The sequence below is a fragment of the Loxodonta africana genome, unplaced genomic scaffold, assembly GCF_030014295.1.
Source record: "Loxodonta africana isolate mLoxAfr1 unplaced genomic scaffold, mLoxAfr1.hap2 scaffold_309, whole genome shotgun sequence".
NCBI lineage: Eukaryota > Metazoa > Chordata > Mammalia > Proboscidea > Elephantidae > Loxodonta > Loxodonta africana.
Window position 1 is genome coordinate 76,480 of NW_026975028.1, and position 144,179 is coordinate 220,658.

Consider the following 144,179-nt stretch of genomic DNA (forward strand, 5'->3'; position numbering starts at 1 on the left):
AATGTGGGCATGCTGATGTTAACTTATCCACGTTTTGTTTGTCTGAAAACAAAAGGTCTTTGCTCATTCATGATGTTTTTCCTCAGCATAGAGTTCTGGGTTGCCATGTGTTTTCTCTCTATAATTTAAATATATCATCTTATTGTCTTTTTTTTTATTATCGTAGGGTTGTCACTATTTCTCTAGAGAAGTCATCAGTCAGTTTTTTTGTTTGTCCTTTAAAGATAATCTCTTCCATTCTTTAAGTAGTTTTAAATTATTTGTTTTTTGTGGGGTTTTTTGTCTTTAGCTTCAGCAGTTCTACTATGATGTACCTAGATACGAATTTCTTTGTATTTACCCTACATGGGTCTTATAAGGAAACCCTGGTGGCGTAGCGGTTAAGTGTTATGGCTGCTAAGCAAAACGTCAGCGGTTCGAATCCACCAGGCGCTCCTTGGAAACTCTACGGAGCAGTTCTACTCTGTCCTGTAGGGTCGCTTTGAGTCAGAATCGACTCGACGGCAGTGGGTTTTTTTTTTTTTTGGTTTGGGTTTTGTAAGTCTTCTAGGATCTGTGACTTGATATCATTAATCATTTGAAGAAAATTCTCAGCCATAATCTCAGTTTTTCTGCCTCATTCTTTTTCTTCCTTCTTAATCTTATGCTAGATATTCTCATTGTATTCTCTATATCTTATTCCTTTTTATATTTTATATATTTTTTCTTTTGTCTATGCCTCTATTTTCTTCCAACATATCTTCCAGTTCACTAAATCTCTCTTCAGCATTTTTAATCTGCTGTTATATACATGCATTAAGATTTTAACTTCAGCTATAGTTTTCAGTTGACTTTCTAAGTTGATCTTTTTCTTAGTTTCTAGTTTTTTGCCAAATTTCTAAGTCTTGCCTTTATTTCTTTGAACATAATAGAGTTATTTCAGTGTCTTTGTCTGATAGCTCAAATATCTAGTTTTTCTGTGGATCTCATTCTGTTATTTGTTGTTTCTACAGGTTTCACTCTTTTTTTTCTTTTTTAAAAAAATTGTTGATTATATTAGAGAGGCGAGGCCAAGATGGCAGAGTAGTGAGACGCCGCCAGTCATCCCTCTTACAAAAAAGACCAGAAAAAACAAGTGAAGCAAGTATATTTATGACAAGCTAGGAGCCCTGAGCATCAAAGGCAAAGTTAGAAAATGGACTCAGCGGCAGGGGGAGGGAGAGACTATTCAGAAGTGGAGAGGAGTTACTGGACCTGAACAGCCAGGAACCCTCAGGCACCGTTCCCTGGAGCGACTGCAGCGGGGCTGGCAGTAGTGTTCCAGAGGCGTTTAGCTCACGGAAAGACTGCAAGTTGCACAGACTACTCACACCTCCAGAACAAGAGAAGAACGGCACTCTCAGCAAAAGCTAATTACTTGTGTTTATTTTACCACGCCCCCAGCCCCCAAGCTGGCTTCAGTGGCTGTCAACTTCCCTGGGCCTGAGATAGGCCCCGGTACCACTCTGAGCCATTTTTCCATCCTTGAAGAAGGTATAAGTTCACAACTGGGGGAAAGATAATCTGCCAGCTCAATTAAGCTGGGGAGCTCAGGACAGAAGCAGCTCTTGTTCAGGCACAAACAGTCCATGGGCTTTGAATACCTTTCACCCCAGCATGGACCTGCGTGGGCCCATTTCAGGAGAACAGGCCCTTGTTGCCAGACTGCAATGGTTTCAGCTGGACGGTGGAAAGATGGGTGTTTGATGTTTGACACTGCTTTGCCTATTAAACAGGGTCTTCACCTACCCACATCAGGGGCCTAAGGACTGCTGGCTCCACCCACAATACCTGGCCACCTGTGACAGGGCTCCAAGGATAAGTAGTACCGCCCAGAACTTACAACCAAAAGCATTGGGTACCCACTGCCCTTCTGCAGAACCCACCCGTGTGCTCTACAGAACAGGGATGCACTTTCCTCACAGACACTCAGAGCACAGCTGTCAGACCCCTGCCTGGATCAGAGCCTGACCCCCTACTGCAGCCAGATACTTCTGCCTACACCAATAACCCCTGCCCCTCTAAGACTGTAGGACAGAGCCCGTACCACACACTTTATGACCAACTACCTGGGCACCTGAGTTGAATGCATACAAGAAAAGTAAATGAACTCCTAGGCTCATATACCTGGTAACAGTGCTAGCCATCTGGTGATAGTACATTAGAGCTTCAAAGGTGAAAATAATCAACCTAGCGCACTCAAGCAGCTTATTTGGGTATACCAAAACTAAACAAAGCAAGAAGCTAGGATACAAAAAGCAAGCATAAAATAAACTGATACAATAACTTACAGATTGCTCAGAGACAACAGTCAATATGAAATCACATAAAGAGGCAGACACAGGAGCAGGACCAAGATGGCTGACTAGGTAGAAGCTTCCGCTTATCTCTCTTGAAACAAAGACTCGAAAAAACAAGTGAATCAATTACATAAAGGACAATTTACAAACCCTGACCATCAAACACAGAACTAAGGAGTTGACCTGAGTGACAGGGGAGCAAAAAGCCACACTGCAGCAGGGACCACTTCCGGAGCCAGTGTCCCATGCCACAGCCTTGAGCCCTCACGGTTCCCTGGTGCCAGAGTGGTGGGGCTGATTGTGGCTTACTGAGACAGGGAAGCACGGATGTAGGCCTAACCCTCAGGAAGAACCTCGGAGGAGACCCAGGCAGCACACACAGGCTCCACACAGACGGGGCTGACAGGGAAATGAAAAACCATGGGGAAGCAGCGACTGGTTTTGGAGCCTGGAGTGCAGCGTCCCAGAAAGGAAACCTTGGTGCTGGGCTTGGGACTAAGTGTGGGGGAGCTGATTGCAGCTTCCTGAGACGGTGTGAGCATGGACGCAGCCCTAACCCTCTGGGACAGTCTCAGCAGGGATCTAGCCACCACACACAAGCTACACAATGCTCTGGAATCTCAGAAAAAACAGTCCTCACCAAACAACATAAGTAAACTTTGTATATTTTGCCAGGCTACTCTCTTCTATATATCTGATTCCACCCCTCATTGCCCCAGCCAGCTTCATTAACATTGGAATTCTCTGTGCTAGAGAGTGAAGTGCACTGCTGGATTTTTTTTTCTTCTTTCTTTTCTAACCCATTCCCCTGGCCTGAGAAAAGCAGCATTTAACAATCAAAGAAAAAATCCTTCCCTGACTTCCCTAAACTGGAATAACAATACAGAATCAGCTCCATCCAGGCATTAACAGACCCATAGTCTTTGGCTTTCACCCTTCAGGTAACTAGGTGGCTATTATAATGCAAAGGCGATTCTGATAGAGATCTCACCATAATTATTTTAGCTTGGCAGTGGAAAGGCAAGTTTTGGAGATCAGATACCTCTCTACCTACTAAACAGAGCCCTTGCTGATCCACACCAGCGAACTGAGGGCTGAGACTCCACCCACACCACCTAGCCACCTGCTAGAGGGGTCTGAGAATAGTGACATCTCCCAAGCATTGGGTGCCTAAGATACAGCTGCAGAGCCCACCCACCAGAGCGCTCTAGAGAATAGAGCCACACCTACCTCACTGACACTTGAAGGAAGGCTGTCAGCATCCTGCCCTCCTCGAAATGTGACCCCCTGCCACTAATAGAAACTGGTGCATACAACCATCACCACTACTCCTCTAAGATAATAGGTGAGAGCCTACACCACACACTAGGTGACCAGCTATCAGGACACCTGAGCTGATTCTATTCAAGAATAGTGAATGGGCTCATACAATTATATACCTGGTAACAGCTCAGGCAAGCTGCTAATAGGACGTAAGTGATTCAAAACCTACAGCAATCAGCATACCACAACCTAGTAGCCCATCTGAGTGTATTGTAACAGAACAAAACAACAAGATAAGACTCAGTGAGCAAATATAAAAGAAAATATTACAAAATCTTATAGATGGCTCAGAGACAGCAGTCGACATCAAATCACATGAAGAAGCAGACCATGATTGCTTCTACAAACCCCCAAATCAAAGAATCAAAATCATTCCTGGATGTAGATACATTCCTAGAATTGCCAAATATAGAATATAAAACAATTGTATACAGAATGCTTCAAGACATCAAGAATGACCTCACAAATGAAATAAGGCAATCTACAGAAAAAGCCAAGGAATACACGGGTAAAGCAGTTGAAGAAATCCAAAAGGTTAATCAAGAACATAGTGAAAAAATTAATAAGCTGTAAGAATCCATAGAGAGACAGCATTCAGAAATCCAAAAGATTAACAATAAAGTCACACAGACAACTCAATAGGAAGTCAGAGGAGCAGACTCGAGGAACTGGAATGCAGAGTGGGGGAGATGGAAGATAAGACAATTGACACAAATATAGTTGAAGAAAAATCAGATAATAGAATTTAAAACTATGAAGAAACCCTAAGAATCATGGGGGACTCTATCAAGAATAATTTGTGTGTGACTGGAGTTCCAGACAGGGAGGGGTAACAGAAAATACAGAGAGAATAGTGGAAGATCTGATGGCAGAAAAATTCCCTGGCATCATGAAAGATGAAAAGATATCTACCCAAGATGTTCATCGAACCTCATACAAGATAGACCCCAAAAGAAAATCACCAAGACATATCATCAAACCTGCCAAAACCAAAGATAAAGAGAAAAATTTAAAAGCACCCAAGGATAAACGAAAAGTTACCTACAAAGGAGAATCAATAAGTTTGCACTATTCGGCAGAAACCATGCAGGCAAGAAGGCAATGGAATAACATATATAGAGCACTCAAAGAAGAAAACCTGTCAGCCAAGAATCATATATCCAGCAAAACTCTAAAACCTGAAGGTGAAATTAAGATATTTACAGATAAACACAAGCTTAGAGAATTTGCAAAAACCAAACCAAAACTGCAAGAATTACTAAAGGAAATTCTTTGGTCAGAAAATCAATAATATCAGATACCAACACAACACAAGGTCACAGAACAAAACATCCTGATATCAACTCAGATAGGGAAATCACAAAAACAAAATAAGATTAATTAAAAAAAAAACTGCTCAAAACAGGGAATCATTGATGTGATTATGTAAAAGATTACAATAGACAAAAAAGAGGGACTAAAATACAGGAGGCATAGATCTTACATATGGAGAGGAAACCAAGGCGATACAGGACAAAACAACTTAGGTTTTTACTTAGTCAAACCGGGGTAAATATTAAGGTAACCACAACGAGGTCTAACAATTCCATACTTCAAAATAAAAACCAAGATAAACATAACGACTCACCAACATAAACTCAGATACTATAAAAAGGAGGAACACACATTCTACAAAGAAAAACTCAGCACAAAAAAGTAAATGGAAAAATGAAATTGTCAAAAACAGGCATCAAAATGACAGCACTAAACTCATACTTATCTATAATTATATTTAATGTAAATAGACTAAATTCACCAATAATGAGACAGAAAGTTGCAGACTGGATAAAAAAAACACGATCAGTCCGTATGCTGCCTAAAAGAGACATGCCATAGACGTAGAGACACAAATAAACTAAAACTGAAAGGATGGATAAAAATATATCAAGCAAACAACAATCAAAAAAAGACCAGGAGAGGCAATATCAATTTCCAACAAAATAGACTTTAAAGTTAAATCCACCACAAAGGATAAAGAAGGACACTACATAATGATTAAAGGGACAATTTACCAGGAAGATATAACTGTATTAAATATTTATGCACCCAATGATAGGGCCGCAACATTCATAAAACATACGTTAACAGAATTAAAAAGTGAGACAGACACCTCCACAATTATAGCAGGAGACGTCAACACAACACTCTCGGTGAAGGATAGGAAATGCAGTAAGAAGCTCAATAGAGACACGGAAGATCTAATTGCTACAATTAAACAACTTCACTTCATAGACTTATACAGAACACTCCACACAACAGCTGCAAACTATAATTTCTTTTCTAGTGCACATGAAACATTCTCTAGAATAGATCACATATGAGGTCATAAACCAAGCCTTTACAGAACCCAAAACACTGAAATATTACAAAACATCTTCTCTGAACGAAAGACCATAAAAGTAAAAATCAATAACAGAAAAACCAGGGAAAAGAAATCAAATGCTTGGAAACTGCACAATACCCTGCTCAAAAAAGACTGGGTTATGGAAGACCTTAAGGAGGGAATAAAGAAATTCACAGAATTCAACGAGACTGAAAACACTTCCTATGAAAACCTTTGGGACATGGTGAAAGCAGTGCTCAGAGGTCAATTTATATCAATAAAGGCACACATATTAAAGAAGAGCCAAAATGAAAGAACTCTCCCTACAACTTGAACAAACAGAAAGAGAGCAACAAAAGAAACTGTCAGGCACCAGAAGAAAGCAAAAAATAAAAACTACAGCAAAATTAAATGAATTAGAGAATAGAAAAACAATCGAAAGAGGTAACAAGGCCAAAAACTGCTTCTTGGAAAAAATTAACAAAATTGATAAACCATTGGCCAGACTGACTAAAGAAATACAGGAAAAGAGACCAATAATCCAAATAAGAAATGGGATGGGCCATATCACAACAGATCCAACTGAAATTAAAACAATCATAACAGATTACTACAAAAAATTGTACTCTAACAAATTTGAAAACCTAGAAAAAATGGATGAATTCCTAGAAACACACTACCTACCTAAACTAACACAAACTGAAGTACAACAGCTAAATAAACCCTTAACAAAAAAAGAGATTGAAAATGTAATCAAAACACACCCAACAAAAAAAAGCCTTGGCCCTGATGGCTTCACTGCAAAGTTTTACCAAACTTTCAGGGAAGACTTACCACTACTACTGAAGGTATTTCAAAGCATAGAAAAGGACGGAATACTACCTAACTCCTTCTATGAAGCCAGCATAACCCTGATACCAAAACCAGCTAAAGACAACACACAAAAAAAGAAAATTACAGACCTATATCCCTCATGAACATAGATGCAAAAATCCTCAAGAAAATTCTAGCCAACAGAATTCAACAACATATGAAAAAAAAATCCACCATAACCAAGTAGGATTTATACCAGGTATGCAAGGTTGCTTCAATATTAGAAAAACAATTAATGTAATCCAGCACATAAAAAAAAAGACAAGAACCACATAATTTTATCAATTGATGCAGAAAAGGCATTTGACAAAGTCCAACACCCACTCATGATAAAAACTCACAGCAAAATAGGAATAGAAGGAAAATTCCTCAATATAATAAAGGGTATTGATACAAAGCCAATACCCAGCATCATCCTAAATGGAGAGAGCCTGAAAGCATTTCCCTTGAGAACGGGAAACAGACAAGGATCCCCTTTATCACTGCTCTTATTCAACATTGAGCTAGAGGTCCTAGCCAGAGCAACTGGGCTAGACAAAGAAATAAAGGGCATCCAGATTGGTAAGGAAGAAATAAAATTATCTCCATTTTCAAACGACATTATCTTATACACAGAAAACCCTGAGGAATCCTCAAGAAAACTATTAAAACTAATAGAAGGGTTCAGCAAAGTTTCCGATTACGATATAAACATACAAAATCAGTTGGATTCCTCTATATCAACAAAAAGAACATTGAAGAGAAAATCACCAAATGAATACCATTCACAGCAGCCCCCAAGAAGATAAAATACTTAGGAATAAACCTTACCAAAAATGTAAAAGAGCTATACCAAGAAAACTACAAGGTACTACTGCAAAAAAACAAAAGGGACCTACGTAATTGGAAAAACATACCTTGCTCATGGATAGGAAGACAACATTGTAAAATTGTCCGTTCTACTAAAAGCCATCTATAGATACAATGTACTTCCGATCCAAATTCCAATGACATTTTTTAAAAAGATGGAGAAACAAATCACCAACTTCATATGGAAGGGAAAGAAGTCGCGGATAAGTAAAGCATTACTAAAAAAGAACAAAGTGGGAGGACTCACTCTTCCTCATATTACAACCAATTATACTGCCACAGTAGTCAAAACAGCCTGGTACTGGTACAACAACAGACACATAGACCAATGGAACAGAATTGAGAATCCAGATAGAAATCCATCCACATATGAGCAGCTGATATTTGACAAAGGCCCAGTGTCAGTTAATTGGGGAAAAGATAGTCTTTTTAACAAAAGGTGCTGCCGTAACTGTATATCCATCTGCAAAAAATGAAACAGGACCCATACCAGGACCCATACCACACACCATGCACAAAAACTAACTCCAAATGAATCAAAGACCTAAACATAAAATCTAAAACGATAAAGATCATGGAAGAAAAAATAGGGACAACATTAGGAGACCTAATACATGGCATAAACAGAATACAAAACATTACTAAAAATGACGAAGAGAAACCAGATAACTGGGAGCTCCTAAAAATCAAACACCTATGCTCATCTAAAGACTTCACCAAAAGAGTAAAAAGACCACCCACAGACTGGAAAAAAGTTTTCAGCTAAGACATCTCTGCCCGGTGCCTGATCTCTAAAATCTACATGACTCTGCTAAAACTCAACCACAAAAAGACAAACACCCCAATTAAAAAATGGGCAAAGGATATGAACAGGCACTTCACTAAAGAAGACATTCAGGCAGCTAACAGATACATGAGGAAATGCTCTTGATCATTAGCCATTAGAGAAATGCAAATCAAAAAACTACAATGAGATTCCATCTCACTCCAACAAGGCTGGCATTAATCCAAAAAACACAAAATAATAAATGTTGGAGAGGCTGTGGAGAGACTGGAACTCTTATACACTGCTGGTGGGAATGTAAAATGGTATACAACCACTTTGGAAGTCAATTTGGCGCTTCTTTAAAAAGTTAGAAATAGAAATACCATACAACCCAGCAATCCCACTCCTCGGAATATATCCTAGAGAAATAAGAGCCTTCACACAAACACATATATGCACATCTATGTTTATTGCAGCACTGTTTACAATAGCAAAAAGATGGAACCAACCAAGGTGCCCATCAATGGATGAATGGATAAATAAGGTATATTCACACAATGGAATATTACACATCAATAAAGAACAGTGATGAATCTGTGAAACACTTCATAACATGGAGAAACCTGGAAGGCATTATACTGAGTGAAATTAGTTGCAAAAGGTCAAAAAGTGTATAACACCACTATTATAAGATCTTGAGAAATAGTTTAAACTGAGAAGAACATATTCCTTTGTTGTTACGAGAGGGGGGAGGGAGGGAGGAGAGGGGAGGGGTATTTACTAAAGAGACAGACAAGAACTACTTTGGGTGAATGGAAGGACAACACTCAACACAGTGGAGGTCAGCACAACGGGACTAAACCAAAGCAAAGAAGTTTCCTGAATAAACTGAATGCTTTGAAGGTCAGCAAAGCAGGGGCAGGGGTTTGGGGACCATGGTTTCAGGGGACATCTAAGTCAACTGGCATAATAAAATCTATTAAGAAAACATTCTGCATCCCACTTTGAAGAGTGGCATCTGGGATCTTAAATGCTAGCAAGCAGCCATCTCAGATGCATCAATGATTCTCAACCCACCTGGATCAAGGGAGAATGGAGAACACCAAGAACATAAGATAATAACGAGCCTAACAGACAGAAAAGACTACCTGAACTAGAGACTACATCATCCTGAGACCAGAAGAACTAGATAGTGCCGGGCCACAACCAATGACTGCCCTGACAGGGAACATAACAGAGATCCCTTGAGGGAGCAGGAGAACAGTGGGATGCAGACCCCAAATTCTCATAAAAAGACCAGACTTAATGGTCTGACTGAGACTGGAAGGACCCCAGTGATCATGGCCCCCACACCTTCCGTTTACCCACTACGGGAACCATCCCCAAAGCCAGTTCATCAGACATGGATTGGACTAGACAATGGGTTGGAGAGGGATGCTGGTGAGGCGTGAGCTACTTGGTTTGGGTGGACACTTGAGACAATGTTGGCATCTCCTGCCTGGAAGGGAGATGGGTGGGTAGAGGGGCTTAGAAACTGGCAAAATGGTCACGGAAAGAAAGAGTGGAAGGAGGGAGTGGGCTGTCCCATTAGGGGGAAAGTAATTGGGAATATGTAACAAATTGTGTATAAGTTTTTATGTGAGAGACTGGCTTGATCTGTAAACTTTCACTTAAAACACAATAAAAATTATTAAAATAAAAAAAAAAAGAAGCTGACCCATGATTGCTTCAACAAGCTCTCAGAACAAAGACTCAAGCAATCTTCTGGATGAAGGTGCAATCCTGGAATTACCAGATGCAGAATACAAAAGATTAATATACAGAACTCTTAAAGACATTAGGAAAGAAATGAGGCAAGATGCAGAACAAGCCAAGGAACACAAAGATAAAGCAGCCGAAGAAATTAAAAGGGTTACTCAAGAACATAATTAAAAATTTAATAAGCTGCAAAAAACCATAGAGAGACTGCAATCAGAAATTCAGAAGATTAACAATAAAATTACAGAATTAGAAAACTCAATAGAAAGTAAGAAGAGCACAACTGAAGAACTGGAAGGCAGAATTACTGAGACTGAAGATAAAACTCTTGGGACTAATATATTTGAAGAGAAAGCAGATAAAAGAATCTTAAATGAAGAAATCCAAAGAATCATGTGGGACTTTATCAAGAGAAATAACTATGAGTGATTGCAGTACCAGAACAGAGAGAGCTAACAGAAAATACAGAGGGAGCTGTTGAAGATTTGTTGGCAGAAAACTTCCCTGATATCATGAAAGATGCTCATCAAAATCCATATAAGGTATATCTCAAAAGAAAGTGACCGAGACATATAATAATCAAACTTGCCAGAATCAAATATAAAGAGAATTTTAAGAGAGGCTAGGGATAAAGGAAGTCACCAACAAAGGAGAGTAAATAATAATAAACTTGGACTACTCAGCAGAAATCATGGAGGAAAGAAGGCAATGGGATGACTTATACAAAATACTGAAGGAAAAAAATTGCCAGCCAGGAATCAAACCATAACCCTGGCCCTCTAACTCTAGCCCCTAAGCCCTAAGCCCCAAAGCCCCTAAGACCCTAAGCCCTTAGGTCCTAACCCCCAAGGCCCTAAACTCTAAATCTAACCCAAACCCTAACCCCTATACCCTAAAACCTACAACCTAAACACCTACACCCCAAAACACTACACACCAAAACCCTACACTCTAAACTCTATACTCTAAGCCCCAAACCCTAAACCCAAACCTCAAACCCCAAAGCCCAAACACTAAACCTAACCCTAAACCCTAAACCCTAACACCTAACCCTAACCACCCTAACCCTAACGACCCTAACCCTAACCCTCGAACCCTAACCCTCTAACGCTAACCTGAAACCCTAACCCAAAACCCTAACCCTCTAACTCTAACCCTCTTACCATAGCCCTAAACCTAACCCCAACCCCCAAACCCAACTCCAAACTCTAAACCTCAAATCCCTAGCCCTAAACCTAAGAATGAGCCTAAGCCTAACCCTATCACTTAACCTTAAACCATAACACTTAAAACCCTAACACCCTTAGCCCTAACACATTTAACCCGAACACCCTAAACACCAAAACCCTAAACACTAACACGCGTAACCCCAACCTCTAACCCTAACCCCTAAACTTAAACGCTAAACCATCGAACCCTCTAACCCTAATACCCTAACCCTAAACCCTAACCCCAGCCCCCAGTCCAAACCCTCACTCTAAGCCTTAAACCCTAAACCTTAAGCCCTAAACCCTAGGCTCTAAGCCCTAAGCCCTAAACCCTAAGTTCTAAAACCCTAAACAAACCCTAAGTCCTAAAACCCTAAACTCTAAGCCCTAAACCTAACCCTCTAACCCTAAACCCTGAAACCTAACCCCAAACCCATCCCAAACCCCTAAACCTGAACCCCTAAACCCTAGCCCTAACCCCTAACCCTAAACCTCTAAACCATACCCCTAATCCTCTAACCCTAAACCTCAAACCCTATCCCTCTAACCCTAAGTCTCTAACCCTAACCACAACACCAACCCCAACTTCTGAACCCTGAAACCCTAACCCCCTAACCCGCTAACCCTAAGACTCTGAACCCTAAGCCTAAACCCTCGAACCCTAAACCCTAACCTTTACCCCCTCACACCCTCACCTTCTCACTCCCTCACTCTATAATCTTCTCAACCTCTAACCCCCTCACCCTCTAACCCCTCACCCTCTAACTCCCTCAATCTCTAACCCCCAACCCCCTAACACCCACCCTCTAACCCAAACCACATATCCCAAACAAACCCAACACCAACCCCAACCCTAAACCTAAACCCTAACCCCTAAAACCTAACCCAAACCCTAACGACTAAACCCCAAAACACTAAACCCCCAAAACCCTAAACCCCAAACTGCAACCCCTAACACCTAACCTATAATTCCAAACTCTAACCTCAAACCCTAAACCTAACCCTAACACCTAACCCCAATCCAAAAACCCTAACCGAAAAACCCTAACACTAAACTCCAACCCCAAACCCTAACTCTAACAACCCTAACTCTAACACCCCTAACCCCAAACCCTAACCCTTTTTGTTAGCGGCCGTAGCACTTATCCACTAGCCACCAGGGTTTCCATGAGCAGTCACAGGAATTGACATATGCACACCCGTGTTCACTGCAACATTATTCACAGTAGCAAAAAGACGGAAACAACCTCAGTGCTCATCCACGGAGGAACGGATAAACAACCTACGGTACATACACACAGTGGAACCCTACACGACAAAAAAGACCAATAATGAATCTCCGAAACATCTCACACCATGGATGAACCTGGAGCACATCACACTGACTAAGTCAATCACAAAACGACATACACAGTGAGAGACCACTATCATAAAATCTCATGAAAACATTTACGCACAGAAACAATCCTTGATGTTCACCAGGGAGACGGAGTGGGTAGAGAAAAGCTAACTAAACAATAACCAAAACAACGAAACCCACTGCCGTCAACTCGATTCCAGCTCATAGAGACCCTATAGAACAGATTAGAACTGCCCCATAGAGTTTCCAAGGAGTGCCTGGTGGATTCGAACTGCAGACCTTTGGTTAGCACCGGTGGCTCTTAACCACCACGCCATCAGGGTTTCCTACCAAACGACAGATATGTGGTAACTCTGGTGAAGGACGAGACAGTACACAAGACTGGGAATCAACCTCAGCCTCACTCCAACCCTAACCATAACCCTAAACCACTTGTGCCCAAGCCTAGTAACCCCAGCCCTAACCCCAACCCCCAACCACCTAAAACCTATACCCCTAAACCTAACTCCCAAACCTCTAACCCCCAGACCTGAACCCCTAACACCAAACCCTAATCCCTAACCCTAATCCTCTAACCCTTCTGCATCTCTGGGCCTCTCGAGTCTCCGTCTATTTTCTCCCTCCAAATCCTACTAACACTCGGTGGAATTTTGAAGTTTCAGCTGTGCTTTGCTTCTTGTTGTCTCCACTGGTCCCATCAAGGCACTGCATCATTTGCTCTGCTTCACTATTGAGTTCCAAAACCATGGCTTAGAATCGCCTTACACTGAACTTCAGCGATTCGGCGCAAGGGCGCGTGAGGGCGCGCGCACCGCCGGTTCTGTTCTGCCCACCAGGCCCTCCGAGCATGGGAACCTCCTGGACCTAAGCCGGGACGACCTGGGTACCGCTCCAGTGGCGACAGCAGAAGCTTTTCTTCCCGAGGGACTCAGCGCCCCAGGGCGCTCTCTCAATACTCCCATTAATGCTATGATTATCCTAACCCACTCCTTCTGCAAGACCTAGTGGGTCCTCGACCAGGCCCAGCCTTCACGACCCACACCCCCCCTGCCGTGGTCACGTAGAGGAACCTGCAGGGCCGCGCCCTCCCTGCCCAAGCTCTGCCCCTCCATACCCTGATGCCCTGCAGGCCTCTACGAGGTCCCCGCGCAGGGGAGAGCTGTCGCCCCGCACGAGGAGGGGGGGCCACGAGGAAACATTCGGAAACCACCCCCCAGGCACGAAGCCCACTGCCCCTATTGAGACCATGTGAGCAGGGCTGCCCCGCCGACTGGAGCCTGCAGGGCATCACTCACGTTTGTCAGCATCTCACCGCCCTCTGGGCTCCGGGTCCCAGAGCAGCCAATCCCCCCGGGGCGGGGGAGGCGGTCGGTCCGCAGGGGCTGGAAGATCGGGTTGGTGCCCATGGCCGGAGCACTTAAAACCCTTATAAACCCTCATAAACGGCCAGCTCCAGACCTTCAAATGTCAGCCCGAGAGACACCTAATCTCCTCCAACCTAAAAAAAAAAAAAAAAAAAAAACCACACCTGTGGCCATCGAGTCAATTCTGACTCATAGCGACCCTATAGGACAGAGTAGAACTGCCCCACAGAGTTTCCAAGGAGCGCCTGGTGGATTCAAACTGCCAACCTTTTGGCTAGCAGCCTTAGCACTTAATCACTAGCCACCAGGGTAACCCACTAAACCCACTGCCACCAGAGTAGAGGCTCCAAATCCCGCCAGTGTGAGGAACCCTCAAATCCCCTCAGCACCAGAGACCGCATCCACAGCGACCGGTACACAGCGCCGCACAAATGCTCAAGTTAACAAACAACATGGTTGCTCAGGACCCCTTCCTGCTACCCCCACCCCCGCCACCCAGAGGGGGAGCGGGACCGGCATCCACACTGTTAACACACACTGAATCGCTGCTTCCACAAGGAGTAGGATCCCCGCACTGCTCCACAGATTCCCAGGACCCCTTCCTTTCCAGGTGGGGCCGGGGCCGCGCCGACGCCCCAGCCCTGAGAGTAGACCAGCTGGGCGCGGGCGAGGGCGCGGGGTGCCTCAGCCTCCCAGGCACAGCGCCCAAAACAGTAAGGGGCAGCGGGGCCTTGGGCGGGGGATCGCTCTCTCCCCGTCCCTGGCACCCTACGGAGTCTGGTGGGGCTGGGACGACGAACGGGGGCCAGTGCCCCGTCCTCAGTCTGGAATGTCACCGCCCCCGGGCGAACTCTGGGCCTTGGTTTCCCCCCTGGCACAGGGAGCAGGTGGGGGGTGGGGGGCAGGCGCCCATCCCCCAGCTTGGCCCGCAAACCTGCCCCAGGCAGAGTAGGGACTTTGGCGCAGCCCTGGACACGGCCTTTCTCCCCAAACCCTTCAAGCCCCCAGGCCCGAGGGCACTCCGCAGCTGGATCCCGCGGCTGGACCCCCCCCCGCAAATCTATGGGGATGCAAATTTCGCAGACCCCTAGAGTGGCTGCGTCCGCCCGGCCCCGCACCGTGTCCGCCCCTGGGGATCACTCGGGACGCGGTACGCTGGAGGGGGCGATGCAAGCTGCTAACCCAACGTCCGGACTCTCCAACCTCTGGAGCCCACGAGATGCTGGCACTGGAAACTGCCCTCCTGGCGCCTTCCCTCCACACCTTCGAGGGGCCGGGCTTGTTCAGTCTGGGAGCGGGTCCCTCCACCCGCCTGCCGGAGTTTCATACCTTTCAGAAAACACGCACGGAAAGCAGCAGGAACAGCATCCTCTCTAAGGCGCGCCATCCAGCCCAGGCCCCTCACCACCCCACCGGGCGCTTCCGTGAGTAACTGGCTGGACGGCGTGGAACATGGCTGCTGGCCCCGCCCAGCGGCCGGGTGTGGGGCGGGCGTGGGGGGGTCGGGCCTCCAGAGGGGAGGGTGGGGTCTAGAAGCAAGGACTACGCCAAGGTGTACGGGGTGAGGAGACGGAAGACGTCAGGAGAGGGCCCTCTCGCGTACAGAGTTAAGTATTGGAGGTGCAACGGTTAAGTGCTTGGCTAACTGAAAGGTGGGCCGTTAGAACCCACCAGCTCAGGGGTTGAAAAGATCTGGAGATGGGCTCCCATAAAGATTCTAACCAAACAAAATACAAACCAGTTGCTGTTGAATCAATTCAGACTCGTAGTGACCCTATAGGGCAGAGTAGAACTGCCCCATAGGGTTTCTAAGACTATAAGTCTTTACAGAAGCAGACTGCCATGTATTTCCGCCAAGAAGCAACTGGTGGATTTGAACTGTCCACCCTTTGGTTAGCAGCCGAGCTCTTAACCACCGTGCCACCGGGGCTGCACCATAAAACGCTGCAACCTAGGAAACCTTGTGAAGCAGTTCTAAGTTGTCATACAGGGTTGATATGAGTCAGAATCTCCTGATGGCACACAACCATGATTGTACTAAGAAAAATTCCTCCAAGCAGCTGTCTACATGACTCCTGAAGCAAACATGCATGCACGCTACCAAAGCAGTGCGGTCAAAGACAGGAAACTGGAATAGAGACATTATAGAGTGGACAGTGAAAAGTGATTTCTGAGGGGCGTGCAGCTCAAGCGGAGGAGGTAGCATACAACTAAATGCCCTTCTCCTTCTATTGTTCAATGGTCTTGAGAAAGAATGTGTCCCAGGAATTAACTGTAGCCCAGGAGAACTTGAAGACAGCAAATACAGAGGACGGGTCAGGATGCTTCTGCAGTGGTCAGGGTGAGGAGTGATGGTGGAAGTGCAGGTGAGAACAGTGGGTAGGCTTGAGGTGTACTTTGGAGCTTGAGCTGCCAAGAATTGCTGGTCAATCAGACGTATGGGATGAGGGGAATGGAGAATCAAAGGTGACTTCTGGAATTCAGGCTACCATGAGAGCATGGTCACCAGAGCCATTCTCTACCATGTGGAAAACCATGGAGGAACAAACTTGAGAAAATGACCAAAAGATTTTTTCTGGACATGTTAGATTTGGATGTCTGAGGTCATCCAAGTGTGGAGAACAGTTTCCAGCTGTGGATACCACTCTGAGGTAGAATAGTTTTCCAGGTTCTAAGAATTTGGAGATCATCAGCCTATAGCTGATTTGAAAGCCACTGGTGGTGCAGTGGTTATGCATTTGGCTGCTACCAAAAGGTCTGCAGTTTGAATCTACCAGTTGCTCCTTGGAAACCCTGTGGGGAAGCTCTACTCTGTCCTGTACGGTCCCTATGAGTCAGAATCCACTCGATAGCGACTTCTTTTTGTTTCATTTTGTTTTAATACTAAGCTCAGAAAAGTTGTGTGTCAGGGTTGTATTTTTTCACAATACTTATTCAAGCAGTTCGAATCTACCAGCCACTCCTTGGAAACCCTATGGGTCAATTCTACTCTGTCCTTTAGGGTCGCTATGAGATAGAATTGACCCAACAGCAATGGACTTAGAACTTGGACTTAGAGGAGCCCTTTCTTTGTCAAAGCTGAAAGTTTTACTTCATACTTTTTAAAAACTGCCATGTCTCATGCTACGTGGCTACACTTACAGGAGCATTTTTGGTGCTAACTTGACTTGTTCTTGGTGAAGGGCTCTGTATTCATTTTCTAGGGCTGCCATAGTAAATCACCAAAAACTCAGTGTCTTTAAAAAAACATATAATCCATACAGTCCAAGAAGCTGGATCATATGAAGAAGAAGGGGCACCAGGATTGGAGGAAGACTCATTAACAGCCTAGACATGCAGATGACACAACCTTGCTTACTGAAAGTGAAGAGGACTTGAAGCACTTACTGATGAGGATCAAAGACTTCAGCCTTCAGTATGGATTACACTTCAACATAAAGAAAACAAAAATCCTCACAACTGGAACAATAAAAAAATCACAATAAACAGAGAAAATACTGAAGTCGTCAAGGACTTCATTTTACTTGGATCCACAGTCAACACCCATGGAAGCAGACTTCGAGAAATCAAATGACATATTTTATTGGGCAAATCTGCTACAAAAGACCTCTTTAAAGTGTTAAAAATCGAAGATGTCACTTTGAGGACTAAGGTGTGCCTGAACCAAGCCATGATATTTTCAGTCGCCTCATATGCATGCTAAAGCTGGACAATGAATAAGGAAGACAAAAGAACTGAAACTTGAATTATGTTGTTGGTGAAGAATAATGAATATGCCAAGGACTGCTAGAAGAATGAACACACCTGTCTTGGAAGAAGTACAGCCAGAATGCTCCTTAGAAAACTGGGTGGCAAGACTTGGTCTCATGTACTCTGGACATATTATCAGGAGGAATCAGTCCCTGGAAAAAGACATCGTGCTTGGTAAAGTAGAGAGTCAGTGAAAAAGACAAAGATCCTCAATGAGACAGATTGAGACGGCGGCTGCAACAGTGGGCTCAGACATAGCAATGAGAAAGGCCCAGGGCTGGGCACTGTTCCGTTCTGTTGTACACAGGGTCACTATGAGTTGGAACTGACCCAACAGCACCTAACAACAACATCATAAACTCACTAGATCTCCTGGGGATAGAATGTCATATTCACTGTGGAGTAGATAGTTTGTCTGTTTGTTTACCATATTTACTAATACTATGATTTACATTTGATAACTTCCACAATCAGTTGGATCGCTTTTCTTTGGAATGGACACAAACGTGCATCTCCTGCAGTCTGTTGGCCAGGTAGCTAGCTTCCAAATTTCTTTGCATGGTGGAGTGGGCATGAACAGTGCTGTATCTGTTTGTTGAAACAACTCAGTGGGTGTTCTGTCAGTTCCTGGAGCCTTGTTTTTCGCCAGTGCCTTCAGTGTAGCTTGGACTTCTTGCTTCACTACTACCAGTTCTTCATCATGTGCCACCTCATGAAACGACTGAAAGCTGACCATTTCTTTTGGTACTGTGACTCTGTGTATTCTTTCCATCTTTTGTGTGTGTGCTTTAAGTGAAACTTTACAAATCAAGTCAGTCTCTCATACAAAAATTTGTATACAGCTTGCTATGTACTCCTAGTTCCTCTCCCACCAATGAGACAGCACACTCCTTCTCTCAACCCTGTATTCCCCGTGTCCATTCAGCCACTTTCTGTCCCCCTCTGCCTTCTCGTCTCCCCTCCAAACGGGAGCTGCCCACATAGTCTCATGTGTCCACTTGAGACAAGAAGGTCACTCCTCACCACTATCATTTTCTATCCTATAATCCAGTCCAATCCCTGTCTGAAGAGTTGGCTTTGGGAATGGTTCCAGTCTTGGGCCAACAGAAGGTCTGGGGACTATGACCTCCAGGGTTCCTCTAGTCTCAGTCAGATCATTAAGTCTGATTTTTTTTTATGAGACTTTGAGGTCTGCATCTCACTGTTCTCGTGCTCCATCAGGGATGCTCTGTTTCGTTCCGTCGGGGCAGTCTTCGGTTGTAGACGGGCACCATCTAGTTCTTCTGGTCTCAGGCTGATGTAGTCTTGGATTTACGTGGCCATTTCTGTCTTCTGGACTCATAATTACCTTGTATCTTTGGTGTTCTTCATTCTCCTTTGCTCCAGCTGGGTTGAGACCAATGGATGCATCTTAGATGGCCGCTTGATAGTGTTTTTAAGACTGCAGACGCCACTCACCAAAGTGGGATGCAGAATGTTTTCTTAATAGATTTTATTATGCCAATTGACCTAGATGTCCCCTGAAAACATGGTCCCCCAACTGCTGCCCCTGCTACTCTGGCCTTTGGAGCATTTGGTTTATTCAGGAAACTGCTTTTGATTTAGTCCAGTTATGCTGACCTCTCCTTTATTGTATGTTGTCTTTCCCTTCACCTAAAATAGTTCTTGTCTACTATCTAGATTTGCAAATATCCTTCTCCCTCCCTTTCTCCCCACCCTCATAACCATCAAAGAATATTTTCTTCTCTGTTTAGACTATTTCTTGAGTTCTTATAATAGTGGTCTCATACAATATTTGTCCTTTTGCAACTGACTAATTTCACTCAGCATAATGCCCTCCAGATTCCTCCAAGCTATGAAATATTTCACGGATTCATCATTGTTCTTGATCTGTGTGAAGTATTCCATCGTGTGAATGCACCACAATTTATTTATCCATTCATCTGTTGATGGGCACCTTGGTTACTTCCATCTTTCTGCTATTGTAAACAGTGCTGCAATGAACATGGTTGTGCATGTATCTGTTCATATAAAGGCTCTTATTTCTCTAAGATATATTCCAAGGAGTGGGATTGCCATATCCTATTGTAGTTGTATTTCTAGCTTTTTAAGGAAGTGCCAGATTGATCTCCAAAGTGGCTGCACCATTTTAAATTCCCACCAGCAGTGAATAAGTGTTCCAGGCTCTCTACAACCTCTCCAACATTTATTATTTTGTGATTTGGCATTAATGGCAGCCTTGCTAGAGTGAGATGGTGTCTCGTTGTAGTTTTGATTTACATTTCTCTAATGGCTAATGATTGTGAGCATTTCCTCATGTATCTGTTACCTGCCTGAATGTCTTCTTCGTTGAAGTGCTTGTTCCTATCCTTTGCCCATCTTTAAAATGGATTATTTGTCTTTTTGTTATTGAGTTTTTGCAATATCATGTAGATTTTAGAGATCAGAGGCTGATCGGAAATGTTATAGCTAAAAACTGTTTCCCAGTCTGTAGGTAATCAGTTTACTCTTCTGGTGAAGGCTTGGGACGAGCGTGTGTGTTTCATTTTTAGGAGTTCTCTTTTCTCTTTGGGTGCTTGCACATTGTTAGCAATGTTTTTTGTACTGTTTATGCTACATATTTTTTTTTTTTTATTAGGGCTCCTAGTGTTGTCCCTGTTTTTTCTTCCATGATTTTTATCATTTTAGATTTCATATTTAGGTCTTTGATCCATTTTCAGTTAGTTTTTGTGCATGGTGTGAGGTATGGATCTTGTTTCATTTTTTTGTGGAGGGATATCCAGTTATGCCAGCACCATTTGTTAAAGAGGCTGTCTTTCCCCCATTTAACTGACTTTGAGCCTTTATCAAATATCAGCTAATAAGTGAATGGATTTATGTCTGGTTTCTCAGTTCTGTTCCATTGGTCTATGTGTCTGCTGCTGTACCGGTACTAGGCAGTTTTCACTACTATGGTGGTATAATAAGTTCTAAAATCAGGTAACGTGATGCCTCCCACTTTGTTCTTCTTTTTCAGTAATGCTTTATTTATCTGGGGCCTCTTTCCCTTCTATATGAAGTTGGGGATTTGTTTCTCCATCACATTAAAAAATGTCCTTGGAATTGGGATTGGAATTGCAGCATTATCTATAGATCGCTTTCAGTAGAAGAGACATTTTTACAATGTTCAGAGTTCCTATCTATGATCAAGGTATGTTTGTCCACTTACGTAAGTCTCTTTTGGTTTCTTGTAGTAGTGTCTTGTAGTTTTCTTTGTATAGGTCTTTTATGTCTCTGGTTACAATTATTCCTAGTATTTTATCTTCTTGGGGGCTACTGTAAATGGTATTGATTTGGTGATTTCCTCTTCAATGTTCTTTTTGTTGGTGTAGAGGAATCCAACTGATTTTTGTAGGTTTATCTTGTATCCTGATATTCTGCTGAACTATTAGTTTTAGTAGTTTTCTTGAGGATTCTTTAGGGTTTTCTCTGTATAAGATCGTGTTATCTGCAAATAGAGATACTTTTATTTCTTCTTTACCAATCTGGATGCCCTTTATTTCTTTATCTGGCCTAATTGCTCTGGCTAGGACCTCCAGCATACTGTTGAATAAGAGTGGTGATAAAGGGCATCCTTGTCTGGTTCCCCATCTCAAGGGAATGCTTTCAGGCTCTCTCCATTAAGGGTGATGTTGGCTGTTGGCTTTATATAAATGCCCTTTATTGTGTTGAGGAATTTTCCTTCTATTCCTATTTTGCTGAGAGTTTTTCTCATGAACGGGTGTTGGACTTTGTCAAATGCCTTTTCTGCATCAGTTGATAAGATCCTGTGGTTCTTGTCCTTTGTTTTACCTATATGGTGGATTACTTCGATTGTTCTTCTAATGTTGAACCATCTCTGCATACCTAGTATGAATCCCACGTGGTCATGGTGAATTATTTTTTTTGACATGTTATTTAATTCTATTGGGTAGAATTTTGTTGAGGATTTTTGCATCTAATTTCGTAAGGAATATAGGTCTGTAATTTGTTTTTTTTTTTTGTTTTTTTTTGTAGTGTCTTTACCTGGTTTTGGTATCAGGGATATGCTGGCTTCGTAGAATGAGTTTGGGAGTATTCCATCTTTTTCAATGCTCTAAAATACCTTTTCTAGTAGTAGTGTTAACTCTTTCCTGAAAGTTTGGTAGAACTCACCAGGGAAGCTGTCAGGGCCAGGGCTTTTGTCGTTGTTCTTGGGAGATTTTTAATTTTTTTAATTACCTTTTTCAACCTCTTCTTCTGTTATGGGTTTATTTAACTGTTCTACCTCTGTTTCTGTTAGTTTAGGTAGGCAATGTGTTTCTAGAAATTCATCCATTTCTTCTAGGTTTTCAAAGTTGTTAGAGTATGATTTTTCATACTAATCTGATATGATTCTTTTAATTTCAGTTGGGTCTGTTGTGATGTTGGGTAATTTGCTTCTTCTGTTTTTCTTTTGTCAGTTTGGCCAATGTTTTAGCAATTTTGTTAATTTTTTCAAAGAACCAGCTTTTGGTCTTGTTAACTCTTTCAATTTTTTTTCTGTTCTCTATTTCATTTAATTCTGCTCTACTTTTTATTATTTAATTTCTTCTGATGCCTGAGGGTTTCTTTTGTTGCTCTCTTTCTATTTGTTCAAGTTGTAGGGATAATTCTTTGATTTTGGCCCTTTCTTCTTTTTGGATGTGTGCATGTATTGCTATAAATTGACCTCTGAGCACTGCTTTACCTGTGTCTCAAAGGTTCTGGTAGGAAGTGTTTTCATTCTCATTGGATACTGTAAATTTCTTTATTCCATCCTTAATGTCTTCTATAACCCAGTCGTTTTTGAGCAAGGTATTGCTCAGTTTCTGAGTGTTTGATTTCTTTTCCCTGATTTTTTTGTTTGTTTTTGATATCTACTTTTATAGCTTCATGGTCAGAGAAGATGCTTTGCAATATTTTGATGTATTGGATTCTGTTAAGGTGTGCTTCATGGCCTAATATGTGGTCTCTCCCAGAGAATGTTCCATATGCATTGGAAAAGAAAGTATACTTGGCTGCTGTTGGGTGGAGTGTTCTGTATATGTATGTGAAGTCAAGTTGGTTGATTGTGGCATTTAGATCTTCCATGTCTTTACTGAGCTTCTTTCTGAATGTTCTGTTTTTCACCAAAGTGGTATGTTGAAGTCACCTAATACTGTTGTGGAGCTGTCTATCTCACTTTACAATGCTGTTAAGAGTTTGTTTTATGTATCTTGAAGCCCTGTCATTGGGTGTGTGAATATTTAATATGGTGATATCCTCCTGGTATATTCTCTGTTTAATCATTATATAGTGTCCTTCCTTATCCTTTTTGGTGAATTTAACTTTAAAGTCTATTTTGTCAGAAATTAATATTGCCACTCTTGCTCTTTTTTGATTCTTTTTTGCTTGATATATATTTTTTCCATCCTTTGAGTTTTAGTTTGTTTGTGTCTTTAAGGAGTGTCTCTTGTAGGCAGTATATAGATGGATCGTGTTTTTTAATCCATTCTTTCACTCTCTGTCTCTGTTTGTGCATTTAGTCCACTTACAGTCAGTGTAATTCTGGTAGTTATGAGTTTTGTGCTGTCATTTTGATATCTTTTTTTGTATGTTGTCGAGTTTCTTTTTTCTGCTTAATTTTTTGTACTGAGTAGTTGTTCTTTGAATATGGTCTTTTCCTCTTATTCATTGTTGATTTTTTTTTTCTGAGTTGTTACCTTTTTCTTGTATTTTATTTTGATGTGTAGGATTGTTAGTCTCCTTTTTGGTTACCTTAATATTTGCCATTATTTTTCTAAGTTTAAATCTAACTTTTATTTCTCTCTACCCCTTGACTATCTCTCTATATGAAAGATCTATGACTACATTTTTCAGTCCCTCTTTATTATTTTAGTATTGTCGTCCTTTACGTAATAACATCACTGTTTCCCTGTTCTGAGCATTTTTTATCTTGATTTATTTTTGTGATTTCCCTACCTGGGTTGATATCTGGTTGCTCTGTCCTGCATTCTAGTCTTGGGTTGATATCTGATATTGTTGATTTTCTAACCAGAAAACCCTCTTTAGTATTTCTTCTAGGTTTTTTTTTTTTTTTTTTTTTTTTTTTACAAATTCCCTAATCCTATGTTTATCTGGAAATGTCCTAATTTCACCTTCATATTTGAGAGACAGTTTTGCTGTGTATATGATTCTTGGCTGGCAATTCTTTTCCTTCATCACTTTATATAACTCATCCCATTGCCTTCTTCCCTGCATGATTTCTCTCGAGTAGTCTGAACTTATTCTTATTGAGTCTCTTTTGTAGGCGACTTTTCGTTTATTCCTAGCTGCTCTTAAAATTCTCTCTTTGTCTTTGGTTTTGGCAAGTTTGTTTATAATATGTCTGGGTGACTTTCTTTTGAGATCTACCTTATGTGGGGTTCAATGAGCATTTTGAATAGATATCTGCTGCTCATCTTTCACGGTATCAAGGAAATTTTCTGCCAACAAATCTTCAACAATTCTCTCTGTTTTTTCTGTTAACCCTCCCTAATCTGATACTTCAATCACTCTTAGGTTATTTCTCTTGATAGAGTCCCGCATGATTCTTAGGATTTCTTCATGTTTTTAAAAATAATTTTATCTGATTTTTCTTCAAATATATTGGTGCCACGTTATTTATCTTCAATCTCACCAATTCTGCTTTCCATTTCCTCAATACTGTTCCTCTGTCCACTGAGTTGTCTAATTCTGTAATTTTATTGTCAATCTTCTGAATTCCTGATTGCTTTCTTTCTATGGATTGTTGCAGCCTATTAAATTTTTCTTTATGTTCTTGAGTAGCCTTTTTAATTTCTTCATCTAATTTATCTGTGTGTTCTTTGGCTTTTTCTGCATTTTGCCTGATCTCCCTGATCTCTTGAAAGTTCTGTATATTAACCTTTTGTATTCTACATCTGGTAATTCCAGGAAGACACCTTCATGTGGAAGATTCCTTGATTCTTTGTTTTGAGAGACTGTTGAAGTGATCATGGTCTGCTTCTTTATGTGATTTGATATTGACTGCTGTCTCTGAGCCATCCATAAGTTATTTTATTTTATAATTTTACTTTTGTCTACTGTATCCTAGCTTTTTGCTTTGTTTTGTTTTGATATGCCCAAATAGGCTGCTTGAGTAGGTGAGCTTGATCATTTGCAACTTTCAAGATTTAACGTCCTGTCACCAGATGGCTAGAGCAACCAGGTATATGAGTCTAGGAGTCCATTCACTTTTCTTGTATAGATTCAGCTCAGGTGTCTAGATAGTTGGTCATCAATTGTAGGTCATCAAGTCCTACAGTCTTAGATTGGGAGGGGTGATTGTTGGAGACACAGGTATCTGGTTGAAGCAGGGGGTCACACTCTGAACAAAGGCAGGGGGCTGACAACCATCTCCCAAGTATCTGTGAGAAAAGTGCACCCCTGTTTTCTATAGTGCACAGGTAGCTGGGTTCTGCATTTATACCACAGGCACCTTATGCTTTTGGTTGTAAGGACTGGGAGGCACCTGTTATCCTTGGACCCCTGTCTTGGGTGTCTAGATGATGTGGGTGGAGCCACCACTCCTCAGGCCACCAATGTAGGTAGGTGAGGACCCTGTTTAATAGGCAGAGCAGTGTCAAACATCAAAAACACACCTCTCCACTGCAAGGTAAAACAGTTGAAGTTGGATACCCAGCACATACACCATTGCAGTAACAAGGGCCTAATCTCCTGAGATGGGCCTACACAGGTCCATGCAGGGGTGAAAGGTATTTAAAGTCCGTGGACCATTTGTGCCTGGAAAGGAGCTTCTTCTGTCCTGAGCTCCCCAGCTTAGTGGAGCTGGCAGATTATCTTTTCCACCAGTTGTTAATTTATTCCTTCTTCAAGGCCAGGAGAATGGCTCAGGCTGCACAGCAACACCTATCTCAGGTGCAGGGAAATCTACAGCTACTGAAGCTGTCTTGGGGGCTGAGCGCACAGTAAAACGAATGCAAGTACTTAGCTTTTGCCAACAGCACTGTTCTTCTCTGGTTCCGGAGTTGTGAGTAGACTGTGTGACTTGCTGTCTCCCCCTGAGGAAACTGCATCCTGAATGCTACTGCCAGCCCTGCCACTGTCCCTCCAGGGGACTGTGTCCAAGGGGTGCCATTTCTCACCAAGTCAGGTCCGGCAACTGCTTCCCACTTCTGAACCGTGTCTCCCTCCCCCTGCCACTCAGTCTGATTTCCTAACTTGCCTTTGATGTTCAGGGCCCTTATCTTGTCATGTATAAAATTGTTCCACTTGTTTTTTCAGGTCTTTGTTTTTTTTTTTTTTGGTTTTTGTTGTAAGAGGGATCACTGGAAGTGTCTGACTACTCCGCAATCTTGACTCTGCCTCTCTCTATCTTCTTTTGATGCTTTCTGTGTCATTTAATATTTTCCCTGTAGAATCCTTCAATATTGCAACACAAGGCTTGAATTTTTTCTTCAGTTCTTTCAGTTTCAGAAATGCCGAGCATGTGCTTCCCTTTTGGTTTTCTAAACTCCAGGTTTTTACACATTTCATGATAATATTTTACTTTGTCTTCTTGAGGTGCCCTTTGAAATCTTCTATTCATCTCTTTTACTTCATTATTTTCTTTTTGCTTTAGCTACTCTACATTCAAGAGCAAATTCGGAGTTTTTTCTGACATCCATTTTGGTCTTCTTTTTTTCTTTCCTGGCTTTTTAATGACCTCTTGCTTTCTGTTTTTTCCAACAGATATACATATATATTTTATTTTATATCTTTATTGTCATACTTTAGATGAAGGTTTACAGAACAAACTAGGTTCCCATTAAACAATTAGTACACATATTGTTTTGTGACACTAATTACCAACCCCACAATATGTCAACACTCTGCCCTTCTAGACCCTGGGTTCCCTATTACCAGCTTTTCTGTCCCCTCCTGCCTTCTAGCCCTTGCCCCTGGGCTTTTGTGCCCCTTTAGTTTTGCTTTATGGGTCTGTCTAATCTTTGTCTGAAGGGTGAACTTCAGGAGTGACTTCATTACTGAGCTAAAAGTGTGTCCGGGGGACATATTCAGCATCTCTCCAGTCTCTGTCAGGTGAGTAATCTGGTCTTTTTTTGAGAGTTAGAATTTTGTTCCACATTTTTCTCCAGCTCTCAGACCCTCTATTGTGATCCCTGTCAGAGCAATGACCTCTTACTTTCTTCAAGTATGATGTCCTTGATGTCATTCCACAACTCATCTGGCCTTCAAGCATTAGCCTTCGATTCATCAAATCTATTCTTGAGATAGTCTCTAAATTCAGGTGAGATATAATCAAGGTTGTACTTTGGCTCTCGTAGACTTGCATATGAGAAATTGATGGTCTGTTCCACAGTCAGCCCCTGGTCTTGTTCTGACTGATGATATTGAGCTTTTCCATTGTCTCTTTCCACAGATGTAGACATTTGATTCCTGTATATTCCATCTGGTGAAGCCCATGCGTATACTCACCATTTAAGCTGTTGAAAAAAGGTATTCGCAATGAAGAAGTCATTGGTCTTGCAAAATTCTATCATGCTGTCTCCAAGGCCAGATTTTCCAACTACTGTTCCTTCTTGTTTCCAACTTTCACATTGCAATCATCAGTAATTATCAATGCATCTTGATTGCATGTCTGATCAATTTCAGACTGCAGAAGTTGGTAAAAATCTTCAGTTTCTTCATCTTTGGCATTAGCAGTTGGTGCATAAATTTGAATAATAGTCATATTAACTGCTTGTCATGGATTGAAATGTGTCCCTAAAAAATATCTGTCAACTTGGCTAGGCCATGATTCCCAGTATTGTATGACTGTCTACCATTTAGTCATCTAATGTGATTTCCCTATGTGGTGTAAATCCTATCACAATGATGTGATGAGATGGATTAGTCGCAGTTATATTGATGAGATCTATAAGATTAGATAGTGTCTTAAGGTAATACCTTTTGAGATATAAAAGAGACAAGAGAGCAGAGAGATATGGTGACCTCATAACACCAAGAAAGCATCCCCAGTAGCAGAGCATGTCCTTTGGACCCAGGGTCCCTGCACCTGAGAAGCCCCTTGACCAGGGGAAGATTGATGATGGAGACCTTCCCACAGAGCTGACAGAGAAAGTTTCCCCTGGAGCTGACACCCTGAATTTTGAATTCTAGCCTACTAGACTGTGAGAAAATTAATTTCTCTTTGTTAAAGCCACCCACTTGTGGCATTTCTGTTACAGCACCACTATATGACTAAGACACCGGTCTTCCTTGTAGGCATATGGATATCATCCTATCACTGACAGCATTGTACTTCAGGATAGATCTTGAAATGTTGTTTTTGATGATAAACTTAATGCCATTTCTCTTCGATTTGGCATAGTAGTCCATGTGATTGTCTCATTCAAAATGGCGAATATCAGTCCATTTCAGCTCACTAATGCCTAAGATATTGATGTTTATGTGTTCCATTTCATTTTTTAATGATTTCTAATTTTCTTAGATTCATACTTCATACATTCTATGTTTCTATTATTAATGGATGTTTGCAGCTGTTTCTTCTCATTTTGAGTCATGCCACATCAGCAAATGAAGGTCTCGAAAGCTTGATTCCATGCATGTCATTGAGGAGTGTGTGCAGTTTTGTTCTTATGTAACTTGTATCTTTTAAAATAAATCTTGTAAAGCTTTTGTTTTGAAAATTCATCTAAAACCATTGCTAAGCTTTCTGTTACACTTCATCAATTGCATTTAATTTCTGTTAGGTTTTCTGTTTACATTATTGTATAACCTTCAATAATAATTTTTTATATCAATTCACAACCATTATAATTTCTTTCTCTTTCTTTTTTGGGGGGGTGTAAATCTGAAATCTGAATATGAATAGAAGTGTTAAGAGCAGATATTATTTTCTCATTTCTTCTGTTAAATAAAGTTTTTTTTATTAACTTTTATTGAGCTTCAAGTGAACGTTTACAAATCAAGTCAGTCTGTCACGTATAAGTTTATACACATCTTACTCCTTACTCCCACTTGCTCTCCCCCTAGTGAGTCAGCCCTTCCAGTCTCTCCTTTCGTGACAATTTTGCCAGCTTCCAACTCTCTCTATCCTCCCATCCCCTCTCCAGACAGGAGATGCCAACACAGTCTCAAGTGTCTACCTGATATAATTAGCTCACTCTTCCTCAGCATCTCTCTCCTACCCACTGTCCAGTCCCTTTCATGTCTGATGAGTTGTCTTCGGGAATGGTTCCTGTCCTGTGTCAACAAAAGGTTTGGGGACCATGACCGCCGGAATTCCTCTAGTCACAGTCAGACCATTAAGTATGGTCTGTTTATGAGAATTTGGGGTCTGCATCCCACTGATGTCCTGCTCCCTCAGGGGTTCTCTATTGTCCTCCCTGTCAGTGCAGTTATTGATTGTGGCCAGGCACCAACTAGTTCTTCTGGTCTCAGGATAATGTAGGTCTCTGGTTCATGTGGCCCTTTCTGTCTCTTGGGCTCTTAGTTGTCATGTGACCTTGGTGTTCTTCATTCTCCTTTGCTCCAGGTGGGCTGAGACCAATTCATGCATCTTAGATGGCCACTTGTTAGCATCTAAGACACCAGACGCCACATTTCAAAGTGGGATGCAGAATGTTTTCATAACAGAATTATTTTGCCAATTGACTTAGAAGTCCCCTTAGAGCATGGTTCCCAAACCCTGGACCTTGCTCCGCTGACCTTTGAAGCATTCATTTTATCCCGGAAACTTCTTTGCTTTTGGTCCAGTCCAGTTGGGCTGCCCTTCCATGTATTGAGTGTTGTACTTCCCTTCACCTAAAGCAGTTCTTATCTACTAATTAATCAGTAAGAAACCCTCTCCATCCCTCCCTCCCTCCCCCAGTCGTAACCACAAAAGTATGTGTTCTTCTCAGTTTTTACTATTTCTCAAGATCTTATAATAGAGGTCTTATACAATATTTGTTCTTTTGCCTCTGACTAATTTCGCTCAGCATAATGCCTTCCAGGTTCCTCCATGTTATGAAATGTTTCACAGATTCGTCACTGTTCTTTATCAATGCGTAGTATTCCATCGTGTGAATATAGCACAGTTTATTTACCCATTCATCTGTTGATGGACACCTTGGTTGCTTCCAGCTTTTTGCTATGGTAAACAGAGCTGCAATAAACATGGGTGTGCATATATCTGTTTGTGTGAAGGCTCTTGTTTCTCTAGGGTATATTCCGAGGAGTGGGATTACTGGGTTGTATGGTAGTTCTGTTTCTAACTGTTTAAGATAACGCCAGATAGATTTCCAAAGTGGTTGTACCATTTGACATTCCCACCAGCAGTGTATAAGAGTTCCAGTCTCTCCGCAGCCTCTCCAACATTTATTATTTTGTGTTTTTTGGATTAATGCCAGCCTTGTTGGAGTGAGATGGAATCTCATCGTAGTTTTAATTTGCATTTCTCTAATGGCTAATGATCGAGAACATTTTCTCATGTGTCTGTTAGCTGCCTGAATGTCTTCTTTAGTGAAGTGTGTGTTCATTTCCTTTGCCCACTTCTTGATTGGGTTGTTTGTCTTTTTGTGGTTGAGTTTTCACAGAATCATATAGATTTTAGAGATCAGGCGCTGGTCGGAGATGTCATAGCTGAAAATTCTTTCCCAGTCTGTAGGTGGTCTTTTTACTCTTTTGGTGAAGTGTTTAGATGAGCATAGGTGTTTGATTTTTAGGAGCTCCCAGTTATCGGGTTTCTCTTCGCCATTTTTGGTAATGTTTTGTATTCTGTTTATGCCTTGTATTAGGGCTCCTAGGGTTGTCCCTATGTTTTCTTCCATGATCTTTATCGTTTTAGTCTTTATGTTTAGGTCTTTGATTCACTTGGAGTTAGTTTTTGTGCTTGGTGTGAGGTATGGGTCCTGTTTCATTTTTTTGCAAATGGATATCCAATTATGCCAGCACAATTTGTTAAAAAGACTATCTTTTCCCCAATTAACTGATACTGGGCCTTTGTCAAATATCAGGTGCTCATATGTTGTTGGATTTATATCTGGGTTCTCAATTCTGTTCCACTGGTCTATGTGCCTGTTGTTGTACCAATACCAGGCTGTTTTGACTACTGTGGCTGTATAATAGGTTCTGAAATCAGGTACAGTGAGGCCTCACACTTTCTTCTTCTTTTTCAGTAATGCTTTGCTTATCCGAGGCTTCTTTCCCTTCCATATGAAGTTGGTGATTTCTCTATCACATTAAAAAATGACATTGGAATTTGGATAGGAAGTGCATTGTATGTATAGATGGCTTTTGGTAAAGTAGGCATTTTTGCTATGTTAAGGCTTCCTATCCATGAGCAAGGCATGTTTTTTTACTTAAGTAGGTCCTTTTTAATTTCTTGTAGTAGAGCTTTGTAGTTTTCTTTGTATAGGTCTTTTACATCCTTGGTAAGATTTATTCCTAAGTATTTTATCTTCTTGGGGGCTACTGTGAATGGTATTGATTTGGTGATTTCCTCTTCGATGTTCTTTTTGTTGATGTAGAGGAATCCAAGTGATTTTTGTATGTTTATCTTATAACCTGAGACTCTGCCAAACTCTTCTATTAGTTTCAGTAGTTTTCTGGAGGATTCCTTAGGGTTTTCTGTGTAGAAGATCATGTCATCTGCAAATAGAGATAATTTTACTTCCTCCTTGCCAATCTGGATGTCCTTTATTTCTTTGTCTAGCCTAATTGCCCTGGCTAGGACTTCTAGCACGATGTTGAATAAGAGCGGTGATAAAGGGCATCCTTGTCTGGTTCCCGTTCTCAAGGGAAATGTTTTCAGGCTCTCTCCACTTAGAATGATGTTGGCTGTTGGCTTTGCATAGATGCCCTTTATTATGCTGAGGAATTTTCCTTCAATTCCTACTTTGGTGAGAGTTTTTATCATGAATGGGTGTTGGACTTTGTCAAATGCCTTTTTTGCATCAATTCATAAGATCATGTGGTTTTTGTCTTTTGTTTTATTTATGTGATGGATTACATTAATGGCTTTTCTGATATTAAACCAGCCTTGCATAAAAAAAAAAAACCTGGTATAAATCCCACTTGATCGTGGTGAATTATTTTTTTGATATGTTGTTGAATTCTATTGGCTAGAATTTTGTTGAGGATTTTTGCATCTATGTTCATGAGGGATATAGGTCTGTAATTTTCTTTTTTTGTAATGTCTTTACCAGGTTTTGGTATCAGGGAGATGGTGGCTTCAGAGAATGAGTTGGGTAGTATTCCGTCATTTTCTATGCTTTGAAATACCTTTAGTAGTAGTGGTGTTAACTCTTCTCTGAAAGTTTGGTAGAACTCTGCAGGGAAGCCGTCTGGGCCAGGGCTTTTTGTTTTTGGGAGTTTTTTGATTACCGTTTCAATCTCTTTTTTTTTTTTATTGAAGTTTTTTGATTACCGTTTCAATCTCTTTTTTTGTTATGGGTCTATTTAGTTGTTCTACTTCTGAATGTGTTAATTTAGGTAGGTAGTGTTTTTCCAGGAATTCACCCATTTCTTCGAGGTTTGCAAATTTCTTAGAGTACAGTTTTTCATAATAATCTGATATGATTCTTTTAATTTCAGTTGCTTCTGTTGTGATGTGATCCTTCTCGTTTCTTATTCGGGTTATTTGTTTCCTTTCCTGTATTTCTTTAGTCAGTCTAGCCAATGGTTTATCAATTTTGTTAATTTTTTCAAAGAACCAGCTTTTGGCTTTAATTCTTTGAATTGTTTTTCTGTTCTCTAATTCATTTAGTTCAGCTCTAATTTTTATTATTTGTTTTCTTTTGGTGCTTCATGGATTCTTTTGTTGCTCACTTTCTATTTGTTCAAGTTGTAGGGACAGTTCTCTGATTTTGGCTCTTTCTTCTTTTTGTATGTGAGCATTTCTTGATATAAATTGGCCTCTGAGCACTGCTTTTGCTGTGTCCCAGAGGTTTTGATAGAAGTATTTTCATTCTCGTTGCTTTCTATGAATTTCCTTATTCCCTCCTTGATGTCTTCTATCACCCAGTCTTTTTTGAGGAGGGTATTGTTCATTTTCCAAGTATTTGATTTCTTTTCCCAGTTTTTCTGTTATTGATTTCTAGTTTTATTGCCTTGTGGTCTGAGAAGATGCTTTGTAATATTTCGATGTTTTGGACTCTGCAAACGTTTGTTTTATGACCTAATATGTGGTCTATTCTAGAGAATGTTCCATGTGCGCCAGAAAAAAAAGTATACTTTGCAGCAGTTGGGTGGAGAGTTCTGTATAAGTCAATGAGGTCAAGTTGGTTGATTGTTGTAATTAGGTGTTCCGTGTCTCTATTGAGCTTCTTACTGGATGTCCTGTCCTTCTCCGAAAGTGGTGTGTTGAAGTCTCCTACTATAATTGTGGAGGTGTCTATCTCAGTTTCCAGTTCTGTTAAAATTTGATCTATGTATCTTGCAGCCCTGTCATTGGGTACATAAATATTTAATATGGTTATGTCTTCCTGGTCAATTGTCCCTTTTATCATTATGTAGTGTCCTTCTTTATCCTTTGTGGTGAATTTAAGTCTAAAGTCTATTTTGTCAGAAATTAATATTGCTACTCCTCTTCTTTTTTGCTTGTTGTTTGCTTGATATATTTTTTTCCATCCTTTGAGTTTTAGTTTGTGTCGCTAAGTCTAAGGTGTGTCTCTTGTAGGCAGTATATAGATGGATCGTGTTTCTTTATCCAGTCCGAGACTCTCTGTCTCTTTATTGGTGCATTTAGTCCATTTACATTCAGCGTAATTATAGATAAATAAGTGTTTAGTGTTGTCATTTTGATGCCTTTTTATGTGTGTTGTTGACAATTTCATTCTTCCACATACTTTTTTGTGCTGAGACGTTTTTCTTAGTAAATTGTGAGATCCTCATTTTCGTAGTGTTTGACTTTATGTTTGTTGAGTCGTTACTTTTTTCTTGGCTTTTATCTTGAGTTATGGAGTTGTTATACCTCTTTGTGGTTACCTTAATATTTACCTGTATTTTTCTAAGTAAAAACCTAACTTGTATTGTTCTATATCGCCTTGTATCACTCTCCATATGGCAGTTCTATGCCACCTGTATTTAGTCCCTCTTTTTGATTATTGTGATCTTTTACATTTTGACTTCAGTGATTCCCTGTTATGAGCATTTTTTTTTAATTAATCTTAATTTGTTTTTGTGATTTCCCTATTTGAGTTGATATCAGGATGTTCTGTTTTGTGACCTCGTGTTGTGCTGGTATCTGATATTATTGGTTTTCTGACCAAACAATATCCTTTAGTATTTCTTGTAGCTTTGGTTTGGTTTTTGCAAATTCTCTAAACTTGTGTTTATCTGTAAATATCTTAATTTCGCCTTCATATTTCAGAGAGAGTTTGGCTGGATATATGATCCTTGGCTGGCAGTTTTTGTCCTTCAGTGCTCTGTATATGTCGTCCCATTCCCTTCTTGCCTGCATGGTTTCTGCTGAGTAGTCTGAACTTATTCTTATTGATTCTCCCTTGAAGGTGACCTTTCTTTTCTCCCTGGCTGCTTTTAAATTTTTCTGTTTATGTTTGGTTTTGGCGAGTTTGATGATAATATGTCTTGGTGTTTTCCTTTTTGGATCAGTCTTAAATGGGGTTCGATGAGCATCTTGGATAGATATCCTTTCGTCTTTCATGATGTCAGGGAAGTTTTCTGTCAGCAGATCTTCAACTATTTTCTCTGTGTTTTCTGTCCTCCCTCCCTGTTCTGGGACTCCAATCACACACAAGTTATCCTTCTTTATAGAGTCCCACATGATTCTTAGGGTTTCTTCATTTTTTTTAATTCTTTTATCTGTTTTTTTTTTCCAGCTATGTTGGTGTTAATTCCCTGGTCCTCCAGATGTCCCAGTCTGCATTCTAATTGCTCGAGTCTGCTCCTCTGACTTCCTATTGTGTTGTCTAATTCTGTAATTTTATTGCTAATCTTTTGGATTTCTACATGCTGTCTCTCTAAGGATTCTTGCAACTTGTGAATTTTTCCACTATGTTCTTGAATAAATGTCTTTCTTTACTCTCTGGTTCTTTTTAAGATTTTTTATTGTATTCATGTACTGAAGTTTCACTACATTATATCTTGATTCAGATTTATTTTTACTTTACCCTCTTGGGATATCTTTGCCTTCCCTAATCTAAGGATTTATATGTTTCATTGTTTTTAGTCACTAGTTCCCCAAATGTTTTTTCCTATATTTTTGAAGGGATAGAATTCCTCCACGTTTTGTGAATATATGTACATCATATTTACAATCACGTTTTTAAAATGGTTTTGCCCACGAGGTAGCTAATATTTTCCTAAATTAAAGAAGTGGGGAAAACAGCACAATACAGAAGTAAGGAATGCCACATCAGATCAGTTATTTGATGCCATGTCTTATGACTGCCAATGTAACATATTGTTTTTTATCCATGTCTCCCTGTTTATGTGCTAGTATCCTGTCCTGTGAACTCATTTCAAGGGCTGTGTGCCTGACCCGGAAGCAGCTTTAAGCATTTTCCCCAGGTCTAAATAGAAGAGGATGTTTTTTCTTCTGTAAAAAGAAATCCAAATAGGTTTTTTTTTTTGTCCCTTTTATTTTTATTTTATCCATTGAAAGAAAAATAAATATTTATTTGTAGTCTATTTACAAAACTTTTAACCTGTCTTTATTTTTAATTTTCCCCCATAATTTTGTGATATGGGCACTAGCATTTATTACATTATACACAAAAAGAAAGGACAAGGAGAAAAAAATCTGATGATAGTTTCAGAGAAGAAACAAAAGTGGGAGAAACAAGCCTTAAATCTAGACCATGACCATACATGGGAGGTAAAACTTTTATTCACCACCTTCACTGGGTGACACCTAAAATATTTCAGGATTTGTGTCAGGATTAAATTGTAGTTTATACTTCACACAACCTCTTAAGGTTGATATCACCACTGACATTTTATAGATGATAAAATTGATATGAGGAGATTTTAAGTAGTTTTCCCTAAATGTCCAGCTAAATTATGTATATATATAAAACCTTTTAAAATACATACCCTGTAAACCAAACCCATTACCATAGAGTTGATTCCAACTCACAGCTACCCTACATTATCTCTCAACTATTTGGAACTGGTGAATCTAAAGGGTGGTACACTTTTTAATGACATAGAACAGAAAGAGAGAGAGAAAGGAAAGAAGTAAAGGAAGGGAGGGAGGGAGGAAGAGAAAGAGAGAGGGAGGAAGGAAGGAAGGTAGGAAGAAAGAAACGAAAGTTATTAAAATAGAAATTCTCTGTATATAGTACAGGATCAAAAATATATATAAAAGAATTTTTATTCCCAGATGAAATTGTTTTAGTGTTAAAAATTTATTCATTTTAACAAATTCTTGTGTTTATATTTCATCATATGTCCTGGCTCTAACATATTCTCATTCAACAGTGAGTTATTCTAAAACAACCAAAATCTAATGAATGATAGAAGGAGAATGCGTATATTTACTTAAGAGTCTTAACTAAATATACGCATTCTTCTCTTTAAGTGTAACTTCTCCGTAAAACAGCCTTTCAGGAAAAGAGATTGAAAAGAGGTCAGCATTGCTCTCCTTTGAGTGCTTACACCCGAAATTTACTAAGAAAATCACCCTCATAGAAAATTTCTTTCAATGACGTCACACATTTATTATGACGTTTCAGGGGAATGAGGTCATTTCTAAGTTCCAAAGGAACAAATTCATTGGAATTCAATGCATGTGGAATTAAAGAAAAATAACTTCTTAAAAAATGAACTACCATAAACAGTGCCACTTTACAATGGAGACTTTGTCTTCCACAGCAGTGCCCCCAAAGGGTGGTGGGTCTCTGGGGAAGAAGAAAGAAACCATGGGGTCTGCAGAGGTGGAGGATGTGGTGATGGAGAGGCCTCCAGCGGTCCCTATGACCAAAGCTTTGGGGTCACAGGTGAGCATAAGGACCCTGAAAGCTCTACTAAATCTACTCTCTATTCTCAGAGGTCTCTATCCAAGAGGAAAATGCCCAGGAGTCAACAATACCCCAAGCAAAAAGCCCAAGTACCAGGCCCAGGAAGATTCCAAAAACCATCAGAGAGCTCTTTTCCTTCATTTTCCACCAAGCAAACCTCTCACTCCTCCAGCTACGGGGCTGCCCCAGGAAAGCGATGGGTCACGTGCGCATATTTCACCAAGGTGCACACAGTCAAGGGGGTGGCGGTCGCCTGGCAGACCAAAACCTCCTTTGCCCTGTGGGCAAGATGCCCCAGGTCTTTGAGGCCAAGCTCTCTGAGGAGAGCACGATCAGCTCTGCCCCTACACTGGCCAATACTCAGTCCCTGGTCAGTACCCTGGAGCCCTGGCAGGACGGGACCCAGACCTGTACTCCGGACACCACCGACCAAGGGGAGGAGCATGGGGAGAACCCCGCGCAGCCACCCCGGAGTGGCTGGTGAACCGTGAGCACGGCTTCCGCTGCGTGGTCTGCTGCCCCGTGTTCGAGTACCGGGAGGCCCTGGTTGCGCACACGGCGCGTGGTGTGACTCAGGGCTTTAGCTACCGGGTCTTCTTTGAAGAGCTGCTGGAGAGGTGGCTGCCACGCTCAGTCCAGCGCAGGCGCCAACGCTGCCACCAGCTGGCCAGGCGTTACCTGATGGCCTACAAGAAGAGGGAGGTGAGGGAGAAGAGAGCGGTCTGCAGGCACCTGGAGGAGCAGCTGGAGAAGCAGAGAGAAGAACTGAAGAGGCTGAGGCACCAGCTGGACAGGCTGCAGAGGCAGGCCAGGCTGCAGAAGGCACAGCACCAAGGCCAGAGGGGGAAGCACCTAAAGACCTGCTAGTACCCTGGGACTAGGAGGAGCAGGGCCTTTGGGCTGGAAACGTGGGCCCTTCAGGAGAGACCTCCATTCAGGGTCGTTTAACCCAGCTTCCCTGGAAGATCCTAGCCTCCTTCCCGTGTGCCCACCAGCCTTCAACCCCAAGGGCACAAAGAGCTCCAGCCCTAAGGGGGATCTGGATGGAAGAAGCCCCAGATAGCTGAACACAGACACCAGGTCCCCTCAGAGGCTCCCCTGGCCCAGGAGAGGACAGGACAGGCCTCATCTTGATGGTGAGGTCTTGGGACCCTAAGGATGAGCACAGCGTAAGTAGGGAAAGGGGAATGGGATTTCAGTGGGACTTGGGAGGCTAAGGGGGACCCTGTTGAGGTGTGATGGTGAAGGGGGTATCACTGAGTTCTTTGGAGAAGGAATCAGAGAGATGGCAGGGTGTCAGGAAACCTGCCTGCAGGTGAGCAGTGGGCATAAAGCCCTAAACCAAGGACTCTGGGTCCCTTCCCAGCAGCATACAGGCAGAGAAAGAGGTAGGGCTTGGCAGAAGGAGAGGAGGGCCCAGTGAAGGAAAATGAATTCACCCCAGCCATGTCTTCTGGTCTCCTAGGGTGAATTTGGGGTTATGATTAGGATGCATTGTTGTTGCCTCATTAGGGGAATGTAACTGGGAGGTGGTGTAGAAAAATCCCCCTGGGTGTTAACCATTTCTGGATAAGAGTTGATCCAGCGCTTGCAGGGTATTTCTTGTAGAGTATGTCCTCGGGTAAGGGGCAGAGCTTTGGAACTTTTTCTTCTCCTTTAAATAAAGCTGTACATTCCAGTTCTTGACACGTCAATAAATCTTGTTAATTTTTTTTCCCCCCCTGTGGTCAAATCTTACCTGTCCCGAGGTCAAAGAACTGGAAGAAAAAGGCCATCTGAGATGAGAGAAGCAAAAGAGAGGAGAGGCTTCTGAACCTGGGGAGAACAGCGAGAACACAGGTGACCAGAGGTATGGATGGGAAGAGGCAAATTCAGGCCCAGACTCAACAGTGGACAAAAAAGACCAAGTCTCAGTCACAACATCAAATCCCAGGTGTGGGGAAACCCTGGACATGACAGGGATGTATCCATCTCTCTGGGCAATGAGACCGCAGAGGGCAGAGGAAAGGAGGGCAGGGTCTCTAGGATGGACACCTCCGTCCACAGTCTGTCCTGTGTGTATGCCTCAGAGTGACAGAGACAGCTCCTGTGAGGGAGAGGGTCACAGGCAGAGAAGAGCCAAGGTGTTCAGGCCAGGTAAATTCTGCAGTCTCCTAAGGATCCAAAACGAAAAATCAGAGATTCTCAGAGGTATCAGGGTGGGAGGGGTTGGCATTCCCAGGCTGGGGAGAGGCTGGCTGGGGAGGTGCTGCTTTCTGAAATCTTTTGATCAACGTCTTTCTTCTTAAAAGCTACCTTCCCAGTTGATGTCCTCTTTTATGCTCTAGGCTCAGACCTGAAAAGGGCCTCGAATGCACAAAGGCGGGTTATACAGTGGGTCAAGGCAGGGAGGAGGTGGTACCAGCACATCCAGGAAAGAGAATTTTCTGGAGCGCCATGAGTTACCTAGTGAATCGCACATGGTGTCCAGCCTTCTACATTTAGCTGTAGACATGTGCTTGCAAACGTGTTTGGGGGTTAATTCTACTGAGTTCCCAAAATTATTTTTGGTCATTTCCAGTTATAGAGACCAGAAGAGCTCACTGGTTCCAAGAACAAGAAGAAATGCACTGGATCTGATTATTACCGTCTGTGGTGTGCTCTCCTTCCAGTGATTAAAATCTTTTGTCTGTCATTATAGAAAATTTTCACCTATTTAAAATATCTAATGAAACACATTAAAATATACATGTATCTATGATGTTTATCAACTTCCAAAGTTCTGAAATTGTTTTTTATTACATTTTCAAGATTACAGATTTGTATGACAAAAAAGTTATGTCAGGGTCCCACCCTCATATGTAATTTGCTCCCACTCCCACAAGGTATCCAATGTTAATAGACACATGTGTGTCTTTCCCTACATTTCTCTGCAGGGAAACATATACACAGTTATAGGTACACAAGTACATCTGCTGGAGTGTTTGCTTTTATGGAGACTTCGTCTCACTCTACCCACATTGTTCTCGCCCCTTCTTTCACTTGACATTCTACCTTGATTCTCTGTAAGTCATTAGATATGGCACTAACACTATATTTTGGGGTCTTTAACTTACATGAATAATTTAAATAGATGGTATCAACTCAGTACACTTTATCTGGACTTATACATGTTGTTGTTAAAAGCTATCAAGTCAGTTCTGAGTCACAGTGACCCTAGGCACCACAGAACAAAACTCGGTCCGGTCATTGCAATCCTAATAATAGTTGCTATATTCGAGCACACTGTTGCAGCCACTGTATCAATCTCATTGAGGGTCTTCCTCTTTTTCCCTGGACCTCTGCTTTACTAAGCATGATGTCCTTTTCCAGGGACTGGTCCCTCTTGATAAGATGTCCAAAGCCATCCTTACTTCTAAGGAATATTCTGGCTTTCTCTGCTCAAGATAGATTTATTTGTCCACACATAACACTACTAATACAGAAGCATTATCATCCATGCTTTTTAAGTCCACTCTTCCTGCATGTTCTAATTCTCCTCCCCCTGTTCCTTCCCACAAGTGAATCCAAGGTAATTCAGGTTAACAATGTAGTAAGTAGTCTCTCCTATCCTTGCTTAAACAAGCACACACAGACATACATGTATCCTCATCTTCTCATTTATACACACACATAAACATCAACAGGTATTCAAGCATATTCAAACAATTGATATTGTTTAACCCAGATGTGCTCATTTTATATACACTTCTCTGCACCTTGATTGTTTCAGTAATACTTCCATAATACTTCATAGAGATTTCTCCCACTCAACTACTACAACTCTTTTTCATTCTAATGACTCCCTGTTTTATTGAGGATGTAGCTTTACCATAAGTTCTCTATCATTCCACCATCAATGGACAAAGTTTGGTCATATTAATAATAACTATCCTTTCTATACTATAGGATTTGTTTCTGTGGAATAGACTCCACAGAGTGAGATTTCCAATTCAAAGAATGTTAAAAGTACACAGCCATGGCCATGTCTTTCCCCTAGAGGCTGCCATAATGCACCTTTCCAGCCACGTCTCAGGGTATCCTTCTCTCCACAGCCCAGCCAGCCGTAGGTTGCGCTGATTTTCCAATTCTGCCAGTTTCACTGGCAGTTTGATATTTTCTTAACTTGGACTATGTTTACTGGGCATGTGGATTTGCTCTGAATGAACTGTTTGAATTCACTGCTTATTGTTCAAGTGCTTAACTTTTATCCTTCTGTGTAAAATGGAAATTGTTATTAAGCCTTGTCCTCTCCATTTCACATGATTTTCCAAATCTATCATTTGTGTATCACATTTTTGCAAGCTTTTTCCCCCAGAACAATCACTTGAGTCAGCACCATTTATTAAATAAATATAATTTTCTTGAAATGCTACCTTTGTAAGTTATTGTGACTTCTTAACAGATTTTCTGTTTCATTGGTCTACTTGTCACCTTCTATGCTATGTAATATCAATTTGTTCTGTTACCCGAAGAGATAGACACCTGTTACTATCCTGCTTTTTCATGTTTTACTTTGGTAAAACCGCCCTGGTTTTGCAGCGATTAAGTGCTCAACTGCTAATCCAAAGAAAGTTTGGCAGGTCAGACCCACCAGGTGGCTCCAAGGGAGAAAGACCTGGTGTTCTGCTCCCATAATGATTACGACCTAGAAAACCCTATGGGGCAGTCAGATGGGATGGCTTTGAGTCCAAAATCGCCTCCAAGTCTCGTAACAACAGGAATATTCCTTGTTATCTATTCTTTGTTATCTACTGTACTATTTGTAGCATATGATCACTGTATACAGTTCAAAACAACTATCTTAATATTCTGGCTAGAAATGCATTCCACTTATATATTAGTTTTAGGGACCTCCATTTAATTGACAAGATGTTCCATTTGAAAATATGGCATATTTTTGCATATATTCAGGTTTCATTTTATGTACTTTAATACATTGTCTTCCCTCATAGAGGTCCTTTGCTGCTCTGGTTAAAACAATGTTTTGCTAAATATTTTACAGTTTTGGACACAGTGTGGTACAGTCAAGTAGTAGGGGAAAGAGAACGGTCTGCCCTTCCCACCCTTGCCAATTTTAGACCCTTATTCTATACTGGAGAGAAACCATTGATTTTGATGCATTTGTCTTTTATGCAGGTATGTAATTATATCATCATTATTTTAAATATCTTTTAATACTTGTACTAGTTATTTAAATTTTCTAGTTCATTCCTTCACCTAAAAACTATGTTGAGTAATACCAAAATTTTTGTCTAGTTCCAAATTTATCAGAATGGGTTTAATATTTTTCCATTTATCTCACACCTGATAAGTTTGGGGATATTTTGTTATGCACCAATAGATAACTAATACTCTGAGCTACTGACCTTTATGGTAATCTACACACAACTTGTTTCTGACAGTTAAGTACTCCCACCTGGCCTCTGTTCAGCTGGGATACCATGATTTACATTGCTACTAGGCAGCCCAGCCTCCACTAAAACCTGAGCCTATAGAGAATTGTTCTTGTTAGCTGTCATCAAGTCATTTCTGACTCATGACCACCCCATGTGGGCATAGTAGAAGTGTTCAATAGGGTTTTCAAGGCTGTGATCCTTTAAAAGCAGATCGTCAGGACTGTCTTCTGAGGTGCTTTTGAGTAGGTTCAAACCACCAAACTTTCAGCTAGTATAGAACACTTAACTGTTTGCGGCGTCCAGGGACCCCCTGCAAAGGTACATATTGGTAAGCTCCATGTTGCTGGTGCTCCCCTCAGCTCTACATTCCTTATTCTTTTAATGAAATGGGTGTCCTTCAGGACCTCCAAGAAATGGTCTTATAGAAGACTAACTCAGACATGCCCACATATTGGAGGCTTTTATTCCCTCTTCCAACACCTGACACAGTAGGTCTGGTATTTCGATTTCATAGAATGTGGGCCGTTGCCTTTTCCAAACTTCCAAAAGCAATCCCACAGCATATTAAACCCATTTCCAGAACCCTTGCTATGGCAATAAATCCTTGTCAACAAACAAAGTCTACATAAGAATTACAGTGTTTCCTTGAATGGACAACATTTTACATGCCCCCATAAAGAAAATGCCTCAAGGGCAAAGTTTAAGAGTAAACCAAGGCATTTCCCATCACTCCTTACCTGAGAGGCTCTTTGTGAGGATTTCCTGACACACATGGCAAAGGACGTAGTAGACACTGCCTTCTTTTTTACCTCTTCCCTCCTAAACAAACAGAGACCTTTGCTAAGATGTCAGGTGTCAATTCCCAACTCCTCTTCTTATCCTGTATGTAAGTTCTGTAATGAGACGAGGACCCAGGCAGTATTTCCCATCTTTCAAAGTTTGGAGGTCCAGTGAAATCCTGTTACAAGTCACTAGATCAGCCCAGGAGCTGGAAGACTGAAATTCCTGGTCCTCTGACAAGTGGGAAGGGCAGGATGGGATTGGGCAGAGCCTCCTTGACCATCACTTGCCCCAAGAGGCTCTGGAGGCTGCTTCATGTTATAAGTCAAAGGCCCTTCCAGCCCAGTCGCATAAGAGCAGCGAAAGACTTTTTCCATTGAAATAAAAGATGGGCTCAGGAGCAGCAGGTTTGAGGCCATTCAGCTTCGGTCAGCTTTGCAGCTTCAGGACATCCTGGCCGCTGGTCACCTTCACAGCTGGGCCTTTATACCTTTTCACCTCTCTCTCCCTCCCATTTTTCTCCCAGTACCATGGGCTGTGGCTTCTGCTAGTTTCAATGATTTCAGTGTTTCAGTAGCTCCTCGCCCCGCTCAGAGGAGGCAGCTTTGCAGGGTGTGAGGGACAAACCCATAGTGCTGCTTAGGTGTCCTTCAACAGAAACAGTCCTGAGGTGACAAGCTGTCCTGACTGATCCTGACACCAAGACAGAGAGAAACTCAGTGAAAGGGTCATTGGCTTCTGCAAGTGTCAGCACTCTCAGGGTCATGTCCTGGGGTCATGCCCAATTGCAGGAAAAATGAACTGGCTCTGAACCAGTACACAGGCCCCGGAAGCCTCAGGAGGATTCTGTCTTAGTCTAACCCAGCACTGGGGAAATCCTCATGGGGTGGGAGCAGTGATATTCCTGGGATCTTTATTCAAAAATCTCAGAGCAGTTGATACAGTCTTGGGAGGTGGGAAAAGAGAAAGCTTGGGACCACAGGGTGGCAAAAGAAGGAGCCTCTTATCACTCACTCTCTCTGGGGTCTTGTTCAGGTTTTTTTTTTTTAATGCAACTTGGGCTCCAGGCAGGCACTTATTGCTAAAGTTCTATTTCTCTGTTTTAATTTGTGATATCTAAGTCAAATCTGGAGTCTTGAGCTCATTTTGATAATTCGTCTTTAGTCTGTGCAGACAAGAGTCCGCTCACAGCCATAATGAGAGCAGAGGAAATAAATTCCCTAGCCTAGACCAGGGCTGGCTCTCTTGCTCCTCAAAATAAGAGTACCACACTTGGGGAGCTCTCCTAGGGCAGCACAGGCGGTGAGTCCAGTCTGGGGCCCTGGGAGGGGGACAGAGGTGGGTGCCAGGCAGTATGGCCTCTGTGGCTTCACCTTCTCCTCCGGGAAGTGCATCTCGAAGGCCTCCACATTCGGATCCTGACGCTAACCAGAAGTTCCCACCCTTCTGTGTCCACTGTCTGGACCCAAGTCCCCATATGCCTCCTCTGCCCTCCTGTCCCATCATAAGCACTATGATAAGGCTTAGGTATATACCCTGGATCTCGCCCTCTATGGCCTTAGGCTTCCCCTAATTCTATTGGGACCTGCCAGCCTGCTGAGTCTGAGGTCCAGATGGGGCTGGGTGGGCTGGGACTGTCACAAAAGGCTCCTGAAGCCAGCTCTTTCCTGCTCCCCGCCAGCTTGTGGTAGAGCTGCCCGGGACCTCGCGCCTCCCCCGGGTGCCCCTCTCTGAGCATCCCTGCTGCCCCCTCCTCTAGCTCTTGAGGCGCCTTCTCTTGATGCACAGGTGCAACTGGGCACCTCACCACACTGAACCCGAAGTTGGTTCTCAGCTAGATTATAGACCTGAACCTGAAATGCACAACCTTAAAACCACTAGAACCAATAACTTGTTGTCATCTAATCCATTCCAACTCATAGGGACCATAAAGGGCAGAGTAGAACTGCCCTATAGGGTTTCCAAGGAGCGCCCGGTGGACTTGAACTGCCAACCTTTTAGTTAGCAGCTGTAGCTTTTAACCACTACTCCACCAGGTTTCTTAAAACTGCTAGATAGGTGTGAAATGAAAAAAGAAAAAAAAAGGAAAATAAAAAAATTTAAGAAAAAGAACAATTACAGAATACATAAAAGAAAAAAATAACAAAACAAAAAAACAACTACAAAAAAATCACATAATATGAGACTGTAACCTCACATTATGGACTCAAGGAGGCTGGGTTGTATCTTTCTTTGCAAATAAGTCTTAGATAAGGGAATTGGTACCAGGAGTAGATACACACTCTCACTTCAGGAAAATGGAAAATCTGGGATTAATTGACCTGGATGAGGTGGAAAACAGTGATAACCACATAATATTTAAAGATGAAATCCTAACAGCCTAAAACATGCAGTGGAAATTTGTCTAAGTAAAGTAGCATCAGAAGAGGCCTTTAATCACTACACAAAATGGGTCAGTAGTTCGAGATCTCCCTACAAAGATGGAATCAACTCGATGGCCAACTGGTTTTGGGTTTGGTAGATCACTTTTAGGCAGGTTCCAGCAAACATGCAAAAAACAGATCATTTCAACCTTGTACACAGTCAATAAAGAAGAGAAAGCTATGAGATGCTCCCCAACTTGTTCCCTAAGGCTACTTTAATATTGATACCAAATTAGAAAAGGAAGGTATAAGAAGAGTTACAGGACAAGCACACTAAGCAACTGAGATGCAAAAACCTACATAAAATGCTGGCAAAGAAATCCAGCAAAGTATAAAGCACGTAATATGCGAGCATCAAGGGGGGTTATTGTCAGCATACAAGCTTGAGTGAACGTTAAAGATTTAATAATTTAATTCACCACATGTGTAGGTTAAAGAAGAAAAGACATAGGTTCACCTCAAGAGATGGTGAAAAAGCAGTGATAAAATCCAAACACACTGAGACATAAGAACTCTGAGCAAACATGGATCAGAAAAGGAGTTCCCGAATATGGAAAACTACAACTCGCATGATAATTCCTGGTGAAATGTGGGACATTCTCTTTAAAATTAATTAGAAATAAAATAAAGATGTTTTCTCTCATTATTTCTATTAAATATTTAACACGGGAGTACAAAAAGAAAAACATATAACTCTTATTATTCATAGATTACAGGAATGGCTCCACAGAAAAATTTAAGAACCATAGAAAATATTAGAATTAATATTAGTTAATCATAAATTTTTTTTTTTTATAAATACAAAGTAAAAAATAAAGTGAATGTCTATGCAGCAGCATCAAGGCAACTCTGTCATAGCTCTCAGTGAAAGCAGAGGACACTGACAGGGAAACAGCAGGATTCAGGTGGGCTAGACCACGGAGGGGAGAGCACTATTTTACACTGGGCTGGATTTATAAGCACAGGTATGTGTGTTAGTTACCTAGTGCTGCTGTAAGAAAAAAAAAATGACAGTTGGGTGGCTTTAAAGAACAGAAATTCATTTTCTCACAGTTCAGGAGGCTACCTGTCTGAATTCAGGGCACGGCTCACGTCTACTTCAGCTTCTAAAAGCTTCCAGCCACCCTTTGTGTTCCTGGTCTTGTAGATGCATCTGCTCCGTTGTCTGTCTTCCTCTGCCACTGAGTGTGTCTGTGTCTATTCTGCTCTTTGTATAACTCAGAAGGGACTAGGTTTAGGACCCAACCTACACTGGTATGGCCTCGTCAATATAATTTTAAAATCCCTTATATCCAAATCAGGTCACATTTACTGGTACAGTGGTTAGGATTTCAACATATCTTTTGGGGTTACACAATTCAGTCCATAATAGTGCCCTCACCAGATACTCTGGACTGAGAATACTAGTATGAGCAGTTGAGAATGGTTCTATTTTTTTTTCTGCATTAGTTGTTTGTAACTTGTCTCAATGGTCACTCATATGAACTTTGGAGCAACTTATTATGAAGACCCTGACCAACCTTTTGTACCCATGTCCATTGTGTGGAAAAACACACAGACTCCCATCACTGAAGCCTTGGGAAATCCATTGATAAGTGTGGGGAATGGAGTTGGGACCAGAATTGTTTCGTGGCCTTGATAACATGGCATAGCTGTTAGATACCCACATGGAGATGTCAGGTAATAATACTAACAGCTAACACTTACTGAGTACATGCACTGGTGCCAGGATTCTTGTAAGGGCTTCTCCTTTCCTAAGATATTTGTTCTGCTTGATAGCCCTGTGAGGAATGTACCATTATAATGCACATTTTATACATGAAGAGGCCGATACAGAGATTTAAGCTGATATTTGAGTATAAGTCTGGACCCAAGAGGAGTTGAAATGGCTGGAGGTGTGAATCTCACATTCTCAGCTACAGACCGATGGCTGTGGACTCACTGAGGCATCTCAGAGAGAGGGTGTCAACACAGAGAGAGGACTAAACACCGAGCGCTAGGGCACCCTGACGCCTACAAGCTGGCCAGGTGAACCACAGCCAATAAAGCTCTCTGAAGGTCAGTGTGGTTCCTGGAAGGTGGTCTGTCCTTTCTCTAGGCCGAATTTCCCACTGCCTCTCCCACCTGCACTGGCTTGTCCCCTTCCTAATGGCAGGGACAGTGTGTAACTTTCACCACTGCCCAAGATCCCAAGGTTACAATAACATTGGTATGGAAAGCAGAATGATGGAGTCAGGAAGCCTGGTGGTCACATGCAACCAGTTGGAAACGGAAAAGAGGAAATAAAGACGGGGAGAAGACCGTGAGCCAGAGGAGTGGGAGAAATGAATATTTCCTGAGTGCTAAGTAAGGCTGGGCGACTGCTAGTGGCATGTAGTTCCTCACTTAAACTTCAGAGGGACACAATGGGTGGAACAGACATTGCTATCCACTTTCATCATGCAAACGTTTTATTATCTTTGATTTTAACAGTAACTTCTTACAAAAACAAATGAGAAAATAGAAAAGAGTATAATAAAAGAATAAAAAAAGAAAACATCTCATCAATTCAGTACTATCATTTTGCCTCAGCAGCTACACATTTTTGTTGTTGATGTAAATATAACACACAACCTTTGCCAAGTGAACGAGTTATAAAGGTGTACACACTATTGACAGGAATTACATTAATAGGCTGTGCAACCCTACCCTTAATCAGTGTGATTTTTCCATAATTGTAAACAGAAACTCAGTTTCCATATGCAATAAAAAAAAAATATGCAATAACACCCCTTTATTCCCTCCCTCCTGTCCCTGGGAACCCCTATAAACTTTCGTCTCTATACATTTGCCTGTTTTTGTAAAAGGCATGCTTTTTAATTTGAAAGTTCATGACAAGCTACAAGGGAGAATTCATGTGGAAGCAGAAGTTATTTGCAATACATACATCCTACTACAAACTTGGTTCTAAAATATGCAAAGGATGATTCATAAAGAAAAAAAACAATTCAATAGACAAGTAAATACTTGAGCGCTCTCTAAAAGATTTCTGTATGGCCAACATACATATGGAAAGGGACTACATCAGTTATCAGAGGAATTCTAATAAAAGCTCACAATGTGATCCTAACCCTGCACACCAGAATGGCTAAAATAAAAAAAAAAAAATGGAAATACCAACTATTTGGTAGAACACGGAGCAACTGGAATTCTAATCTACTGCTAGTGAAAGTGCAATTTGGTACAACCACTTTAAAAATGCTTTGGCCATATCTACTAAAGCTGTGAACATCCACATATTCTATGACCCAGCAATTCTACTTCTAGATACATACCCAATAGAAATGGGTACATATGTTCACCAGAACACATAAGTCTAACCATCTGCTAAGGAATGAACACCCTCCTTCTGAATGCCTAACTTTTGTTTTTAATTGTTCTTTAGATGAAGGTTTACAGAGCAAAGTAGCTTCTCCTTAAACAGTTAGGACATATATTGTTTTATGACATTGGTTACCAACTCTAAGACATGTCAACACTCTCTCTTCTTGACCTTGGGTCCCCTATTACCAGCTTTCCTGTCCTCTCCTGCCTTCTAGTCCTTCTTCCTGGGCTGGTATGCCCCTGGAGTCTCATTTTGTTTTATGGGCCTGTCTAATCTTTGGTTAAGGGTGAACCTCAGGAGTGACTTCTTTATTGAGCTAAAAGGATGTCTGGGGGTCATATTCTCAGGGTTTCTCCAGTCTCTGTCAACCTAGAATTCTGGGTTTTTTTTTTTTTTTAATTAGGATTTTCTTCTATATTTTTCTCCAGTCCTGTCCTGAATGTCTCACTTAAAAAGCACTATTCTCGTCTGTTCTAAGGTGATGGCCATATATAATGATAAACTTATAAAGAAAAGTCTAGAGCTTTCTGTGAAATGCAGCAGCAAATCTCTGGAGGCTCATGTTCTTATAGCTTCTGCTCCCTCTGGAGCTACTGCTTCTGTCTGTCCTTCTGCTGGGCTGCACCACATGGAACCAGTTATAAAATTCAACCTCATCTTATAAATTCACAGGAGTCCTACTCACACAAAATTTTTATTGGCTATGAGAACAGGTGTGTAGAGGAGGTATAGAAGGGATTTCTATTGCAGCAAAGCAAAACCTTAATATGAAATGGCTGGGAATGGCGGGCCTCCTTCTGTAAAAATGCTTTTCTACATGGAATATGGGAAAATGCAGTTAAGATATGGCTTATGCAAAAAGGCAAAAAGGAGTGCTTGCAGCAATTTGGTAATCATTTAGATCACCTGTAAAAATATTTTCATCCTTTTTCTCATAGCTTACAGGAAATGAAATTCCAAAAGGATCGCATATTTAAAAGTAAAATACGTCACCATACAAATTTCAGAAGAAACTATGAGAGATTTTGTTTTGCTTTTTGTTGGTAAAAAACAAAGATTATCTAAAAATCCCAAAGCTGTGAAGGCTAAAACTGGTAAGATACAGATATAGATGTTTGGCATATGAAAAACTATATGAAGAAAGCAAAAATACAGGCAAAAATCTGAAGAAAAATTCGTAGGCTAAGGATTTGAATAGACATTTCTCCAAAGAAGATATAGAAATGGTCAATAATCACATGATAAGAAGCTCAACCTCATTAGTCATTAGGGAAATGCGAATCAAAACCAAAACGCACTATTATTTCAAAACCACTGAGATGGCTCAAATCAACAGGATGGACAACACAAGTGGTGAGGATGTGGAGAAACTGGAACCCTCATACATTGCTGGTGGACATGTAACATGATCCAATCGCTTTGGAAAACAGTTAGGTGCTTGCTCAGAAAGTTAAACATAGAGTTAGCATGAAACATAGCATTCCACTCCTAGGTATGCATCCAGGACAACTGAAGCACGTTCACATTATAACTTACAAAAGAATTTTCATAGCAGAATTATTTATAAATAGCCAAAATGTGGAGAGAATCCAAAAGTCATGAATTGATAAACTGTGGTATACTCGTAAAATGGAATATTACTCAGCCATTAAAAGGCATCAGGTACTAATACATGGCACTATATGGACAAACCTTGAGAACGTTATGCTAAGTGAAAGAAGCCAAACAGAAATGACCGCATGGTGCATGATTCCATTTACATGAAATACCCAGAACAGACAAACCAACACAGACAGAAAGTAGATTAGCAGTTGCTATGTCTTGGAGGAAAGGAGTAATGAGATGACTACTAATATGTAGGGCGTTTATTTACAGGGTACTGAAAATATCCTGAAGCTAGACAGTGGTGATTGTTGCACAACTCTGTCCATATACTAGCAACCACACAATTGTGCACATTATAAAAGGCAATGTTATGGCCGGTGAATTATATCTCAATAGAAATATTTGTGATTCCCGAAAGACTAACATTTCAATGAAATATATACAATCCATAAATCAGTAGGCGAAAACAACCCATTTTACCATATCTCTCTCCAGCCAAAGTGAAGGGGGTACATTCTATTAATACATCTTATTTTTTTATCTCTTCATGAACAAGTTCTGTTCTCATTATACATAACTAGTCTCCATTTCTAATTATACATAACCAGTCTCCATTTCCTTATGCCTGTTTTCACTATTGTAACTACATAAACAGAGCACTTCCATGGCTTTTATAAAAACCCACCCACTCATTCAATCAGACATATCATATTTGGAAGCTTCTTAGGTGCCAGGAACTAGGATACTCTGACCAACACAGCAGACAAGGTCCTGCCTGCATGGGCCTTCTATTTTTGTGGAGCACTCAGATGATAAACCAGCCAAACAGTATGTAATGTTACCTAACATCAGGAGGGAGATGTATAATTTTGGAGGTGTCCCAAGCTGTGTCTCTCTCATGAAGAGTTCCCTCTTGCCTCTGAACCCAGTGGAAAGTAAACACTTTGAAGGAACTGTGAGGTCAGTAAGTGTGAAAAAAGACATTTCATTTCAGTTTCATTTTGTTGGTTTTACCTGCTACGCTGTCGACATTTTTTTAAACACTATCCTGCAGCTGACATCAACCAACCCCCCAAAAAACAAAAACAAAACCCGATGCCATGCAGTCGATTCCGACTCACAGCGACCCTGTAGGACACAGTAGGGTCTCCAAGGAGTTCCTCGTCTTAGGGCACAAATAATTCCTGCTTATGAGAATCTGAAAGTTGTTCACTGTGGATGTGTGAGGGACTCAGTAACACTTGCAGAGATTCCATGTGGGTGTGGTGCTCAAGTGTGAGCATCGGGGGGAATGGACCCCATGGCACTTTGCATCCTTCTGGAGATTATGACACAACAAACATTCCCTCCTCATCGTCCTGCATCTTGTAAGAGAACAGAGGGAATTGTTAGGCAGAACCATTTGAAAATGCATGGCAAGAAATTTTATTGAAACATTAAATTCAAAATAAAATCTTCCTATGTTTTTCAACCTTCCCTACCTCATTTCAAGAGGTAACTGGACTTACAGAGTTAAAGCCCTGAAACTTCGAGACTCTGAAGAGTCTGTTGGAAGAGTCTCAGCTCATTGCAGTAATCACACTGAGTGAACTGGAAACCAAGGGAAGAGTGGGAGTCAGACAGCAGAGACCTACACATTGGGAAGGGGTGAGGCCTGCTTCTTGATGATGCCCTGGGCTAGGTGGCAGCACCTCAAAGGGTAATGCAGGCACACAAGTAGACAAACCACGTTATGGTGTTCCCAGCCCTGCCAAGGTTCTCATGCTCCATCTGAGAATGGAAGCAGCAGAGACAATGCTTCTAGAGAGATCACCCACATAGGCTGAGGCGATGGGTGTGTTAAAGATCTTCAAACCTTGGTCTTTCTTTAGACCCCGGGGTACCTAGAAAATAAACCAACACCAAATATACCCCTGCAAAGAAGTAAGGTTAAAATTTTACCCCAATTTTGTAAGCCGAGAGCTCTGAGTTGGAATTCAGTTTATTTAAAGAAATATCAAGTTTTCTTGTACACATGAATTTGTGCTGATTCACTTACAATTCATATTATTCATTCATCCACGAAGTCAGCAAACATTTACACTATAACAGCTACATGTGAGACCCTAAGGCAGTTGCTCTTGATGATGAAATGACTCAGAGAATTTCCCTCAATGCCTGGTGAGAGAAACAGCCAAGTTAACAGTTGTATCAGTCATGTATTGCTGTGTAACAAATGACCCCAAATTGTCGTGTCTTAAAAGAGCAACAATTTACCAGCTCACAATTTTTCAAGTTGTCAGTTTGGAGCTCTTCTGATCTGGGCCAGCCTCAGTGGCTCACAACACGGCTTCCTCATGTGTCTACAATTTGCTTCCAGGTAGCTGGGAGCCAGTTCATAACATCAAGTCAGTGAAACCGCTAGATCCTCCCTCCATTGGTCTTCCATCATCTAGCAGGCTGGCCTGAGGATGTTCCCATGAGTTCTCAGGGTTTAAGAGCAACAAAAGGGAAGTCTCAATGTAAAGTCTTTCAACTCTCTCATTTTATCAGGTTTTCTACCATCCCAATGTCCAAAACAATAATGTCAGCCCCAACTAAGGGATGGAGAAAGACTCCTACTGCTAATGAAAGGCTCTCCAGAGTCTCATAGAAGGCATGGGCACAGACAGCAGATAAATGTGTAGACATTTCTTACATCAACCACAAAAAGTAAATGCAATTGTGTTTTATGCTGTGGTAAAGGGTTTTGCAGGTACAATGGAGTAGGGAGCAAGAAGTGAACAAATCTACCAGGAGGATATTTAGGGACCTGATGTCTGAACCAAGTTGAGAATATGATTGGATAGTTAAGGGGTGACAAAAGGCCCGGGTCCAGGAAGCCCCATGTCTTCTCCAGAGAGAAGTCTGAGGAGACAGGCTGAAGCCACTGAGGCATTTGGTACATTTGTGACCAGATGCAGATCATCTTTTGTTCTACTGTTTTCCAACCACTCATCCCTATTTATAGTTTGGAGTCATACAAGAGTAGACCCTAGCATTTCCCTGTTGAAAATTTATTTTCCTCTGAGAAGTCATCACCACCCCAATGTTCTTAATTGCTTCCTCAAATGCTGTCTCCATTTACCAGCTCCTTTTCTAAATGGGCTCCAGAGTGAAAGCAGAGCCTGGAAGATGCACAGGTCATGGACTTTCCCCAAGTCAACTCCTAAACCTCCCATTCTGGCTGACCACAAATTCCTGAGTCTTAGCATTTTATGGTGAGCTCAGAAGCCCAATCTGTTCCAGTGGGGTCAGTTCTCTTAACCACCATGCTTCACCAGAGAGTAGGCCATCAGATGGGATGGGAGAGAAAATCTAGTCACGGGGAAGAGCCTGTGTGAAGCCTCAGAGGCTAAGGAGACCTGAGAGGTGTTCAGAGTGGACGTTGTATGACCAGGGCTGGAGAGACACGATTCCAAGAGAGTCAAATGAGAAGTTTTGGAGAAATCAACTCCTGGTCACACTGTAACGATTCCCTGTACTCTCTCTCTCCCCACCAAGGGATAGTAACGACATGGAGTGCAGAGAAAAGTTGCAATTCCTTTTTTATATCCAAGCCCCCTTTTCCCAGTCTGGGACTGGCAGTATTCAGGCTCCTACTTGAACTGTTTCATATTTTTCTTTTTCCTGTGTTTCTATTCAAAGTGGGCCCATGGAACTGAGCAATGTCAGGAATGATGTCACACAGGGTTATGGAAGCCATGCCGTTCATGCTGATCTCACCTACTCTTTTGGAGAGGGTGTCGATCTGAGATCCTGTGGGAGAGCACCTGGAACTACTCTATCACAGAAATTCTGGACTAAACCGGGGTCCCCAAGTCACCAAACGGTCATGCATCATGAAGAACTGGGAAAAGGGATAAAGATCCTTCAGAACATCATTATGATTGGACATCTTCACCCAGAGAGGATGAAACACTGATACAGAAGGAAGAGGCCTTTCTCTAAGACTCTAGATAAGGGTGAGAGGAAAAATTGTCCCAGATTGATGTGTGTTACGGAACAAAGGGTCTGGTTTCCACCAGAAAAGACAGCCATGATAGGACAAGATGAAGGAATTGGGAATGGATAAGGTCATAAGGAGGAGCGTCCTGAGAAAGCATTTCCTGTCATTTGGTGGGCAATTAACCAAATTCTTATATCAACAAGAAATGTAGGAAAAAGTGAGGGATCAAGCTACAGAATTCATTGGGAGTTTGAGAGCTTTCCAGAACAGATTCAGACGAGGCACTCTGCTGTTTAAGATCTGTACCTGGTGGAAAGGAAGGAAGCCAGTGGACAACTAGGGCAGAGAGTATAGGATGGGGCAAAGGGTGGTTAGAGAGAAGCGTACTTATTATATTTTCTAATGACATGATATTAATGTACTATGTGAAGAATTAAGAAAATATCTCAGGAGGTTCTGGGAGTGAGAAGTTGAAGGAGCCCAGAGCCCACATCATTGAGGGCAGAAGATGGCTTGCAGACTCCTCCCCTAGATCCAGCAACTCCCCTTCTCCTCCTATGTCTTCTCCCCACATCTCCCGAAGGGCCTAAGAAACCCTTACAGCAAGGAGAGCTGTAGGATAGAATTTTTTTACATTCCTACTTTTCTTAACCTGAATTTTGTCTAGGATCTTTAATTTGCCACTCCTTTCAGGGCAGTTTTGTTGCCCTCTCCACTACCATTATTTTTGCTGCCCCCCACCACTACTCCAGTGCTGCCCTCCACTGGCCCTATTTCCTTTTGCTTCCTAGGTTTCTAACTGGCCTCTAAAACCCTCTTGAGAGATCCTCTGCTACAACTTCTGTCATGGAGTTTGCACTCCACTCCCAAGCTGCTTCCATCTCTTTCTTCCTTAACTCGCCAATCCTACCTTCATACTCAGAAAAATACAGACCCTTATGTTGACATATACAACCCACCCACACACACAGTTGATGTGGTTGTGTCTTGGCTACTGAGATTTGTACCATCGGACTCTCAAATATGGACATCTCTTTCGGCCTCACACTGAAAGAGTATTTCTCATAATGACATGGTGAGAGCTTTCTGTTCAGGGAAAGGCAATTTTAAAGGAGAAGCTTTAAATTATACATATACAAATTTTGCTCTAAGTATAATTTTTTGAATAACAGGTCTTCCTTTAATGGCCACATAAACCAGGGACTCCATCAGCCTGAAACCAGAAGAACTAGGTGGTGTGCAGCTACAGTCAATAACTGCCCTGACAGAGGATACTTGCAAGTTATAAAAACGATGGTACCCTCAAATACAGCCCTTATACTGAAAGAAAAGACCAATATGAATGTCAGAGATACTCTGAAACTTGCTCTTGAACGTAAAGTAGCTAAAGGAAATGAAAGAAAAGATGAAGTAGAAGAGCTGAAGAGAAGATTTCAAAGGGCGGCTCGAGAAGACAAAGTATGATAATGACATGTGCAAAGACTTGGCGTTAGAAAAACAAAAGGGAAGAACATGCTTGGCATCTCTCAAGCTAAAGGAACTGAAGAAAAAATCCAAGCCTCGACATGCAATAGTGAAGGATTGTACGGGCAAAATATTGAACAACACAGGAAGCATCAAAATAAGATGGAAAGAATACACAGGGTGACTGCACAGACACACACACACACAAAAGCATGGGTCGATGTTCAACCATTTCAGGAGGTAGCATGTCATCAAGAACTGATGGTATTGAAGGAAGAAGTCCAAGCTTCACTGAAGGCATTGGCAAAAAACAAGACTCCAAGAACTGACAGGTACCAATTGAGATGTTGCAACAAACAGATGCAGCACTGGAGGTGCTCAATCGTCTATGCCGAATAATTTAGCCATCCGATTGGAAGAGATCCATGTTTGGGCACATTCCAAAGAAAGTGATTCAACAAAATTCAGAAACTATCAAACAATATCATTAATATCAAAACCCAGTACAATTTTGCTGAAGATCATTAAAAAGAAGTTGCAACAGGAATTCAAGTCAGATTCAGAAGAGGATATGGAATGAGGAATATCATTACTGATGTCTGATGGATCTGGGCTGAAAGCAGAGAATACCAGAATACCAGAAAGATGTTTCCATGCGTTTTATTGACTATGAAATGGCATTAAACTGTGTGAATCATAACAAATTATGGGTAACACTTCAAAGAACGTAAATTCCAGAACACTTAAGTTTGCTCATTTGAAACCTGTACATAGACCACGAGGCAGTTCTTCAGAGAGAACAAGGGGTACTATGTGGTTTAAAATCAGGAATAGTTTGTGTCACGGTTCTATCCTTTCATCACATTTATTCAATCTGTATGCTGAGCAAATAATCCAAAAAGATGCACGATATGAAGAAGAACGTGGCATTAGGCTTAGAGGAAGATTCATTAACAACCTACGATATGCAGATAACACAAACTTGGTGAAAGTGAAGAGGACCTGAAGCACTTAGTGGTGAATATCAAAGACTACAACCTTCAGTATGGGTTGCACCTCAACATAAAGAAAACAAAAATCTTCACAACTGGACCAATAAGCAACATCATCATAAACAGAGAAAAGATTGAAGTTATCAAGGATCTCATTTTATTCAGTTCCCCAGTCCACGCTCATGGAAGCAGCAATCAAGGAATCAAATGATGTATTTCAAATCTGCTGCAAAGAACTCTTTAAGCTGGTGACAAGCACAGATGTCACTCTGAAGGCTAAGGTGTGCCTGACACAAGCCATGACATTTTCAAACGCCTCATACGCATGTGAAAGCTGGACAATGAATAAGGGAAACCGAAGAAGTGCTGCCTTTGAATTATGGTGTTGGTGAACAATATTGAATATACCATAGACTGCCAGAAGAACAAACAAATCTGTCTTGGAAGAAGTACAGCCAGAATATTCCTTACAAGCACAGATGGTGAGTGTTTGTCTCACATACTTTGGACATGTTATCAGGGGAGACCAGGCCCTGGAGAAGGACATTATGCTTGGTAAAGTAGAAAGTGAAAAAGAGGAAGACCCTCAGTGAGATGGATTGACACAGTGGCTGCAACAATGGGCTCCAGCATAATAACAAGTGTGAGGATGGCACAAGACTGGCCAGTGTTCTGTTCTGCTGTATATAGGGTCACGATAAATTAGAACTGACCTGATGACACCTAACAACAATACCCTGTTCGGCTCACTGCCTGTCTCTTAGTTTGCTGTACTGTGGTGGTTTGGATGTTGCTATGATGCTGGAAGCTAGGCTACCAGTATTTTAAATACCAACAGGGTTATCCATGGAGGACAGGTTTCAGTGGAGCTTCAAGACTAACACACACTAGGAAGAAAGACCTGGAGATTTACTTCTGAAAATTAGACAATTAAACCCTTACAGATCACAAGAGAATACTGTCCAATTCACTTGCTTTGGACATGTCATCAGGAGAGATTAATCAGTCCTAGAGGAGAATATCATGGTTGGTGAAGAAGAAGGCCAACAAGGCTGTAGGAGACCCTTGGTGAGATGGACTGGCACATTAGCCATAATGATGGAATCTAAATTGCTGGCACTTGTGAGGATGACACAGGACCTGGCAACCTTTAGTTCTGTGGTACCTAAGTTCACCATTAGTCGGAGTCACCTCAATGGCAGCTAGCAAAACATTACTGTTTGAGAGGAGAACTGAGATATGAACTTGATACAATATACCAAATATTAAAATGTTCAAAGATCTCATGTTTACTATAAAAGAATAGGAATTGAAAATACAACTTTCAAATCGCTAGAAGGAAAAAAAAAGTAAGAGAAATTTCATCATTCCAATAAAAAAAGAAACAGGAAAAGCAGAATAATAATAAAAAAAAAGAACAGTGAATATGAAGTATAATATGGGAATTATGTCTAAATGTATGAGTAATAGCAAGAAAAAGGGATTAATACCTAAGGAAAAAACATGTACACTCAGCTTAGACTTGCAAATCCACCCATATCTTATTTATAAAAGAAAGTTAAAACATAATGTTAGAAACTTTTAAATTATGTAAATGAAGAAATTTCTACTGTCTAATGACTACATGAACAACCCTCTGCCAGATACTGTTGATACAGAAATGATTAAGAAAAGATTCCTTGCAGTCTGGTGAGAGAAACAGCCCAGTTAACAAATCAGTTATCAATTGCTGTATAACAAATGACCCAAAAATGAAGTGCCTTAAAAGAACAAGCAGTTACTTCGCTCACAGTTTTGCGGGTTGGCAGTTTGGGGTTCTTCTGGTCTGGGGCAGACTCAGCTGCTCTCAGCTGGTCTCCCTCATGTATCTGGAATCAGCCACCATGTCAGCTGGCGGGCAGAGGGCCTGAAATCTTCTCAGCGGGATTCTCTCTCTAATGGTCTCTTGTCATTTATTAGGGTGGCCTGGGCTGTTCCCATGGGTTCTCAGTGTTTGAAGAGCAGCAAGAAGTCAAGGAGCAGCCCTGGTGGTGCAGTGGTTAAGGGCTCAGTTGCTAAAGGAAAGGTAATCAGTTTGTACCCACCAGCTGCTTTGCGGAAGAAAGACATGGCACTTTCCGTCTGTAAAGATTACAGCCTTGGAAACCCTATGGGGCAGTTCTACTCTGTCCTTCAGGGTCACTATGAGTTAGAATATTCTTGAGAGTGATGGGTTTCGTTTTTGGTAAGAGAGCAAGTCACGATGTGTCTAATTATATTCGGTCTCTGCTTCTATTGGTCTTTGTACTGTCCCAAAGGCCAAAGCAATCATAGATCAGTCCAAATTCAAGGACTGGAGGAAGAATCTTGCTCTTGAGAAAGGGAGCTGTAGGTCATATAATATGTATGGATACATACATATTAGAACATGTGGCCATTTTTGCTATCCATCACAACATGTAAATGCAACCAAGTTTGTCCCTAGTTGTGGCAGAAGCGTTTCTTAAATACAATAGAGTGTGGAGCAGGGTGGGAAATTCTACCAGGTGTGGGGTCGGAAAGGCTTCCACCAGGAAGTGATGTTTGACCTAAATTTTGAAATACCAGTGGATGGTTAGGAGATTTTCTTTTTTTTTTATATTTCCAACCACTTGCCCACATTCTACCATCTGTCGTCACACAAAGCGAGCCCTCTGCTCCCATGTTGACATCTTTATTTTTCCTTCAAATCCTCAGGCTCTCCTCTACCTACCAAGCACAACTTCCCAAACCCTGCCTTAAAATGTTTCAACAATTTGCTTCTTCCTTTTCTAATCGCCCCCTGGACAAAAAAGGAGATCAAGCAGAGGACAGTGGACCTTTCCCTGAGGGCTCTCCTAAGCCTCCCAGGCAGGTTGACCACAGACGTCTGGAGTCTCAGTGCTTTTCTGTGATGATGTAATCCTACCCTTTTTAGTGGCTCCAAGGGAGAAGCATGTGGACAGGCCAAGAGGCTTCACAGGGTTGAGAGTCAGGAGGTCAAGAGAGAGTGGCCTAGACACCACCGAGTGATGGTACCTCCAGGCAACAGACCAAAAACTCCATTGTGCACGGATGGCTACGAAGGGTGAGTCTTTTGGAAGAGTTTTCTTTTATTTAATCAATAGATATATATTGGGTATCTCCTATGGGTGGGGTTCTGTCTCACTTTCTGGGACTGCCAAATATGAGGCAGACCTTGTCTTTGTCCCCAAGTTATTTACAACACATTTGGAAGACACAAATTGGAAATTGAGCATCTCCTATGACTCAGTGCTATGATGGAGGATTACTAAAAGATTACTAGGTCCTCTGAATACATAAAGCAGGAGCACAGACTGGGTACCTTGGAGGAGGAACCAGTCAACAGGAAGGGAGAGAACGTCTACTAGTCAGAGGGAACAGCCTGTGTGAAGCCTAAGTGGCAAAGGAGGCCTGAGAGGTGTTCAGAGTGGACATTGTGTTTCTAGAGATGGAGAGATTTGATTCAGGGCCAGAGAAGAGGTTTGGGAGAAATAGCGACTCATTATACTCTTCTATTTCCTCAACTCACAGTTTCCTTCCTCTTAGATGTTGACTTCTTTAAGTGAACATTTCAATTCATTTTTAAGATATAATTTCCCTCCTCCCAGCCTCCTAGCCTCTCCCACAACAGTTGCCATATTTTTTCCTAGTGCGGTGTTTAGATTCAAACTGGGACCTTGGAACTGAGCGATGTCAGCGATGATGTCACACAAGAGTTACTGGAAACCTTGGTGCTCACTCAGATCCCAACTGCTCTTTGGAGAGGTTGTGGGTCTGAGGTCTCCTGTGGGAGAGCGACTTTGGATACCAAATTACAAACGGTTCTCCCTAAATCAAGGTCCCCAACTTGTGAGAGTTTGGGACATCATCTCTACGTGGGAGGAGGAGAAACATCTTGCCGGTGACTATCCTTCGTGGTTCATCTTCACCCAGCCAGAATGGAGCGGCAATACATGAGGAAGAGGCCTTTCTCTAAGGCCCGAGGTAAGGGTGGGAGGAAAATTCAGTCTGTGCGATGGGTGCTGGGCAGCAAGGGGTTTGATTCACCCCGGAAACAAGGACCACAAGGGATCACCGAGGCTTTCACCTGAAAAAACTTCCTGTCAATTAGTAAACAGTAAGAAATTACAGTGTGAATAAATAAATGAAGGAATAAATATGTGAGTGAAGTATAGAACTCTACTGTCATCTGAGGGGCTTTCCATAACAGTAGCAGACAAGTCAGATTTGTGAACTCTCGTGCTTTGTTAGTGGAAAGAACGCAGGTGGGCAACTGGGGCAGTGGGTATAGAACCAGGGAGAAGGGTGGTTACAGAGACTTGTAAATAATTTTTTCATGAGAATGAATTAATATATCATGCGAATTAAAAAAAATATCAAATTTATCAGGAGGTTTTGGGAGTGGGTGGTGTGATGGAGCACAGTACGACACATTCATTCAGAGTTTCCAGTCAATGTAAGCTGCCACAGTCCTCAGCCTGGATTCAGGCAGAAGAAGGTCCAGGAAGGCCCTGCCCCTCTAGCTCTAGGGATTTCCCTTCTCCTCCAAGGTCTCCTGACCATCTTTACCTAAGGGTTTAACATTTCTTCTAGGTAAAGACAGCTATAGTATAGATCGTTTTTTTTCTCTTGTAATTGCAAAGTTTTATTTTTTTAAACTGTGTTGAAAATATACATAAAACATAACTGAATAATTGCTAATGTATGAGTCAGTGATACTCATTACATTCTTCAAGTCATATAACCATTCTCAATATCCTTCTCCAAACTTTTCTACAACCATTAACATAACCTCAATGCCCCAGTGGAAAAACTTCCCCTTCCCCCTGCCCACAACTGCCAACCACCAATAATCCTTGCTTTCTATATATTTGCTTATTTCATATAAGTCAGATCGTACAGTATTTGCCCTATACTTAGGGCAAATACTAACTTATTCCATTTAGCATGATGTTTTCCAAGTCTAGCAGGAAAGAATTTTAAAATTCCAACTATAGCTAACCTCAGTTTCTGCTATCATTCTTAGTTATCCATTCTTTCTCTGACTAGTCTGCCCCCCCTTTGTCTTCTTTGTTGCTGCCCCATTCTGCCCTTCAGCGGCTGAGCCCTGCTTTCTGCTCCCTCCTTGATCTCTGTATCCTTCTAACCAACTGCTGGCATGTTCCATCTCTGAATCTTGTCTCTCTCTCAAGTTTTCCCTCCATCCAACACACCCGACCGAGCTCCATCTCTTTCTGCATCCTGAACTCTGCAGTCCTTCCCACAGATTCAGAAACATACACAGACCTTTAGGTTGACACAGACAACCCACTGCGACATACACAGGAGAGGAGGCTGTGTGTTCTCCATCTGAAGTTCTCGCATCAAGGTTCTCAGATACGGCCATCTCTTTCTGCCTCACTTCATCTACTAAGGACTGGGCTTCTATTCCAAGAAAAACAATTTTCATCTTCTACTGTGGCTGGGTTAAGAAGGGTGCAAGGAAGAGGTATACATGTAAGAATCATAACTAAATATACACATTCTTCTCTTTACGTATAACTCCTCTATAAAAAGCCTTTCAGTAAAAAGAGGATGAAAAGAGGTGACCATTGCTCTGGAGTGGGTGACCATTGCTCTGGAGTGTTTACTCTCCAAATTTACTAAGAATATCACCCGCATACAAAACATCAAGTCACACATTTATTATGAAGTTTCATGGGAATGAGGTCATTTCTAAGTTCCAAAGAAACAAATTCATTGGAATGCAATAAATGTGGAATTAAAGAAAAATAACTTCTTAAAAAATGAACTACCATAAACAGTGCCACTTTACAATGCAGACTTTGTCTTCCACAGCAGTGCCCCCAAAGGGTGGTGGGTCTCTGGGGAAGAAGAAAGAAAGCATGGGGTCTGCAGAGGTGGAGGATGTGGTGATGGAGAGGCCTCCAGGGGTCCCTATGACCAAAGCTTTGGGGTCACAGGTGAGAATAAGGACCCTGAAAGCTCAACTAAATTAACTCTCTATTCTCAGAGGTCTCTATCCAAGAGGAAAATGTGCAACAGTCAACAACATCCCATGAAAAAAGTCGAAGCTCCAGGCCCAGGAAGATTCCAAAACAATCCGAGAACCCTTCTCCTTTATCTTCCACGGAGCAGACCTCTCACTCCTCCAACTACGGGGCTGCCCCAGGAAAGCCATGGGTCAGGTGCGCATATTTCACCAAGGTGCGCACGGTCAAGGGGGTGGCGGTCTCCCAGCAGACCAAAACCTCCTTTGCCCCCGTGGGCAAGATTCCCCAGGTCTTTGAAGCCGAGCTCTCTGAGGAGAGCACCATCGGCTCTGCCCCCAGTCTGGCCAACACTGAGTCCCTGGTCAGCAACCTGGAGCCCTGGCAGGAGGGGCCCCAGACCTGTACCCAGGAGCCCACTGACCAACGGGAGGAGCATGCTGAGAGACCCCGCGCAACCACCCCGGAGTGGCTGGTGACCCGTGAGCGCGGCTTCCGCTGCGTGGCCTACTGACGCGTGTTCGAGTCCCGGGAGGCCCTCGTGGCCCATGCGGAGCATGGTGTGAGCCAGGGCTTCAGCTGCCGGTCTTCTTTGAAGAGCTGCTGGAGAGGCGGCTGCCACGCTCAGTCCAGCGAAGGCCCAGACGCTGCCACCAGCTGGCCAGGCGTTGCCTGATGGCCGCCAAGAAGAGGGAGGTGAGGGAGAAGAAAGCGGTCTGCAGACGCCTGGAGGAGCAGCTGGAGAAGCAGAGAGAAGAACTGAAGAGGCTGAGGCACCAGCTGGACAAGCTGAAGAGGCAGGAGGCCAGGCTGCAGAAGGAGCAGGCGCACCACCGAGGCCAGAAGGGGAAGCGCCTGAAGACGTGCTAGAACCCCGGGACTAGGAGGAGCAGGGCCTTTGGGCTGGAAACGTGGGCCCTTCAGGAGAGACCTCCATTCAGGTTCGTTTAACCCAGCTCCCCTGGAAGATCATACCCTTCTTCCCCTGTGACCCCAACCCTCCCAACCCAAGCGCACAGAGAACTCCAGCCCTAAGGGGGATCTGGATGGAAGAAGCCCCAGATACCTGACCGCAGACACCAGGTCCCCTCAGAGGCTCCCCTGGCCCAGGAGAGGACAGGACAGGCCTCATCTGGATGGTGAGATCTTGGGACCCTAAGGATGAGCGCAACATAAATAGGGAAAGGGAAAGGGGATTTCAGTGGGACTTGGGAGGATTGGGGGGGGGACCCTGCTGAGGTGTGATGGTGAAGGGGGTGTCACTGAGTTCTTTGGAGGAGAAGGAATCAGAGAGATGGCAGGCTGTTGGGAAACATGCCTGCAGGTGAGCAGTGGACATAAAGCCCTAAACAAACAACTCTGGGTCCCTTCCCAGCAGTATAGAGGCAGAGAAAGAGGCAGGGCTTGGTAGGAGGAGAGGGGGGCAGGTGGAAGGAAAATGAACTCACCCAAGCCATGTCTTCTGGTCTCCTAGGGTGAATTTGGGTTTATGATTGGGATGCATCCTTTTTGCCACATTAGGGGAATGTAAGTGGGAGGTGGTGTAGAAAAATCCCCCTGGGTGTTAACCATTTCTGGATAAGAGTTGATCCAGGGCTTGCAGGATATTTCCTGTAGAGCATGTCCTAGGGTAAGGGGTAGAGCTTTGGAACTTTTTCTTCTCCTAAATCAAGCTGTACATTCCGGTTCTTGACATGTCAAACAAACTTGCTAATTTTTTTTTGTTTTCCTGTGGTCAAATCTGACCTGTCGCGAGGTCAAAGAACTGGAAGAAAAAGGCCCTCTGAGGTGAAAGAACCAAAAGAGAGGAAAGGCTTCAAACCCAGGGAGAACAGCGAGAACACAGGTGATCAGAGGTAATGGTGAGCAGGGGCAGATTCAGGCCCAGACTCAACAGTGGACAACAAAGCCCCAGTCTCAGTCACGACATCAAATCCCAAGTCTGGGGAATCTCTGGACATGACAGGGGTGTACCCATCTTTCCAGGAAATGAGACCACAAGTATCACAGGGAACCCCCAGGGGCAGAGGAATGGAGGGCAGGGCCTCTAGGATGGGCACCTCCATCCAGTCTGTCCTGTGTGTATTCCTCAGAGTGACAGAGACGGCTCCTGTGAGGCAGAGGGTCACAGGCAGAAAAGAACCAAGGTGTTCAGACCAGGTAAATTCTGCAGTCTCCTAAGGATCCAAACCGAAAAATCAGAGATTCTCAGAGGTATCAGGGTGGGAGGGGTTGGCATTCCCAGGCTGGGGAGAGGCTGGCTGGGGAGGTGCTGGTTTCTGAAATCTTTTCATCAACATCTTTCTTCTTAAAAGCTACCTTCCCAGTTGATGTCCTCTATGATCTATGCTCAGACCTGAATGGGGCCTAGAATGCACAAAGGTGGGTTATCCAGTGGGGCTAGGCAGAGAGGAGGTGGAAGCAGCATATCCAGGAAAGAGAATCTTCTAGAGGCGCATGAGTTACCTAGTGAATTGCACATGGCGTCCAGCCTTCTACATTTAGCTGTAGACGTGTGCTTGCAAGATGTGTTTGAGGGGTAACTCTACTGACTTCCCAAAATTATTTTTGGTCATTTCCAGTTATAAAGACCAGAAGAACTCACTGGCTCCAAGAACAACAAGAAATCCACTGGATCTTATTATTACTTTCTGCGGTGTGCTCTCCTGCCAGTGATTCAAATCTTTTGTCTGTCATTCTGGAGAATTTTCACCTATTTTAAATATGTAACAAAACACGTTAAAATATACATGTATCTATGATGTTTATGAATTGCCAAAGCTCTGAAGTTGTTTTTTTATCACATTTGCAAGATCACAGATTTGTGTGGCAAAAAAATTTATGTCAGGGTCCCACCCTCATATGTAATTTGGTCCTGCTCCCCCAGGGTATCCAATGTTAATAGACACACGTGTATCCTTCCCTACGTTTCTCTGCAGGGACACATACACACAGTCACAGGTACACAAGTACATTTGCTGGGGTGTTTACTTTTATGGAAGCCCGGTCACACTCCACCCACATTGCTCTCGCCCCTTATTTCACTTGATATTCTACCTTGATTCTCTGTAAGTCATTAGATATGGCACTGACACTATATTTTTTGATCTTTTAACTTACATGAATAATTTAAATAGATGATCTCAATTCAGTACACTTTATCTATACTTCTACATGTTCTTGTCAGAAGCTATCAAGTCAGTTCTGACTCACAGTGGCCCTTTGCACCACAGAACAAAACACCACCTGGTCACGGGCAATCCTAATAATCGTTGCTCTATTTGAGCACACTGTTGCAGCCACTGTATCAATCTCATTGAGGGTCTTCCTCTTTTTCACTGGACCTCTGCTTTACCAAGCATGATGTCCTTTTCCAGGGACTGGTCCCTCCCTCTTGATAACATGGCCAAAGCCATCCTTGCTTCTAAGGAATATTCTGGCTTTCTCCCTTTAAGACAGATTTGTTCGGCCATACATAACACTACTAAAATGGAAACATTATCATCCATGCTTTTTAAGTCCACTCTTCCTGCGTGTTCTAGCTCTCCTCCCCCTGTTCTTTCCCGCAAGTGAATCCAAGATAATTCAGGTTAACAATGTGGTAAGTAGTCTCTCTTATCCTTGCTTAAACAAGCACATGGACTTATACACACTCATAAACATAAACAGGTATTCAAGCATATTCAAACAATTGATTTTGTTTAACCCAGATGTGCTCATTTTATATACACTTCTCTGCATGCACCTAGATTTTTTCAGTAATAAATAATACTTCACAGATATTTTTCCCACTCAACTACTACAACTCATTTATTGATGATGTAGCTTTACCATAAGTTATCTATCATTCAACTATCAATGTACAGTCAATGTTTGGTCAACATTAATATTAACTATCCGTTGTATACTACAGGATCTGTTTCTGTGGAATAGACTCCATAGAGTGAGATTTCCAGCTCAAAGTATGTTTTAAAAGTACAAAGCCATGGCCGTGTCTTTCCCCTATAGGCTGTCCTAAAGCACCTTTCCAGCCATGTCTCAGGGTATCTTCTCCCCACAGCCCAGCCAGCCACAGGTGGTGTTGATTTTTAAATTGTGCCAGTTTCACTGGGACTTTGATATTTTCTTAACTACCAGTGTTTTTGAGCAACTTGGACTATGTTTATTGGGCATGTGGATTTGCTGTGAACGATCTGTTTGAATTCACTGCTCATTTTTCAAGTGCTTAACTTTTATCCTTCTGTGTAAAATGGAAATTGTTATTAAGTCTTATCATCTCCATTTCACATGATTTTCCAAATCTATCATTTGTGTATCACATTTTCTCAAGCTTTGTCCCCCAGAATGATCACTTGAGTCAGCACCGTTTATTAAATAAATATAATTTTCTCAAAATACCGCCTTTGTATCCATGGTTATTGTGACTTCTTAGCAGATTTTGTTTCATTGGTCGACTTGTCAGTTTCTATGCTATGTAATATCAATTTGTTCTGTTACCTGAGGAGGTAGACACCTGTCAGTATCCTGCTTTTTCATGTTTTTCTTCTCTATACCTTTTAAAGCAGCCATGGTGTTGCAGTGATTAAGTGCTCATCTGCTAATCCAAAGAAGGTTTGGCAGGTTGAACCCACCAGGGGGCACTGAGGGGAAAGACCTATTGTTCTCCTCCCATAATGATCACAGCCTAGAAAACCCTATGGGGCAGTGAAATGGGATCACTATGAGTCAGAAATGGACTCCAAGTCTCCTAACACCAGCAACATCCTCTGTTATCTACTGTACTATTTGTAGCATACGATTACTGTATACAATTCAAAAACAACTATCTTAATATTCTGACTGGAAATACATTCCACTTATATATTAGTTTTAGGGACCTCCATTTGATTGACAAGACTTCTCATTTGGAAATATGGCATATTTTTTGCATATATTCAGGTTTCATTTTATGTATTTTAGTACATTAGTTTTCGTCATAGAAGTCCTTTGCTGCTCTGGTCAAAACAATGTTTTCCTAAATATTTTACAGTTTTGAACACAGTTTGATCCAGTCAAGTAGTAGGGGAAAGAGAACGGTCTGCCCTTCTCACCCTTGCCAATTTGAGACCCTCGTGTCTATACTGGAGAGAAACCATTGATTTTGATGTATTTGTCTTTTATTCAGGTATGCAATTATATCATCATTATTTGAAAAATCTCTTATTATACTTATACTAGTTATTTAAATTTTCTAGTTTATTCCTTCACCTTAAAACTATGTTGATACCAAAATATTTGTCTAGTTCCAAATTTATCAGAATGAGTTGAATATTAATTTTCCATTTATCTCACACCTGCTAAGTTTGGGGAACTCTATTATGCCCCAATAGGTAACTACTACTCTGACCTGCTGACCACTATTGTAATCACACACAACTTGTTTCTGACAGTTAAGTACTTCCACCTGGCCTCTGTGGAGCTGGGATCCCATGATTTGCATTGCTACTAGGCAGCCCAGCTCCCACTAACAACCTGAGCCTATAGACGATTGTTGCTGTTAGTTGTCATCAAGTCATTTCTGACTCATGACCACCCCATGTGGGCATAGTAGAACTAACTGTTCAATAGTGTTTTTAAGGCTTTCATCCTTTAGTAGCAGATGGCCAGGACTGTCTTCCAAGGACCCTCTGAGTACGTTCAAACTGCCAAACTGCCAGACTTTCGGATAATAGTCAAGCACTTAACTGTTTGTGGTGTCCAGGGACTCCCTACAAAGTATACATATTGGTAAGCTCTGTGTTGCTAGTGCTCCCCTCATGTCCGCATTCCTTATTCTTCTGATGAAATGGGTATCCTTCAGGACTTCCAAGAAATGGTCTTATAGAAGACTAACTCAGACATGCCCACATATTGGAGGCTTTTAATCCTTCTTCCAACATCTGACACAGCAGGTCTGGCATTTCGATTTCAGAGAATGTGGGCCATTGCCTTTTCTAAGCTTCCAAAAGCAATCCCACAGCATATTAAACCCATTTCCAGAACCCTTGCTACGGCAATAAATCCTTGTCAACAAACACTCCTTGACCCAACTTTATATTAAACTCCCCTTGACTCAGCACCTTCAGCACCCACTCCTCAGCACACCCCCATCCTGCTCACACAAGGCAGCCAGGTCTTGCAGCTCCTTCAGTGTACAGTCCCTCCCCCCCAACCACAACCAGCACTGCCCCCGGTGGCTATGCTGGTATCTGACAACTAAGTATCTGGACAAATGCATGGGTCACTATCTCAGGACTCCGCAAAGGAAAGTGTTGAAGGTGGATGGGGGCAGGGCGGAGCCAGAACATAAAGTATGAACATTCTAGAGGCTGAAATTAAATGACCCCAAATCTCACAGCTGCACACCCGTTGTGGACAGAAACAGCTCTGAGAGAAGCCCTCTCTCATATAAATGGGATAGAAGGTCCGCAAAGGAGAGAGACAGGCAGCTGGGTAGGTGGGCAGACACCTGAAACTCTGGCAGAGGAGAATCCTTCTCTCTGACCAGAGTATGGAAGAACCAAATATTGTAGAGAAAGCTCCATTACATTTTCTCTCTCTCTGCTGTTAACTGACACCTAGTCAATTCTACCTCAAAGGGTGAGACTTTTCAAAAGCTGATTGCCAGGCTTGTCTTCTGAGGTGCTTCTTGACACGTTCAAACTGCCAGCCTTTTGGCTGGTTGTCCAGTGCTTTGGCCCCATAGGCAGAACCAGTCACTGATGTGCACAACAGAATGAGGAAATTAAAGCCCCAGCATTCCCGCCAGTGGGCCAGGAAAGCACTCCTTCTGAACTCAGAGAGCAGAAGAGAAAGAGAGAGAGGAGGCTGTGCAAGAAAGAGATTCTGCAGACTTGCCATGAACTCCTGGTTCACCCCCCAGGTGCATATCCATTGCCCTGACCCAAAGAAGCATTATCAAATCCTTTAAGACCCGCACTATGGGTTAGAATGCCATCAAGGTTCCATACTGAGTGGCGCTCACATAGATTAGACTTTAATACAGCTGCAAAGCCTTCAAAAATTGAACTCACATTTGAACCATAGAATACAGAAGATGGGACAGAACTTGGAGCCTGAACATAACTGGGTCAATTGACTGCTAAAAACAAAAAAATTCTCCATAAAATTTAAGCAGGACTTGTACTCTCAAAATCATAAGAAACAGATTTTAAAATGCTATTCTAATCCAAGAAATAACAGGGACACTTTTTAAATAAATGGAAAGATAATAGGTGCTATTTGCAAATGAAAATTTTACATGTTAAAAGTACAATTGTAGAAATCAAAAATTCAGTTGATATTTTCACAATAGCAGAATGGTGATGACAGAGAAAAAAACTAAATACTTGAAATAAGATCAGTAGAAAATATCCATTCTGCAAACAGAGAGCAAAATATGGAAAAAAAATGGACAGTGCCTCAAGAACTAGACAAAAAGCTTATTTATTGGAACTCCAGAAGAAGTGGACAAAATGTGTGGTGAAGAAAATAGTATTTGAAAAAATACTGGCTGAACACTTTCCAAATGTGGTGAAAGACATAAACTTACAGATTCAAGAAGTTCAGCAAACCACAGCAAGTTAAAGAATTCCATGCCCCAATACTGTATTTGCACAAAAATATTCTGCGGGTTATAGGTTTTTTGCCAACCCAGTGGGCCTTACCCCACATCCCAAGTATATTTGTAAGTACATTACTCTAATTTTGTTTTTTTTTTTTTTTAAACAGCAGCGTGTAAAAAGAAAAAAACAGTATACTGTACTCACAGACACACCCGGGAGGGGAAAAACAGTTGACACATATATATATATATAGAACATGGGTTACTTGCATAAAAATACCATACATCATAATCAACTGCAGAATAACAAAGGTCAAGAAAATACTCAGGAAGGAGGTAGAGAGAAAACAACACATTTCACCTGAGAAAAATAATTTGAATGACTCTGTATTCACTATCAGAAGCCATGGAAGCCAAAAAAATAGATTGTGAAACATCATTTTTTCAACCCTGAAAGATGGAAATATTAACCCAGAATTCTATGTATCATGTATCTATGTATCATTACCTTCAGGAGTAAAGCACAAATAATGCCATTCTTAGGGGAAAGAAACCTGAGAGAATTCATCACCAGACTTCTAAGTGAAACACTAAAGGAAGTACTTCAGGTGGTAGACTTGGAATTTCAGTTGTATTTATGGAAAGCAGAAAACGTGGAAACTATGTGGTTAATATACTACGTCAACACTGTAGTTACTGCACAACATGGCGCTGGACAAGCCTCTTTGGAAAGTTTTTCCAGTCTCTTGGAAACGCTTGGAAATATGTCCTGGCAAATCATTATTAGAGAATGGAATTAATTTTGACAATACCTGAGAGATGTCTGCAGTCAAGTCTCGTGAATAAACTGGAAAATAAATTTACTGACTGAAACTAAGGTGTGGTAACAAAACATGAGCCTCAGTTCTCGTGTGGCCATGAGCTGGCTCTGAAGGCCAACCTTCCCCAGAGAGGCACTTCAAGCACATGGGGGGCAACGGCTTCCTGTTGTTATTGCTAGGTGCCATCGAGTGGGTTTCTGAGTCATTGTGGCCCAGTGTAAAAGGAGAACTGCCCCGATAGGGTTTCCTGGTTTGTAATCTTAACGGAAGCAGTTCGCCAGGTCTTTACTCCTTAGAGCCTTTTGGTGGGTTCAAAAAACTAACCTTCGGTTAACAGCCGAGTGCTCAAATTTGGCACCACCTGGGCTCCTTGGAGCAATGGCAGCACCACAGAATTTGGTAGAAACCTTCCCATAGGCCTTCTCTGAGAGGTAACCCCTTGCTTAAGGACCAAGTTTAGGTTTTATATATACTCATTCTACATAAAGTCTAGATAAGAACTACAGTGCTTCCTTGAGCGGACAATATGTATATGCCCTCCATAAACAAAATGTGTCAAGGGCAAAGTTTAATATTAAACCAAGGCATTTCCCGTCAGTCCTTACCTGAGAGGGTCTTCGTGAGAATATCCTGAGACTCTTGGAAAAGGACTTAGTAGACACTGCTTCTTTTTACCTCTTCGCTCCTGAACAGAAACCTCTGCTAAGAGGTCATGCGTAAAGCTCCAAACGCCTCTTCTTATCCTGAATGTAAGCCGTGTAATAAGACCAGGAACTAGGCATTCAGCTGGGTGAAGAAACCCAGGAGTACTTCCTGTCTTCAACACCTTCCAGTTCCAGCGAAATCCTGTTACAAGTCACTAGATCAGCCCAGGAGCTGGAAGACTGAAATTCCTGGTCCTCTGACAACTGGGAAGGGCAGGGTGGGGTTAGGCAGAGCCTCCTTGACCATCACTTGCCCCAAGAGGCTCTGGAGGCTGCTTCATGTTATAAGTCAAAGGCCCTTCCAGCCCAGGCACATAAGAGCAGGGGAAGACTTTGTCCATTGAAAGAAAAGATGGGTACAGGAGTGGCAGGTTTTAGGGCACTCAGCATTGGTCAGCTTTGCGACTTCAGGACATCCTGGCCCATGGTCGCCTTCACGACTGGGCCTTTATAGCCTCTTCACCTCTCCGTCCTTCCCAGTTCTCTCCCAGCACCATGAGCTGTGGCTTCTGCTAGTTTCAATGATTTCAGTATTTCACTAGCTCCTCACCCCACTCAGGGGAGGCAGTTTTGCAGACTGCAGGACACAAATCCACAGTGCTGTTTACGTGTCCTTCAGCAGAAACACTTCCGAGGGTACAAGTTGGCCTCAGAGATTCTGAGACCCAGGCAGAGAGAAGCCCAGGGAGAGGGTCACTGGCTTCAGGAAGTGTCAGCACTCTCAAGGGTCATGTCCCTGGGGTCGTGCCCAACTGCAGGAAAAACAAAGTGGGCTCTGAGGCTCCGTGTGCTGACCGTCCAGTACACAGGCCCTGGAAGCCTTGGAAGGATTCTGTCTTAGTCTAACCCAGCACTGGGGAAATCCTCACAGGGTAACAGCAGTGATATGCCTGGGGATCTTTATTCTAAAAGTCTCAAAGCAGTTGATACAGTCTTGTGAGGTGGGAGATGAGAAAGCTTGGGACCACCGAGAGAGGGTGGAAAAGAAGGAAGACTTTATCACTCCCCCTGTTCAAGTTTTTTTTTTTTTTTTAATTGCAACTGGGGCTCCAAACAGGTCTTTGTTGTTAAAGTTGTATTTCTCTGTGTTAATTTATGATCCTTAACTCAAATCTAGAGTTTCGAGCTCATTTTGATAATTCCTCTTTAGTCTGTAGAGACAGGAGTCTGCCTTCAGCCAGTGGTGAGAGTGGAAGAAATAAAGTCCCTAGTCCAGACTGGGGCAGGCTCTGCTGCTCCGCAAACTAGGGGTGCGGTCCCTGAAGAGCCCTTCTGAGGACAGCACAGGAGGAGCGTCCAGCCTGGAGAAAGGGCAGAGGGGGGTGGGGGATTGTTTGTGTGAGTAGTGTGGCCTCTGTGGCTTCGCCTTCTCCTCCTGGAAGTGCAACCTGGGGCCCTTCACGTGCGGAGCCAGAGTCCTAGGGTGACCACAACTCTCCCACCCTTTCTGGGTCACCCTCTGGACCCAAGTCCCCATACGCCTCCTCTGCCCTCCTATCCCAGCATAAGCACTGTGACTGGGCTCAGGGGTGTACCCTGGGACTTGACATCGGTAGCCTCAGGCTTCCCCTAGTTCTGGTGGGACCTGTGAGACTAGCGGGTCTGAGTTCAGGGCAAGGCTGGGTGGGCTGGGACTCTCGCGAAAGGCTCCTGCAGCCAGCTCCTTCCTGATGCACGTGAGATTGTGGTGGGGCAGCCTCCGACCTGGCACCTCCCCTAGGCGCCCCTCTCCACACAGCCCTGCCCAGTTCCCTCCCCCCCCCAACAGCCCAACCACCTCCTCCTGCCTCCTAGTTCTAGAGGAGTGCTCTTTTGATGCGCATTTGCAACTGGCACCCCATGGCCCTGCACAGAGTCAATCCAGCTAATGACCTCAACCTGAAGTGCACAACTTTGAAACTGCTAGATAGGTGGGAAATGAACAAAAAAAAAAAAAAAGAGGAGAAACACTTAACAACAGTTACAAAAAAAGTTATATGGGACTGTATTCTCACATCATGGACTCAAAGATGCTGGGTTGTATTTTTGTTTGCAAAGAAGTCTTAGATAAGGGAATTGGTGCCAGGAAAAGATGTAGAGTCTGACTTTGGAAAAATGAGGGAAAATCTGGGATTGAGTAATTGACGTGGATGAGACTGAAAATCGTGATAACAACATAACATTTAAAGATGAAATCCTAGCAGCCTAGAACATGCAGTGGAAATTTTTCTAAGTAGCACCAGAAAAGACCTTTAATCACTACACAAAATGGGTCAGTAGTTCAAGATCTCCCTAAGAAAATAGGAGGCCGAGACCACTTTCATTCAGGTTGCAGCAAACAGGCAAGAAACAGAGCATTTTAATCTTGTGCAAAGTCAGAGAAGAAGAGAAAAAGATGAGATGCTCCTCTACTTCATCCTTAAGGCTAGTTTAATATTGACACCAAATTAGACAGGGATGGTAGAAGAAGAGTTACAGGGCAAGCACACCAAGTAACTGGGATGCAAAAACCTACATAAAATACTGGCAAAGGAAATCCAGCAAAGTATAAACCAGGTAATACGCCATCATCAAGGGGGTTTATCGTCAGCATGCAAGCTTGAGTGAACATTAAAGATTTAATAATTTAATTCACCATAAGCATAGATGGAAGAAGAAAAGACATGCTCACCTCAAGAGATGGGGACAAAGCAGTTGATAAAATCCAATCACACTGAGAGATAAGGACTCTGAGCAATCATGGACCAGAAAAGGAGTTCCTTAAGTTGGAAAGATACAACTGGCATGATAGTTCATGGTGAAATGTGGGACATTCTCTTTAAAATTAATTAGCATTAAAATAAGGATGCTTTCCCAATTTGAAGACTGGCGTCTGGCGTCTTAAACATTAGAAAGCAGCCATCTAAGGTGCATCCATTGGTCTCAACCCACCTGGATCAAAGGAGAATGAAGAACACCAAGGACACGAGGTGATTACGAGCCCAAGAGACAGAAAGGGCCACGTGAATCAGCTACTACATCATCCTGAGACCAGAAGAACTAGATGGTGCCCGACTACTACCAATGACTGCCCTGACAGGGAACACAACAGAGAAACCCTGAGGGAGCAGGAGAACAGTGGGATGCACACCCCAAATTCTCATAAATTCATACTTAATGGTCTTACTGAGACTGGAAGGGTCCCAGTGGTCATGGCCCCCAGACCTTCCGTTGCCCCAGGAAAGGAACCATTCCCGAAGCCAACTCTTCAGACATGGATTGGACTGGACAATGGGTTGGAGAGGGATGCTGGTGAGGAGTGAGCTTCTTGGATCAGGTGGACACTTGAGACTATGTTGGCATCTCCTGCCTGGAAGGGAGATGAGAGGGTGGAGGGGGTCTAGAAGCTGGCGAAAAGGACACGAAAAGAGAGAGTGCAGGGAGAGAGCAGGCTGCCTCATTAGGGGGAGAGTAATTGGGAGTGTGTAGCAAGGTGTATATGCGTTTTTGTGTGAGAGACTGACTTGATTTGAAAACTTTCACTTAAAGCACACAAAAAAATATTAAAAAAATAAGGATGCTTTCTATCATTATTTATATTAAATATTTAACACTGGAGGTCCAAGCTAGAACAAAATGACAACAAAAAGAAGGAAAAGCTGCAACTGCTATTATTCATAGATTACAGAAATGCCTCCACAGAAAAATTTACAAACCATTGAAATTAATGCCAGTCAATCGTAAATATAAACTAAAAAATAAACTGCATTTCTATGCATCAGCATCAAGCCGACTCTGTTGTAGCTCTTAGTGAAAGCAGAGGACACTGATAGGGAAATAGCAGGATTTGGGTGGGCTAGACAAGGAGGGGAGAACACTATTTTACACCAGGCTTCATGTATAACCATGGGTATTTGTTAGTCATCTAGTACTGCCATGAGAAAAAAATAACACAATTGGGTGGCTTTAAAGAACAGATATTTATTTTCTCACAGTTCGGGAGGCTAGAAGTAGGAATTCAGGGCATGGCTCGTGTCTACTTCAGCTTCTAGCAGCTTCCAGCCACCCTTTCCGTTCCTGGCCTTGTAGATTATCTTCCCCTTTGTCTGTCTCCCTCTTCCCCTGTTTGTGTCTGTGTCTATTCTGCTCTTTTTGTAACTCAGAAGGGATTAGGTTTAGGACCCACCCTACACTGGTATGGCCTCATTAAAATAATTTTAAAAATCCCCTATTTCCAAATCAGGTCACATTTATAGGTACAGTAGTTAGGATTTCAACGTACCTTTGGGGTTACACAATTCAGTCCATATAGTACCCTCACCAGATATTCTAGGCTGAGAGTACAAATATGAGCAGCTGAGAGTTCTATTTTTTGTCTCTATTAGTTGGCTATCACTTGTCTGAGTCCACCCATATAAACTTTGGAGCAACTTATTATGAAGGACCAGGCCAACCTTTATTAGCCATGTCCATTATGTGGAAAAACACACACATTCCCATCACTGAAGCCCTGAGAAATTCATCGATAAGGGTGGAACGGGGTTGGGACCAAGAATTGTTTCATGGCGTTGGTAACATGGCATAGCTGTCAGACATCTACGTAAAGATGTCAGGTAATAATACTGACAGCTAACACTTACTGGTGCCAGGACTCTTGTGAGGGCTTCTCCTTTCTTAAGATACTTGCTCTGCATGATACCCATGTGAGGAATGTATCATTATAAGGCACATTTTACAGATGAAGAACTCAGTACAGAGAGTTACGCTGACATTTGAATAGAAGTCATGAACCAGGAGGAGTTGAAATGGATGGAGGTGTAAACATCACATCCTCAGCTACAGACAGACAGCAACCGACTCCCTGAGGCATCCTAGAGAGAGGGTGTCAATAGAGAGAGAGGACTAAGCACTGAGCCTGGGGGCACTCTGACATCTAGAAGCCGGACAGATGAACGGCAGCCAACAAAGCTCTCTGAAGTCCAGTGTGGTTCCTGGAGCATGGTCTGTCCTTTCTCTGGACTGCATTTTACCAGTTCCCCTCCCACCCGCACTGGGTGTCCCCTTCACAATGGCAGGGACAATGGGTACTTTCACCATTGCGTCCACATGATGTAGACTATTCCTGGCACATGGAATCTTTATCTGAAATTCCACAGCAAATCTCTAGAGGCTCACGTTCTCATAGCTTCTGTCGCCTCTGCAGCCCTTGCTTCTGTCTGTCCATCTGCTGGGCTGCACCACACGGAACCAGTTATGAAATTCAAGCCCATCTTGCACTCGCCAAGGTCCTACTCACACAAAATTTGTATTAGCTTAAAAGAAAAGGTGTGTAGATAAGATACACAAGGGATTTAATTGCAGAAAACAAACCTTAAAATGAAATGGCTGGGAATGGTGGCCTCCCTTTATAAAAAGGCGTCTCTGTACGGACTACGGGAAAATGCAGTGAAGATATGGGTCATGGGAAAAGGAGCATTTGTAGCAATCTGGTAATCACTCAGACCACCTGTAAAAATGTTTTCATCCTTTTTCTCATACCTTACACAAAACGAAATTCCAGATGGATAGAATATTTAAAATTAAAATATGCAACCATAAAAATTTTAGAAGTTTTTATTTTCTTTTTATTGATAAAAGAGAAAGACTTTTTAAAAATCCCAAAATATGAAGGCTAAAACTGTTAAGATCTATAGATCTTTGGCATATCAAAAAGTATATGAAGGGAGTAAAAATACAGGCAAAAAGCTGAAAAAAGGTTTGCAGGCTAAGGATTTGAATAGAGATTTCTCAAAAGCAGATACAGAAACTGTCAACAAGCACAGGAAAAGAAGCGTAACCTCATTAGTCATCAGGGAAATGCAAATCTAAACTAAAGTGCACTACTATTTCAAAAGCAGTAAGATGGCTAAACTCAACAGGATGGACAAGTGTCGGCGACGATGTGCAGAAGCTGGAATACCGCTGGTGGAAATGTAAAATGATCCAATTGTTTTGGAAAACGGTTTGGAAATTCTGCAGAAAGTTAAACATAGAATTACCACACAACACTGCAATTGCACTCCTAGGTCTGCACCCCGGAGAATCAAAAGCATATTCACATACAAACTCACACAGAGGATTCCTAGTAGTGTTATTCATAACAGCCAAAATGTGGAGAGAACCCAAATGTCATGACCTGATAGACAGGATGTGGTATATTCATAGACTGGAATATTACTCAGCCACAAAAAGGCACCAAGTACTGATACATGCCACAACATGGACGAACCTTGAGAACATTACGCTAAATGAAAGAAGCCAAACACAAATGACCGCAACGTGCATGATTCCATTTACATGAAATGTCCAGAACAAACCAACACAGACAGAAGTAGATTAGTGGTTGCTACGGCGTGGAGGAAAGGAGTAATGAGGATGACTGTTAATACGCCTTCATTAACAAGGGCCTTTATTTACTGGGCACTGAAAATATTCTGAAGCTAGACAGTGGTGACTGTTGTGCCAAGTCTGCCCATATACTAAAAGCCACGGTATTGTGCATATTTTCAAAGGCAGTGTTACGGCAGGTGAATTGTATCTCAATAGAAGTATTTGTGATTCCTAAAAGACTAACTTTTCAATTAACATATAGAACCTATAAATCAGTAGGGAAAAAACAATCCAATTTTAAAATGTCTCCCTCCAAAGCAAAGGGAAGGGGGTACATTCCATCCACACAGCTTATTTTTTTATCTCTTCATTATTCAACTTCTATTCTCACCTTATGTAACTCTAAATTATACAAATAATTGTCTCCATTTTCCTTATCCCTGTTTTCACTATTTAACTAAATAAAGACAGCAACACAGTGTTTTTTTATAAAAACCCACCCACATTCACTCAAATAATTTTTTAGCACTTCTTAGGCACCAGGTACCAGGATACTCTGACAAACACAACAGACAAGTTCCTGCCTGCATGGGCCTTCTATTTTTGTGAAGCAGGCAGATGATAAACCAGCCAACCAGCTCTTAATGTAACCTAACATTAAGGAGGGAAACGTAATTTTGGAGCTATCTCAAGCTGTTGTCTCTCTCACAAAGATTTCTCCGAATCTAGTGAAAAGTAAACACCTCGAAGGAACTCTGTGGGGCCAATAAATGTGAAAAAGCCATTACATTTCAGTTTTGTTTTGTTACTTTCACCTGGTACTTTGTCATCATTTTTTAATAACACGATTATGGAGCTGACATCAAACTCTCACCACTTGGCTGAAAGAAAAAACCAAACCCGTAGCCATCTAGTCAATTCTGACTCAGAGACCCTATACGACAGAGTAGAACTGCCCCATAGGGTTTCCAGGGAGCAGCTGGTGCTAGGACACAATTCCCTCTTATAAGAATCTGAAAGCTGTTCACTGTGGATGTGGGAGGGACTCAGTAACACTTGCAGAGATTTCCACGTGGGTGGGGTGCTCTAGTGTGAGCATCGGGGGAATGGACCCCATGTGCACTTTGCAGCCTTCTGCAGATTATGACACAACAAACATTCACTCTTCATCGTCCTACATCTTGGAAGAGAACAGAGGGAATTGTTAGGCAGGACCCTTCAAAAATGCAGGGCAAGAAATTTTATTGCAACATTAAATGGAAAATAAAGTCTTCCTACATTTTTCCTCTTTCCCTACCTCATTTCAAGGAGATAGCTGGACTCACAGTGTTGAAGTTCTGAAACTTCAAGACTCTGAAGAGTCTGTGGTAAAAGCCTCAGCTCACTGAGGTGATCACACTGAGTGAACTGGAGCCCAGGGGAAGAGTGACAGTCAGATAGTAGTGTCCTAGACATTGGGAGGAGTAGGAGCTCCTTCTTGATAGTGCCCTGGGGTAGGTTACAGCACCTCAAAGGCTGATGCAGGCACATAAGTAGACAAACCCTGTTATGCTGTTGACAGCCCCACCAAGGTTCTCATGCTCCAGCTGAGAATGGAAACAGCAGAACGAATGCTTCTAGAGAGATCACCCACATACGCTGAGGCAATGGGTGTGTTGAAGGTCTTCTCCAAGCACTGGTCCTTCATTAGACCCTGGGAATTACTGCATATCTGGATGAGGGAGTACCCTATAAGTAAGTGAGGTTAAAAACTCCCCTCAATTTTGTAAGCAGGTAGTTCTGAACCTCAATTCATTTTAGTTTTTAAAAAATCATGCTTTTTTTCATACATGATTTTGTGCAGACTCGCACATAAAATTCGTATTACTAATTCATGCAGTAAGTCAACAAAGATTTCCTGTATAAACAGCTACATGTCAGACCCTAGGCCAGATGCTCTTGGTGATGAAATGACTTAGAGAAGTTGCCTCACTGCCTGGTAAGAGAAACGGCCAAGTCAACAGGTGTATCAGTCACGTATTGCTGTGTAACAAATGACTCCAAAAGGTAGTGTCTTAAAAAAACAACCATTTACTAAGCTCACAATTTTTCAGGTTGTCACTTTGGGGTTCTTCTGATCTGGGCCAGCCACAGTGGCTCACAGCAGGGCTTACTCATGTGTCTACAATTTGATTCCAGGTCACCTGCGAGCCAGTTTCATAAAATCAACTCAGTGAAACCGCTGGATCCTCTTTCCAATGGTCCCTCATCATTCAGCAGGCTGGCCTGGGGTCATTCCCACAGGTTCTCAGGGTTTAAGAGCAACAAAAGGGCAAGACTCAATGTAAAATCTTTTCAATTCTCTCCTTCTATCATCTCTGCTACTATTTCAATGGCTGAAGCAACCGTAAGGTCGGCCTTCAACAGGTAGAAGAAGACTCCTACTGCTAATGAAAGGTGTTCTGGAGTCTCATAGAAGGCATGGGCACAGAGAGGGGAAGAATGTGTAGTAAATGCAATTGTGTTTTATGCTGTGGTAAAGGGTTTCCTGGGTACAATGGAGTACAGAGCAAGAAGTGGACTCATCTACCAGGAGAAGATTCAGGGAAGACTACAACCAGGAAGTCATGCCTGAACCAAGTTGGGAATATGACTGAATAGTTAAGGGATGAAAAAAGGCCGAGCATCCAGGAAGCCCCAGGTATTTTCCACAGGCTTCAGTAAAAGGGGAAGGATGGCTTGATGAGAAAAGTCTGAGGAAACAGGGTAAAAGCACTGGGGGATTTGTTACATTTGTGAACAGGCACAGATTATCTTTTGTTCTATTGTTTCCCTACCATTCCTGCCTCTTCTGTCCTTTTCGGTCACACAAAACAAACCCCTACCATCCCCATGTTGGAATTTTTATTTTCCTTGGAGAAGTCTCCTCCTTCCTCATCACCACCCCAACCTTCTTAATTTCTTCCTCAAATGGTCTCCCCATTTGCTGGTTTCTCTTCTAAATGGCCTCCTAAACAAAAGCAGAGTCTGTCATGGGCTTTCCCCAAGTCAACTCCCAAACTTCCCATTCTGGCTGACCACAAAATTCCTGAGTCTTAGGGCTTTTTGGTAAGTCATAAACCTCATCTGTTCCAGTGGGGTCAGTTTTCTTCACCTCCACGCTTCACCAGGGAGAGTAGGCCAGCAGATGGGAAGGGAGAGAACATCTCCTAGTCAGAGAGCAGAGCCTGTGTGAAGACTCAGAGACTAAGGAGACCTAAGAGGGGCTCAGAGTGGACATTTTATAACCAGAGCTGGAGAGACATGATTCCAACAGAGTCAAATGAGAGGACTGGGAGAAAGCAGCTGCCCATGATACTGTTATCATTCCCTGTGCTCTCTTTACCCACCAAGGGATAGTAACCCCTTACACGGCACCGAAAAGTTTCAATTCATTTTTAGTATCTAATCTCCTTCTTCCCACATTGGCACTAGCACTTCTCAAGCGCCTACCTGACAGTTTCATGTTTTTCTGGTTGCCGTGTTTAGCTTCAAACTGGGCCCATGGAACTCAGCAGTGTCAGCAATGATGTCACACAGGATTACGGAAGCCTTGGTGCCTACTCAGATCTCAGCTGCTTTTTGAAATGGGTGCCAACCTCAGGTCTTGTGGGAGAGAAACTGTAGCTACTGAATCAAGGAAATTCAGGAGCAAGCCAGAGTCCCCAGGTTATTAAAGCTTCCTGCTGGGAGAAGGGATAAAGGTCCTTCAGACCATTATGTTTGGACATCTTCACCCAAGCAGGATGAAACAGTGATACACGAGGAAAAGGCCTTTCTCTAAGACTCCAGATAAAGGTGAGGAAAAGTTGTCCCTGATTGATGAGTGCTACAGAACAAAAGCTCTGACTTCCACCAGAAAAGAGAGCCATGGTAGGACAAGATGAAGGATTTGGGGTGAATGGATAAGGTCATAAGGAAGATTCTCCTGAGAAAGCACATTCTGTCATTTAGTGGATAATTAAACAAAGTTTATTTTGTCAATAAGAAATGTAGGAATAAATGAGGGATGAAATGAAAGAATTCAATTGTAAGTTTGAGAGCTTTCCAGAATAGCTGCAGAAAAGGCACTCTTTTGTTCTGGATCTGAACATGGTGGAAGGGAAGGAAGCCAGTGGGCAACTGGGGCAGAGAGTATAGGATGGTGGAAAGGGTGGGTTGCAAGAAGCGTACTTCATTATTATATTTTCTAATGAGATGGAATTAATATACCATGTGAAGAACTAAGGAAATTTCTCAGGAGGTTCTGGGAGTGGTAGGTTGAAGAGGCCAGAACCCACATCATTGAGGGCAGAAGAAGGGCTGTAGACTCCTTCCTAGATCCAGGAACTCCCCTTCCCCTCCTGTGTCTCCTGCCCACCTCCCTCAAGAGCCTAACAACCCCTAACCACAAACATGGCTACAGGATAGAATTTTTTATTTTCCTACTTTTCTCAACCTGAGCTTCATCTAGGATCAGTCATGTATCACTCTTTTCAGGCCAGTTTTGTTGCCCTCCCTACTACTATTACCTCTGCTGTCCTCCTCCACCCAGTGCTGCCCTCCACTGGCCCTGCTTCCTGCTGCTTCCTGCTTTTCTGACTGGCCTCTAATACCCTTTGAGAGATCCCCCACCCCATCTTCTGTCTGTCACTGGAGCTTACACTCCCCTCCCAAACTCCTTCTCTTTCTTCCTTAACTCGCCAATCCTTCCCTCAAACTCAGAAAAAAACTGACCCTTAAGCTGACATATACAAGCCCCGCTCGCCCACACAGGAGGCATGGTTGTGATTCAGCTACTAAGGTTTGTGCCATCAGACTCTCAAATATGGACATCTGTTTCTGCCTCACGCTGAAGGACATGGTAATGGGCTTCTGTTCAGAGAAAGGCAATCTTAATCTCCTGGTGTAGGCTAGTTAAGGGTACGAGGAGAAGTTTTAAATCACACATAAAAGTACAAATTACGCTGTCTCTTTAAGTATAATTCCTTCTGTGAAAATCCTTCCCTTAAAAGGAGTATGAAAACAAGTTACAAAGAGGAGACCGATTCTCCTGTTTCAATGTTTACACTCTAAATTTACTAAAAAAAATAACTTTCATAGAAAACAGTTTTTAGAGAAACCATGTATTATCATGAAGGTGCAGAGGATGAGGTAACTTCCATATTCCACAGGAGCAAATTCACTTCCATCCAACAAACGCAAAAAAAAAAAAATTTTTTTTAATGTGGCGATCCTCTGTTTATATTATAAACTATCACAGGATAAACCTTCGGCTGCTAACTAAAAGGTCTGGCAGTTGGAATCCACCAGCTGCTCCTTGGAAACCCTAAGGGGAGTTCTACTCTGTCCTATAGGGTTGCTATGAATTGGAATCTACTAAAAGAAAACTGGGAGTTTTATTTTTAAATCAATGTATTATAATTTTTGGAAAAACGATAGACTTTTGCTATAAGGTAGTACCATCGCTGAAATTTTCTGGAGGAGACATTATTGCCCAGAGTAAATTCCCTAAAGTATGGTCTGCGCCTGGGGAAGAAGAAAGAAACCATGGGGACTGTGGAAGTGGAGGATGGTGGTGATGGAAAGGCCTCCAGGGATCCCTAGACCAGAGACTTAGGTCACAGTTGAGACACCAGAGCCCAGAGGGCTCATGTAAATTAACTCTCCACTATTGCAAGTCTCAACCCAAGAGGAAAGTGTCACTCAGGGTAGAACATGAGAACAAAAAGCCCAAGTTCCAAGCCCAGGAAGATTCCCCAAGTATCAGCGAGGCCTTTTGCATCAGCTTCCACTAGGCAGAATTCCCACTCATCAAATTACTCCAGAGATCCATAGGTCAAGTATGAGTATTCTACCCAAGTGTGTAAGGTCAAGGGGTTAGCCATGGTCTGGCAGACCAGACCAAAACATCTCACACCCCTGTCGGCAAAAGGCCCCTGGTCTTGAGGCCGAGTTTTTGAAGAAAGTGAGTGCCATCAGGTCTGCCCTCAGTCTAACCAACACTGAGTTCCTGGTCAGCATCCTGGAGTCCTGGCAAGAAGAGCCAGGCACCTCCAGGAGCATCTGGAGGAGGAGACAGGGGCTGAAGAGGCTACCACACCTACTGGTGCTGCTACACATGTCGGAGACCTGGCTGCAGAGGGTGCAGGCATGGCCTCAAGGTCAAAGGAGAAAGCACCTGAAGACGTGCTAGGACACTTAGACTGAGAGGAGCAGGATGTCTGGACTGCAAAATATGCACCCTTCAGGGAAGAACTTCATTCAGGCTTCTTAAACCCACCTCACCTGGAAGATCCACTCTTTTAGCCTTGTGCCCCTTCCACGACCCCTCAAGTACATGGAGAGATCCAGCCCTAGAGCACCAGGGTGGAAGAAGCCCCAGGATAGCTGTCCAAAGACATGAGGTCCACTCCAAAGCTCCCCCCGCCAAGGAGAGAAGAGGACAAGACTCACCTGCAGATGAGGTCTCAGGGCCCTGAGAATGAGCACAATGTTTGTAAGGAAAGAGAAATGGGATTTCAGTGGGACATGGAAGTCTGAGAAAGAGCCTCTGCAAAGATAGCTCTAAGGGAGGTGTGATTGTGAAGGTGGGCTGGTCACTGAGTTCTTTGTAGTACAAGGTACCAGACAGAAGCCAGACTCTGGGGGGAACCTGCCTGCCGGTGAGCAGTGGGCTTAAAACCCTAAACCAATGAGAATCGAATCCCTTCCCAGCAGCTTCTGCACAGATCAGTGATGTTTGCTTGGTCTTTCTCTTTTCTGTGGTCTAACCTGATGTGTCCTGAGATCAGAGAGTTGGAATAGAAAAGCCTGACTGAAATGAAACGAGCAAAGAGAAGACAAGGCCTCCTAAATCTGGTGAAGACAGAACACAGATAACCAAAGGTGAGGATGGGAAGAAACAGATTGAGTTCCAAGTCCCATCCACAGTATCCCAGGGCCTGGGAATCCCTGGAAGTGCCAGAGGTGTGTACTCCCTGGGAGATGTGACCCCAAGTGTCGGAGGAAGCCCTATGGAGCAAGGAAGGGAGGGCAGGGACTCTAGGATGGGCACTTCCATACAGGCTGCCCATGTGAATTTCTCAGAGTGACCGTGACAGATCCTGAGAGGGACAGTTTGAGGCAAAGGAAAGTAAGTTTTCTGAAGAGGGGTGAATTCCACAGTCTCCTGATAATGAAACAGAAATCCCGTCCTGCTCAGAGGTACTGAGTAGGAGGGATTGTGAATTCCCATCCTGCACAGAGGCTGGCTGGGAAGTTCGACTGTCTAAAGACAATGTGGCCAAAGTCTTCTTTATCTTTCAAAGATGTATCTTCAACTTCCTGCAAATTCAATCCTGGAAAAAAGCCTAGAATATACAAGTGTGGGTTTTTCAGGAGAGCAACAAGGGGAGAAGGTGATAGTGGCATATCAGAGAAGGAGAACAACAGTCTAATAGTCCCTGTGTTACTTAATGAATCACACATGGTGTCCAGCATTATTCCTTATCTGTAGACATGTAAATGCAGTAGATGTTTTAGCAATAACTGAATTAATCCTCACAGAATTCTTTTTGGCCATTTCCAGGTACAGAGACCAGAAGAAGTCATTAGTTACAAGAGCAAGCAATAATTCGCTGGTCTGAATTTTGTTCAATTTCTGTGTTTGCCCTTCATAGATTGATAAAAGTCTCTGAATCTGGCATTGAAGACAGTGTTTTCTCTGTTGTTATGGATTGAATAGTGTCCCCCAAAATGTGTGCCAACCTGGCCAGACCATGATTCCCAGTATTGTGTGGTTGTCCTGCATTTTGTGATCTGATGTGATTACTTATGTGTTGTAAATTCTAACCTCTGTGATGTAAATAAGGCGGGATTAGAGGCAGTTAGGTTAATGAGGGAGGACACAATCTACAGGATTAGGGTGAGTCTTGAGTCAGTCTCTTTTGAGATACAAAGAGAAGAGTGAGCGGAAATGAGAGGGACCTCATACCACCAAGGAAGAAGTGCCTGGAGTGGAGCACGTCTTTTTGACCCAGTGTCCACGCGCTGAGAATTTCCTAGGCCAGGGGAAGATAGATGACAAGGACCTTCCCCCAGAGCCACAAAGAGAGAGAGCTTTCTCCTAGACCTGGTGCCCTGACTTCAAACTTGTTGCTTCTTAAACTGTGAGAGAATAAGTTTCTGTTTGTTAAAGCCATCCACTTTTGGTATCTCTGCTATAGCCACACTAAAAAAAAAACTAGATAACTAAAAAACACATATATAAAATAGTCAAAAGAAAAAAAGTTTCAAATACACACACATACACGTATGATGTTATTAAACTTTAAAAGCTTTTACATTCTTATAACACATTTAACAATAGAGATTTGTATATAGAAGTTATAATAAGAGCCATCCCCACATAAGTATATTGTACCTGCTCCCCTGAAGTGTCCAGTGTCCAAAGATACATATGTACCCTTTTACACACTTCTTTTTGCCGGGACACATGTAAGTACATTCATTTGTTTGTTTTTATGGAAATTAGGTCACACTCTATCCATGTTTTTCTCTGAATCACTCTTCACTTGGTCAATATCATGAGTCAGAATCAGGGCAGGGGCTGACTGCAGAACAGATGATCAGTTGCTCATATTCACGTTCAAGTTGAAGCTGAAGAAAATTAAAACAAGTCCATGAGTCAAAGTATGCCCTTGAGTATATCAAACCTGAATTTAGAGACCATCTCAAGAAGAGATTTGATGCACTGCACACTAATGATCGAAGACCAGATTAGTTGTGGGATGATAGCAAGGACATCATATATGAAAAAAACAAAAAGTCATTAGAAAGACAGGAAAGAAAGCAAAGACCAAAGAGGATGTCACAAGAGACTCTGAATCTTGCTCTTGAATGTACAGTAGCTAAAGAGAATGGAAGGAAAAATAATGTAAAAGAGCTCAACAGAATACCTGAAAGGGAAGCTGGAGAAGACAAAGTATGATAATATAATGTGAACAGATCTGGAGTTAGAAAACCAAAAGGGAAGAAAACACCTGGCATTTCTCAAGCTGAAAGAACTGAAGGAAATATTCAAGCCTCTAGGCGCAATACTGAAGGATTCTATGGGCAAAATATCGAACAACACAGGAAACATCAAAAGTAGATGGAAGGAATACAAAGACTCAATACACCAAAAACAATTGGTCGACGTTCAACCATATCAGGAGGTAGCATAGGATCAAGAGCTGATGGTACTGAAGGAAGAACTCCAAGCTGCACTGAAGGCATTGGCAAAAAACATGGCTCCAGGAATTGATGGCGTACCAAACGAGATGTTTCAACACAGGGACGCAGTGCTGGAGGCACTCACTTGACTATTCCAATATATTTGGAAGACAGCTACCTGACCAAATGACTGAAAGAGATCTATATGTGTGCCCATTCCAAAGAGAGGTGGTCCAACGCAATGCGGAAATTATCGAGCAATGTCATTAACATTACATGCAAGAAAAATTTTGCTGAATTTAATTTAAAAACAGTTGCAGCAGTACACAGACAGGAAACTACCAAAAATTCAAGCTGGATTCAGAGGAAGACATGGAACATGGGATATCATTTCTGATGTCTGATGGATCTTGGCTGAAAGTAGAGACTATCACTAAGATGTTTACCTATTTTTGTTTACTATACAAGCACACTCAACTGTGTGGCTCATGACAAATTATGGATAGCTTACCAAAGAATGGGAATTCCAGAACACTTAACTGTAGTCATGCGGAATATCTATGTAGACCAAGAGGCAGTCATTTGAGTAGGGCAAGGGGATACCGTGTGGTTTAAAATCAGAAAGTTATGTGTCATGGTGGTATCCTTTCACCATACTTACTCAATCTGTATGCTGAGCAAATAATCTGAGAAGCTGGTCTGTAAGAAGAAGAACATGGCATCAGTTTTGGAGAAAGATTCACTAACAACCTATGATATGCAGCTGATACGACCTTGCTTGCTGAAAGTAAAGAGGACTTGAAGCAGTTGCTGATGAAGAGCAACCACTACAGCCTTCAGTATGGATTACACCTCAACATAAAGAAAACAAAAATTCTCACAACTGGACCAGTAAGCAACACCATGATAAACAGAGAAAATACTGAAGTCATCAAGCATTTCATTTAACTTGAATCCATAATCAATGCCCACAGAAGCAGCAGTCAAGAATTCAAACAATGTATTGCATTGGGCAAATCTATTGCAAAAGACCTCCTTAAAGTGTTGTGAAGGAAAGATGTCACTTTGAGGACTAAGGTGTGCCTGAGCAAAGCCATGATATTTTCTATCACCTCACATGCTTGAGCAAGTTAGACAATGAATACGGAAAACCAAAGAACTGATTCATTTAAAATATGGTGTTGGCAAAGAATACTGAATATACCATGGACTGCCAGAAGAATAAACAAATCCATCTGGGAAGAAGTACACCAAGAATGCACCTTAGAAGCAAGGATGGCGAGACTTCGTCTCACGTGCCTTGGACATATTTTCAGGAGGGACCTGTCCCAGGAAAGGCTCATCATGCTTGGAAAAGCTGAGGGTCAGAAAAAAAGAGGAAGGCGCTCAACAACATGAACTGACACAATGGCTGCAAGAATGGGCTCAAACATAGCAATGATTGTGAGGATGGTTCAGGATCAGGCAGTGTTTCATTCTGTTTTACACAGGATCGATGGCCTCTAACAGCCACAACTAACATATGTAAGCATATATGGGTGGGTGGGTGTGTGTGTGTGTGTGTACCCATTGCCGTCGAGTCGGTTCCAACTCATAGTGACCCTACAGGACAGAGCAGAACTGCCCCACAGAGTTCCCAAGGAGCGCCTGGTGGATTCGAAATGCTAACCTTTTGGTTAGCAGCTATAGCTATTAACCATTATGCGACTAGGGTTTCCATATAAAAAAAAAATTTTTTTTTATATATATATATATATACACACACATACACACACGTATATATACACACACTCTTTTTTTTTTTATATATATGTGTGTATATATATATTCTGTTCACCAGTTTTGCATCTCTAGAGATCCCAGGCTAAGACATTTGGTACCTACACTGGTTCCAGAGGAACCAAATCTTAAGGATGAGTTTTCTGAATTGATTCTCAAGTCTGGCTAATCTTAAAGGCACTGATGACTGTCTCCAGTAGTAAATAGGCTATTGCTAATCCATGGTGGGAGGTGACAATAGAAATACGCAAAATACTACTACAACTGGATTAAATATTTGTGAGAGACAAGGCTCTGCCTGATTACATATTTGATACTTTTCTATAATTTTGTCAGAATAAGAATAATAAGGAAGCTGCTTGGTTGGTCCTGCTTTTGCTAGCCACACTGGTGAATGAAAGAAATGGACTCAAAGCTCAAGCACCACATACAAGATCTGAAAGCTGCCACTTGTGCCCAGAAAGAAAACCATATTTCTTATACTAACAAGGCTAATGCTGCCAAAAATAAACTCAGATTCTTATCATAAGAGTGACTGAATTAAAGCGCCAGTTGAATATCCAACCTCAAATGGTTTCTGAAGTTAAAGTAAGGGCACTGATTGGGAAGAAATGGGATCCTGAAACTTGGGATGAGGACATATGGGCAGATAGTCAGGAAGCGGGGGACAATGAACCTCCAATTTCTGTTGAATCGCTCTTCCTAACAGAACCAGACCTCTTACTCCCATCTAAAGAGATTCTCTAACTTTGCCGGCTAAGCCACCCTTCCCAGTAAAACAATTATCCCTTCCACCTCCATCTGATGAGATTACCCCAGCTGTGCCTGAAGTGTCTTGTTTGAGTTGTCTCCTGGGGTGGTGTCTGGGGCATTGCCTGGGGCATCACCTTAGGCAGATGCCTTATAAGACACGGCTGAACATCCCACTGCCACTGCCCATTTTTGCTTCTAGACCTATACCTAGACTTCAGTCCCAACAAGCCCCAAAAGGTGAGCTATGAAGTGTGACCCAGGATAAGCTATGCTAAACTCCAAAAGAACTGCTTGATTTTTCTAATATATACATACAGAAACCTGGTGAATATGTGTGGGAATGGCTATTTTGGGTGTGGGATAACGGTGCAAGCAACATAAAGGTGGATTAGTCTGAGTTTATTGATATAGGCCCAGGAAGCATAGATTCTTCATTCAGTGTTTCAGCTTGAGAGGTTAGAAAAGGATCTCATAGTTTATTTGGCTGGTTTACTGAAGCATGGATTAAGTGGTGGCCTAAAATAAATCAAGTGGAAATGGCAGATCTGCCATTGTATACTGTAAGAGAAGGTATCCAAAGGCTGAGGGAAATTGGAATGTTAGAATGGATTTATTAGGCTGGACCCACAGACCCACACACGGAGTGCCCAGAGGGCTCTCTTTTTACCATAGCAGTGAGGTACAAATTTGGGAAGCAAGCCCCAGCATTATTGAAGACTTCTGTGGTTGCTATTTTATGTAAGTAAGAGTCCACAGTGAGAACTGCCCTAACTGAATGAAGACACCTGACTACAATGCAGTTGACTGGACCCCATGGTGGTAGCATCCAAGTGGTGGCACTCAATCAACAAAGACAAGGTGGGTGTGGTTACCATAACAGACAGTAGAGTCAAAGCAGTAATCAGAACAGTCTGCTCGCATGGATTTATGGCATTGGCTACTTAGTCACAGTGTCCCTGGGAGTGAAAGAGCTGGGAAATGTACATCTCCTGGTACCTAGCGTCTTAGATATCTAGTGCTCCTGTAACAGAAATACCACAAATGGATGACTTTAACAAAGAAAATTATTCCCTCACAGTCTAGGAGTCTATAAGTCCAAATTCAGGGTGCCAACTCCAGGGGAAGGCTTTTTCTCTCTGTCACTCCTACGAGAAGGTCTTTGTCACCAATCTTCCCCTGGACAAGAAGGTTCTCAGCACAGGGATCCTAGGTCCAAAGGATGCAGTGCTCCTGACACTTCTTTCTTGGTGCTACTGAGGTCCCCCTGTCTCTCTGCTCTTTTCTCTTTTATATCTTAAAAGAGATTGACTTAAAACACAACTTAATCTTGTAGACTGAGCCCTGCCTCCTTAACATAACTGCTTCAAATCCTCGATCATTAACATCATAGAGGTATGATTTACAATACATTGGAAAATCACATCAGCTGACAAAATGGTGGATAATCGCACAATACTGAGAAGCATGGCCTAGTCAAGCTGATATATACATTTTGGGAAGACAGAATTTAATCCGTAACACCTAGTATGCAGCTATCGACCTGTTAATGCCTTTTTCTCCATACCTGTTTCGAAGTATCACCCGAAACAGTGTGCCTTCTCTCTGACCTAAGTATATAAGGACCAAATAATGTACAGGAATCTCTGTTACATTTTCTCCATCTTACCATTATTTGGCCTCATACGCAGACCCAGTCACTTAATTGTGCAGCAGAATGAAGAGATTAAAGCCCCAACATTCTTGCCAGTGGACCAGGAAGGTAGCTGCTCAGACATCAGAGAGCCTCAGAGAGACAGAGACCAGGCGGCTCAAGAGGGGGATACCATAAAGTTGTTTTTCATACCCCTCCCCACTCCCACAGTTGCATATGCTTTGCTCTGACCCTAAGAAGTAGATCAATCCTTTGAGAACTGCATTATGGGTTAGAACACCAACAAGGTCCCAGACTGAGTGACACTCCCATAGATTACATCCAAATATCACTGCAAAGTCTTCAAAATCTGAACTGACATCTGAGCCACAACACACAGAAGTTGGGAAAGAACCTGCAGCCTGAACATAACTGGGTCAAGTGATTCCTAAAACAAACAACATCGACATTTTCTGTAAGATTGAAGTAAGACACAGTCTTGGAATCACAGACAAAAACTTTAAAAAGCTACTTTAACCATGCTCAAAGAAGTAACAGGCACAACTTAGAAAAATAGAAAAATACATAGAAACCATTCACAAATGAAAATTTTAGACAGGAAAAACAGAAAAATAGAGATAAAAAATTCACTTGATCAGCTCTACAGCGGAATGCTGTTGACAGACAAAAGGATCAATGAGATGAAAACAGTTCAATTGAAAATATCCAATCTGAAAACAGAGAACAAATATTGAAAAAAATGAACAGAGCCTCAAAAAAATTCAAAAATATCTAACATTTATTTATTGGAATTCCATACGGTGTAGAAAAAATATGTGGTGTAGAAAAAAGTATCTGAAGAAATACTGGCTCAACACTTTCCCAGTTTGTTGAAAGACACAAACTTACAGATTCAAGAAGCTATGCAAACTCCAACAAGTTAAACTCACATAATTTTATGCCCAAATGCCTCATTGTCAATTGTGGAATAACAAGGACCAAGAAAATATCTTCAAAGAAGCTAGAGAGAAAACAACTCATCTCACACAGGAGAAACAATTGGAATGACTCCGTATTCATCATCAGAAGACATGGAGGCCAAAAGGCTGTGAAAACAACATTTTTTCAACACTGAAAGAAAAGAAACATTAACCCGGTGTTCTATAGGCTGTTATTTCCTTCATGAGTAAAGGAAAAATATTGACATTCTCAGGTGAAAGACGCTTAAGAGAATTCATCGCCACCAGACTTGCTCTAAATGAAACACTAAAGGAAGTTCTTCAGGTGGCAGGCTTGGAATTTCAGGAATTATGGAAAGCAACAAAGTGGAAAGTATCTTCGGAAGTTCGCCCTCCACCAAAGATTAGACAGGTCTATAAAACAAACAACAACACACGTGAAGAAAGTGTTTCTTAGTTCAATCATGTGTATGAGACCAAAAGTACAAAACCAGCCCAAAAGCACTGAAAAGAGGGCAGGACGGAACAGGAATCATGGCGGATGGAAACGGGGAACTGGAGCATAGGAGAGGACAATATTGACACATCATGAATATTGCAACCAATGTCACAAAACAATTGTGTATAAATGGTTGAACAAGAAAGTAATTTGCTCTGTAAAGTTTCAAATAAAGCACAATAAAAAATTTAAAAAAGTGGTAGGTATCTCGGTAAACATATTATGCCAACCCTGCTGTCACTGCACAACATGGCGCAGGACTCCCCTCTTTGCAAAGACTTTCTAGCCTATTGGAAAAACTTTGGAATATACTCTTGGTGGCACATTAGAGAGAATGGGGTTAATTTTGAAAATATGAGATGTCTGTACTCATGCCTGGTGGATAAACTGGATAATAATATTTTCAGAGCAAAATGAGATGTTCTAACAGAAAAATAGGCCTGAATTCCCACGTGGGCCATGAGCCTACTACTCTGAAGGCCTTTCCCAGAGAGGCATTTCAGGCACTTCTAGAGCAGCAGGAGCGCTGGGGAATGCAGGTGTCAACCTCCCCCAGGGCCTTCTCTGAGGGGTAAGTACCTGCTTTAGTACTGAGCTTAGTGGTTCATAAATTGTCATTCTGCATAAGGTCTTCAGGTTCAAGTCTGTAATCCAGCTGGGATTCTGTGTGTGCTGCATCTCTGCATCAAAAGAACATGCTTCTAGAAGCAGAATGCCAGGAGAGAGGCGGTTGGGCAGTTGGCGTTGGGGGGTGCTGCGCAGACAGGGGTGCCCGAGGGAGGCACAATATAGTCATTCTGCAGGAGGTCTAGTCCTTCTGCACAAGAATTAGAATGCTTCTCAATGCACAACAGTTTACATGCAGGACATAAACAAAGTTACTGAAGGACAAAGTTGAATAGTAAACCAAGCCACTCCCTGTCAGTCCTTACCTGAGAGGGTCTTCATCAGGACTTCCGGGGATGGAGAAGGAAACAGCAAACGCTGATTTATTTTACCTCTTCCTTCCTCAAGAAACAGGAACTGGTGTTAAGATGTCAGGTGTCAAGCCCCAAACTCCTCTTCTGGTCTGTATTTAAGCTGTATAATAAAACTGGGAATCAGGCAATCAGCCATGAGCAGACAGACCCAGAGTATTCCCAGTGCCCCACATCTTTGAGCTCCAGTGAGATCCTGTTCTTAGTCCCTAGATTAGCAGAGGAGCTGAAAGACTGAAATTCCGTGTTTTCAGGCAACTTGGGCTTCAAGCAGGCACTTATTGCTAAAGTCGTATTTCTCTGTGTTAATTTATGATCCTTAACTCAAATCCGGAGTTTGGAGCTCATTTTGATAACTCCTCATTAGTCTGCCTAGACAAGAGTCTGCTCACAGTCAGTGATGACAATGGAGGAAACAAAGTCCCTAGCCCAGAGGAGGGACTGTTCCCCAAATTTAGGGAAATGCCCCTGGGGAGCATCAGCGAGGTGCACTGTGGCCTCTGTGGCTTTGCCTTCTGCTCCTGGAATTGTACCCTGGGGGCGTCCATATGCAGACGCAGAGTCCGTGGGTGACTACAACTCCTGCCCTTCTGGGTCATCGTCCGGACGCACGTTGCGATATGCTTCCTGCCCCCCTTCCCAGCATAAGTGCTGCGATCACACGTGGCAGAACCAGTTCCCAGGTCCAGACCCTAGGTCTTGCCCTCCTTGGCCTCAGGCTTCCCCTAGTCCTGGGGGAACCCGCAAGCCTGGCGGGTGCGAGGTTAGCACCCGGCTGGGCGGGCTTGGGCCTGTCTCAAAAGGCTCATGGTGCACGCAGGTTCCGCCTCCTTGGAGTCTGCGGGCTTGCGGTGGGCAGCCCGGCATCTCCTGCCTCCCTCGGGCGCCCTCTCTGGGCAGCAGCTCCCCTCCCCCCGCCCCGCCAACCACCGAACAGTCGCACTGCCTGCTTTCTGCTTCTAGAAGCGTGTTCTTTTGATGCACACATGCAGCACACACAGAATCCCAGCTGGATTACAGACTTGAACCTGAAACGCACAACTTTAAAACTACTAGACTGGGGTGGGGGGCGGTATTGGCAGTGAAAAAAGGAAAAAAAAAAAAAAAAGAAAGAGAACAATTACAAAAAAAGTATTAGAAGACTGTAACCTCACGTTATGGACTCAAGAAGGCTGCGGATACACAACCGCGTAGATAGCATACTGTTGTATCTTTCTTTGCAAATAAGTCTTAGATGAGGGAATTTGGTACCGGGAATAGTTGCAGAGCCTGACTTTGGGGAAATCTGGGATTGATTAATTGGCTTGCATGAGGCTACAAGCCCTGATAATCAATATTTAAAGATGAGATTCGAGCAATCTAGAACATGCATCAGAATTTTTTACAAGTAAATTAGCACCAGAAGAGGCCTTTAACCACTAAATAAAATGGGTCAGTAGTTCAAGATCTCCCTACAAAGAAAATGGCAGACCTAGATCGTTTCCAGTCAGGTTCCAGCAAACATGCAAGAAACAGTCATTTTAATCTTGTACGCAGTCAACAGAGATTAGAAAACCATGAGACACTCCCCTAACTTGATCCTTATGGCTAGTTTAAAAATGATAACAAATTAGAGAAGGAAGGTAGAAGAAGAGTTAGAGGACAAGCACACTCAGTAACTGAGATGCAAAACCCTACATAAGATGCCAGCAAAGGAAATCCAGCAAAGGGTAAACCACGTAACATGCCATGATCAAGGCGGTTTATTGTAGGCATACAAATTTGAGTGAACATTAAAGATTTAGTAATTTCATTCACCACATGCATAGGTGAAAGAAGAGAAGACATATGCTCACCTCAAGAGATGGGGGCAAAGCAGGTTGATAAAATCCAATCACACGGACAGATAAGGACTAGGTGCAAACATGGAACAGAAAAGGAGTTCCCGAACGTGGAAAACTACAACTAGCATGATAGTTCATGGTGACGGGTGGGACATTCTCTTTAAAATTAATAAAAAATAAAATAAGGATGCTTCTATCATTATTTTTATTAAACATTTAACACTGGAAGTGTAAGCTAGTACAAAAAAAGTATAACTGCTATTCATAGATTATAGGACTGTCTCCATTGAAAACCGTAGAAAATATTGGAATTAATAGTAATCATAAATAAAAAATAAATTGAAATTTCAATGCGTCAGCATCAAGCGGACTCTGTCATAGCTCTTAGGTGAAAGCAAAGGACACTGATAGGGAAAGAGGAGGTTCGGGTGGGCTAGACCAAGGAGGGAAGAAAATTATTCTGCACTGGGCTGAACTTATAAGCACGGGTATGTGTGTTAGTTACCTAGTCCCTCCATAACAAAAAATAACACAACTGGATGGCTTTTAAAGGACAGAAATTTATTTTCTCACAGTTTAGCAGGTAGTAGTTCGAATTCAGGGCATGGCTGTAGTGGGAGGTCCTTCCTTGTCTACCTCAGCTTCTAGTAGATGCCAGCAATCATTTGTGTTCCTGGCCTTCTAGAAGCATCTGTCTTCTTTGTCTGTCTTCCTTTTCACCTGTTTGTGTCTGTGTGTATTCTGCTCCTTTTATAACTAAGAAGAGTTAGGCTTAGGACCCACCCTACATTGGTATGACCTCATTCACATAATAAAAGCAGGCCCCTTATTTCCAAACAAGGTCAGAATTACAGGTACAGGGGTTAGGATTTCCACATACATTTTGGAGGGACACAATTCAATCCCTAACAGTTGATTTACCAGATATTCTGGATTGAGAGTACTCACATGAACAGCTGAGAGTAGTTCCAATTCTTTGCTACATTCAGTGGCTGAAACTTGTCTCAATGGTCACCCATAGGAATGTTGGAGCAATTTATTGTGCAGGACCTGGCCTACCATTCCTAATCATGTCCATTGTGTGGAAAAACACACACTCCCATCACCGAAGTCTTGAGAAATTCATCGATAAGAACGGAATGGTGGTTGGAACCAAGAATTGTTTCATAGCCTAGATAACATGGTGCAGCTGTTAGATATCCACATGGAGATGTCCGGTAATAAAACTTCACCACACACGGAGATGTCAAGAATAATACCAACAGCTAATGTTCATTGAGTACCTACACTGGTGCCAGGCACTCCTGTGCTTTTCCTTTCATGTTTGCTTTTCATGATGGCCATATGAGGAATGTATCATTATAATGCATAAAGAGGTCAATACAGAGAGTTAGGCTGACATTTGAATATATGAGTCTGGACCCAGGAGGAGTTTGAATGGATGGAGGTATAAACCTCACGTCCTCAGCTACAAATAGACAGCAGTAAACTCACTGAGGCATCCTAGAGGGAGGGTGTCAATAGAGAGAGGAGCAGGCACCAAGCCCAAGGGTACTCTGGTATCTAGAAGCCTGCCAGGTGAACAGCAGCCAACAAGCCTCTCTGAAGTCCAGTGTGGTTCCTGGAGGGTTGTCTGTCCTTTCTCTCAGCTGCATTTCCCCAGTGCTCCTCCCACCTGCACTGGGTTGTCCCCTTCATGAGGACAGGGACAGTGTGTACCTTTCACCACTGTATCTGCATAACATAGACTACTTCTGGCCCATGGAATATACTGACTGAATGAAAAATAAACAAAGGATAAGTACGTAAAATCCTTCGTAGTTGATACCTTGAAATACATTAAGGGGCTTCATGAGTAAGAGGGAGAAAAATTGATCAGGGCTGCTTCTGAGACCATCCCTTAGGCGTAATGAGTGTTAAACAACACTTAAACAAAGAGATTTAATGGCAGAGATGTATGTTAAAAAGAGGTAAGTATAGGTTGAAGATTACTAGAAACATGCACATTATTGCAACTATAGTCAAATCGCTAAAAACCATATACTACATGCACACAGAATATTACAAAGTAATTTAATGCCCTCATTAAAAAAAAACAAAAAAAAATTACCATGAAAAGACTAATGTTGAATGAAAATATCAGGATGTAATATCTGTGTTAATATACATAAATGTGTGTGCTAATACACACATAAAACCAGTTGCCACTGAGTCAGTTCTGATTCATGATGACACCAGTGTGCCAGAGTAGAACTGTACCCCATAGGGGTTCCAATGGCTGAGTTTTCGGAAGTAGGCTGCCAGACCTCTCTTTCACAGCAATTCTGGGTGGACCTGAACTCCAACTTTCTGTCAGCAGCTCAAGATATTAACCATTTGCATCAACCAGAGACTCTAATACACATATATGCCAATATAAGCAAGAAAATAGACATATCGGAACGTTAATAATTTATTCTATGCATTACGTATGTTTTCTTGTTTTTTTTTTTGCATACTTTCCCATTGCTTCCAAGTTTTTGAGGAATAGAATGTACTTCTGGAAAAATTCATGAGAGATTTTTAAGTAATGAAATAATTAACAGAAACAGAATGAGTAAATCTGTGGCAAGGCAGCCCATGAACCCAAGATTACAGTAACACTGATATGAAAAGCAGAATTGTGGAGTCCTGAAGCTCAGTGGTTCCATGCATCCATCAGGAAAGAGGGAAGAGCAAATAAACAAGGAGAAAATACAGTGAGCCAGAGGAGTGGGAGCCCTCTGTTGTGGGCACAGTTTTCTCATGAAACTTTAGATGGACACAGTGGGTGGGATTATCCACTTCCATCATACAAACATTTTTATTACCCTTGATTTTAACAGAACTATGTTATAAAAACAAATAATAAAATAAAGTATAATAAAAGAATAAATCTCATCAGTGGACTACTATCATTTTCCCCAGCCACTGAGGAGGGCAGGAGACACACAAGGGAAAGAAGATGGACCAGTGTGAAAACTCATGCTAAGTGGGGAGGAGAGTGTTTCTGAGACAGGCCTTAGCTGCTACCACCTAGGGAATTAGGCAGCCATGCACAACCAACTGGAGGAAATGGTACATTATTTCTGAGACCTACTCCAGCTCATAACAAATTATGGATAACATGGGGAAGAATGAGATTTCCAGGACACTTAACTGTTTTTATGAGAAACCTGTACATAGAACAAGAGGCAGTCATCTAAACAGAACAAGGAATACAGCATGGTTTAAAGTCAAGAAAGGTGTGCATCACCGTTGTATCCTTTCACCATATGTATTCAACCTGTATGCTGAGCAAATAATCTGAGAAGCTGGTCTGAAGAAGAATAAGGCATCAGGATTGGAGCAAGACTCATTAATAACCTGAGATATGCAGATGATACAATCTTGCTTGCTGAAAGTGAAGAGGCCTTAAAGCATTTACTGCTGAAGATCAAAGACTACAGACTAACAGCCTAACAACTGGACCAATAAGCAACATCATGATAAACGGAGAAAATGTTCACGTCATTAAGGGCTTCATTTTTACTTGGATCCACAATAAACACCCACGGAAGCAGCAGTCAAGAAATCAAACGACACATTGCATTGGGCAAATCTGCTGCCAGAGGCCTCTTAAAGTGTTCAAAAGAACAGATGTCACCTTGAAAACTAATGTGCGCCTGACTCAAGCCATGGTGCTTTCAGTCGCCTCATATGCACACGAAAGGTGGGCAATGAATAAGGAAGACCACAGAAAAATTGAAGGCATTGAATTACGGTGTTTGCAAAGAATATTGAATATACCATGGACTGCCAAAAGAATGAACAAATCTGTCTTGAAAGAAGTACAGCCAGAATATTCCTTAGAAGCAAGAATGGCGAGGCTTCATCTCACATATTTTGGACATGTTGTCAGGAGAGATCAGTCCCTGGAGAAGCAGGTCATACTTGGTAACAAGTGGCCACAACAATTGGCTCAAACATAACGACGACTGTGAAGGTGACGATAGGTAGTTTAACATACATTTTGACCCATATGAATTAAAATTTAAACAATTATTTCATGCCTTTTTGTAGGGGTTTTAGAATATATACAATTAAAATAAATGTAAACAATTAATAGAAAAAATCTCTGAAAATAAAATTTATTTTTTTTAAATCACTGCTCCATACCCCAGATCTAAATGGCTTGATATAAAGCACTGGTCTTTGTGATTCACAAAAAGGAGGTGCCAATTCCTGGAGGGGGGATGGGAGGATAGAGAGAGTTGGAAGCTGGCAAAATTGTCACAAAAGGAGAGACTGGAAGGGCTGACTCATTAGGGGGAGAGCAAGTGGGAGTACGGAGTAAGGTGTATACAAACTTATATGTGACAGACTGACTTCATTTGTAAACGTTCACTTGAAGCTCAATAAAAGTTAATATAAAAAAAAAGCCCAGCCCTGAGCAATGTTTGCTTAAAAACTTTGAAAGTTTGTTCCTCTCTAAAATAAAGCAGGGTCTAACTTTAAAAATAAATAAATAAATGTAAACAATTATTAGAAAAAATCTCTGAAAATAAAATTTAATTTTTTTAAATCACTGCTCCATACCCCAAATCTAAATGGCTTGATATACAGCACTGGTCTTTGTGATTCACAAAAAGCAGGTACCAATTCCTGAACAAGAACTGAAGTGACAGGAGAAACCCCCCATGCTGTTAGAGCCCTGAGTATGGGCCCTAATCCAATGATCTGTCTTCATTAATTCCTTTTTATTTCATCTCTGTGAAAGAGGGGAGGGAGAAGGTGAGAGAGGGTTACATGTGCCTATTCTGTTCTTTAGCATCCAGTTCACTGCCAGGAACAAGTATTCGTAAGAGTCTAAAAAACGTTAAAGTACAAATAACGAGGAAAACCTCCTAGTATATATATGTATTAGGTGGCACAAAGAGTTAAGTGCTCAGCTACTAACTGAAAGGTTGGCAGTTTAAATACACTCAGAGTTGCCTTGGAAGAAAGGCCTGGCAATCTACCTCCAAATAGTCACAGCTATTGAAAACCGTATGGAGGGCAGTCCTACTCTGAAAACTCACGGGGTCGTCATGAGTGAAAATCTACTCAATGGCAACTGGATTGGTAATCTATATATGGCATAAATGTTGGGAAAATTAGTTTCTGAACATATACACGGCATACAGAATACACTGCACATTAGTATTATGTGCCAAAACCCACTGTCATCAAGTCGATTCTAACTCACAGTGACCCCAAAGGACAGAGTAAAACTGCCCCATAGGGTTTTCACTGAAGCAGACTGCCACATCTGTCTCCTACAGAGAGGCTGGTGGGTTCGAACCACTGACCTTTCAGTTAGCAGCCAAGTTCTTTAACCACAGAGCCACTAGGGCTCACTGCTGTCATGTACAGTGATTACATAAGCAAATTCTGAAACAAACTGCCTGGGTTTAAATCCTAACTCAATTTATCAGCTGGGTGATCTGGGCACGTTACTTTACCTCTCACTGCCTCAGTTTCCCATTTCTAAAATGGGTCTTATTCAAAAGGTTGTTACGCAGGTTAAAGAAAACACACAAGGCACTTAGAAAAAGGCCTTACACACAGAATGAACACAATAATTGTTAGCTTTCATAATTATTAAGGGAATACAAACAAACAGCTAGGTTGAAGGAACTTCCATTGAGAAAGAGTTGAGTTCCAAAATTCATGTGTAAAGTCATTTACATCAACTGTTAAAGTTGTATGTTTAGATTCAAGTGATTACTGAGGTGTGTTACGATCTTGAACAGAGTTCTGGGGACTATACAGGCAGACTCTGCATGCCCTTCTCCTGCACATCCATTCCATCTCCCTTGGAGCCCAGACATCATGTTATCAATTAAACCCCTCCCACGCTGGTGGTGTACTGTTTAAGAGCTATGGCTGCTAACCAAAAGGTCATCAGTTCAAATCCACCAGGCGCTCCTTGGAAAGTCTATGGCACAGTTCTGCTCTGCCCTATTGGGCCGCTATGAGTTGGAATAGACTCAGTGGCAATGGGTTTTTAACGGGTATGAGGTAACTGTTCAGTGCTTAAAGACGTACCAAAAGCAACCACTAACACAAAAGTATAGTAAAAGGTTCTTATTTCAGAGTAGCAAAACCTTAGTTTCTAACACAGTGGTGAATTAGGGTGGACTGTGGATCAAGAGGAGCCCTGGTGGCACAGTGGTTAAGAGCTCAGCTGCTAACCAAAAGGTCAGCAGTTCGAATCCACCAACTAGTCCTTGGAAACTCTATGGAATAGTTCTATTCTATGCTATAGGGTCTCTATGAGTTCGAATCAACTAGGGTCTCTATGAGTTGGAATCAACTTGATGGTGACAAGTTTGGTTTGGTGGGTGTCATGGATTGAATTATGACCCTAAAAAATGTGTGTCTCAACTTGGTTAGGCCATGATTCCCACTATTGTGTAGTTGTCCTCCATTTTGTGATTGTAATTTTACTTTAAGAGGATTAGGGTGGGATTGATTGTAACACTACCCTCACTCAGGTCACCTTTCCCTGGGGTGTGGCCTGCACCACCTTTTATCTCTCCAGAGATAAAACGAAAGGGAAGCAAGCAGAGAGTTGGGGGCCTCAGACTATCAAGAAAGCAGCACCAGGAGCAGAGCATGTCCTCTGGACCCAAGGTCCCTGCACCTGAGAAGCTCCTTGACCATGGGAAGGCTAAGGACAAGGACCTTCTTCCAGAGCCAAAAGAGAGAGAAAGCTTTCCCCTAGAGCTGATGCCTTGAATTTGGGCTATTAGCCTACTTCAATGTGAGGTATTAAATTTCTCTTGGTTAAAGCCATCCACTCATGGTATTTCTGTTACGGCAGCACTAGATGATGAAGACAGTGGGTCAAGGTGGAAGGGGTGGATGAAGGACAAAAAAAGAAAAATGGACAACAGGAGAAATATAAGAATTCAGAGAACTGTGAAAATTTAATTCCTGAATATACTTTCTTTCTCCTCCCTATAACTGGAAGGACTTTTCTCATATACAGCATATATAAGTAAATCCTGGCAATATTTAAAACACTTAGATTTTTGTAAAACTCATTCTCTGAAAATTCATGGTGGCCCCATTAATTTATGGCTTAAAAACAACTCAGAACTAAAAAGAAGCATAAATAAATAAATAAAGGCACTGCTGTCATTTGCGGGTGATGTTCTTTTCCTGCTATCCACAACCCACACACTCGGGTTAATTTTCCAGGGTCAGTGTTCATAGACCATCCTCTTTCTCTTACCACCACCCACCACCCTTAATTATTTAGAAAGGGCAGGGCCAGTCAGTGCTCCAAACATCAAGTTTTCTCTCCAAAATGCCAACTGGCACTTGGGGAGCAGGCTACATTCTCAGCTATCAGCACTTCCACTAGCCCCTGCAGATAAGGAATGTGTCTCCACTGAACTGTTCATTGTAATTAAAAAAAAAAAAAAAAAAAGTAAAAAACTGTTTCTTAAAAAAAAAAAAAAAAACCAGGCATTTCCCTATTACCCACCCACCCCACTCTCCCACACCCAGTGCTCTCCCACCACACACACACTCAAATATTTCCTACCAAGGGTGTGTCCCAAGCACGGGGTCTGGCTCCACTCTTCTTTTACACCCCTTGGAGGCCTCTGGAGAAACCATACCTTTGGTTGGCAATTCCCTGAACCCTGCCTATTCAAGCTGGCACTTATTCAAAAAGGCAGGTGAGTCTTCAAGTCAGGTTTTTATAAGGAGTTTAAGAGGTGCCAGGTGATATGCCTACTCACCCTCAAATTTCTCAAAGGTAATAATTTCTTGAGATGTTTACAATGTCTCAACTATGGGTTAATTAAATCCCTTAGGATGGTGGGCATAGGAAAATCCTCCATCTCAATGCCCCCCATTTCGAAAAAAAAAGAGAGGAATCTCCAAAATTACAAATTTCAATTTCTACATACTTGATTGAACTAAGGAGTAAGTTCCTCACATGTGTTATTCTTGGTCTGAGTCCTGGTGGTGCAGTGGGTAAGAGCTAAGCTGCTAACCAAAAGGTCTGCTGTTTGAATTCACCAGCTGCTCCTTAGAAACCCTATGGGGTAGTTCTACTCAGTCCTATAGGGTTGATAAGAGTTAGAATTCACTGGATGACAATTGGTTTGTTTGCTTTTCAATCTTTGGCTGAAAGGTGGACTTTGTTATCAATTTATTAAATCAACTGGTAATTTGCTGGATATTTCTCATACAGGAACTTATGATGTCTTCAAATCCAGCTAATCAGGTTTAGGGAGAGAGAAACTTCTCTACCTTAGCTTCCCTGCCACTCCCACACCTTTTTCATTGATTTCCATGCCCTGTTTAAGTAACATCACTCATCACTTCTCACTGTCTAGGTTATCTGAGCCAATTCATGGCAGTCAATTCCACCTGAGCCCTAGGATACCCTCATTTACATACTCTGCCCTGTTCCTTCACCAATGGCTGACCTCACATCTCCACTGGAATGTCTACTAGGCATCTCAAACTTAATGTGGTTCAAATAAAATTCTTCGTCCAAGTGTCTTATCTACCTCCCAGTCTTCCTTATCTCAGCAAATGTTCTCACTATCCTCTGGGTTGTTCAGGACAAAAACCTAGAAATCATCCTTCATTTCTCTCCTTTATTCAAATCTTGCATCCAATCCATTGACATATTCTGGACTCTTGGCACTACCTTAACATAAATCCTGACTCTATCCACTTCTCACTACCTCCACCTTACATCCACCATCATCTCTTGGTTAAAACTGGACTCCATGCACCGATCTTCCCTCTTACAATCTACATAACAGCATCATTTCAGTGGCTTCTCATAGCAATTAGGAAAAATTCCCAAATCCTTCCCATGGTCTTTCATGATGCGGGGCTTGCTCACCATACTAACCTCATTTCCTAACAGTCTTCCCTCGGTTCACTCCACACTAGCCATGACTTATTTCCTGAGCTTCCTCAAATGTGCCAAAACACTTGGTTATTTAAGGGCCTCAGAAACAACTCTTTCCTTTATTGGCAATATCCCTCCCTTCAGAACTTCATACAGCTATTCTCTCCTTTGATATAGGTCAGTTATCTCCTCAAATATCCTGCTCCCATAAGCCTTTACTATTAATCTAAAACAGCTCACCCCACTCATTCCCTCACACGCAACTCTGTCTTATTTTCAAAATATTTAGCTCTCCTTGACATTTTTTGTTAATTATTACCTGTATTTTTTCTGGTTGAGAATATATGCAGCAAAACATACACCAACTCAACAGTTTCTACCTGTACAATTTAATAACACTGGCTACATTCTTGAAGTTGTGCAACCATTCTTACCCTCCTTTTCTGAGTTGTTCCTCTGTCATTAACATAAACCCACTGCTCCTTAAGGTTCCTATCTAATCTTTTCAGTAGCTGTTGTCAATCTGATGCCATGTAGACAGTTCTTAAAAGAGCATATGCTCAAGGTAGACCATTTTTATTGGTTAAGTAAGCTAATGTTCTGGAGCCCTCATGGCACAGTGGTTAAGTGATACGGTAGCCAAGCAAAAGAAGAGCAGTTTGAATCCACCACCTGCACCTTTGAAACTCTATGGGGCAGTGCTATTCTGTCTTACAGAGTCTCTGAGTTGGAATCAACAGCAACAGTTTGGTTTTTTCTTTTTCATACTTCGGTTTTAAGATGATTCAAGGGAATGCTTTTGGTGTAATGTTTAAAGATTATCTCACGGCAATAGTTTCAGGAGTTCATTCACCCTCAGTGGCTCCAAAAAGTCTAGGGTTCATTTGAAATTCTGTTCTGCATTTTCCCCCTTTTGATCAGGGCTTTTCTATGGACTCTTTGATCAAAATGTTCAGCGACAGCAGCTGGGAACCTTCTGGTTCTTCTGGTCTCATGGCATGCTAGATGTTCTTTTAAAAAACATGAGTGGATGCTGAAGGTTATCAAATACTTATTTTATTACACCTACTAATATAATCACATTTATTTTTCCTGTACATATGGCAAATTATACTGATTCATTTTTGAATGTTAAACTAACCTTGAATTCTTGGGATAGACCCAACTTGGTCATAATATATTCTTCTTTAGAGTATTGCTGGATTTGTTTTGCCTATTTATTTTTATATTTTGCATCTATGTTCATCAGTGACATTGGCGTGTAATTTTCCCATCTTCTGCTGCTCTTGTCAGGTTTTGGTATCAATATTCATTCTACAAGCTTTATAAAATGAGTTTGGGTATATATTTCCTTTTATATTGAAGAATTTGTGAAATATTTCTTGAATATTTGGCAGAATTTGCAGGAAAAGCCATCTGATATGAAGTTTTCTTTTTGAGAATAGTTTGAGCTCTAATTCAATTGTATTAACAGTTGTGGAATTACTTTTGCTTCCTGTTTCTTCCTGAATCGTTGTTATTAACTTACATGGTATGATACGTTTGCCTACTTTACCTAAATTTGCAAATTTATTGGCTAATATGGTTCATAACATTCTCACATTATCTTTATGTTCTGCAAGATCTGTAGTCATTTTCTTTCTAATTCCTGATATTCGTTTTTTATATCTTCATTCTTTTTCACTTGATCAATCTTGCCTAAAGTTTGTCAATTTTACTAGCATTTTCTAAGAATCAACTTTAGTCTTTGTTGATCATCTGTTGCATGTATTCAATCATTAATAGAAACAAAAATTCCTATGAATGTTTGTTTCTGGTTTTTTCCCAACATTTTGAATGGATGTTTAACTCACTTATTTTTCAAGATTTGTTCTTTCCAATTATATTTTTAAGGCTATAAGTTTCCTATATTATATTGTCTGTACTGCACAAATTTTTGTATGCACTATCTCCATAATTGTTTACTTCAAAATGTATTCTAATTTTCATTATGATGTCTTTTTTGACTCATAGTATTTTAAAATATCCAAGCACATGGAGATTTTGTATTTTCATTTTCTAAGATGGTTTTTTTTTTTTTTAATTATGGTGTACTTACATAAAAAAAAAAATGGAGATTTTGTATTTTCATTTTCTAAGATGGTTTTTTTTTTTTAATTATGGTGTACTTACATAGTATCCTCTATATTATTACAGACTCTTGAAATTTGTTGAGACTTGCTTTATAACACAGTATACAGTTAATTTTTATACACACTATGTTATGTATGTGCATGAGATGAATGTATATTCTTTCATGGTTAGATAATACACACAAATACACATATAGCAATTTGGTATTTTTTTACATGTTAAATCTTCTGTATCCTTGATAATTTATGGACTTCTATGTTTCTGAGGGGTGTGTTAAAAATCTATTATGATGCATGATGTCAAAAGGAGCCCCAGTAGTGCAGTGGTTAAGCACTCAGCTGTTAAACGGTTTGATTTGATCCACCAACTACTCCACAGGAGAAAGATATGACCGTTCCCTTCCATAAAGATTACAGCCTTAGAAACCCTTTGGAGAAGTTCTACTCCATCCTATATTCACTATGAGTCAGAATTGACTCAACAGCACACAAGAAAAAATGTATGATGTGATGGAAACTCAGAAGTACGAAGCTAAAAAGAATTGGTCCTACCTCCAGGGTCAAAGGATGAAGGACAGAGAAAACAGCAGAGACATCCAAAAGCTTGGAAAAAGGGCTGAGAGGACAATGGTTGGTGGTTTAAGGGCTTTGAAGGGCTACCATATATACTGAGGAATCTGAAGTGCAATGTTCTTGCCTAAGGATGAAGACATGCTCATAAAGATCCTGACAAAGCTTTAGGCTTGCATCTCTGGCTGATCTTTGGGCTCCATGGGGGCAGGAAGTGAAGGCTAGGGCAGAGTTTTAGGCACTCTTGCTTAGCATTGAAAGAACGTGCCAGTTCAGAGCCAATCTGCAAAGACTGGGATAATGTTACTTTTTCTTTTTGGCTACAAGCATTTAAAGAAAGCACTGTCAGGTCATGAACTGACTGCTGAGATAACAGAACAGAACTTCAGTGTCCACACATGAGAAGACATACAATCTTTGCAGAAATAGTTTGGAAACATCACTAAGCAAATGGATGACTGGCCCTCAACAATTAAAAAAAAAAAAAAAAAGCAAACCCTAATGACAGGAGGGAATCTTATTTCCAGAGTCACATTATAATATCTAAGATATCCAGTTTGCAACACACTATTCTAAGTCATAAAAAGAAAAAAGAAAAGGATGGTTCATTTGTTAAGAAGAAAGAAAGAAGAGAAATGAACAGAAAGCATCCCTAAGGAAACACAGATATTGGGATTACTAGACAAAGATTTTAAACCAACTGTCTTAAATTTCCTCAAAGAGCTAAACAAACCATAGACACACACACAAAAAAAGGAAACCAAGAGAAGAATGTATGAACAAGTAGAAAACATTAATAAAGAAATATTATACAAAAGAACCAAATAGAAATTATAGAGCTGAAAAGTTGAATAGCTGAAATAAAAATTTCATTAGAGGAGCTCAACAGCAGATTTGAGCAAGAAAGCAGGAAAATGTAAGCTTGAAAAAGCACAACTGAAATTGTTCTAACTGAGGAGCATAAAGGAAAAAGAATGAAGAAAATGAATAGAGCCTAAGGGACCTGCGGGACAACATCAAGCATACCAATATACTCATTAAGGGAGTCCCAGAAAGGAAAGAAAGATGAAAGGACAGAAAGAATATTTAAAAACGTAATGACTGGAAGTTTCCCAAATGTCATCTAGATATCCAAGAAGCTCAATAAACTCAAAGGACAGTAAATACATAGATATCCACAGACAGACATAATCAAAATGTCAAAAGACGAAGACAGAAACTTGAAAGCAGCAACAGATAAGTGACCCCTAATGTACAAGAGAGTCTCAACAAGTTTAACTGTTGATTTTTCATCAGAAACCATTGAGACAAGAAAATAGTCGGATGATGTATTTAAGGTACTGGAAAAAAAATACAGAAACAAAACTATGAACCAAGATGTCAATATCTAGCAAAACTATCTTTCAAAAATGAAGGTGAAATTAAGACATGCCCAGATACACAAAACCTGAGGGAGTATGTTAGCAGCAGAACTGCCTTATGAGAAATGCTACAGGGAATCATCCTGGCTGGCACGGAAGGACACTAGACAGTAACTTGAAGCCATAAAAAGAAACGAAGACTCCGTAAAGGTAACTACTTAGATAAAACAAAGTCAGTAATATTTTTATATCACGACTCTTTTTTTCATATATGATTTAAAGCACAAATGCATAAAAATACTTACACATCTCTCTTAATGGACACACAATGTATAAAGATGCAATTTTTGTAACAGCAACGTAAGTAGGGGAGGTAACTGAGCTGAATAAAAGCAGAATGTTGTATACTGTTGAAGCTAAATTTGTATTCATTAAAAGAAGATTGTTATAAACATAAGATATTAATTGTAATCCTCATGGTCACCACTAAGAAGTTAAAAAATATAAGGAAAGGAAATAAGGAGAGGATCAAAATTGTACACTTGAAAAAAATCAGTCAAACACAAAAGTGGACGGTAGTGAAGAAAATGAGAAACAAAATACATATATGACCTACTACAAAGTAGAAGACATAAGTCCTTCCTTATCATTAATTGCTTTAAATTTAAATAGATTAAATTCACAATTGGGATCATTAAAGTTGTGTGTCAACTTTGTTGGACCATGATTCTCAGTGCTTTGGCAGTTATGATGTAGTTTAGCAGTCGAATAACGATGCAATCATTTCCATGATGAGATGTGATATAATGTGATTACCTCCATGATGGGATCTGCTGTGAGTAGCCAATCAGATCTAAGGGAGTTTCCTCGGAGGTGTGGACTGCATCCAATATAGGTGGACTTTCTGGCAAGGCTCTTGAGCTTTTGCTCACTCTGAATCCTGCAGCTGGCTCCTCTTCATCTGATCTCAAGTTTTTGGGACTTGAACTCTCAGCTTACCTTCCAATTTGGGGATTCACCAGCCTCCGCAGTCTGTGAGCCGCAGCCTGCCAGCTTACCTGCCGATCTTGAGATCTGTCAGCCTTTGCAGCCTGTGAGCCACAGACCTGTTGTATGACCTGCAGATCTTCAGTTCTGCAGTCCCTGCATCTATGTGAGTCAGGAGAAGCCACAAGCCTGACCCATGGACTTGAGACTTACCAGCCTCTACAGCCTCGTGAGCCATTTTCTTGATATAAAGCTATTTATATATAAATATATATATATACACCTCACTGGTTTTGTTTCTCTAGAGAACCCAGCCTAAGATACCAATTAAAAGACAAACATTGGCAGAATGCATAAAAAAATCATTCGATTGCTATTAAGCTGATGTGACTCATGGTGACCCCTCCCCTCATGTGTGTCAGAGTAGTACTGACACACAAGTGTGTCAGTTCAATGGCTAATTTTTCAAAAGTAGATCACCAAGCCTTTCTTCCAAAGTGCCTCTGGGTGGACTCAAACCTCCAACATTTTGGTTAGCAGCTGAATGCATTAACTGTTTGTACCTCCCAAGGACTACAACATGTATCTATGTTTATTTCTGTATTACTTCTCTTTATACTATATACATACATACACACATACACACACATACATACACACACACATAGACATCCATGAGTGGTTCATACAGATGCTTTGGACTTCAACTAGCAGGGCTCTATTAATTATTGATAGAAAAGTACTGATACCAGTTATAAATGCGTATTTGTCCATTTCCCCTTTCAGATTTATTAGTTTTTGTATTTTGGAGCGCTGTTGTTAGACACGTACACATTTAGGAGTGTTGTATCTTTTTGGAGAATTGAACCTTTATTATGTTATGTCCCTACTTATTCCCAATAATACTCCTTTTTCTGAAGTATAATTTGTCTGATATTAATACAGCCACTGCAGTAGAACTGGATAATTTTCAACCATTTCAATAGGTAGCATAAGATCAAGAACTGATGGTATAAAAGGAAGGAATCGAAGCTGCATTGAAGGCATTGGTGAAAAAACTACCCTCTCTCCACCATCTTCACTAACTCTGACACCAACTGTCCCTCACACAGCACTCCCTACTTCTCTGCCGGGTTCAATAACTCATTGCAATGGCCACACAGAACTCATAGTCCATATTCACGATTATGGGGTTTATTAGGGAAGTAACAGTTATAGCTCAGGCTCAACGACACTCAGAATACAGTTTTTCTATCAGGACAGCCTCTTCCCTCCTGTGCTCATAGGCGTGCCTCTGCCTGGCCTTGGGCCGGCCTCTCTCCAAAGGCACTCAGCTTTCCTTCTCCCTGGGCCATCATCTCCTATAGCCAGGTCCCTGTTGCTCGGTCTCTCCTGCCATGGCATCTTACCATCTTCAGGGTTACAGCTTCCTCTCTCTATCTCAGTCTCCTGCTTCTAGGAGCTTCTCAGTGCAGGGATCTCAGGTCCATAATATATGCTCGGCTCTTGGCTGTTCTTCCTTGATGGGAGTTGAATCCTCCTCTTTGCTCTGGAACTGGTTCTCTTTGAAGGCAAAATAAACAATCCCCTTGGTGAGCCACAATTACCCTATCACACAGTCCTGCCCAAGCACCAGGGTGGATGTTATAAGATCATGGCTAGAAAGGCCACACAAAGTAAACAATCACATCACAGTACCTTGGACTCATTTTTCAAGTGAAGTACCAAAAATCCCATACAAACAGATTGGTAAAGAATATAATCAACAGCAAGAACATTTTCATACTTATGTTTTCTGTATTTGGAAGAAATCTATAGCACTATTCTTATTTTGCCAATTCAAAGGGATCACAGACATTAGTGGTAGATGTTGCAGTACCAGAAAACTCTCTGGTAAAACAGTCTGTGAGCAGTCTTACAAACATGGATATTCCACCAGAGTCAAAAGAATGACGTTACATATCATCAAAGAGAACATTTCAAGATCTAGCCTGAAGTACAATGTTGTCACTGATAGGCTAAAATCCATACACTTACAAGGAAGACTAGTTTATATGACTATTCAAATTTATGCACCAACCACTAATGCCAAAGATAAAGAAATTGAAGATTTTAAACAACTTCTGCAGCCTGAAATTGATCAAAGATGCAATCAAGATGCATTGATAATTACTGGTCATTAGAATGTTAAAGTTGGAAACACAGAAGGAAAAGTAGTTGGAAAATACAGCATCGCTGAAATAAATGACGCCAGAAATCTCATGAAAGAATTTTGCAAGACCAGTGACTCATCCACTGCAAATATTTTTTTTCACCAACATAAACGGCAGCTATACACGTGGACTTTACCAGATGGAATACACAGGAATCAAACTGACTACATCTGTGGAAAGAGAAGATGGGAAAACTCATATCATCAGTCAGAACAAGGCCAGGGATCGATTGTGAAACAGACTGTCAATTGCTCATATGGGAGTTCAAGTTGAAACGGAAGAAAATTAGAATAAGTCAAAAGGGGCCAAAATATGACCTTGAGTATATCTCACCTGTATTTAGAGACCACCTCAAGAACACATTTTACGTGTTGAACACTAACGACTGAAGACCAGACGAGTTGTGGAATGACATCAAGGACATCACACATGAGGAAAGCAAGAGATCCTTTAAAAGACAGGAAAGAAAGAAAAGACCAAAACGGATGTCGGAAGAGACTCTGAACGTTGCTCTTGAATGTTGAGTAGCTAAAGTGAAAGGAAGAAATGATGAAGTTTTGAGTATTGAGACGCCACCAGTGATCCCTCTTACAAAAAAGACCAGAAAAAACAAGTGAAGCGATTATATTTATGACAAGCTAGGAGCCCTGAACATCAAAGGTAAAGTTAGAAAATGGACTCAGCGGCAGGGGGAGGGAGAGACTATTCAGAAGTGGAGAGGAGTTACTGGACCTGAACAGCCAGGAACCCTCAGGCACCGTTCCCTGGAGCGACTGCAGCGGGGCTGGCAGTAGTGTTCCAGAGGCGTTTAGCTCAGGGAAGGACAGCAAGTTGCACAGACTACTCACACCTCCAGAACAAGAGAAGAACGGCACTCTCAGCAAAAGCTAATTACTTGTGTTTATTTTACCACGCCCCCAGCCCCCAAGCCGGCTTCAGTGGCTGTCAACTTCCCTGGGCCTGAGATAGGCCCTGGTACCACTCTGAGCCATTTTTCCATCCTTGAAGAAGGTATAAGTTCACAACTGGGGGAAAGATAATCTGCCAGCTCAATTAAGCTGGGGAGCTCAGGACAGAAGCAGCTCTTGTTCAGGCACAAACAGTCCATGGGCTTTGAATACCTTTCACCCCAGCATGGACCTGTGTGGGCCCATTTCAGGAGAATAGGCCCTTGTCGCCAGACTGCAACTGTTTCAGCTGAACGGTGGAAAGATGGGTGTTTGATGTTTGACACTGCTTTGCCTATTAAACGGCGTCTTCACCTACCCACATCAGGGGCCTAAGGACTGGTGGCTCCACCCACAATACCTAGCCTCCTGTGACAGGGCTCCAAGGGTAAGTAGTACCTCCCAGAACTTACAACCAAAAGCATTGGGTACCCATCGCCCTTCTGCAGAACCCACCCGTGTGCTCTACAGAACAGGGATGCACTTTCCTCACAGACACTCAGAGGACAGCTGTCAGACCCCTGCCTTGATCAGAGCCTGACCCCCTACTGCAGCCAGATACTTCTGCCTACACCAATAACCCCTGCCCCTCTAAGACGGTAGGACAGAGCCTGTACCACACACTTTATGACCAACTACCTGGGCACCTGAGTTGAATGCATACAAGAAAAGTAAATGAACTCCTAGGCTCATATACCTGGTAACAGTGCTAGCCATCTGGTGATAGTACATTAGAGCTTCAAAGGTGAAAATAATCAACCTAGCGCACTCAAGCAGCTTATTTGGGAATACCAAAACTAAACAAAGCAAGAAGCTAGGATACAAAAAGCAAGCATAAAATAAACTAATACAATAACTTATAGATTGCTCAGAGACAACAGTCAATATCAAATCACATAAAGAGGCAGACACGGGGGCAGGACCAAGATGGCTGACTAGGTAGAAGATTCCGCTTATACTTCTTGAAACAAAGACTCGAAAAAACAAGTGAACTGATTACATAAAGGACAATCTACAAACCCTGACCATCAAACACAGAACTAAGGAGTTTACCTGAGTGACGGGGGAGCGAAAGCCACGCTGCAGCAGGGACCGCTTCCAGAGCCAGTGTCCCACGCCGCAGCCTTGAGCCCTCGCGGTTTCCTGGTGTCAGAGTGGTGGGGCTGATTGTGGTTTACTGAGACAGGGAAGAACAGATATAGGCCTAACCCTCAGGACCAACCTCAGAGGGGACCCAGGCAGCACACGCAGGCTCCACACAGACGCGGCTGACAGGGAAACGAAAAACTATAGGGAAGCAGCGACTGGTTTTGGAGCCTGGAGTGCAGCGTCCCAGAAAGGAAACCTTGGTGCTGGGCTTTGGACTAAGTGTGGGGGAGCCGATTGTGGCTTCCTGAGACAGTGTGAGCATGGATGCAGCCCTAACCCTCTGGGACAGTCTCAGCAGGGATCCAGCCAGCACACACGAGCGACACAATGCTCTGGAATCTCAGAAAAAACAGTTCTCACCAAACAACATAAGTAACTTTGTATATTTTGCCAGGCTACTCTCTTCTATATATCTGATTCCACCCCTCATTGCCCCAGCCAGCTTCATTAACATTGGAATCCTCTGTGCCAGAGAGTGAAGTGCACTGCTGAATTTTTTTTCTTCTTTCTTTTCTAACCCATTCTCCTGGCCTGAGAAAAGCAGCATTTAACAATCAAAGAAAAAATCCTTCCCTGACTTCCCTAAACTGAAATAACAGTACAGAATCAGCTCCATCCAGGCATTAACAGACCCATAGTCTTTGGCTTTCACCCTACAGGTAACTAGGTGGCTATTACAATGTAAAGGCAATTCTGATAGAGATCTGACCATAATTGTTTTAGCTCAGCAGTGGAAAGGCAAGTTTTGGAGGTCAGATACCTCTCTACCTATTAAACAGAGCCCTCGCTGATCCACACCAGCGAACTGAGGGCTGAGACTCCACCCACATCACCTAGCCACCTGCTAGAGGGGTCTGAGAATAGTGACGCCTACCCAAGCATTGGGTGCCTAAGATACAGCTGCAAAGCCCACCCACCAGAGTGCTCTAGAGAATAGAGCCACACCTACCTCACTGACACTTGAAGGAAGGCTGTCAGCATCCTGCCCTCCTCGAAATGTGACCCCCTGCCACTAATAGAAACTGGTGCATACAACCATCACCACTACTCCTCTAAGATAATAGGTGAGAGCCTACACCACACACTAGGTGACCAGCTATCAGGACACCTGAGCTGATTGTATTCAAGAATAGTGAATGGACTCATACACTTATATACCTGGTAACAGCTCAGGCAAGCTGGTAACAGAACGTAAGTGATTCAAAAGCTACATCAATCACGATACCACAATCTAGTAGCCCATCTGGGTGTATTGTAACAAAACAAAATAAGAAGATAAGACTCAGTGAGCAAATATAAAATATTACAATATCTTATAAATGGCTCAGAGACAGCAGTCGACATCAAATCACATGAAGAAGCAGACCATGATTCCTTCTACAAACCCCCAAATCAAAGAATCAAAATCATTCCCAGATGTAGATACATTCCTAGAATTGCCAAATGTAGAATATAAAAAAATTATATACAGAATGCTTCAAGACATCAGGAATGACCTCGCAAATGAAATAAGGCAATCTACAGAAAACACCAAGGAATATGCGGATAAAGCAGTTGAAGATATCCAAAAGATTATTCAACAACATAGTGAAAAAATTAATAAGCTGTAAGAATCCATAGAGAGACAGCATTCAGAAATCCAAAAGATTAACAATAAAGTCACAGATTCAGACAACTCAATAGGAAGTCACAGGAGCAGAATCAAGGAAATGGAATGCAGAGTGGGGGAGCTGGAGGATAAGGCAATTGACACAAATATAGTTGAAGAAAAATCAAATAGAATTTAAAACTATGAAGAAACCCTAAGAATCATGGGGGACTCTATCAAGAATAATTTGCGTGTGATTCGAGTTCCAGAACAGGGAGGGATAACAGAAAATACAGAGAGAACAGTGGAAGATCTGATGGCAGAAAAATTCCCTGGCATTGTAAAAGATGAAAAGATATCTACCCAAGATGCTCATCGAACCTCATACAAAATAGATCCCAAAAGAAAATCACCAAGACATATCATCAAACCTGCCAAAACCTAAGATAAAGAGAAATTTCAAAAGCACCCAAGGATAAACGAAAAGTTACCTACAAAGGAGAATCAATAAGTTTGCACTACTCGGCAGAAATCATGCAGGCAAGAAGACAATGGGATAACATATATAGAGCACTGAAAGAGGAAAAACTGTCAGCGAACAATCATATATCCAGCAAAATTCTAAAACATGAAGGTGAAATTAAGATATTTACAGATAAACACAAGCTTAGAGAATTTGCAAAAACCAAACCAAAACTGCAAGAATTACTGAAGGAAATTCTTTGGTCAGAAAATCAATAATATCAGATACCAACACAACACAAGGTCACAGAACAAAACATCCTGATATCAACCCAGATAGGGAAATCACAAAAACAAAATAAGATTAATTAAAAAATTGCTCAAAACAGGGAATCATTGATGTGATTATGTAAAAGATTACGATAGTGAAAAAAGAGGGACTAAATACAGGAGGCTTAGAAATTACATATGGAGAGGAAACCAAGGCGATACAGGGCGAAACAACTTAGGTTTTTACTTACTCAAACCAGGGTAAATATTAAGATAACCACAACAAGGTCTAACAATTCCATACTTCAAAATAAAAACCAAGATAAACATAACGACTCACCAAAATAAATTCAACTACTATAAAAAGGAGGAACACACATTCTACAAAGAAAAACTCAGCACAAAAAAGTAAATGGAAAATGAAATTGTCAAAAACAGGCATCAAAATGACAGCACTAAACTCATACTTGTCTATAATTACACTTAATGTAAATGGACTAAATTCACCAATAAAGAGACAGAAAGTTGCAGACTGGATAAAAAAACACGATCAGTCTGTATGCTTCCTAAAAGAGACACGCTTTAGAGTTAAGAGACACAAATAAACCAAAACTGAAAGGATGGATAAAAATATATCAAGCAAACAACAATCAAAAAAGAGCAGGAGAGGCAATATTAATTTCCAACAAAATAGAGTTTCAATTTAAATCCACCACAAAGGATAAAGAAGGACACTACATAAAGATTAAAGGGACAATTTACCAGGTACATATAACTGTATTAAATATTTATGCACCCAATGATAGGGCCGCAACATTCATAAAACAAATGTTAACAGAATTAAAAAGTGAGATAGACACCTCCACAATTATATCAGGAGACTTCAACACAACACTCTCGGTGAAGGATAGGAAATGCAGTAAGAAGCTCAATAGAGACACGGAAGATCTAATTCCTACAATTAAACAACTTCACTTCATAGACTTATACAGAACACTCCACACAACAGCTGCAAACTATAATTTCTTTTCTAGTGCACATGAAACATTCTCTAGAATAGATCACATATTAGGTCATAAAACAAGCCTTTGCAGAACCCAAAACATTGAAATATTACAAAACATCTTCTCTGAATGAAAGACCATAAAAGTAAAAATCAATAACAGAAAAACCAGGGAAAAGAAATCAAATGCTTGGAAACTGCACAATACCCTGCTCAAAAAAGACTGGGTTATGGAAGACCTTAAGGAGGGAATAAAGAAATTCACAGAATTCAACAAGACTGAAAACACTTCCTATGAAAACCTTTGGGACATGGTGAAAGCAGTGCTCAGAGGTCAATTTATATCAATAAAGGCACACATATTAAAGAAGAGCCAAAATGAAAGAACTCTCCCTACAACTTGAACAAACAGAAAGAGAGCAACAAAAGGAACTGTCAGGCACCAAAAGAAAGCAAAAAATAAAAACTACAGCAAAATTAAATGAATTAGAGAATAGAAAAACAATTGAAAGAGTTAACAAGGCCAAAAACTGCTTCTTTGAAAAAATTAACAAAATTGATAAACCATTGGCCAGACTGACTAAAGAAATACAGGAAAAGAAACCAATAATCTGAATAAGAAATGGGATGGGCCATATCACAACAGATCCAACTGAAATTAAAACAATCATATCAGATTACTACAAAAAATTGTATTCTAACAAATTTGAAAACCTAGAAAAAATGGATGAATTTCTAGAAACACACTACCTACCTAAACTAACACAAACTGAAGTAGAACAACTAAATAGACCCATAACAAAAAAAGAGATTGAAAAGGTAATCAAAACACTCCCAACAAAAAAAAAGCCCTGGCCCTGATGGCTTCACTGCAAAGTTCTACCAAACTTTCAGGGAAGACTTACCACTACTACTGAAGGTATTTCAAAGCATAGAAAAGGACGGAATACTACCTAACTCCTTCTATGAAGCCAGCATAACCCTGATACCAAAACCAGCTAAAGACAACACAAAAAAAGAAAATTACAGACCTATATCCCTCATGAACATAGATGCAAAAATCCTCAACAAAATTCGAGCCAGTAGAATTCAACAACATATCAAAAAAATAATCCACCATAACCAAGTAGGATTTATACCAGGTATGCAAGGTTGGTTCAATATTAGAAAAATAATTAATGTAATCCACCACATAAAAAAAGGACAAGAACCACATAATTTTATCAATTGATACAGAAAAGGCATTTGACAAAGTCCAACACCCACTCATGATAAAAACTCTCAGCAAAATAGGAATAGAAGGAAAATTCCTCAACATAATAACGGGTATTGATACAAAGCCAATACCCAGCATCATCCTAAATGGAGAGAGCCTGAAAGCATTTCCCTTGAGAACGGGAAACAGACAAGGATCCCCTTTATCACTGCTCTTATTCAGCATTGTGCTAGAGGTCCTAGCCAGAGCAACTGGGCTAGACAAAGAAATAAAGGGCATCCAGATTGGTAAGGAAGAAATAAAATTATCTCTATTTCCAAAGACATTATCTTATACACAGAAAACCCTGAGGAATCCTCAAGAAAACTAATAGAAGGGTTCAGCAAAGTTTCAGATTACAATACAAACACACAAAATCAGTTGGATTCCTCTATATCAACAAAAAGAACATTGAAGAGGAAATCATCAAATGAATACCATTCACAGCAGCCCCCAAGAAGATAAAATACTTAGGAATAAACCTTACCAAAAATGTAAAAGAGCTATACCAAGAAAACTACAAGGTACTACTGCAAAAAAAACAAAAGGGACCTACGTAATTGGAAAAACATATCTTGCTCGTGGATAGGAAGACAACATTGTAAAATTGTCCATTCTATCAAAAGCCATCTATAGATACAATGCACTTCCGATCCAAATTCCAATGACACTTTTTAAACAGATGGAGAAACAAATCACCAACTTCATATGGAAGGGAAAGAAGTCGCGGATAAGTAAAGCATTACTAAAAAAGAACAAAGTGGGAGGACTCACTCTGCCTGATATTAGAACAAATTATACTGTCACAGTAGTCAAAACAGCCTGGTACTGGTACAGCAACAGACACACAGACCAATGGAACAATACTGAGAATCCAGATATAAATCCATCCACATATGAGCAGCTGATATTTGCCAAAGGCCCAGTGTCAGTTAATTGGGGAGAAGATAGTCTTTTTAACAAAAGGTGCTGGCGTAACTGTATAGCCACCTCCAAAAAATGAAACAGGACCCCTACCACACACCATGCACAAAAACTAACTCCAAATGGATCAAAGACCTAAACATAAAATCTAAAACGATAAAGATCATGGAAGAAAAAATAGGGACATCAGGAGACCTAATACATGGCATAAACAGAATACAAAACATTACCAAAAATGATGAAGAGAAACCAGATAACTGGGAGCTCCTAAAAATCAAACACCTATGCTCATCTAAAGACTTCACCAAAAGAGTAAAAAGACCACCTACAGACTGGGAAAAAGTTTTCAGCTAAGACATCTCCACCCGGTGCCTGATCTCTAAAACCTACATGACTCTGCTAAAACTCAACCACAAAAAGACAAACACCCCAATTAAAAAATGGGCAAAGGATATGAACAGACACTTCACTAAAGAAGACATTCAGGCAGCTAACAGATACATAAGGAAATGCTCTCGATCATTAGCCATTAGAGAAATGCAAATCAAAACTACAATGAGATTCCATCTCACTCCAACAAGGCTGGCATTAATCCAAAACACACAAAATAATAAATGTTGGAGAGGCTGTGGAGAGACTGGAACACTTATACTCTGCTGGTGGGAATGTAAAATGGTATACAATCACCTTGGAAATCAATTTGGTGCTTCCTTAAAAAGCTAGAAATAGAACTACCATACAACCCAGCAATCCCACTCCTCAGAATATATCCTAGAGAAATAAGAGCCTTTACACAAATAGATATATGCACATCTATGTTTACTGCAGCACTGTTTACAATAGCAAAAAGATGGAACCAACCAAGGTGCCCATCAATGGATGAATGGATAAATAAATTATGGTATATTCACACAATGGAACACTGCACATCAACAAGGAACAGTGACGAATCTGTGAAACACTTCATAACATGGAGAAACCTGGAAGGCATTATGCTGAGTGAAATTAGTAGCAAAAGGTCAAATATTGTATAAGACCACTATTATAAGATCTTGAGAAATAGTTTAAACTGAGAAGAACATATTCCTTTGTTGTTATGAGGAGGGGAGGGAGGGAGGGTAGGAGAGGGGTATTTACTAAAGAGATAGACAAGAACTACTTTCGGTGAATGGAAGAACAACACTCAACACAGTGGAGGTCAGCACAACTGGACTAAACCAAAGCAAAGAAGTTTCCTGAATAAACTGAATGCTTCAAAGGTCAGCAAAGCAGGGGCAGGGGTTTGGGGACCATGGTTTTAGGGGACATCTAAGTCAACTGGCATAATAAAATCTATTAAGAAAACATTCTGCATCCCACTTTGAAGAGTGGCATCTGGGATCTTAAATGCTAGCAAGCAGCCATCTCAGATGCATCAATGATTCTCAACCCACCTGGATCAAGGGAGAATGGAGAACACCAAGAACATAAGATAATAACGAGCCCAAGAGACAGAAAGGACTACATGAACTAGAGACTACATCATCCTGAGATCAGAAGAACTAGACAGTGCCGGGCCACAACCAATGACTGCCCTGACGGGGAACATAACAGAGATCCCTTGAGGGAGCAGAACAGTGGGATGCAGACCCCAAATTCTCATAAAAAGACCAGACTTAATGGTCTGACTGAGACTGGAAGGACCCCAGTGATCATGGCCCCCACACCTTCCGTTTAACCACTACGGGAACCATCCCCAAAGCCAGTTCATCAGACATGGGTTGGACTAGACAATGGGTTGGAGAGGGATGCTGGTGAGGCGTGAGCTACTTGGTTTGGGTGGACACTTGAGACAATGTTGGCATCTCCTGCCTGGAAGGGAGATGGGTGGGTAGAGGGGCTTAGAAACTGGCAAAATGGTCACGGAAAGAAAGAGTGGAAGGAGGGAGTGGGCTGTCCCATTGGGGGGAAAGTAATTGGGAATATGTAACAAGTTGTGTATAAGTTTTTATGTGAGAGACTGGCTTGATTTGTAAACTTTCACTTAAAATACAATAAAAATTATTAAAATAAAAAAAAAAGAAGCTGACCCATGATTGCTTCAACAAGCTCTCAGAACTAAGACTCAAGGAATCTTCTCGATGAAGGTGTAATCCTGGAATTACCGGATACAGAATACAAAAGATTAATATACAGAACTCTCAAAGATATCAGGAAGGAAATGAGGCAAAATACAGAACAAGCCAAGGAACACAAAGATAAAGCAGCTGAAGAAATTAAAAAGGTTACTCAAGCACATAATTAAAAATTTAATAAGCTACAAGAAACCATAGAGAGATTACAATCAGAAATTCAGAAGATTAACAATAAAATTACAGAGTTAGAAAACTCGATAGAAAGTAAGAAGAGCACAACTGAAGAACTGGAAGGCAGAATTACTGAGATAGAAGATAAAACTCTTGGGACCAATATATTTGAAAAGAAACCAGATAAAAGAATTTTAAATGAAGAAATCCAAAGAATCATGTGGGACTTTATCAAGAGAAATAACTATGAGTGATTGCAGTACCAGAACAGGGAGGGCTAACAGAAAATACACAGGGAACTGTTGAAGATTTGTTGGCAGAAAACTTCCCTGATATCATGAAAGATGCTCATCAAATTCCACATAAGGTGATCTCAAAAGAAAGTGACCGAGACATATAATAATCAAAATTGCCAAAATCAAACATAAAGAGAATTTTAAGAGAGGCTAGGGATAAAGGAAGTCACCAACAAAGGAGAGTAAATAATAATAAACTTGGACTACTCAGCAGAAATCATGGAGGCAAGAAGGCAATGGGATGACTTATACAAAATATTGAAGGAAAAAAATTGCCAACCAGGAATCAAACCATAACCCTGGCCCTCTGGCCTTAGCCCTCTAACTCTAGCCCCTAAGCCCTAAGCCCCAAAGCCCCTAAGGCCCTAAGCCCTTAGGTCCTAACCCCCAAGGCCCTAAACTCTAACCCTAACCCAAACTCTAACCCCTATACCCTAAACCCTAAATCCTAACACCTAACCCCTAACCACCCTAACCTTAACAACCCTAACCCTAACCCTAACACTCGAACCCTAACCCTCTAAAGCTAACCTGAAACTCTAACCCTCTAACCCTAGCCCTCTAATCCTAGCCCTAAACCTAACCCCAACCCCCAAACCCAACGCCAAACCCTAAACCTCAAATCCCTAGCCCTAAACCTAAGAATGAGTCTAAGCCTAACCCTAAACTGTAAACCCTAACACTTAAAACCCTAACACACAAAACCCTAACACCCTTAGCCCTAACACATTCAACCCTAACACCCTAAATGCCAAAACCCTAAACACTAACACCCTTAACCCCAACCCCTAAACCCTAAACTTAAACGCTAAACCATCTAACCCTCTAACCCTAATACCCTAACACTAAACCCTAAACCCTAACCCCAGCCCCCAGCCCTAACCCTCACTCTAAGCCTTAAACCCTAAACCTTAAGTCCTAAACCCTAGGCTCTAAGCCCTAAGCCCTAAACCCTAAGTCCTAAAACCCTAAACTCTAAGCCTTAAGCCCTAAACATAACCCTCTAACCCTAAACCCTAAAACCTTACCCCAGACCCATCCCACACCCCTAAACCTGAACCCCTAAACCCTAGCCCTAACCCCTAACCCTAAACCTCTAAACCATACCCCTAATCTTCTAACCCTAAACCTCCAACCCTAACCCTCTAACCCTAACTCTCTAACCCTAACCACAACACCAACCCCAACCTCTGAACCCTGAAACCCTAACCCCCTAACCCTAAGCCTCTGAACCCTAAGCCTAAACCCTCTAACCCTAAACCCTAACCTTCACCCCCTCACACCCTCACCTTCTCACTCCCTCACTCTATAACCTTCTCAACCTCTAACCCCCTCACCCTCTAACCCCTCACCCTCTAACTCCCTCAATCTCTAACCCCCAAACCTCTAACACCCACCCTCTTACCCCAAACCACATATCCCAAACAAACCCAACACCAACGCCAACCCTAAACCTAAATCCTGACCCCTAAAACCTAACCCAAACCCTAATGACTAAACCCCAAAACCCTAAACCCCCAAAACTGTAAACCCCAAACTGCAACCCCTAACACCTAACCTGTAAATCCAAACTCTAACCTCAAACCCTAAACCTAACCCTAACACCTAACCCCAACCGAAAAACCCTAACCCAAACCCTAACAACCCTAACCCTAACATCCCTAACCCCAAAACCCTAACCCCAACCCCTAACCCCAAACCCTAACAACCAGAACTCTAACAACCCTAACCCTAACATCCCGAACCTCAAACCCTAACCCTTTTTGTTAGCAGCCGTAGCACTTAACCACTAGCCACCAGGGTTTCCATGAGCAGTCACAGGAATAGACATATGCACACCCGTGTTCACTGTGACATTATTCACAGTAGCAAAAAGATGGAAACAACCTAAGTGCTCGTCCACAGAGGAATGGATAAACAAACTACGGTACATACACACAGTGGAACACTACACGACAATAAAGACCAATGATGAATCTCCGAAACACCTCACACCATGGATGAATCTGGAGCGCATCATGCTGACTAAGTCAATCACAAAACGACATATACACTAAGAGACCACTATCATAAAAACTCATGAAAACATTTACACACAGAAACAATCCTTGATGTTCACCAGGCAGACGGAGAGTGGGTAGAGAAAAGCTAACTAAACAATAACCAAAAAAAACAAATCCACCGCCGTCGAGTCGATTCCAGCTCATAGAGACCCTATAGGACAGATTAGAACTGCCCCATAGAGTTTCCAAGGAGCGCTTGGTGGATTCGAACTGCAGACCTTTGGTTAGCACTGGTGGGTCTTAACCACTATGCCATCAGGGTTTCCAACCAAATGACAGATATGTGGTAACTCTGGTGAAGGAGGAGACGGTACACAAGACTGGGAATCAACCTCAGCCTCACTCTAACCCTAACCATAACCCTAAACCACTTGTGCCCTAGCCTAGTAACCCCAGCCCTAACCCCAACCCCCAGCCACCTAAAACCTATACCCCTAAACCTAACTCCCAAACCTCTAACCCCCCAACCTGAACCCCTAACACCAAACCCTAACCCCTAACCCTCTAACCCTTCTGCATCTCTGGGCCTCTCGACTCTCCGTCTATTTCCTCCCTCCAAATCCTACTAACACTCAGTGGAATTTTGAAGTTTCAGCTGTGCTTTGCTTCTTGTTGTCTCCACCGGTCCCATCAAGGCACTGCATCATTTATTTGCTCTGCTTCACTATTGAGTTCCAAAACCATGGCTTAGAATCACCTGACACTGAACCTCAGCGATTCGGCGCAAGGCCGCGAGAGGGCGTGCGCACCGCCGGTTCTGTTCTGCCCACCAGACCCTCCGAGCATGGGAACCTCCTGGACCTAAGACGGGACGAACTGGGTACCGCTCCAGTGGCGGCAGCAGAAGCTTTTCTTCCCAAGGGACCCAACGCCCCAGGGCGCTCTCTCAATACTCCCATTAATGCTATGATTATCCTAACCCACTCCTTCTGCGAGACCTAGTGGGTCCTCGACCAGGCCCAGCCTTCACGACCCGCACCCCCCTGCCGTGGTCATGTACAGGAACCTGCAGGGCCGCGCCCTCCCCGCCCAAGCTCTGCCCCTCCACACCCTGATGCCCTGCAGGCCTCTACTAGGTCCCCGCCCAGGGAAGAGTTGTCGCCCCGCACGGGGGGGGCGGGGGGGGGCACGAGGAAACATTCGGAAACCACCCCCCAAGCACGAAGCCGACTGCCCGTATTGACACCGTGTGAGCAGGGCTGCCCCGCCGACTGGAGCCTGCAGGGCATCACTCACGTTTGTCAGCTTCTCACCGTCCTCTAGGCTCAGGGTCCCAGAGCAGCCAATCCCCCCCGGGGGGGGGCGGTCCGTCCGCAGGGGCTCGAAGATCGGGTTGGTGCCCATGGCCGGAGCGCTTAAAACCCTTACAAACCCTCATAAACCGTCAGCTCCAGACCTTCAAATGTCAGCCCGAGAGACACCTAATCTCCAACCTAAAAAAAAAACCACACCTGTTGCCATCCAGTCAATTCTGACTCATAGCGACCCTATAGGACAGAGTAGAACTGCCCCACAGAGTTTCCAAGGAGCGCCTGGTGGATTCAAACTGCCAACCGTTTGGCTAGCAGCCTTAGCACTTAACCACTACGCCACCAGGGTAACCCACTGAACCCACTGCCACCAGGGTAGAGGCTCCAAATCCCACCAGTTTGAGGAACCCTCAAATCCCCTCAGCACCAGAGACCGCGTCCACAGCTACCGCTACACAGCGCCGCACAAACGTTTAAGTTAACAAACAACATGGGCGCTCAGGACCCCTTCCTGCTACCCCCACCCCCGCCACCCAGAGGGGGAGCGGGACCTGGCATCCACACTGTTAACACACACTGAATCACTGCTGCTTCCACAAGGAGTAGGGTCCCCGCGCTGCTCCACAGATTCCCAGGACCCCTTCCTTTCCAGGTGGGGCCGGGGCCGCGCCGACGCCCCAGCCCTGAGAGTAGACCAGCCGGGCGCGGGCGCGGGCGCGGGGTGCCTCACCCTCCCAGGCACAGCGCCCAAAACAGTAAGGGGCAGCGGGGCCTTGGGCGGGGGATCGCTCTCTCCCCGCCCCTGGCACCCTACGGAGTCTGGTGGGGGTGGGACGACGAACGGGGGCGAGTGCCCCGTCCTCAGTCTGGAGTCTTACCCCCCCGGGTGAACTCTGGGCCTTGGTTTCCCCCCCTGGCAGAGGGAGCAGGTGGGGGGCGGGGGGGCAGGAGCCCATCACCCAGCTTGGCCCGCAAACCCGCCCCGGGCAGAGGAGGGACCTTGGCGCAGCCCTGGACACGGCCTTTCTCCCCAAGCCCTTCAAGCCCCCAGGCCCGAGGGCACTCCGCAGCTGGATCCCGCGGCTGGACCCCCCCCCGCAAATCCATTGGGATGTAAATTCGCAGACCAGCTGAGTCTCCCGGGCCAGAGGCTCCCTCTCTCCCTCTCGCAGCCCCTAGAGTGGCTGCGTCCGCCCGGCCCCGCACCGCGTCCGCCCCAGGGGATCACTGGGACGGGGTACGCTGGAGGGGGCGATGCCAGCTGCTAACCCAACGTCCGGACTCCCCAACCTCTGGAGCCCACGGGATGCTGGGACTGGGAACCGCCCTCCTGGCGCCTTCACTCCACACCTTCGAGGGGCCGGGCTTGTTCAGTCTGGTAGCGGGTCCCTCCACCCACCTGCCGGAGTTTCCTACCTTTCAGAAACCACGGCACGGAAAGCAGCACGAACACCGTCCGCTCTAAGGCGCGCCATCCGGCCCGGACCCCTCACCACCCGTCCGGGCGCTTCCGGGAGTAACTGGCTGGACGGCGTGGAACATGGCTGCCGGCCCCGCCCAGCGGCCCGGGTCGGGGGGCGGGCGTGGGGGGGTTGGGCCTCCAGAGGGGAGGGCGGGGTCTAGAAGCAAGGACAACGCCAAGGTGTGCGGGGTGAGGAGACGGGAGACGTCAGGAGAGGGCCCTCTCGCGTGCAGAGTTAAGTATTGGAGGTGCAACGGTTAAGTGCTTGGCTAACTGAAAGGTGGGCCGTTGGAACCCACCAGCTCAGGGGTTGAAAAGATCTGGAGATGGGCTCCCGTAAAGATTCTAACCAAACAAAATCCGAACCAGTTGCTATTGAATCAATTCCGACTCATAGTGACCCTATAGGGCAGAGTAGAACTGCCCCATAGGGTTTCTAAGACTATAAGTCTTTACAGAAGCAGACTGCCATGTCTTTCTGCAAATAACCAACTGGCGGATTCGAACTGTCCACCCTTTGGTTAGCAGCCGAGCTCTTAACCATGGTGCCACCAGGGCTGCGCCATAAAGACTGCAACCTAGGAAACCTTGTGAGGCAGTTCTAAGTTGTCATACAGGGTTGATATGAGTCAGAATCTCTTGATGGCACACAACCATGATTGTACTAAGAAAAATTCCTCCAAGCATCTGCCTACATGACCCCTGAAGCACACATGCATGCACGCTATCAAAGCAGTGCGGCCAAAGACAGGAAATTGGGATAGAGACATTATAGACTGCACACTGAAAAGTGATTTCTGAGGGGCATGCAGCTCAAGCGGAGGAGGTAGCATACAACTAAATGCCCTTCTCCTTCTATTGTTCAATGGTCTTCAGAAAGAATGTGTCCCAGGAATTAACTGTAGCCCAGGAGAACTTGAAGACAGCAAATACAGAGGACCGGTCAGGATGCTTCTGCAGTGGTCAGGGTGAGGAGTGATGGTGGTTGTGCAGGTGGGAACAGTGGGCAGGCTTGAGGTGTACTTTGGAGCTTGAGCTGCCAAGAATTGCTGGTCAATCAGACGTATGGGATGAGGGGAATGGAGAATCAAAGGTGACTTCTAGAATTCAGGCTACCATGAGCGCATGGTCACCAGAGCCATTCTCTACCATGTGGAAAACCACGGAGGAACAAGCTTGAGAAAATGACCAAAAGATTTTTTTCTGTACATGTTAGATTTGGATGTCTGAGGTCATCCAAGTGTGGAGAACAGTTCCCAGCTGTGGATACCACTCTGAGGTAGAGTAGTTTTCTGGGTTCTAAGAATTTGAAGATCATCAGCCTATAGCTGATTTGAAAGCCACTGGTGGTGCAGTGGTTATGCATTTGGCTGCTACCAAAAGGTCTGCAGTTTGAATCTACCAGTCGCTCCTTGGAAACCCTGTGGGGAAGCTCTACTCTGTCCTATAGGGTCCCTATGAGTGAGAATCCACTCAATAGCGACTTTTTTTTTTTGTTTTGTTTTAATACTAAGCTCAGAAAAGTTGTGTGTCAGGGTTGTATTTTTTCACAATACTTATTCAAGCAGTTCGAATCTACCAGCCACTCCTTGGAAACCCTATGGGTCAATTCTACTCTGTCCTTTAGGGTCGCTATGAGATAGAATTGACCCAACAGCAATGGACTTAGAACTTGGACTTAGAGGAGCCCTTTCTTTGTCAAAGCTGAAAGTTTTACTTCATACTTTTTAAAAACTGCCATGTCTCATGTTACGTGGCTACCCTTACAGGAGCATTTTTGGTGCTAACTTGACTTGTCCTTGGTGAAGGGCTCTGTATTCATTTTCTAGGGCTGCCATAGTAAATTACCAAAAACTCAGTGTCTTTAAAAAAACATATAATCCATACAGTCCAAGAAGCTGGATCATATGAAGAAGAAGGGGCACGAGGATTGGAGGAAGACTCATTAACAGCCTAGACATGCAGATGACACAACCTTGCTTACTGAAAGTGAAGAGGACTTGAAGCACTTACTGATGAGGATCAAAGACTTCAGCCTTCAGTATGGATTACACTTCAACATAAAGAAAACAAAAATCCTCACAACTGGAACAATAAAAAAATCACAATAAAGAGAGAAAATACTGAAGTCGCCAAGGATTTCATTTTACTTGGATCCACAATCAACACCCATGGAAGCACACTTCGAGAAATCAAATGACATATTTTATTGGGCAAATCTGCTACAAAAGACCTCAAAGTGTTAAAAATCGAAGATGTCACTTTGAGGACTAAGGTGTGCCTGAACCAAGCCATGATATTTTCAGTCGCCTCATGTGCAGCTAAAGCTGGACAATGAATAAGGGAGACAAAAGAACTGAAACTTGAATTATGTTGTTGGTGAAGAATAATGAATATACCAAGGACTGCTAGAAGAATGAACACACCTGTCTTGGAAGAAGTACAGCCAGAATGCTCCTTAGAAAAGTGGGTGGCAAGACTTGGTCTCACGTACTCTGGACATATTATCAGGAGGAATCAGTCCCTGGAAAAAGACATCGTGCTTGGTAAAGTAGAGGGTCAGTGAAAAAGACAAAGATCCTCAATGAGACAGATTGAGACAGTGGCTGCACCAGTGGGCTCAGACACAGCAATGAGAAAGGCCCAGGGCTGGGCACTGTTCCGTTCTGTTGTACACAGGGTCTCTATGAGTTGGAACTGACCCAACAGCACCTAACAACAACATCATAAACTCACTAGATCTCCTGGGGATAGAATGTCATATTCACTGTGGAGTAGATAGTTTGTCTGTTTGTTTACCATATTTACTAATACTATGACTTACATTTGATAACTTCCACAATCTGTTGGATCGCTTTTCTTTGGAATGGACACAAACATGCATCTCTTGCAGTCTGTTGGCCAGGTACCTAGCTTCCAAATTTCTTTGCATAGTGGAGTGGGCATGTACAGGGCTGCATCTGTTAGTTGAAACAACTCAGTGGGTATTCTGTCAGCTCCTGGAGCCTTGTTTTTCGCCAGTGCCTTCAGTGTAGCTTGGACTTCTTGCTTCACTACTACCAGTTCTTCATCATATGCCACCTCATGAAGCGACTGAGAGTCGACCATTTCTTTTGGTACTGTGACTCTGTGTATTCTTTGCATCTTTTGTGTGTGTGTGCTTTAAGTGAAACTTTACAAATCAAGTCAATCTCTCATACAAAAATTTGTATACAGCTTGCTATGTGCTCCTAGTTCCTCTCCCACTAATGAGACAGCACACTCCTTCTCTCAGCCCTGTATTCCCCGTGTCCATTCAGCCACTTTCTGTCCCTCTCTTCCTTCTCATCTCCCCTCCAAACGGGAGCTGCCCACATAGTCTTATGTGTCCACTTGAGACCAGAAGGTCACTCCTCACCACTATCATATTCTATCCTATAATCCAGTCCAATCCCTGTCTGCAGAGTTGGCTTTGGGAATGGTTCCAGTCTTGGGCCAACAGAAGGTCTGGGGACCGTGACCTCCAGGGTTCCTCTAGTCTCAGTCAGATCATTAAGTCTGATTTTTTTATGAGACTTTGAGGTCTGCATCTCACTGTTCTCGTGCTCCGTCAGGGATGCTCTGTTTCATTCCCTGTCGGGGCAGTCTTCGGTTGTAGACGGGCACCATCTAGTTCTTCTGGTCTCAGGCTGATGTAGTCTTGGATTTACGTGGCCATTTCTGTCTTTTGGACTCATAATTACCTTGTATCTTTGGTGTTCTTCATTCTCCTTTGCTCCAGGTAGGTTGAGACCAATTGATGCATCTTAGACGGCCGCTTGATAGTGTTTTTAAGACTGCAGATGCCACTCACCAAAGTGGGATGCAGAATGTTTTCTTAATAGATTTTATTATGCCAATTGACCTAGATGTCCCCTGAAAACATGGTCCCCCAACTGCTGCCCCTGCTACTCTGGCCTTTGGAGCATTTGGTTTATTCAGGAAACTGCTTTTGGTTTAGTCCAGTTATGCTGACCTCTCCTTTATTGTATGTTGTCTTTCCCTTCACCTGAAATAGTTCTTGTCTACTATCTAATTTGCAAATATCCTTCTCCCTCCCTTTCTCCCCACCCTCATAACCATCAAAGAATATTTTCTTCTCTGTTTAAACTATTTCTTGAGTTCTTATAATAGTGGTCTCATACAATATTCGTCCTTTTGCAACTGACTAATTTCACTCAGCATAATGCCCTCCAGATTCCTCCAAGCTATGAAATATTTCACGGATTCATCATTGTTCTTGATCTGTGTGAAGTATTCCATCGTGTGAATGTACCACAATTTATTTATCCATTCATCTGTTGATGGGCACCTTGGTTACTTCCATCTTTCTGCTATTGTAAACAGTGCTGCAATGAACATGGTTGTGCATATATCTGTTCATATAAAGGCTCTTATTTCTCTAAGATATATTCCAAGGAGTGGGGTTGCCATATCCTATGGTAGTTCTATTTCTAGCTTTTTAAGGAAGTGCCAGATTGATTTTCAAAGTGGCTGTACCATTTTAAATTCCCACCAGCGGTGAGTAAGTGTTCCAGTCTCTCTACAACCTCTCCAACATTTATTATTTTGTGATTTGGCATTAATGGCAGCCTTGCTGGAGTGAGATGGTATCTCATTGTAGTTTTGATTTACATTTCTCTAACGGCTAATGATTGTGAGCATTTCCTCATGTATCTGTTACCTGCCTGAATGTCTTCTTCGTTGAAGTGCCTGTTCCTATCCTTTGCCCGTTTTTTAAATGGATTATTTGTCTTTTTGTTATTGAGTTTTTGCAATATCATGTAGATTTTAGAGTTCAGATGCTGATCGGAAATGTTATAGCTACAAACTGTTTCCCAGTCTGTAGGTAATCAGTTTACTCTCCTGGTGAAGACTTTGGATGAGCATAAGTGTTTGATTTTTAGGAGTTATCTAATTTCTCTTTGGGTACTTGTACATTGTTAGTAATGTTTTTGTTACAATCGCACCCTAATCCTCTTTAACATAAAATTACAACCACAAAATGGAGGACAACTACAGAACGCTGGGAATCATGGCCTAACCAACTTGATACACACATTTCGGGGGGGACATAATACAATCCATGACATCCACCTTTTAGTATATTTTGGGGACTGGCTCTTTTAGTCAGAAACAGGTTGAATAAAAGTGCTTCCTTACCAGCAGTTTCCCAGCAGTGTTGGTGACAGATCCCCAGTTGGATACACACAATCACACTGAGTGCATTTGCGGTGCCTCAGCAAGTCCCACTTGCCTTCATAACACCGATCTCTAGAACAAAACACAGCTCTGTAAGCAAGTCAGTTAAAAATAAAGGCATTGGATATTGAACATCACTAAAGACATAAGTGCATATTGGTTCTGTGTTGGCTGCCAGAATCTAATTCTCTTAATTAATTCATATTTTTTGGAGATATTTTTCTTGCTCCATATACCCAGAGCTCTGTGTACATGTAATGAACATTCTACACGTAGTTTTCTCACAAATATTACCCAATATCATTCATTTTTTTGACCATTCACTCAATGTTCAAGAATAGATTGAAGTATAGGAAATATTCTTACGGTTATTTAACTCTAAGGATGAAGAAATTGCATAGTGGGTCTTGGCTCACTCTAGAAATTCTCTACCTGATGCAGTTCCACACAGCAACACGGACCTTTATCTCAGCATAGGAAGAAAGACAGCTTTGTCTCAATATTTGCCACTGCTCTTCACCTTCTACTAAGGTAAAAATTCTTCAGCCTGCCAAGAGCATTGTTCAAGAATTGGCTCCAAATCTCTCCTTGAAAAGTACAGTGAAAAATCTTATAAAAATGTTAAGTTTTATTATTAGGCAAACCACTATTTCATCAAATCATCGTCTCTATATAAATTTGTCACCACTATGTTTTTTTTTTATGTGGCTTAAGACAACAATCAGGTGTGTAATAATGTGTATATCATTACATTTCAAATTATAAAGTGATGTTCCAACGGTTTAAAGAGTTGGAGGGACTATTGTGGCTAGAGAATACTGAATCAAAAAATATTTTGACATGAAAGTTTCAACAACAAATATGTTCCATAACTATAGGTGTACTTGTAGGTAAATGTTTAATGTAATAATTCGGATGGTTAAAAAAGACAAAAACAAATAAAAACACATTAAACAGCAGAATAAGTCAATAGATACCTATTGTCATGACAGATACAAACAGAAAACAAAGAATAAAAAATAAGTGCAGCAGAGGTTACCAGCGTTATGTAAAAGAGAGGAGCATCTTGACACCGAAATAAAATAGCTAGATGCTTCAAAATGTGCATCCAGCAGCTTTTCCCTTTAGCAGGTGTTGCAATTTCTGACTTATTGGAATTAAACTAGTTGTCCATGTCATTCAAGTATTATTTTAATGCAATAAATCATTTTACAAGTCCCATGCTGTAGAAAAAATGCTTAAATCATTACATAAACATAGCTTTGCTCACAACTCTTCCCATTCTGAATGCATTACTTTTCCCTTTACCACTTCCTAAATAGCTGTGAAAATCTTCACAGTGCTGTAAACCCAAGTTCTAGTCCCACCACCATTTTATGTGATACTGATCACTGTGTGTCCCTGTGAAGTCTTTTTTTTTTTTTTAACATCCTATATATATATATTTTTTTTTATAGCACTATGGTCACTATTGTCGACTCAACATGTTTACTGCCTTATTGCGCTCTTTACCTGTTGTTGAAGCTTTGTTATTTACTTTTAAATGTCTTTCTTATTTCTCTACCTTAACACTTAAAACAGTGTTTCATTTTATTTGCTGTTGTTTTTTTCTTTTATTATATTCTTGTCCACTCAGAGTTCAGGCATGATTAAAAAGTAATTACATTTTTGTGGAGACAGAATGGGATTTAGAATCAAGTTTCAGTTACCTGGGTTTTACTTCCTTCATTGACTAGCTGTATATCGGCAATACTTACTGACTATGAAACTTAATTTCAACATTTGTAAAACAGGTTACAATCTATCTATGCTTTTTTTAGATATATACATTTCTTTTTAATTTCAAAATATAAATTCACCAAAAATGATGTTAACATTTAGATTTTTCTTGTGTTAAAAAAAATTAAACCAAACCTGTTGTCATCAAGTTGATTCCAACTCATACCGACTCTATAGGACAGAGGAGAGCTGCCCCATAAGGGCTTCCAAGGAGTGGCTGGTGGATTTGAACTGTAGGCCTTTTGGTTAGCAGCCAGGTTGGAATCCGCTACATCACCAGGATTCCTTTCTTGTAATAAGTCAGATAAATTGATAAGCTTATATTCCAGCTATGTATTTAGTGCATGAAATATGTCAAAGAGAATTATGTAATGTTTAAAATTTTAAATGTAAATTGATCAAAAATTATAATAAATTCCAAATAAGTAAGATCAAATGATTAGCTCCAGTTCTCAGTAGGGGTTTAAATGCCTTTGAGACCAGTCGGTGCTCCTGTTTTCACCCATTCTCAATGGCACAAACTCAGCATCAGTCTCTGAATAGTGATTATGATACTAACACAGTAGACAGTCAGGAGTGGTTGGGCTACTATTTTCACATGTTTTGCTGGCTAATAGATTTAAATTATCTTTACTGTCTAATATTTCTTATCTTTTACTTTTGGAGAACGAAGTCAATTGTTCATGTTGTATTATGTATGGTACAGCCCAGAGTGTTTGTAGTGTTCAATACTTTAAATTTCTCACCACTTTCATCATTACTTTTTTGTATAGGAAACTCAGGAATCAAATAGGTATTTTATACTGTCCAGCAATGCTTACATTGTAAGTATAAAGTGGGAGCCATTATAACGTTAAGGGAAATATCATTGATACAATGTTGGCTTTTTAATTACGCAGATTTGTATTTGTAATCCCACTCTGCCCTTAACTGGCTGATGACTTTAAGTATGCTTCTTTACTTTCCGTAGCCTTGATTTACTCACCCACAAAATGGGATGATGACCCTCATCTGGAAAGAATATACATATATATATATATATACATACGTATGACACTTACTTCTGACAATGGATGAAACAAAGCCAATACTAACAAATATTGCTATTTCTTCTACCTGCCTTCTTTACTCACTCCAAGCTTCTAGACAGTTTGCTCAGATACGTTTCCTTCCTTCCCGTCTTCTTTCTTTCTATGCTACCTCTTTTTGTTTCCCTTTCAGTTTCATTGTGAATTCACAAACACTAGGTTGAATTTCAGTGTTTATATGCTATTGGGGGTATGCATCTAAGTAAGCAATTTACCTTCCTGAAATTAAAATATAGATAATTCCTGCACTGCCTGCCTCACATGGCATGCGAAAGTTATTTAAAATAGTAAGAGAATATAAATATGTTACTTATTATCTATTGAATCCATACATCAGGCTAGATAATTTAACTGTCATGTTGAAGTGATAAATTTATAAATATAGATATTAATATTTTGTTATTAATGTAAGAAGAGTAAGTTAGAAACCTAATATGAGGAGCAGGTGAGGATTTCAAAAGGATTGGTTCTCAGAAGGGTAGGACTAGAACAGTAATAATCAAACAAAATGTAAAATATGTTCATAGCAGGAACATACAGAAGGTTGCTTCTACAATGGTGTTTAAAATAGAATAATGTATATTTGATTAGACAATCATTTATGGGAATAAAAAGATTAAGAAAATTTATCCTTACCTGCAAAATCTTAGAACCAAAAAACCAAACCAAATCCAGTGCCATCGAGGTGATTCCTACTCATGGCGACCCTATAGGACAGAGTAGAACTGCCCCATAGAGTTTCCAAGGAGCGCCTGGCAGATTCAAACTGCTGACCCTTTGGTTAGCAGCCATAGCACTTAACCACTATGTCACCAGAGTTTCCACAAAATCTTAGAAGCAACAACATATTCATCATATTTCATCCAGAACATTCCTGATGTCCTGCAGTCATGCATTTGAACTCATTTGTGCAGAAACATTCATTTTTATAGCTACTTACCTTCCTGGTGGTTACATCATTGGCTCCTAAAGACCAGAAAAAGAACCAAATGCAATTTGGCTGTCTTGACTGGGTCCCAAAGAAGACTCTTAAAGTTAAACAAATGAACAGAAATATCTTAAACAAGCAATATCTTCTAGGTGCAACTGCTTGTGTGTGGCACGAGGAAAATAAACACTAATCAAGGTAACTTAATTCTCAGTGAAATGAAACCTCATATGGAAACATGGGAATTTTACTCTTCCTTGATAATTACATCATCTAGAATCATCTCATGTGAGATTTTTATCATAAAGGAAGGGTTCATGGAAAGGAGATGCCTGACTGGAGCCCTCTGTGGATTATTCTTAATTGCCTCTCCACTCTCACATTCCCAAAAGGAAGGAGGATATCAGGGCTTAATATGACTCAAGTAAAGCATGAGAAAATGGAATATGTTTACAAATGTCAACACAACTATTTGTAAAATAATTCGATATTTATTAAATCTTTTTGTGAGAAATGAAGTGGCTCTAATCAGACTTAAATAAATGGGTTGACTAATTTTTTTTTTGTTAATATTTGAATGTACCATGCAACTAGGTTGATGGAAGTTGTATATAAAAGTTATCCAAATCACTCAGTACGATGATTTCGAAGAATCTGAAAAAAGTTAGGAAAATAAATTTGAAATACTGTGGCACTATGAGTCAACCAGAATTACAGAGCGTTCAGTAAATTGGAGTAAAAAAGAACTGAAGGTATCATTTTCAAATTGATTGTTGTTGTTAGGTGCCATCAAGTCTGTTCTGACTCATAGCCAACCTATGTATCACAGAACAAAACACTGCCTGGTCCTGTACCATTCTTAAAATCGTTACTATCCTGGAGCCCATTGTCGCACCCACTGTGTCAATCTCTCTCTTTGAGGGTCTTCCTTTTTTTCCGCTGATCCTGTACTTTACCAAGCATGATGTCCTTCTCCAGGAACTGATCTTTCCTGACAACATGTCCAAAGTATGTAAGACACAGTCTCGCCATCCTTGCTTCTAAGGAGCATTCTGGTTGTACTTCTTCCAAGACAGATTTGTTCCTTCTCTTGGCAGTGCATTCAATATTCTTTGCCAACGCCACAATTCAAAGGCGTCAATTCTTTTTTGGTCTTCCTTATTCATTGTCCAGTTTTCACATGCATATTGGGCGATTGAAAACACAATGCCTTGGGTCAGGCACACCTTAGTCTTCAAGGTGACATAGTTGCTTTTCAACACTTTAAAGAAGTCCTTTGCAGCAGATTTGCCCAATGCAATGTGTCTTTTGATTTCTTTCTTTTTTTTTTTTTAATTTTTGTTGTGCTTTAAGCAAAAGTTTACAAATCAAGTCAGTCTCTCACACAAAAACTTATATACACCTTGTTACATACTCCCAATTGCTCTTCCCCGAATGAGACAGCCTACTCCCTCCCTCCACTCTCTCTTTTCATGTCCATTCCTCCAGCTTCTAACCCTCTCTACCCTCTCCTCTTCCCTCCAGACAGGAGATGCCAACACAGTCTCAAGTGTCCACCTGATCCAAGAAGCTCACTCCTCACCAGCATCCCTCTCCAACCTATTGTCCAGTCTAATCCGTGTCTGAAGAGTTGGTTCTTGTCCTGGGCCAACAGAAAGTCTGGGGGCCATGACCACCAGGGTCCTTCTAGTCTCAGTCAGACCATTAAGTCTGGTCTTTTTACGAGAATTTGGAGTCTGCATCCCACTGCTCTCCTGCTCCCTCAGGGGTTCTCTGTGTTCCCTGTCAGGGCAGTCATCAGTTGTAGCTGGGCACCATCTAGTTCTTCTGGTCTCAGGCTGATGTAGTCTCTGGTTTATGTGGCCCTTTCTGTCTCTTGGGCTCTTAATGACCTTGTGTCCTTGGTGTTCTACATTCTCCTTTGATCCAGGTGGACTGAGACCAATTGATGCATCTTAGATGGCCGCTTGCTAGGGCCGAAGACTCCAGATGCCAATCTCCAAAGTGGGATGCAGAATGCTTTCTTAATAGATTTTATAATGCCAATTGACTTAGATTTCCCTTGAAACCATGGTCCCCAAACCCCTGCCCCGGCTACTCTGGCTTTCGAAGCGTTCAGTTTATTCAGGAAACTTCTTTGCTTTTGGTTTAGTCCAGTTGTGCTGACCTCCCCTGTATTGTGTGTTGTCTTTCCCATCACCTAAAGTAGTTCTTATCTACTACCTAATTAGTGAATATCCCTCTCCTTCCCTCCCTCCCATCTCTCTTAACCATCAAAGAATATTTTCTTCTCTGTTTAAACTATTTCTTAGTTCTTATAGTAGTGGTCTTATACAATACTTATTCTGTTGTAACTAATTTCACTCAACATAATGCCTTCCAGGTTCCTCCATGTTATGAAATGTTTCACAGATTCATCACTGTTCTTTATCAATGCGCAGTATTCTGTCATGTGAATATACCATAGTTTATTTATTCATTCATTCATTGATGGGCACCTTGGTTGCTTCCATCTTTTTGCTATTCTAAACAGTGCTGCAATGAACATAAGGGTGCATATATCTGTTCCTGTAAAAGTTCTTATTTCTCTAGGATATATTCCAAGGAGTGGGATTGCTGGATCTTATGGTAGTTCTATTTGTAGCTTTTTAAGGAAACGCCAAATTGATTTCAAAAGTGGTTGTACCATTTTACATTCCCACCAACCGTGTGTAAGTGTTCCAATCTCTCCACAACTTCCCCAACATTTCTTGTTTTGTGTTTTTTGGATTAATGCCAGCCTTGTTGGAGTGAGATGAAATGTCATTGTAGTTTTGATCTGCATTTCTCTAATGGCTAACGACCATGAATATTTCCTCATGTATCTGTTAGCTACCTGAATGTCTTCTTTAGTGAGGTGTCTGTTCATATCTTTTGACAATTTTTTAATTGTGTTATTTGTCTTTTTGTAGTTGAATTTTTGCAGTATCATGTAGATTCTAGGGCTCAGGCACTGATTGGAAATGTCATACCTAAAAACTTTTCCTCAGTCTGGGTAATCTTTTAACTCTTTTGGTGAAGTCTTTGGATGAGCATAGGTGTTTGATTTTTAGGAGCTCCCAGTTACCTGGTTTTTCTTCTGCATTATTAATAATGTTTCATATACTCTTTATGCCATGTATTAGGGCTCCGAACAGTGTCCCTATTTTTTCTTCCATGATCTTTATCATTTTAGATTTTATATTTAGGTCTTTGATCCATTTTGAGTTTGTTTTTGTGCATGGGGTGAGGTATGGGTCTTGTTTGATTTTTTTTGCAGATGGATATCCAGTTATGCCAGCATCATTTGTTAAAAAAAAAAAAACTGTCTTTTCCCTATTTAACTGTTTTGGTGCCTTAGTCAAATATCAACTGCTCATATGTGGATGGATTTATGTCTGGATTCTCAAATCTGTTCCAGTGGTCTATGAATCTGTTATTGTAGGAGTACCAGGCTGTTTTGACTACTGTGGCAGTATAATATGTTCTAAAATCAGGTAGAGTGAGGCCTCCCACTTTATTCTTCTTTTCCAGTAATGCTTTACTTATCATTAAAAAATGTCATTGGACTCATTAGACATGGATTGGACTGGACAATGGATTGGAGAGAGAGATGATGAGGAGTGAGCTACTTGTATCAGGTGGACACCTGAGACTATGTTGGCATCTCCTGTTTGGAGGGAAGATGGGACGGTTAGAAGCTTACAAAATGGTCACCAAAAAAGAGACTGGAAGGAGGGAGCGGGCTGTCTCATTGTGTAGTAAGGCGTGTATTATAAGTTTATATGTGAGAGACTGACTTGATTTGTAAACTTTCACTTAAAGCACAATACAAATTATTTTTAAAAAGTTGGAATTTGGCTCGGAATTGCATTAAATCTATAGATTGCCTTTGGTAGAATAGACATTTTTATAATGTTAAGTCTTCCTATCCATGAGCAACGTATGTTTTTCCACATAGGTAGGTCTCTTTTGGTTTCTTGCAGTAGTGTCTTCTAGTTTTCTATGTTTAGGTATTTTACATCTCTGGTAAGATGTATTCCTAAGTATTTTATCTTCTTCGGGGCTATTGTAAATGGCATTGATTTGGTGATTTCCTCTTCGATGTTCTTTTTGTTGGTGTAGAGGAATCCAACTGATTTTTGTATATTTGTCTTGTATCCTGATACTCTGCTGAACTCTTCTATTAGTTTCAGTAGTTTTCTGGAGGATTCCTTAGGGTTTTCTGTGTATAAGATCATGTCATCTGCAAATAGAGATACTTTTACTTTTTCCTTGCCAATCTGGATGCCCTTTATGTCTTTATTTAGCCTAATTGCTATGGATAGGACCTCCAGCACAGTGTTCAATAAGAGTGGTGATAAAGGGCATCCTTGTCTGGTTCCCTATCTCAAGGGGAATACTTTCAGGCTCTCTCCATTTAGGATGATGTTGGCTGTCGGTTTTGTATCAATGCCCTTTATTATGTTGAGGAATTTTCCTTGTATTCCTATTTTGCTGAGAGTTTTTGTCATGAATGGTGTTGAACTTTGTCAAATGCCTTTTCTGCATCAATTGATGAAATCATGTGATTCTTGTCTTTTGTTTTATTTATATGATGGATTACATTAATGGTTTTTCTAATGTTGAAACATTCCTGTATACGTGGTATGAATCCCACTTGGTCATGGTGAATTATTTTTTTTTATATGTTGTTGAACTCTATTGGCTAGAGTTTTGTTGAGGATTTTGGCATCTAAGTTCATGAGGGATATAGGTCTGTAATTTTTTGTGTGTGTGTGATGTCTTTATGTGGTTTTGGTATCAGGGATATGGTGGCTTCATAGAATGAGTTTGGGAGTATTCTGTCCTTTTCTGTTCTCTGAAATACCTGTAGTAGTAGTGGTGTTATCCCTTCTCTGAAAGTTTGGTAGAACTCTTCAGTGAAACTGTCCGGGCCAGAGCTTTTTTTGGGGGGGGGACAGTTTTTTGATTACCCTTTTCGCTTCGTCTTTTGTTATGGCTCTATTTAGTTGTACTACCTCTGTTTGTGTTAGTTTAAGTAGGTAATGTGTTTCTAGGAATTCATCCATTTCTTCTAGGTTTTCAAATTGTTAGAGTACAATTTTTCAGAGTAATCTGATATGATTCTTTTAATTTCAGTTGGGTGTGTTGTAATATCGCCCATCTCATTTCTTATTCGGGTTATTTGGTTCCTCTCCTGTTTTTCTTTTGTCAGTTTGGCCAGTAGTTTATCAATTTTGTTGATTTTTTTCAAAAAAACTAGCTTTTGGTCTTATTAATTCTTTCAATTGTTTTTCTGTTTTCTATTTCATTTAGTTCTGCTCTAATTTTTATTATTTGTTTTCTTCTAGTGTCTGTGAGTTTTTTTTTGTTGCTCTGTTTCTATTTCTTCAAGTTGTAGAGATAATTCTTTCATTTTGGCCATTTTTTCTTTTTGTATGTGTGCATTTATTGATATAAATTGGCCTCTGAGCACCGCTTTTGCTGTGTCCCAAGGGTTCTGTTAGGAAGTGTTTTCATCTTATTGGATTCTATGAATTTCTTTATTCCATCCTTATTTTTTTTTTTTAATGTCTTCTATAATCCAATCTTTTTTGAGCAGGGTATTGTTTAGTTAGTGTTTGATTTCTTTTTCCTGCTTTTCCTGTTATTGATTTCCACTTTTATGGCCTTCTGGTCAGAGAAAATGCTTTGTAATATTTCAGTGTTTTGGATTGTGCTAAGGCTTGCTTTATGACCTAATATGTGGTCTATTCTATAGAATGTTCCATGTGCACTAGAAAAGAAAGTTTAGTTGGTTGCTGTTGGGTGGAGTGTTCTGTATATGTCTATGAGGTCATGTTAGTTGATTGTGGCATTTAGATCTTCCGTGTCTTTACTGAGCTTCTTTCTGGATATCCTGTTCTTCAGCGAAAGTGGTGTGTTGAAGTATCCCAGTATTATTGTGGAGCTATCTATCTCACTATTCAATGCTGATAGAGTTTGTTTTATGTATCTTGCAGCCCTGTCATTGGGTGTGTAAATATTTAATATGGTTATAGCTTCTTGGTGTATTGTCCCTTTAATCATTATATAGTGTCCTTCCTTATCTTTTCTGATGGATTTAACTTTAAAGCCTATTTTGTCAGAAATTAATATTGCTACTCCTGCTCTTTTTTGCTTATTGTTTGCTTGATATATTTTTTTCCATCCTTTGAGTTTTAGTTTGTGTCTCTAAGTCTAAGGTGTGTCTCTTGTAGGCAGCATATAGACAGATCGTGTTTCTTTATCCAGTCTGAGACTCTCTGACTCTTTATTGGTGCATTTAGTCCATTTACATTCAGAGTAATTATGGATAGGTGTGAATTTAGTGCTATCATTTTGATGTCTTTTTTTGTGTATTGACAGTTTCTTTTTCTCACTTGATTTTATGTGCTGAGTAGATTTTCTTTATATATTGTCCTTTCCTCATATCTGTTGTTGTTGATTTTGTTTCTGCTGAGTCTCTATTTTTTTTTTTTTAATGAGTAGGGTAGCTTGTCTCCTTTGTGGTTACCTTATTATTTACCCCTAATTTTCTAAATTTAAATGTAACTTTTATTTCTTTGTATTGCCGTATTTTCCACTCCATATGGAAGGTGTATGATAACATTTCTTACTCCCTCTTTATTATTCTAATGTTGTCTTCTTTTCTATGATAACATTGCTGTTACCCTGTTTTGAGGGTTTTTTTTTTTTTTTAATAATCTTGCTTTGTTTTTTTGGATTTCCCTATCTGGGTTGACTTCTGGTTGCTCTGCCCAGTGTTCTAGTCTTGGGTTGATACCTGATATTATCGATTTTCTAGCCAAAGAACTCCCTTTAGTGTTTCTTGTAGTTTTGCGTTGGTTTTTACGAATTCTCTAAACTTCTGTTTACCTGGAAATGTCTTAATTTCACCTTTATATTTGAGAGACATTTTTGCTGGATATATGATTCTTGGCTGGCAATTTTTTCCTTCAACTTTTTATATGTCATCCCATTGCCTTCTTGCCTGTGTGGTTTCTGCCTAGTAGTCCAAGCTTATTCTTATTGGCTCTCCTTTCTAGGTGACTTTTCCTTTATCCCTAGCTGCTCTTAAAATTCTTTCTTTATCTTTGGTTTTGGCAAGTTCAAGTATAATCTGTCTTAGAGACTTTCTTTTGACATCTGCCTCATGTTCAGTTAGATGAGTATCTTGGATAGATATCTTCTCCTCTTTCATGATATCAAGGAAGTTTTCTGCTAAAAAATCTTCAACAATTTTCTCTGTATTTTGTGTTATCCCTCCCTGTTCTGATACTCCAATCATTCGTAGGTTATTTCCCTTGATACAGTCTGCCATGATTCTTAAGCTTTCTTCATTTTTTAAAAATTCTTTTATCTGATTTTTCTTCAAACATATGACTGCCAAGTGCTTTATCTTCAAGTTCAGAAATTCTGCCTTCCATTTGCTCAAATCTGCTTCTCTGGCTTTCTATTGAGTTGTCTATTTCTTTATGTTTATTGTTAATTTTCTGAATTTCTGATTGCTGTCTGTCTATGGATTTTTCCAGCTTATGAAATTTTTCATTATGTTCCTGAATAATCTTTTTAATTTTTTCAATTGCTTTATCTGTATGTTCCTTGGCTTGTTCTGCACATTGCCTTATTTCCTTCTTGATGTCTTGAAAGGTTCTGCATATTAATGTTTTGTTTTCTGCCTCTGGTAATTCCAGGAATGCACTTTCATCTAGAAGATCCCTTGATTCTTTGTTTTGAGAGTTTGTTGAGGTAATTATGGTCTGTTTCTTTATGTGACTTGAAATTGACTGTTTTTTTTTGAGCCATCTATAAGTTATTGCATTAGTTTATTTTATGTTTGCTTACTGTGTCATAGCTTCTTGCTTTGTTTTGTTTTGATATGCCCGGATGGTTGCTTGAGTGAGCTAACTTGATTATTTTCACTTTTGGAGCTCAGATGTCCTCTCACCAGATGGTTAGAGCTGTTCTCAGGTAGATCAGTCTAGGAGTGCATTCA

General features: G+C 41.7%; 1 long non-coding RNA gene across 1 annotated transcript; it reads right to left on the bottom strand.

Moving 5' to 3' along the window:
• Positions 1-42,401: 42,401 nt before the first annotated feature.
• On the bottom strand, positions 42,402-112,155 carry LOC135229464 (uncharacterized). The gene is made up of 3 exons (XR_010320162.1): positions 111,369-112,155; positions 94,116-94,263; positions 42,402-43,150 (listed from the first exon to the last, which is right to left on the bottom strand). It is a non-coding gene; the product is annotated as an uncharacterized LOC135229464 (long non-coding RNA).
• Positions 112,156-144,179: the final 32,024 nt, after the last annotated feature.